We start from the raw sequence: 126,554 nt of genomic DNA, 5'->3' as shown, positions 1-126,554 counted from the left end.
AAAGAAAGAAAGAAAGAAAGAAAGAAAGAAAGAAAGAAAGAAAGAAAAGCTGCTCATTCATCACTTGTAGACAGTCAGGCACCAAAGTCCCAGGATTTGTTAACTATAAGCTGATCCTTTCCCTTGTATCTCAAAATGTCTTCCTTTTAGTGAAAAGCACTTCATATGCTGTCATTGTACAAGCTCCTTGGTTTAGGGGCTTTGTGTTTCCATTCTGTTATTTTGTGTATGTTCCACAGGATTGAGTACAACATCAGTGCTCAATAATTAATTCTAGAATCATCAAATCCATCTGATATGTGGGGTCAGTCTTTTAAACTGGGTGGAATATTTGGGGTTTCCTAAATGTTCTCTTCTGTGTCTGTGCATTCCACTGCTCAACAGAGAGGGACCAGTTTGTAGACAGGTCACACAGGCACCACTTATTTTCATGTCAGACAGCCTGTGGCAAGGTAGCACAATTGCTGGTGAGACACATATTCTCCCACAGTAACAGGAAGGGGGATAACTCTGTCTGCTCAATCAAGGCATCTTATCATAGAATCAAGAGTTTTACTACCCATTCCTTCAATACTCTTCTAGATTTTACTAGCCCTGCCTTAGACATGTCTGGAATATAAAATATAAATCCATGGGAAGGAGCAAGAGCTAACCCATGCTGCCCTCTTCAGGAGCTGCTATTAATTCATTTTCAGGGTGCAGCACCAGTCTGCTGGGTAGAGAATAAAGGTAAAGAAGAAAAATGTTATCTCTATGTGAAGAGAAACACAACAGAGGATTAAGAGCATCTACCCTTAGCAACAAGCTCCTGAAATCACTTCCCCAATGTCACTCCAGTGTGCAAAGTGCAGCAGGGGGTTCCCAAAGGCACACTTGGCAGAGGCAGAACACCTGCTCTCTGGAAGCAGTGTGGCGAGCAGAGCAAAACCACTCATGTTGCAGAGCCCTGCAGAGGTTTTTAGGTCACTGGGCTGAGTGGCACAAGGTAAAGACGGTGCCCCTCAAAGTGAAAAGCATTTCTAAGGTACCAAATACTCTCGTATTTGGCCCAGGCTCATAGAAGCAAAAATCAGCTTTTCTTCAGGAAGAACATGCACCCATGAGATGTAAAGTGAGATGAAAGGTAACCGTGGAAGTAGCTATAGCCTTTGTGTGGTAACCGTGGAAGTAGCTATAGCCTTTGTGTGTAACTGGGGGGGGGGGGGGGGGGGGTGGTTATAAAATGGTTGGAAGGAGAAACACAAAAAAAATAAACCGTGTTTCATCTTTGACAAGGGGTATTATAAAAAGGATGGAGAAGGACTCTTTACTTGGGTAGATAATGACAGGACCAGGGGGAGTAGTCTTAAACTAAAGGGGGATAAATGTAGATTAGCCATTAGGAGGAAATTCTTCACTGTAAGGGTAGTAAGGCACTGGAACGGGTTTTGGAGAAGTTGTGGATGCCCCATCCCTAGAGGTGTTCAAGACCAGGCTGGATGGGGCCTTGGCCAACCTGCTTTAGTGGGTAGCATCCCTGTCTATGGCACGGGGTTGGACTTAGACGATCTTTAAGGTCCTTTCCAACCCAAGCCATTCTATGATTCTATGATGCAGAGCATACCATTGAATCAGTCAGGTTGGAAAAGACCTCTAAGATCATCTAGTCCAACCCTTAACTTTTAATATGGCACATATGGGCATTCCCTGATGGCATACACCATCACACTTAGATCATAGTGAGCTCAACGGTTTGATCACAGTCAGAGACTTGAAACACTGGAAGGTTCTACTTTGACAGAAGACTTCATTGCTCAGGAAGCACCAAAGCAAGCTAGTTGGTGCATCCAGTGATAGGAATATGTTTTCTCAGAACTGGAAGGAAGGACATCTCATGCAAAGGAGAGGAAGAAACACCAGGAGCATGACATGTTTGTATGGGGCTTGTCCTGTCATAAACACCTGAAGTAGGCGTGGAGAAGGGGTGAGTATCAAACAACACACAATAGAGACATAACAATCAAAATGCAAACATGAATGGATCACATGAAGTGGGAACAAGGGAATATTTTAGCATTACATCAGTATGAGACCTGAAAGAAATTCAGAGAATTTCAACTAATTATGTTTCATTAAAGAGCTAAGAACTCAGCACAAGTCTGCGTTTGAAAGGTGCAACTCTGTCTGGGAAGATCATAGTCTAGCATGTGGTATAAAGGACTGCCAGTAATGCTGTTTCAGTGACGGGCTTTAAGCTTCTTCCCATTACACAAGAGAAAAAGCTAGACCCATCATATCCAAAGCAGATATCTGGAGGCAAGCTAAGGCACATTTCAGAGACAATGTGCTTATAGTCCAATGATATTTAAATCTTTTGCTTCGATCTGTCACCCAGGGACATCTTTGCATTTTGCTTTTATTTATCACCAAAGTCTATTCTCATTCCAGTCCATAGAGACTGGTGAACAACAATTCTTTATTTTTCATTCCAGGGGAGTATTACTTATGTTGAACCCATTTGTCCCTAACAGAGATGTAAGATGTAGCTCCCTAGGAATTCAGATGTTATTTAAAGTTCTTTTACAATATCTAATTTGCCTTTTATTTATATGGGGAGTTATTTCAGCAGGAACCTTGCTGTTGAGAGACACCATGACTTGTTTACAGTGCTGGTCCTGAAGGCAGCCAGGAGCTGCAGGAGTCAGGCAGGCAGCAACATTACAGATTAAAGAAGTAATTACAAGATAGGATCAAAAAGGAAACATAAACTGGGAAGAATACACTAGTGCTTAGAATAATCACAGTGAGGGGACTGGACTGTGCTCTTGTGCAAGCACTTCTCAGGCAGACATTACCTCTTTTTGAAGCAGTTCTCCATACACATGTTGTGACACAGTATATGACTGCTAAATGGGCTAGCATGTCACCTTTCCAAAAGCTGTAGGCCAGGACTAGTTGGTTGCCGGGCTACTTCAGTAAAAAGACTTGTCTTGCTGCAGCGTGAGCAAAGGGCTGATAACTCCCAGCAACAGATACAAGAATCCCTGTCCATGCCCAGCCCTGCCCCGTTGCAGAAATACTGGGCAGCCCTGAGCAAGTCTTTTCACTTTCTCTTCTGTCAGAGACGCTACGTGATAATGGCACTCCTTGCTCTCTCACAAGTGATATACTTAAGACTGATCACAGCTGCTCTGAGCTTGCCTGGTAGGAGAGGAGGGGCTGAAGAAAATCTTGCAGCCAGGTATTCCCCAGGTCCCCTCATGGCACAGCTTACAGCCAGACAGAGCAAGGAAGGGGGCTTAACTCGGTCAGGGACCAGAGGCTGAGAAGCCTCATCCATGTGGAACCTCCCTGTGAGTAAGCCTCCTAGTATTGAGAGTGAGCTCAGATCCCTGTACACGGCTCCACACTGCCAGACAGACACTCCCTCTGCACCAGCAAAATAGCGCACTCTAACTGATCAGACTTCTGAACAAACATTAAGAAGACATGTCCATGCCTACAAAGTAGCTGCTAATTATTCCCCCTGCTTTTGGTTTCCTTTGGTCTCACTCTGTGATCATTTAATAGGAAGTAGATTGTGCAATAATTGAATGTTGGAACCAGCAGATCCCTCCACAGCAGGAGATATCTGTTATTTGCCCATAAAAAGTATTCCAAAGGTTATTGCTATGTAAACTGTGATTAATTAAATTCACAGGAATTATTTCTGAGGCATATAAGTGGGAAGATTCCTGCTAAGGAAAAGCTGGGAAGCTGGCTCCACCCTGGCAGAAACACAGCCATGGAGTGAGAGGAAGCCCTGAACTTACCCCCATGATTCTTGCACTTCAGAGACCAAGGTGTGCAAAGGTATGGGAGTGGTGGAGACTGGATTCCATGTCCCATTAACTCATTGAAAATTTACATCTAAAAAGGACACACCCTGCTGAACATCTGGTTTCCTCAGTGCTAGCAGGGTGTTATCCCCTTGCACAAGCATTAGGAATACTCAACAAAGAGTACATAGGCTTAGAACAGCATCCACTACACCGAAGTTTCCATAAACACTCCCAGTGCCCCAGTGACTTTCTCACAGAGAATTCAGAATGGATCCCAGATGCTGACTGAGCCTCTCCTTCCTCTTTCTTCCTCCACCTCAGTCAGCAAAACATCAACAGATCATGGGCTTGCTCACTGATCTCCAGTGGAATCTGAAAACTATGCAGCAAAGCACTTGTCTCCTGTCTCTAGATCTGGCTTTCAGGGCTGGCAACACAGCCTTCACTGCAAGCACAAAACACAACACAGCCAGAGGCAGCAGTAATCTCTGAAGATTCAGAGGTAAGTTTTAGAGATAAAGCAACAGTTAAAGATATTGGACCTAAACATCAAACTCTATCATATGCAATTTCTTACCTAAAATGTGTCAAATTTAGAATAATATGGACATATAAGAGTGGCCACATGAGTTCAAACCTAAAGTCCATCAGCCCAATATCCTGGTTTTGGTAACAGACGAGAAGAAGAACATTTAGAGAAGAATGTAAGAATTAGAAAAGACCACAGCAATATAACCCCAGCCTCCAGCAATGTGCATGCAGCTCCCAGTCTTCCTGAGACAGAGAGGGGTGGGTCTTTGGTATTTAATGTTCACAAATGGCTTTTTCTTCCACAATTGTATGCTGTCATGTTTTGAACTCCTGTAAATTTTTAGCACCTACAACATTCTCGTGCAAGGAGTTCCACAACTCCACTATGCACAATGTGGATAAGTAGCCCCCTTTTCTTTTTGCTTCGAATTTGATATGTGTTATCATGTCTTTCCCCCCATCCCCAGCTCCTTCATAAACAAAGGCAGTGAACAATCATTCCTTCCTCCTTTTTCCTATCCCACATGATTTTATAGACATATATTTCATTTAACTGTCTTTTTTTCCAAGCCAAAGCTTCCCCCTCCCAAAAAAAAATTTAAAAAAAGTTACAGACCTTTGATCATCTTTGTGACTCTCCTCTAACATTTTCTAGTTCTGCTTTCTGCTTTCTGAAAAGGGGGAACAGCACTTCATAGAGTATTCAAGGTGTGCAGCACCAGGAATTTATGCAAGGACATAATCATGTTACCTGTTTTGCTCCTTCTCTAAGACCACCTGACATGTTATTTACTATTTGATTTAAATATTGTTATTTACTATTGGATTACTACTGAGTACTAGGCCATCACTGCCATATAAGTATTCATTACAATCCTAAGTCTTATCCATTACTTAACAATCACTGATATACTCATTACTGCACATGTAATGTACAGTTTTTTAGGGTTGTTTCTCCTTTTGTTCATCACTTTATATTTATCTACACTGAATTATATCAGATCAGTCACTCACTATACAGATGGGTTTCCACAGATCTCATTCAGCTCGTATTTTTACTGTCTTCAATAGCTGAGTATTGTCAGCAAACTTGCAGTCATTGCTCCCCCTTTTCTCCAGACCGCGTATAAGTATGTCAAACAGCTGAAGCACAGATCCCCAGAGGATCCCACTGGTGACTTCCCTTCACCATGAAAACTGACCTTTTACTCCTACGCTTTTTGAGTTCCTTGTCCATCTGGGGATCTGTTCTGTTATTCCATAGCTGCTTGCTGTATTTAGGAGACTTTGACTAGGGACTTTCTTGAATTCTTTGGGGAAATCCAAGCAGAATATAAAAAAACTTTTTTTTTTTTTTTTTTTTTTTTTTTTTTTTTTTTTTTTTTTCCTGTCCTGCATTTGCTCTCTCCTTCAGAGAACTCCAAGGGATTTATGAGACATACCTTTCTCCACAGAAGTCTTAAGTCTTCAGTACATCACATTTACTCACATGCTACTGACTACATGCTTTCCTAAAAGAACAAGACACTGGACTCTTTCCTCTCTCTCACTCCCTGCCCATGCTGTCTCCAGGTTTTCACTAATTAGGTTGCAATGACTAATATACATGGAGCCTTCCCATATGCCAGCATTGGCCTATCCAGGGAATATTCAGCCAATTGTTCCCATGAAATCCTGCCTGAAGCCACAGTGAGCAGCACAGGCCAGCTGGGAGAGGTGCCTCCATTCTTCTCAGCTCAGGTGCATACCAGAAAGGTCATAAGTGGTGCAATGAGGAGCTCTGTCATAAGTTCTTTATAATGGTCCTTTCTCTAAGGGCACAGGAAAGTTTCCTGGCTCTAGCGTGCCAATCTGCAGTTCTGCCACTGGCAATGAGCTGTTGATCTCTGCCCACTCATGCAGCTCCAAACATACCCCACCACAGGGATTCCTAAAAACAGCTTTAAAGCAAGGTTTCAGTTCCACTCAGAATAGCTGAACAGGTACGGACTGAAATAGCATGTGTTACTTGGGAGCCATTTGTCACAGACTTTGTTTAACTTCTTAGAGTGAAGAAGACAGAAGAATACAGGATTCATCACTTTAAATTCTATATAATGACAATCCAGGAAGAGCATTTAAGAACTGAAATATACTTTATAGACAGTAATGGCCACTGTTAAAGTGTAACCTGGCATTTCGATTATCAAAGACAGAGGCTATCAGTTTTCACTTTTGTATTAAAGTTTTTTTGTTTGTTTGTTTGTTTTGTTTGTTTGTTTGTTTGTTTTCCATCTGTTGAAAGTGGATCTTTGTGATTTCACAGGGCATTACACTTTATGTGTCTCATTTGCTGCACCCAAAGGATTTCATTCTGCTACATTAAATAATACCTTGGAATGCTGATTAAGCTTTTAACTTTCCAGAACATGCTATTGCATGTCTATCTCCATCCTAGCAGTTAGCTTCTTTGAATGTCTAATTTATGCGTACATACATATATGTATATGATATGTATATGATATAATTCACAAGTAATACTGGCCTTGTCACAACAACCAGGATTCTGTCTCCATCCCTTTGTGCCAAATGCACAGTCATCAGCTCAGCTTCTTCTACACTTGGTGGGAAGTGATATACTTGACCTCTGAAGAATACCTAGGTTCTGTATCAGTGCACTACACACAGAGGGAGGAACAGGAAACTTCAGAGTTCATTTTGCCACAGACATCACGCAGATGCATACTGCACTCACATGCAGGTACATATGGGCATTCTTTCACTCTCATGTTAATCTTGATTTTTATTTTTATTTTTATTTTATTTTATTTTTAAGGTAAAGTACAGGTCATTCTATCTGTGTATTATCAATACCAAAGTAGGACTAGCTCCTGGAGAATCATCCCAATCATATCACCATGACTACCATTCATTACAAATGCCATCACAAAACCCACTACCAAATGCATCATCTATACTTCCTCAGCAACCAAGCATTGCTATCACCAGTAATCTTGCCTCAGGAGTAAGCCTGGTCTCCCATCTTGTCCCAGGCTCCCAATGCCTGCATCTCCCTGCATGTTTGCCTTCCTGTTATTGTCCCTATTACTGCATTGGTTCAGATCCTGCTGTCATAAGATTCTTCTTCCAAAGGATCTTGCTACAAAGTAAATTTGGCAAGGTTTAGTACATTGCTCAACCAAAGCCTTCTACTGGGTCTTTCCCAGCTGTACTATTATTTCACCAAGCTGTTAACTGGAACTGATGGTATAGCATGATAGGTGACTTGAACCTGCCGTGCAACATACACTGCCAAAAGCAAAGAAAGGGCTAGATACTGCACAGTTGTGCACCTGGTAGACCACCTTCTTTAGGCACTACTCTAATCTGCAGTTTTCAAACACAAGCTGTGTGTGCAACAAAGCCAGGTCACTCACTGAGAAATGCAGCCCACATCAAGGATGATGCATATTACATTTCTTTTTAACTCACTGTGGAGAGAATTTCCAGGACAAGGGAAATCTTCACAGCACTTTCATGGCTTTGTAGAACACAAAGGGATACTGAGTGCAGTCTGCTTCTCTCATCTTCACCACAGTGACCCAGAAGGTTCTCTTCCCCAGTGGTTCCAGCCTGCTTGAACAAGAATGTTGCTCACAAATGGAGGACACACCTTCCCAGAGCATGTATGAAAACACAACCTTAACTTTCTATTAATTCTCCTCACCATGACAAGTAGCTGCTAATCTTCTGAGCACAATGGCAGTGTGAGCTGACCTTGCAGCATGTCAAGCACTCCAGCTCTGGCCAGACTGCGTAATCTGTGAGGAGCTTTGCTACCACCTGCACCATGCACAGTTGCTCAAGAAAAGTCAAAAACAAAATTCCACTTTGTGTAAAGCACATCTTGGAACTAGTCAGGAAGAGGCAGCAGAGCAACAAGCATTTCTGTCACTGCAGCAAGCATCCATCTACAGTCTGACAGCATGGAGAAAGATAAAAGTATGCCCAGTTTGAGAGAAATGATAGAGAGCAATGCTAAGAAAAAGCCTCCTGTTTCTTGCTGAGCACACGCAACATTGCAACAGAGTGGAGTTTCATTTTTTCTGCTACAATTCACACCAAATAACACCAACCTATATAAAAAACAAAGAGGTGCTGGGCATTACAGGCAAAACAGAAAAGTCTGAGCTTGATGTGTTTCTCTCCAGCATTTTCTCACAACCTCCGATATTATTGTGACGCACAACACCAGAGAATATAATTGCTGTAGTGATTACTTACAGCCATTACATTAAGCTTTAAAATGTTCCTTTCAAATTGAACAATGTTTTTTCAAAGTCAACAGCTGGCTCACAGCTTGAAAGCACCAGTTAAGATAAATTAAATAAAAAGGGTAATAAAATCACAGACTAAATTTAATTTCTGAAGCACATGCAAACTCCAGGAAAGGCTTTAAAATATCTTTTAAAAACATCCAGAGAAACAAAAGTCAATACAACCAATAATTATACAGTGTTCATTAATAAGAATGTGATGTATGAACACATATTAATGTGTACACTTCTAAATATACTTAAAACAGAGTACAAAAACAAATTCATGCAGCATTTATAGCCCCAGTCTAGGTGATAAATCAAACAGAAGTTTCAAATGAGTTTAGTAAATCGTGGGGGGAAGAAAAAAAGTGTTCATCTATATTTTCCTCTCATGAAATGTATGCATATATAATATGTGGTTTATAAAAATGATTTTCCCACCTTTAGGATAAAAAGGTGATCTGGTATATGCTCAAGATCAGTACAATGACAGGAGCCTTTATCAGCTCTTGAAGTGAACTACTGGGACGATATGCAAGATTTGAATTTATAGAGAGCACAACTACACTTAAATGACAAGACACTTTTCTCTGGCCTGGTTTTCTGTTTGCCGTTGTAATTCATAATTCAAATGGCCTCTCCTCTGCTGGCTGACAAAGAAATGACAAAATGAAACATCCATTTGGATGAGGCAGAGAAACTTAAAGGAGTCATGTGCTGAGCTTCTTTCACACTTCTGTCAAAAAAGCTTTCCGCCTACCACACCTTTCCAAACAGGCTGACTAGCTCTCTTTGCTTCCATCCTTCACACTGTTGATCAGCTGTTCAGTACTTTACATCCTATCACACTTCAAAAAGAAAATGACACAAGAATCAAGAATAAATATTCCACTTTCTTTATCACAACTTTTTTTTTTTTTTTTTTTTTTTCCCCTTATCAGAAAGGGTGTTTTTTCCCCAGTGCTCAAAAGAGAGAAGAAATATCCTAAATCAGTTTTCCTTGTACCTGTTCCAGTGGACAGACAGATTTGGTGTGACAGTTCTACAACACACCTATAAGAGACCTGCCTGAAACAGGCAGATATGTTCTCTGAGCTATACACCATGTTCCTTCCTTCCTTGTGGTTCGTTCCTTGCAAGTAGCAACAGGAACTAAGACAGAAAGAAGAGATTGCCCAACTACTTTCCACAACAGGTGATGGCATTGGTGGACAAAGGAAGAACAACAAGTGACATCTGCCTTGATTTGTGTAAAGCTTTTGACATGGTTTCACACAACCTTCTTGTCTGTACAGGTGATTCTCCCCCTCTACTCTGCTCTCATGAGACCCTACCTGGAGCACTGCATTCAGCTCTTGGGGTCCCCAGCATAAGAAAGACATGGACCTGTTGGGACAGGTCCATAAGAGGCCACAAGGAATGATCAGAGGGCTGGAGTACCACTCCTATGAAGAAAGACTGAGAAAGATGAGAATGTTCTGCCTGAAGAAGAGAAGGCTCCAGGGAGACCTCATTGCAGCCTTTCAGTACTTAAAGGGGGCTTATAGAAAAGATGGAGGACAACTTTTTACATGGGTAGACAGTGATAGGCCAAGGGGGGAACAGCTTTAAACTAAAAGAGGATAGATTTAGATTAGATGTTAAGAAGAAATTCTTTACTCAGAGGGTGGTAAGGCACTGGAAGAGGCTACCCAGAGAAGCTGTGGATGCCCAACCAGAGACACCCACATAGAGCAATTTACTCCACTTGTTTGTCCACCCTAACTACCCCATCTTGGGTTGGGAAGAATCCCTCTCTAAAGACATCTCTCTCTCCCATTAGTCTGGAGAGCCTGGAAGAACAGCTTAGACTGGACACCTCATGGAATAAAATTACCCCCCCCAACACACACACACACACCTAGGGTCCCGCTGAGACAACAGGAGGAGGTACCTATTGTCATAAAGAATTTTGTAAAGATTTCTTATAAAGATTTTTTGTTTCATTTAACATTGAAGAAGCTGTCACAACATGTTTGCAAATATGATGGATATTCAAATTGATATAAGCAGAAAAATAAATAATTGAATTTTAAAAATAGTCTAACTTACACAATTTCCATTCAGCAAAGGTAATTAAGGCTACATATGTAAGCAATACTAGTAGTGAATATTTCTCATTTGCTTCTTAGTGCTGCCACGCATGTCCCAGATGGATGTTACATAAGATTTTTGGAAAAAGAAGCATTTTCTGAAAGTAGAACTTGGTATGCTTTTATAGCCTGCTCCAGAAAGAACATTTTGTGTCCGACACATACTGCAATGAAATGCACTCCAAAGTGCCAAGCAAAATGCCACCTTATCTCACTTAAAGCTATTACATCTAGTAATATCAGAGAAATTATGACAATACGTTGTTCTACATGAAAGTACATGACAGCACTATTTGTGAGACCTGGCAGCTACCACTCTGAGCAGAGCAGATGGCAGTGATAAAAACACAATGCGGGGAACAGGTTGATAAAGACATATCCATCATTACACTTTTGCTTTACAGTTATGATTGACTTCAGGATACAATCAAAATGCGTGGCTCTGTCACTCTTGAACAGCAAGAATTTGCTTATCTGTGGAAAATAATTCTTGTGCAACAATTAATTCTCTATGTATTATTAATCAATATTATTCATCTCCCGTCCAAAGGAGCAGGTAGAGGCAGCCAGGAGGACATCCAAAATCTGTAAGTCTTATGAGTTTATTCTTTCATTCTTCCAGAGGAAGAGACAACCATTCATCCTCTGCAGTGGAAAATCAGAGTCAGTCGTGATAACAAACACTACCATGGCAATCATCACTAATGTTAATGAATACTAACAATATTGTTAGCTCCTGTTAACTCCATTAAAACATTTGCATATATAAGGATTACTTTTTAAATGGGCAAACTAATAAAATCAACTAGAATTTTAAGTTCTAGACGAAAATGTACTAGCCTTAGTAACAGAGAATCTAGGCCTGAGGCATGAACATGAAATGCATATGTACTGTTTGCTTTAATATATGAACCCCAATCATACTTTTTTAAGGTTAACTTCATTGCTGGAATTTGGGGATCTGAATTCCCAAGTTCCGATTGCTGCAGGAGGAGTGAATATTATAAAACTGAATATTACTACGAATAATTAAATTGTGAACTGGCCAAACACTTGATTTTTCCAGTGGATACAAAGGCAAGACAAGATATGGAACATTTTTTCAATATCTGGTGCAGATATTACTTCTCCAGCAGTGACGGTCAAGATAACATCATTGACTGTGGACCCCAGAATCAGATTCAGAAGTAACACCAATAGAAGGACTCAAATCCACTAATTCTTTTATAAAAGCACTCACAACTGAGCTTGGAACAAAGAAGGAGTGATCTCAGTACAAAAAATGATGATCTTAACTTTTTCTGTAAACTTAATATTTTGCATCGTCTGACAAATTGAACACCTCACAAGCAATACCTTTAAGATTTTTCAGAAGTTACAAAATCCTCATTTGTTATTATTTTGCTTCAGATTTTGGGTTACAATACTAAGACATTCTGCAGGGATGATGAATTTCAAGTTACATAATATTATCTTTGTAGTTAATCATTAAGAACTGGTAACACATTCAGGGCATGTTACAAAGTCAAGCTGGGGCTTGAAAGATGCTGTGTGATATCTGTTAGGAGAATAAGGTGCATATTTCACACAGGAAGTACATTTTCTTAAGCAAGGATTGAAAGCATGCAACATAAACAACAAAAAGATGTTGCCTCACATTAATGCACTTCCCTAAAGCTTCTAGCCTCCTCCCACATCACTGAAATCAGAAGGCAAGGCCCCAGGTGGGCTTACTTTCTTATACTTTCTTTCTTTCTTCTACTTAGGACCAACATTGGCTAGAAGAACCCCCAAGACTTCCAGGAGTCATCTGCTCACTAACAGCAGTTAGTGAGAAGACAGATTCCAAACTGGAAACAGCAGTGTTGCTCACTATCAATGCATGGTTAACATGTAAGACACCCCACAAAGAAAACTAGATCAGATGTGTATATTCCCTCTTAATACAAATAGCTGCACTAGTCAATCACACCATTACTAAATTCCAGTAGATTTGCATGTGAAGGGCCCAAGTGTTGGTGATATTGAGTGTTGGCGATTATTACAGCGTTCACAGTCACCTGGGCTGTAAGGAGACCTGGGCTGTAAGGAGACTTGGACAGCCGGCCCCGCCCCTTCGGGCGCGGCCGGCCGCAGCCTCTCGCCGCTCCTGGGGCCGACCCCTCCCGGGCCCAGCCGGCGCTGCCCGCCCCACGCCCCGCCTGCGGACGCCGGGCTGCGGCTCCGCCCGCTCGGCAACGCCGCGGCGTGCCCGCGCACACTCAGCGGCGCCGCGGCCATGGCGGCAGCGGGCGCGCTGTGGGCGGAGGCGTGGGCGCTGCTGCCCGGTGCCGAGGAAGAGCTGTCCCTGGCGCTGAGCGGCGAGGTGGAGGACTGCGTCCCGCCCCTGCTGCGGCGGGCCCGCGGGCTGCTCTACGGGGCGCTGGGCCCGCCGTGCGGGGCGGCGGTGGAGCTGCGGCGCCTGGGCGACGTCCTGCGCGACTACGCCTGGGAGAAGCTGAACTCGGGACCGTGGCGGGAGGTCAGCAAGGCCTGGCGGCAGGTCTACGCCTACGGCTGCCTCTTCGGCGCGCTGGCCGAGGTCGCCGCCTGCCGCCCGCTGGCGCCCGCCGTTCGCCTCTGCGACATGGGGCTGCTGATGGGTGCCTCCGTGCTGGACAACGTCCTCGCCCGCCTCGTCCGCCTCCTGCAGGAGCGGCTGCCCCGCGGGAAGCGGCGCGCCGCAGCCGGGGGCAGCGCAAAGGTACGGCGGCCCGGGGCTCCCCCGCCGCCGGGCCCCGCCGCCGCCCTTCACCGCCAGGGTGTGCTCCGGGGGCGGTGGGGCGGCGGAGGGGAGCCGCGGTGACAGCCGCCTGATTAGGGCGTTTCTGTTGCAGAGGGTGCGGGTTGACCCCCCTCCGGCGCCCGTGGTGCAGCCAGAAGAAGCACTTCCACACGTTCGCTGCCCTTCGCTAGAGCACTTCAGAGACAACTATCTAATTCCACAGAAGCCCGTTGTCTTAGAGGGAATTATTGACCACTGGCCGTCTATGAAGAAGTGGAGGTGAGACATTAGTATTTCTTCCCCACGCTTTGAAGGACAAGGATTATTTTGTGCATCAGATATATTGATGTGCCTTTTAGTGGTAGACACCTCTACAGAATACAAGCACCGAGAGGACTGGTTTTCGTTGGGTGTATCTTCCTGCTGCAGTACTGTCTTTGCTCAGTACGGTTTTCCATAGATGCTAGAAGTAAAGTGGATCAAGTAAATTTAGAACATCATGTTGTAAGTGCTCCTGTGTGGCAGGGAAATCAGGTGCTGGCAGAGACTGCACTGGAATCCAGCTCTTTCTTTCAGGGTCTGGTGCAGGAGAGAACCCTGGCAAATTCCCTGCACATTGTTGTACTTAACTGGAAACTAGAGGTGAGTATGAACCATTAACTATATCAGTGAATTTACTCTCATTTTAAGATGAGATGCTGGTGATACTTATGTCCCAGAATTTGCTGATAAATAGTGCAATGGGAATTTAATTTCAGAGAGGCATGAATAAAGCATAACAGTCTCTTTCATTCACAAGTACAAGTAGCGATGTTTGCTCAGTAGCACTTTTGAGTGTTCAATTTCAGACACCTGAATTCAGGAGTGAGTAATAACATTGTGCCATTAGTTTAATGTAGGCAGTGGTGCCAACAGTTCCAGTTATGAGAATCAAATATTTGTGAGCTAAAGCTCATGATTCCTCTTAAAGGAAGAAAATACTCAGGCTTAGTTTGAGGAATTGCTTATATCCTTCCATTCCACAGCCAAGGGTAAAATCTACATTAATTTAATATAGGTTGTTGTTATATATTTTATATATAACATTATGTGTGTATATATATATAAAATAAAATTGGTTATCTATATTTTATATGTGTACACATTATGTATGTAACTTTGATATTTCTTAGGGAGTTTTGTACTTTTTTTTTTTTTTTCAGTCAAGGTACTCCTCTGCCTATCTGCAGATACTTGAAACAATAAACTTCTTAATATAATTAATATCATGGTCAATGAAGAGATGTGTATCAACCTTCAAAGGAATTCCTCTGACTTTAGCCAGGGTGGATATTACTGGTACCTGTATACAGAATCTGGCACTGGTAGACAGTTGATACAGCATTAATAGTAACAAGAAACAGTATTTTATTTAGCAAACTTGGTTGCAGGCAGCAAAAAGATTAGCCATCAGTAGTCAAGAGACTAACTGCTTAAATCTCCCTAGCTGTTATAGGAAAGAATAATTAACTTAGGTAAACAAGGTTTTAAAGCAAAACAGGCAGCATAATACACAGATGATATTAACCACTTGTTTTCTTGCTGCTTGGGTTGTTTACTGCTAACCTTTGTCTCTGATTTGTTGGTTTAAGAGGGGAAAAACTCATGGTAGTGGTTTTATTACCCTGAAAGATTTATTTTGATTGATTGTCCTCACATTCAAAAATAGTAACAAGAGAAATATAAAAGTGTGATGGAACTTTTTTTCATTTCAGTGTGGACTATTTTTGTCAAGTGGCTGGGTGCCGCACAGTCCCTGTAGAATTGGGTTCCCGATATACAGATGAAGAATGGTCTCAGAAGCTCATGACTGTCAATGACTTCATCAACCACTATATTGTGAATGAGGTTTGTTACTCTAATTTTCTTTCATTTCCAAAAGCAGCAGTGTGTACTGGTATAGAATATTTGCCTAGCTGGAGCTTATTAGATGTACAGCTTAGGGATATGGTTTAGTGGAGGACTTGTTAGGTCAGAGGTTGGACTCGGTGATCTTGGAGGTCTCTTCCAACCTAGACTATTCTGTGATTCTGTAAATACTCTTGGAGGGAGTCCTGCAGGTGGTGTTAGGCGATAAGCATAGCACTGAATTAAAAGGTTTGATATTTTCGAGATCTGAAGCTACAAATAGTTACTGCAACAACCGTGGTTGTGGGGATGCATCGACACTCTTATAATTTCAGTATAGATGTAAGTTTTTATTTCAGAAGATCCGTAATACTAGTGAAATGTTGAAGCAATTCTAGTACTCTGAAATAGTACATTGTAAATAGATGTTCTTACTTACAAGTAAGTTCTTCTTATCTGTAAGTACATTAATGACCAAGAAGTCTTACCCTGTATGTCACTATGCATTTTTCTTTCTCTGCTGTAATTTCAGAACAGTGTAGGATACCTTGCTCAGCACCAGCTTTTTGATCAGGTAAAACTGCATGAATGTTTTTCCTCTCTGCAGTCAAGTGTTCCCTTTGTGTCAAATCATCCCTGAAAATGTCCTTTCTACTAGATGGAAGGGCGTATGAGGAATTGACAATAAGTCTGAAGTTTTTATTCCAACTGTTTTGAAGGAAGGATTTTGTTCCACGGGGAGGATTTTGTTCCACCTGGCTGAAAGGAGTGGAAACAAAAACCTTTCAGAGGTGAAGGTGTTTGATTTTAGGGCTGTTTCAGTACAATGTAGCATTTACTTACAGGGATACCACCTGGAAAGCAGCATTTTCCCAAAGAATAGGCAAGTTAGGGAGGAGGTTTGGACAGGAAACAGACTTCAGTGGTGATACGTTCACCAAATCTGCAATGTCATTTCAGTTCAACAGAGGAGATTATGTTGGTGGGAGATCGTAAAAGGAATCATACAGAGAAGCAAGCTTAGCGTATAAAAGATAAGCTGCTCTTTTTCCTTGAACAGCAAACCTGCTTATTCTTGTAGTTCTGTCATTCCCTGAGTTTCTCTGGTTTCTGCTGAAGCAAATGGGGTCTCTGAAGTGTAAGAAACTCCCTTCCTTTTTTCTTCCACCTCCTTCCAACAGAATCTGCTAGGACAGAAAGCATGAGAACATGTCCTGCAGATTTCCAGCAGCCCAGCTATTTCTCTGCCACCATTGCAGAACAAGCAGGTCAATTGTTTTCTTTGTGTAAAGCCCTGTTACTCTATGAATTGTACACCTTTTGCAAGTTAGAACATACCCTTTTTAATGTTCATTTCTTTATGGGAGTAGATCCCAGAACTGAAAGAGGATATCAGTATCCCTGACTACTGCTGCCTGGGGGAAGGAGAAGAAGATGACATCACCATTAACGCTTGGTTTGGCCCAGAAGGAACTATCTCGCCTCTTCATCAGGATCCCCAGCAAAATTTTTTAGCCCAGGTCTGTATTCTGCTTACTCTACACAAGCCATTAATGCTATAGCTAGAAAAAATGAGTATGGTGTGTAAGTATTAGAGGCAAGGACAGCAGACAAGTTGACGGATAACTGAAAGAGGATGAATAGGCAGATATTATTTCACTATTCTCGTGCATTGGTCACTGATGCAACTTAATGTCGTCATTAACTACAACCAATCATTGAGATTAACCATCACTTACCCTCATTCTACAGGTGAATGGAAATGACAATGCACAAATGAATATTGTGTTCACTTTTGGGCCCCTCACTACAAGAAGGAAATGGCCTCAAGTTGCACCGGGGGAGATTTATGTTAGATACCAGGAAGAATTTATTCACAGAAAGGGTGGTTAGGCATTGGAACAGGCTGCCCAGGGAAGCAGCAGAGTCCCCATCCTTGGGAGTATTTAAGAGACAGGTGGACATGGCACTGAGGGACAGGATTGAATGGTAGACATGGTAGTGTTAGGTTGATGGCTGGACTTGTTGATCTTAAGGGTCTTTTCCAGCCTAAATGATTCAATGACAAGAAGTGGCTTTTCCAAGGCCACACAAGGAATTTGGAACCAAATTGGGAAGAACCTTGATCCTGTTACAGTGTCCGAAGGACTTTGGTTTTCCTGAACAGCAAGATGGTGGGTAGACGTAGGTGCATCCACTTCACATTACCCCATAAGATTATCTATTTGTGCATGCATTGAGAGTTAGGTGAAGTAGTATTTGCATTAACTAACATTTTACATAGTTCTGTACATTAGTAAAAATACCATCTAATGCTTGGTTCTTTAGAGAGCTAACTAATATCCATATTAATATATAAAAATACCTGAAGGAAGGGTGCAAAGAAACTGGAGTTAAGCTCGTTTCAGTGGTGCCCAGGGATGGGATGAAAACCAATGGGCACACATTGAAATGCAGGAGGTTCCATCAGAACATCAGGAAACACTTGTTTACTGTGTGGGTAACTGAGCACTATCAGAGGTTGCCAGAGCGGTGTGGAGTCTCTGTCCTTTGAGACATTCAGCTGTCTCGTCATGCCCCTGAGCAAGCTGCTCTAGTTGGCTGCTTGAGCAGTGGGGTTAGACCAGATGACCTCCAGAGGTCCCTTCCCACCTCATCCAGCCTGTGAGTCTGAACTAATTTAATGATGATACATAAATAACAGCTAAAGGAGTACATGGAAGCTTAACATTCGCTGCCTGTATCTCTGCCTGCTGATGTATTCTCAGTTCTGACAATTGCTTTCTGGCTGTAGAGCTCAAATAACATTGCAAAAATTGGGTGCCTTGACCACTGAACTTAGAAGTAATTTGGTTAGAGGCGTTTGCTGGTATTTTGAATTTTATCTGCTCCAATGGAGCAGGTACTTGGATTCCCATACCCCGATGTAACTTTTTATTATAACAGCATCTTTACTAATAACAAAAATAACATATCTTTTATTTAGTGTTAAATGCCAACTGTAGCCAACAGTATGGTATGTTAGACTGTTTGCTAGTTAATTGAACTTGTCACTTTCCAGTAATATATAGGTTCATGGCAGATGGAAAACATTTATTTTAATATATACAGGTATTTGGAAGAAAGTATGTCTGTCTTTATTCACCACAAGATTCAGAAAACCTTTACCCACATGAAGGACAAATTCTTCACAATACTAGCCAGGTAAATAGTTGCCTGAATTTTTAGTGTCAGTAAAGGTACTTTATCAAATCATATTTAACACATTCTATTGTTGTTTCTTTGTTTTTAATAGGTTGATGTAGAAGATCCTGACTTAAATAAGTTTCCCAATTTTAGAAAGGCTGCATGTCAGTCCTGTATTCTGATGCCTGGACAAGTTCTGTTCATTCCAGTTAAATACTGGCACTACATACGATCTCTTGATATTAGCTTCTCTGTCAGTTTCTGGTGGTCATAACTTTGAAGCATGCATGAAGTTTGTTAGTATTGTAATAGCAATTAAAAGTCAGGAAAAGTGGCATCTAGTATGCTTCCCAAGTGAATTCTATTTAAATTGGATAGTGAAAAACATTCTCATGAGGCCAGAGCTGGATTGAAAAATAAGTAAGAAACCTTGTTTCAGTATGGTGAAAGAATCTGGATGGGTAAATGTGGGTAAACAGAAGTTGCTTCAACCACTTTATTTTTGTGGATGTTTTCAATATAACCTCCTTGTAAAGAGCAACTGTTGGTTCATTATTGTGTATGTGTGTGTATATCTGAAACAGCTCTATATATCAACAGTGCCATGACTGCTTTTCAAAATATGTTTGGAACATCAGATTAGCATTATCTTCTACTTGGATTTAATAATAGTAAAAAGTGGAGTAAAAGTGACAGCCCAAAAGTTCAATATATCTTAAAAATAATAATAATAATGGAGTGAGATACCAGTCTCCTAGGTGGAAGAAGTTAAGTGTTAGGGAATAGGAAAGTAATTAAGTGTAGTTAATCCTTAGTTTATAATAGCAATTAAATAAACTGAAGCTTAATCATACTTTGATAGTCAGCTGAACTGCAGACATTCTGCCATCTGCAATGGAAGTCTTGAGTCCCTTTCATTTCTACCAAGGTAAGACATACTAACACTCCGCTCTGGCACCTGGCAGTAACATTGTCTTTTCTTCAAGTCATTTTTTAAAGAAAAATGCATCTTTACAGAAAACTGGAGTGTGAAGTCCTAGTTCTTAAATAAATCAATACTCAAGATTCTTTTAATACTTCACAGATAAAAGCTGAAATTGCCCCAAGTGTCATGTACTACTCCTTCCCACTAGTTTTGACTGTGGGAATATTCCATCTCTTCTTGACCATAGCTGCTTGTGACCTGGTTCTGTGACATGAACTCTCTTCTGTCAAAAGAAAGGACAAAAACCAAGCAACAGTACCAGCTGACTCTAGTTCAGACTCTAGCCCTAGATCAGATATTCAGCTGACTTTTTTAACAAAAAGACCTGAAGTGCTACACTGATTTCTCAGCTACTTGAAAACCATGTAAAATTTACATACCTAAACTGATAGCTTGTGGGATAGAGACAAGCCCTGTAGTGCCAGTAACAGGTTTCATTTTAAGTTGTACAACTGAAACCATACAAATATGGAACACAGTAGCTGACACAGGCTTTAATAGTTCACAGGCATAGATCAGCTTTCAAGACAGAGAAAAAACATTTATATTTTTTATTCTCCCAAACATGTCCCAACCCAAGAATATGGAGAATTGTGTACACGCAACCACCCCCAAGAAAGTTGTCTGGGCATAACTGTGTAGGAGAAGAGGTCAATGACTGTTCTATTGTAAGCCCCTTAAAACTTCAGAAAAAAAGTACACAACAGTGTACTGTTACTAATGAATACAATATAGTCTGGCTATTCTGCCTGAGAATGGGGAAAAAAACTTAATTGAAAGTATTTTATTTTTTTTTACTAACATCATCTAGTGCTAAGAATGAAGCTCTTTTCTGCTGTCTCTTTTTGATGATGACTGGGACTCTATCCGACTCATATCTGTAAAGAAAGAAAAAAAGCAAATGACTGAAAAAAAAAAAGGGATGATATGGTATAACTTGCAGATTTTTAAAATGCTTTATATATTCCTGTGCTCCTGTTCAGGATGTCCAATTTCCCTGGTTAAATGGAAAAATTCTTAAAGAGTTTCCTATCTTCTTAGAAAACTCTATTTCCAAATGTTTTTGTGTTGTTCCTATTAATCCCCCAAAACTTTAATGTTATGATAAATGTATTCACGGGATCTGCTAGTGACCATAAGATAGAATTTTTGCAGTTTCAAGGTTCAGTGTTGCCCAAGGATGGTTAATTCTCAAATATACAACTGAAGCCAGAAACAACTGATATTCAACTACAATTGTAAGTAATACTGGCAGTGCCATTGAATATCACTATTCATTCTTAAGTATTCATTCTTAACACTTTTTTTAAAAAAATATATTGTTTGGTACCTGGAATCTCGTGAGGCCAGAAATGATTACAACGAGGACATCGTGGTTCAGTTTGAGCTTTGAAGTACTTTCCAACACAAGGTAAATGCATTGTAATTCCACAGGTTTCACATACTTGGCTCTGAAATCAGAAGCATTACTAGAAAACCTTCCTAATATGTCCTTCAGTTCAACATAAAGTTGTCACAATACAGATAGGCAGTGCTTTATTCCTGAGAATGGTTCACACATTACAGTTAGAAGACGCTCTGAAATCAAGGCTGGTAAAGGATATGAGTTTTTTTTCCTGGAAACTAAGAAATGCTATTTTCCTGTATGGATATAACTTAGCTTGAAAGCCCAACAACAAGCTGCAATAAAAGAGAGCAATTAGGATGGAAAAAGTAATATTATGGAAGCGTGTTAGCTGGAAGATGAGAAGATTCAGTGGCAAGGAGCAAGAGAATTTGGTAGTTTTGGAATAGTTCAAGTTGTAACTTCTCATGCAAGACTAAACTGGTAACTTGCCATGTATCAACATGTACTCCTTTAGTAGTGCTATATATAAATACATGTTCACTCTGAGCCAAAATCCCCAAACCAAAGATGAATGGTTGTCATACGGAAGATTACCATTTGTAAGGTCCGAAGATAAGACAGCTAGCAATTAATTGTTATGCCTGTTTAAGGATAAGGGTTCATCTCTAGCCTGCTGGCTTTGGAAAGTAAGACAGCACAATAATGTTCTTGGTTGGGTGAGTTCCCATCCTCCAAGTTTATACTGTATTTTTTTCCAAAGACAGAAGACAAAAATATCTACATTGAAACAAGTATTACATACATATGCAACATTTCCAGATCACAACACCAGAATTTTCAGGGTTTGCCTAATATTTGAGAAAGTATCACAAACAGCGAGAGATGCCTGCTGCGGGAATCAAACTGTTACCTGAATGGCAAGGCTATGACAGATGTTACACTTTCTTGCTGTATCTTGGTAGGTGCTGAGAATGTATTGTTCCATCTCCATTATGCAGCGAGTATGCAGAGTATATTCCCCATTTCTCTAAGGAAACAAATGAGATTAGCACTATGTTTTAGTTCTTTTTTCCTTTTGGGATCTTCCTCACCACCTGTTAGCAAGCATTTGATATCCAAGTTTTTTCTGCCATCATGAAACAAACATTCTGACATTGATAAAATGCAAAGCTGAAGCACTTTTGATGAGGCAGAATTAATTTGTTAAGAGAACTTAAAAAATCTCGCACCTTTAACAAATATAGTCCCTGAAAGGTACAGAGGAGCATACATGCTCTCCTTAAAGGCATATGGTTTGGGAACCCTTCATTTGAACATTATCAGAACTTCTACTGGTTTTCTAGACATCTAGACATTTACTACTTAAGGTGTCTTTGAAAATGTCTCTAACATAAGAAAATATGTGGCAGCAGTTTGGAGATCTATAATGTGATAAATCCAGGAGAAAAGGGATTGAGGTCTCACTTTTCATGGCAAGCAATTGTTGTGTCCACAGGGTAAAACTAATCTCAATTTCTCTGATTTTTCCAAAACTCTGCATTTCTGATACAGGAGTTTTCAACGTGCTTGGCCTCACTGCTTTTCAAGGAATTCTAAATGTAACTGACAGTACTGATCAACCTAAAGAGCTTTTCCCCAGCTTCTGTTCCAAGTTTGAAGTATGTCGTGCTGCTGTGTACAAAGGATGACTTTTATGTTCTAATGCAGGGCTGACCACAGATACCCACACTGGCTCAGGCACAGGAAACTGAAACCTCGTTGTCCTGTGTAGACCTACCCAAGGACTTTTTGCTTGCAAATATACAAGATTTTCTGCAAAAATCATTGACTGGAGTACCAATAAGCATAGGCCTAACAAAACCATTTTTGCTATCATTCATTAACAAACAGATACAGTTTCAGCCATCACATCCATGAGAAAATAACAGCTGGACCTATTAAAATAACAACGCTTTAAAAGAGAAAGCAGTTACCTCAGAGAGCCACTTATCCTCCACAAAAATTTTCAGCACCTGTTCTGCTTCTTTCTTCTTCATTTTCTTTGTCTTAAGTTGGTCAGCTAAGTTTAAAATATCTGTAGAACAGGCAAAGCCATTTTCTGATAAAATGATTAGGTCCATCTGTAGAAAGAAACATTTTCAATCACTAAAAAAACATGCAATTAGATAGACACACCTTATAATAATGTGCAGCTTTTTCAGCACCCATACAAACCATCTATATGTATGGATGCTGATAAATACTGCAGTATATGGCTGGAACAAGAACTGTATAACAAAGGCCAAAAGCTAAAGCCATCATGGTTACCTTGACAATTTTAATCTTTGCCAAGAAAGCATTTCCCCAGTAGAACTGTTCAGTGATGCCTAAATGAAGCTGCAACCCTTTAGCATTCTCAGAAGTGACAGATGTTTCTTCTTATCTGACCTCTGCCAATGTTCTTTTGAGGAAACGTCTTTCACTACTAAAGTAAAATGGTGCACTCTGGATTCATTAACACTGCTGAACCTATTTGGCACATAGAGGTTATAGGAGTATTATCAATTTTGAGAGATTCTCTCATTGGGAATATTACTGCTACACGTTATCACAGAGCAGAATGCAGAGATTATATTCTAGTAGTAATGTGCACCATGACAATACCATCTCTGCAGTGCTGACATGGCTGTATAGGTTCCACCCCAATAACGAGGGTGGGAAGACTGCATACTACCAGTTTAGATGACCCTTGAGCAGCTGTCACAGAACAGTCAATATACCTCTTTCTAGTTTATACAAAACAGTTTTAATTAGAGTGCAAAATCAAGGAAAGTCTAATGGCTGGGGAAATTGTCTTCCAAGTTCTAGAAAATTCACTAAAACATGCAAGATACAAAGCTATGATCACAACTCACTCATGTTTGTTGATATGAAACTAGACATTGCATGTTCTGGCATCTCAGTAGATCTATTTGGACCTTTAGAAATTTCTCAAGTGTATGTTTTCTTATTTGACAATCAGCATTCTGAGTAGTGTAATAAACAGAATAAATTGGCAACAGCAGTAACAACACACAAACATTTCCATTCAAATCAGCAAAATAATAACTTTTTTTGTAATAACATTAAAATGTACAGTGTATTACTAGACTACTGAAGACAGTGAAAAATTCAGCAATCACAACTGAAACATCTATGAGAAAGTTGCTGAGGCAGTATGTTTGTCTAACTAAAAGAAGATATACCAAGTCATTAACTCCAAGGAGCACTCCCCCATTCACAACTACGTTTTATCAATAAGTGATTTTCATTCAACAGGCAATCATTACTTGTATATATGCCCATCTCTCACACCACACACCCTATTTGATTTGAGATTAATTATTATAAAAGTTAAGCAAGATGGAAACTAATTCTTGAAACACATCTCAAGTTTCCATTCATTTTAACAGAGTACCTTCTCAAATAATGTGATTTACTGATGAGTAACCGACATACTTACAGTTTTTCTAAACAATTCTAATTCATTTTCTGCATAGTCAGATGCCATTTTAGTAATTTCAGTTTCTGCCAGGTTCACCTACAAAAAAAATACACTGAATTCAAAGTGCCCATGTGTTCCTACACCATAAGTTGGCATTTGCATTACAGAGCATCTAGTGAAATTTTTTAGCCTATTCTTTAGCACCCCTTTATACTATTTTTTTTATTTTGAGAAAAAGAAAATCATGTTGGAGAGCTCCCTGTGTTTTCTAGTTTAAAAATTACTCTTAAGAAAAAGAGTCTCCTGTGAAAAAGAAATCTTACTTCAGCACTTAAGTAATGTTTATGCTAAATAAATCAGACCGTCCTATGGTCCTTGCTGTCATGTTCTGTCCCCACACACCTACATTCTTGGCAGTTTATCTTCACACTTCCCCATTCTGCAAGTAGCTTCTACAGCAGCTGTCAGCATAAGAGTGGAATAGCCCCACAAAAACAAAAAAAAAAGACACTGCTAAGAGTAAGTCTCATTATGCTGGCAGATGCAGCCTTCAGTTCTATCTATCTGATTTTTCTAAATAGCACTTGTATTATACTGTAAGGATCCTAAGTAATTCAGTCTTCTTAACATCCAAAGATAGCACATTATTCAGTTAGGTTTTTTGCTCAGTTTACAATCAGAAGGCACGCATACCTTTTATTGACACATTATTCAAAAGTTAATTTTAAAGCAGACAGGAGACTGTACTGTTCCATGGGGTTCTGTGTATGCACTCGTTATGAGAAGCCAAAACCACAAGATGGCAGCATGTCACATACTTACTAAGGCATAATGGGCTCTTCCATCACCTTCAGACATTCCTTTCCGGATCTGCATAAACAAAGGCTGTAGCTGGATATTAATAGTAGTGATGAAATCATCCAGTTTATCATGTGCATAGTAGACTGAAAATAAGTAATAAAAAAAAAAAAATTAGGCAGACCTTTTCATTGTTACCTGCTGAAACATTTTTCCTAGGTGTAATTAATTGCTAAGTTATTGAGGCAGAATTCAAACAGGTCCATTAGATGCAGAAGACAATTTTCCTGTGCTGCTGACTACTAACCTTCAGAGAAGTTCAGCTCCTTGAAAATCAGACTTTACAGAAAGAGAGACTAAACATTTAGCTTCACTGTATGGAACTTACCAAACTAATTCATTAATTACAGTGACTTAAACTAAGTTGAATTAAAGACAAAACATAACCAGGAAAAATACTCATACCTAATACAAAAATATATTTGATTTCTTCCATTTATACACAAGGGATTCTTTTGTTGTTGTGTGCTTTTTGTTTTGTTTTCTATTTCATAAATTAGTACCACGTAACAATCAAGTTACATGTCAGCAAATTTAAAATTGCAGTGCTCTAGATACACTGTTAATATCTTGTGTCATGCTCTATAAGCAAATGAAATAGTAGGAGAAGTTTTATCACAGACATAATTAAGGTGAACTTTAGAGTAACTCTGGAGTATGTTCTGTGGCTTATGCTTGCGCAGCAACAGCACACACCCTCAAGAGTTTCCATCCAAAAGAAAACGATGTCAGTGGCAAACTCCTGGTGACTTCAGCAGTCTAGGGCTCAAAAGTTATCATTAAGCAATAAATAACAACTGACTGATTTAGAAACCATTTATTCAAATACATTACTACTTGAAATCAGCTACTTAATAGATGTGCTGAGAAACCACACAGACTAATGTGATCTTCCTTCACTAAGTATGCACAATCTTCATATTCTGTGTGTATACAGGAATCTTTTTGTCCTTTTTTCTTGTGGAAAAATATCTATGACATGTCAATAGTACTTCAAAATAACATATTTAAGAAGACCTTGTTGTACCATGAGTACAGTAGATGCATAATAGAGCCAGGACTACTGTTAATTTCAAAACACTGGATTAAACTGTTTGAAAGGTCTTAATTTCCAAAGTTTTCCCATAAAATATAGTACCTTTAAAAATCCTATGATTTAGCAACTGTTACTGTACATGTTTCTTATTTCTTTTGTAACAGAAGTAATTTCCTTGTCTAGGGCATAAAATGTCTGAGTACTATATCTCAGTAATTTCACAAACTTTTCCATTGCACACTGACACAAAACATGAAGTACTCACTAGACAGCAGTTGCAACAGAGTCATTTTTTTTCTAAATCCCTCTCATAAATAATCCTTTCAAATGAATGATAACTCTTATCAGCTCTTAACTGCAGTACCCTCTGATCCTGCATACTGAAAACAGGGCCTAGATGTCAAGTTTTTTTCTCTACAGATTCTTTTTTCTTAACACACAACAAGCTGGTTATGTCTACCTTATCGGTTTAGGCCACCTCTAGCATTTATGATAAATTCTTTTACAAAAGTACAGTGGCTTGGTTCGCACAAATACAGGAGTATTCAAAGGCCAACCATGTTTTCCTACTGTTGCATCTTTTCAGTCAAAAGTTTGAGCAAGTGCTGAAATAAGCTCTTTTGGCCTCAGAGTTTGGAGTCTGACTCATTTTAACTAAGGAAAATACATAAATTGTGCCATCACCCAGAAAGGACTCCACTTCTGGCAACAAGGCAAGATGGAGTTCACAACAGGTTGTGCACATCAGTCCCTACAGTCTCCTAACAGAGAAAAAGAATCGTTAGCACTTGTGCTGCTGAAGTTATTATCGCTCAGACATCCCGAAATGACTGAAAGCCCCAAGTAACATTTCAGAAAACTTTTAAAATAAAAGTCTTAAATACTAGAGAGCTAGCAAATGACTTCAGTGTGTATCAGACCTTAAAGTGTGTAATGGAAACTACGTTTGCTGGAGTTTTCTGCCTTTCAATTATAATTGTTTAAAACAATTTGAACTGCATTTTGATCTTTCCTTTTAAATGGCTTTTTTTGTTCTTATATTCTTTGTCCTTTTCAATTTTGTTCGTAAACAATTATGAAAATACAGGAATTTTATTATTTTAATTATTTTCTGGGAAAATGTGATTGAGATAGTAAAACCAACTAATTAATTAGTGCTAAACACATCACTCATTTCAGCTTTATTTCAGTTTGTGCCCACCACATTTTCAAAAATAGAGAAGATGAAACACAGATCACTGACCTGTGAGCAGATCTCTGAAAAAAATCATGAGCTGATTACACATTTCTGTACCATTGAAGTCTCAACATGAACTTCAAACAAATTAGACAGTACACAACAAAACTTTTGTTCCACATGCCATAAAATTGAGTTTGCTATTGCATGTATTAGAATTAGCCAGCTTACAAAATAATTAGTCATGTGACAGATTTACTTGAGATGGATTAACAGTATACACTTCATGTTATATTCCAAAGCAAATCTTTCCCAACAAGTATGAAGGAAAACATTCTGGAAACTTCACAGCTACCAATGCCAAAGTATATTTAAAAATATATATTTACACAGTCTAAAAAAAATCTTTGCTAAAATAAAAAGTGTTCTGTATAAATCTGACCGGATTAAAACTTAGTTTGCATAGTGCTGTGTTGTTGGGTTTTGTTTTGTTCTTTTAACTTCAGGAAAGAAAGAGAACATGTTGAAGTTTTTGTTGGTTTTGTTTTGTTTTCTAACTTTTTTTTTTTTTAGGTGGTGTATGGTATTCAGAAATCTAATTATTTGTAAACCACAAGTGAAGAAAAACTCCCTCTCTCCACTTTTTCTCCAAAAGTGACACACCTTTATGGATTTCACAGCAGTGCCTGTGTAACTTCCTAGCCTCTGATCCTTCCATTATCCCATGTGACATCAGGACTTGCAAGAACCGTCGATGAGCATCAGACATCTGAGCTGCCATAGCAGCATTCCACCAGGCTTCGTATGCTGCAAGACACAGACACTCAAAGTAATGCATATATTTACGCAAATTACAAATAATACACCCCAAGCATAAACAAGATTTCAGTTAAACTCTCTACCATTGTATCAGGGTAAAAAAGCTGACAGCTCAGCTTGTTCTTCAAACACAGACAGTGCCTAATTCCAACAGCCTAAGAGAAAGATGCAAAAGAAGTCCAATGAATTTTGCCTAACACTTTGAGCTACCAAATAAAATGACGTAGGCATTGTGCTGTCATACCCCAGGCCAAATCAGCAGCATTATGCACTACAGTCAGCAGGACATCTTGCACAGTTTTGTATCAGATGCGTTTGTTTGCTACTCATCCAAGCACCTTGTCTAGTTAGAGTGCAACCTGCTTAGGACAGGAAACCCTCCTCTGCATGTGCCGAAAAACGCCAGAAGTAAAATCATCTCAGGAAATTCCTCGACCACGCAGCCAAAGAAAGACGAAAGCTTCCAGAAACCTCCAATCCCGAATAGCAAATAACAGGCCAGTCCGAGCCACGCTGCTCCGGGCCGGGACTCAGGTCCCCCGCGTCACGCCCGGGGGCAGCTCTGGGCTCCCCAACGGCCGCCCGACGACTCCGCAACCGCTGCCGCCGCCTGCCACGAACCCGCCCGGCGGCGGCTACCCCGGGCTGTGCGCGGGCGGGCGGAGGCGCGCGGCGACGCGTGGTGACGTACAGCGGGGGCGCGCTTCCCGCGGCTCCAGCGGAGGATGGGCCAGGAAGCGGAGGGACGGCGGGGCGGGGCTTCGCCGCCCGGCGCTGTGGGGCGCGGCCGCGCCCCCGCCCTCCGGAAGTCCCCGGTCGGGCCGCTTGGTGTCGTGGCTCGGTTCCGCGGCCGCCTGGAGGCCGGCCCGGCCCGGCCCGGCTCTGCCTGCCTGCCTGCGGGGCTGCCGCGTGTGCTCGCCGCCCGCGCCCGACGGGGGCAGCGGGAGGCTGCGGAGACGAACGCAGCCGGCGGGACGCGGCGGGACGCGGCGGGACGGGACGGGACGGGACGGGACGCGGCCGGCAGCTGTCGCCTGCGGGGCGGCCGCAGGGGAGGGCTCGACGGGCGGGAGGAGGGCGCTGGGCCGGCGGAGTGAAAGCCGGGCGCGGGGAGCGTCGCGCCGTCCCGGCCGTGCGCCGGACCAGGCAAGTACAGCGGCGGGCCCGGCCGCGGCGGGAGCTGGCCTCGTGCGGTTCACCTCGAGCGGCGGCTCGGTCTGCGCTGCCGTGCCGGCCGGTGCTGAGCGGCCACTGGGCTGTGGGGGGCGCGGCAGGAAGCAGCGGGCGCGCCGCCGCCGGGCGAGCCCTGGTTCCGCGGGCCTCGCGGGAGCCGGCCGGGCCCGCGGGGTGCGGCCCGGGGCGGGGGGGGCATCGACTGCTTCTTCCCCGGGCCCAGCCGGAAAGCCGCTACGGTTCATGTGTCGTTAAAACCGGCATTGGCAGGAATGCTTCTTACTGAGACTGCTTAATTCAAACGCTTTTGAAGCGACTGATTTTCAGGGTAAAACCGGTAAAATTCCTAGAGGACTCCTTTCTGCTGGAAGTCCTGCTCGATGGCTACAGGAGGCACAAGGGCTCTTACCGTAGCAGAAACCACGCTAGCCGGGACATGTATCCTACAATCTGAGAATCTGTCCCAATAAGCTTGCTTTGAGCCGATGGATGAGCTGCTCCTGAATCTCAGGTTTCGTCCTTTAAAATCTATTCCCTGCACATACAGGTTCTCGGAGAGAACTTAATACCAATTCATGATGAAGTCTCAGAACCAGAGATTCAGAAATGTAGGACTGGGAGTGAGCTATTCTCATTAGGCACTTTTGTCTCTTTGGCATTTTTGTCAAGGTGTCCAGTCTTGGTGATCCCGGTAGTTCCTGTCTGTTATAACTAGGAAAATATCTGAAGTTGCTTGCAAATTATAATTTGTAGTTCATCAAGTCATGAGAAAGTACTGCATTCATTACAGGCCGAAATGACGTGTTGTTGTGCCCTTTGCTGTCTTCTGTCATCTCAAGCTTTCTAAAGAGAGCCTAGTGTAACTGTTCATCTAAACCACCTCCTCAATGTATTATACTGGACTCCAACTTCCAAGTTCTTTTGAAAATCCACTTTGAGGCACCTGCTCTTTTTCAATACACATGTTCATTGTGCGGTTGCCTCTAACAATAATGATTCCCCAACTTCTTTTCAAATTTTGATGCAAAATCAATTGATGAACTGCTTTGCTTTTGCTTTGTTTTTTAATGCTTATCTCATTTTAGTCTGCAGTTATAGCCAACGTTTTAAATCAGAAAGAACAAGTCAAGCTGTACTTCAATTTAATTTTTAAAAAGTCCAGTTTTAAAACAGGGAGTTGTCCTTTACCTCTGCAATAGCAGCAAAGATGAATTAAGCAGTCTTAGGTAGAAATGCCTCATCTGTGTTCTGTGCATGAGTTACCATTTGAACATAACTATTTTGCAAATTATGCCTGTAGATTAAATAAGACCCTAATTTATTTAGAAGTCCATTACAGAAGTTACTGTTCTTCTTGATACTAAATGGAATCTTTTCAATCACTTTATTTCTTCCCGAAAGACAGGCATGAGCAACTGATTTGCACATGTAACTTGGGCCAATAAACAGGGCTGCTTCCAGCCCTGATAAAGATTTCTTTCATAGTTTTTAGGAAAGTCACTTCTGTCTTTTACATTTTATTTCCTCGTACGTATTGAGATTACTAGGTTTGCTGTGAACTTAGTATTCTGTGTGTGTTGTATATTCCTCATTAAGGTTTATCATCAGATATAAAGAAAAACTTAAGAGCCAGCAGACATGAAAGCTATTGTCATTTTTTTTAATTTTCTCTTGTGCTTAGATTATAGTCTGCAACTCTCATCTTTTTAAAACAATCAAATAAAAAGTTTCTTGTTTCATTAGAACTATGGATTAACTTTTTTTTTTTTTTTTATCAACACATGCAGAACATTTTTCCTATGAGGGAGATATTTTTTTTCTCTGCCATCTGCTGATTCATATGTGCTTATGCAGTACAGGATTCTTTGCCAAAGTTTTATGAGTTTCTTGGAACTCCAGTCATGGGATACTATTACTTAACAATGGACTGAAAAGTAAACACTTCCTCTCTTGTGAACACCAGGAAAAAAAAGGGAAAGAGTGTTGTGTGCTGGAGCGGTTTGCCCTTTTTTTCTGAGCAGCAGAAAAAGCATTTGTGTTCTACTGGGCTCAGTCATGTTTTGTCTATTTCCAAATGTGTACAGCTTAGCTTTTGAGTGTTCATGAGAAATTCATTTTTAAAGTATGTCTTGTATTTCTGGATAAGCAGTAACTGCCGCAGATAAGATCACAAAGAAGTTTCCATTCTGGTCTTCAATTTTCACTCAGTGTTCTCATCCCTTTACCTCTGAGATTGACATCTTCCATATTTAATCTTTGGAAACTTATTTTAAAGTATGGCTAATCATGCATGTGAGAATGGAAGAAACAGTGTCAGGGGACATGCCTTTTTCTGATGAGCACTGCAAGTTGGGATATGAGTTAATTGCCTTGGAGCTGAATCTGACATGCTGAAGTCATGGTTTACTATACAAAAAGTAGTAGTATTGTTAAATATGTTGAAGAAATTAAGATTCTTTTGCTACATTTCACATCGGGTTTTATTGATAAATATATCTATATAAATCAAAGGTGTGTTGTTCTTTCTGTAAAAAGAAGTGATACTTCTGTCCCTTACTCAGCTGGGAAGGTCCAGCTGTTGCCTATCTTGTGTTCATTCTAACTGGCAACAAATATGCAGTAGCAGTGCTTGAGAATCTTGCTAGTTGCGAGAATCTTGCTTCTTGCTTTGAGACAAGTTATTTGAGGGAATATGGCTTTGGTAACATACCTTTGAGGCTACACATTCTTATGTGTATCCAGTGCTCATACGCATACTTCCAAAAGGTCATTAAACTTTTCCAAAGCTAATTACTTAACAAGGTTATACCACAGCAGAGTTTCTGATCTGTTGCCAATGTGCTGTGTCTTTTGTGCTGGTGAAACTCAAATCTGTTATAAGTGTCAAGGGTTGTCCTACTACTGTAGCTGGATTAAAGCTCAACTTCACTGTGCTTAAAGAATTCTAATATCTAAAAGCTGCATAACTTTGTTTCTCTGAAGTTGTGCTCGTTGTCTTATATGATGATACATGTTTTACAGCTTCTAATTATTCACCATTTTAACAAATCTGCATTCTGTTGAATCAAAACTTAGGGGTCTTTGCTCAGAACGTTTTCAAGGGGAGCATGCTCTAACTACGGTACTGGTGATAGGACTTGAGGAAATCGTATTACAATCAATAGATCAGACACACATTGCTCTTAAATTCTTCTGGCTATCTGAGAGGAATCACAGGGCTCCAGAGGCATGCTGATATTTTGGTCATGGGCTTACTCTTTAAATATGTCGCATACTAGAAATGTTCCTTTTCTAGTAGCTGAAATAAGTAGGCCCGCTGCTGATGTTAATCTAGTATCCTCTGTAATTAAAATTTTACAAAGAAGTCATGTCGCTCATTTGTGTTATTCTTACACTCCTACGCATCTTGTTGAGCAACCTTTAAAGGGTTTGGGCACTTCAGGAGATCTGAATCATAACATCTAGCAAAGTGGCAAGACAAACTGCACCCTTACACTACTTGGGACACTGATGTGAGCTTTTAATAATGTCTTTTGTTGGCAGAATTTCAGCACAGCTTGCCCTTCTGAGCCTGGCCAGTGTCAATGATGGCAAGATTCCTAAGTGCAGTACTGCATATCCTGTGGATCCTTTTATTTTCATATGCAACAAGCGAAGGTACGTTTATTAATGTTTTAAGTTGCTTTATTGAAGTTTTTTCCAACAACTTTTTCTCGTGACTAGGAATAACTAGCAGGCAATACTATTAGAATTAATTAACTAATACAAAATTTGTTTTAAATCTCTTCATTTTATTGGCCTTTTCCATGCGGGCAAGAAAAAAAAAAAAGGAATTTGCAAGAAGGAGAAACTGAGGTTTGAAAAGACACCTCTTTGCTTACCCATTGTCCAATCTGTACTGGGCACCATGCTGTAAATAGGATGCTCAACAATAACCCTGTAACATCTCTGTAGAAAGTAAAAAAAAAGTAGAGTAGAAAACAGTCTCAGATTTGTTCATTTTTATTTGCCATGTGGGCTAACCAATTATAGACCTGCAGGAAGCTATGCTCATGAAAAAGAACAGGAGTCTATAGATCCTACTGTCAAAAGGCATCTGCCAGTATGTGTTCTAGAAAGTGTGCAAAAATGCTGAATTGGAAAACTTAGTTGGCTGGATTTGAACGGATTTGGAAGGCATTTGCTTTCAGATGGTATGTATTCTGATTTGTGCGTGTACGGGGCCAGATGACTTGTGTGTGATGTTCTGTCACTACACCTTTCATTTGGTCTAGCAAGATGTTTAGCTGCATTATGTTTTAGTGCTGCTTCTTAGATGATAGTTATGTGATACAGTTCAACTGGAAGGAGCTGAACATGTATTTTGCTGGTATCTTTTAAAGATAATGCATTATAAAAAGAAGTTAGAAGTATAAAATCATGTTTTCTGACAAAGCATCTTCATTCTCTGAAAAATGAATCTTACATCCAGTTTTTAAGTTATTCCACAGTAGTCTACTAGTGGTTTTACAGTTTGGCTTTGGTTGGTTGTTCTTGGTTTTGTTTGTTTGTTTTTAATAAACAAAATAGTTTTTGAAAAAATAGCCTGTCCAAAAAAAAAAAAAAAGGTAAAAAGGTTTCTTAGCCATATGCCCATAGTATACTGCAGGGAATTTTGTAATTTCGATTAATAAGAAGGGTGAAGGTTTGCAGGAGCATAATTTCTACATCATCTGATCCAGGTAATCCCAGTTTTTCTGTAAATTATCAAAATTTAATTTTACATATTTTTTTCCACTAGGTAACTACATGTTTCAAGTTTCTGTATTATGTTACCCTAGCTGAGGATTAAAAAAGAAATCCAACATTTCAGTTCCCTTTTCTGACTACATGAACTGAAAACTAACTCTTTACTGTATGGGGTTTAAAAGAAAATTCTTATATGTATGAGGTTTTTATAAAAAAAACATATCGTATCAGGGTTGAAAAAAGGGAAAAGGTCACAGGAAAAGAATACAGAAAATAATTCAGAGTCCTAGAAAGACATGAGGATGCTGAAAGGCAAGATAAATCTGCTAGCTTAACACAGCAGGAACAGCTTCATTTAATTCCAGTATTCTTGAAAGCATAAGATCGTTAACACATTGGAAAATAATGAAATTCATCTGTAATGGGAATAAAATGGTAGTATATCTTCTAGAAGTCCATCATGAAGTGAACAGTAAAAATATAAAGGACAACAAAATATAAACAACAGTAACAAGGTAAACAGGTAATGGTTCTACTAAAATAAATGAGCAGTGTGTCTCTTATGGCATTATAGAAGATTAATCTTTTAACTTGTTGATGTCCTGATGATTTTGGGTTGTTTGGTTTTTGTTTGGTTTTTGAAGAACCATGGACCATTCAGAACAAAAGGGAACTAAACGTGGTGCTGCCATCCGAAAGGATATGGGTGATAGTTCTTATCTACAAGATAATTACCTAGCCTTAGTAACTAGAGCAAAACGTTTTCTAAATATTTGAATAATAATGAAACCGTGAGCTGCAGTCAGTTCTAGGTTTGTAACCAGTCAGTATACTAGGCAATTTAGGTTATGATTTTCACCAAACTTCAGAATGGTTCCTTGACGTTGCCATACATCCTCATTTTCGTAAGTGAGCTTCACTAAGGTTATTGAGCTTACTCCAGTGATCCAGGACTGCTTGTTAATGAGATTTTATGGGAGGCCTTCTAGGAACGCAAAACAAAGTGATACATGGGTTTAAATGAGGATAAAAAGCCACCCATTAGCAGTACTAAACAGTTAAGTGTTTGAGTCAGGTTTTTACCGAAGTACCACGTGGTCTGATGGTAGATACAGTGGTATGTAACGTATCGCTATACCCACTAAGAGAGATGGCTATCACGTATGTTGCATTTGCAGATACTGTACTACATCAGAGTGTGCAGAATTTGCATGAGAAAATTCAGGACAACAGAAAATTAGAAGTGTAGGAAGAATAAGAATGAAATTAGATACTTATGAAAACAAAAACTTTTGGAGGAATAATCTGAAATGGACAGCCACTGGGAAGAAGTCGTCTTTGAAGCTGCAGTGGCTGAAGAACGTTACAGGATGTGAATTGTTGGCAACTAATCTTGAATTTGCAATGTAAATGACAAGCATGGAGAGTTAGTAATGTGCTAGGCTGTATAAGCAAAATTATTTACATACCATAGAGAAATGAAATCATGTCTCTATATGTCCTTTGTATAACTGCCACAAGAAAACTTCTAGCAGCATCCCTAAAGAAACTATCAGAAAAATAACAGTTGATAGGATTATAAGTATCAACCAAAGCTATTCTAAATTTTTATGGGGAATTGTGATGTAGAGCCCAAAAGAAGGAATTAGATCTGCAATGGGGAACTGTTCCAGGGAGGCAGAGGGTATGCACTTGGGAAGCTTAAAACTTCCTTAAAAGCTTAAACTTAAAAACTTAAAAGCTTTAAAAAAGTTGTGGATAAAGCACAAATTCAGGTGTGTAGGCAGTGATTTTGGTCTAAATCTGTTAAGGATCTGCATTTTTGGCTTTTGAACCTTTTGTGTATAAAAGATAGGATGATGCTCTTTTATGATAAAAGTTTAGTGGTTTAGAGTTTGCATAATTAAAACTTGGCGTTCATCAGAACCTCCCTCTCAAAGATGTTGTCTCCAGAAAGGTGGACATACTTGGTAACATGCATCTTCTTCCATTTACACAGAACATGAAAAAAGTGCTTACTTCCTTTATAGGGGCTTTACCCTCCTGTTTAGAAGGAGAACTAATGTATATGCCTAGTTCAATTTATTCCTTGGATTTTCTTGCTTCTTATTGTGTGCTACTTCTCCCTAGTTACGGCTACAGGACACATACAAGAATTTGGATGCTTTAGTGACTTCGCAAAAGAGCTCGTTTGTGACTGGAAGGTGCCTGCACAGACAAACTGCTCCGAAGAATTCCTGCTCTACTACAGGGAGGAAATCTTCTCTCCCCAGTGAGTGTTTAATAGGGTTTACCTTCTTTACCATTGGAACTTTAAATATCCTACAGCCATTATCAGCATTGATTTCTTCCCTATGCTATGAGTGCCTGCAACTAAATATAGTCAGGACGATCCTCCTTGCGAGGAGGAAAATGTTTTGTTGCAATTAACAGTATGCTCTGTTCAGTGGGCTAGTCTTTGACAGACCTCTGCGTTCTTGGTTGGTCAAGTACTGCTTGTAGGAGTGGTAAGGCTCTCGTAAGTTTACCAGACCTTCATTTCATGAGAAACTTTACATGATTTACCAGGCTGTAGCCTGTGTGAAATGAAGTCTTCCTTGGAGCATCAGTGAATATTTCTGTATACAGTGTAACTTGGTATTCATGGACAGACTGTTAGCACTGCTCTACAGCCGAGGCAGTATTCTTGTCATCATCTGCAGAAGAACATACATCATGGCTTTCCTATTCCTCTCCATAGAGGGGAGCAGTATGATTTCTCCATTGAGACTTCCGAATACCTTGATTTGCCCTGCAATAAAACTGTTCCTGTACTAGCAGAGCATCAGTCCCCACCTTTGGAGGTTAAAGTGTAGTGAAGGTTGCTTTTAGTGCTAATTTTTCTGCTCGGGATCAATTCTTAGCTTTTCCTTAGTGCAATACCAATAGGTAGCCAAGGGGTATCGGGGAAGGATGGGTCATCTGGAAGCTGGGGGGGAGGATAAGTTTTTGTTTTGGATTTGTTTGGACAAAGTGCTTCTGGGAACTGAATTTGAGCTTGCTTGTTTCAGATTTGATTGGCTCTACACATTGATAAGCTTGATTCCACATTTTGAAGAAATACTGTGCCACACTGTGTAAACAATCATATCATTTTCTGCCTGTTTTTCAGAAATGTGTGTGTCCCTGAGAATGGAAAAGAGAGTTTCACATGCAGTTGTACAATATATCCCGATTATTTTGTATCAGGCCTTACCTATGTTCTAGCTTTACAATTCAATGGGACTGATATGTGGAATTACAGTGTTACACCAGCCCTGGTTGGTAAGACGTTGTTTATTTTGTCACCAGGACATCTTGTTTCAGGCTTTGTAATCCTAGCTAACTCCTCGTTAATGACACCGGAATGGTTTTTCCTTATTAGATGGTACGTGTCATGCTGGCTTGAAAGAAAAGTCCATTTGGTGTAGAAACCTGATCCTGGAGTAGGTTGTAAAGGAAACAGTATAACTAATGGGGCAAGCAGAAGGATTATTCCTCTCAGCTGCCAGCCATCCACAGTTTGTGGACTTAACGGTGTATTTAGTGCATTTTACTCGTGGCCGTAGAATTCAGGGATGAAGAGGACAGTAGACTATCCCTACTCAAATTCTTCCATTCTCTGTCATCCTCTAATTTTTCATGCTAGTTGAATCATGCCCACGAACAGAGTTTTTTCCAGTAATTGTTGGATTATAACAAACCATGGTAGAAGGTTAATGACTGCTCTTTCACGTGACAGCATAAATACAGTTTATCTCTGTCAGCACCTAGTTTGTTTAAACCAGTGTGTGTTCAAAACACTGTCATCTCAAACACTCAGAAATCTTCCACGTACCTTGGGCGGGCACTGATCTACAGCAGTGAGCTGGTTCCTTTCCTACCCAGTGTCACTGCTGCTCCTCAGCAGAATAAGCTGGAACCTGCATCTAAGACTCAGGTAGCCAGGACGGTCTGGCTGCAAAGTGGTCCTAAGTTCTCTGCCTACCCTACAGCACAGTGTGTTGTTGTGAGGGTACAAGTTGTTATCATTTCTCCAGGTTGAAAGCTGCATCCAGTGCACCAAAAATAGAACTTGAAGTTTATTCAGCCAGCTTGAATATTCAGTACCTGTTAATGAAGACCATGCAGTTGCTCTGTCTTGGCCTCTATATCCTTGTACTATGGTGTAGTGAAAAGGTCTAAAATGGATTGACTCTGAGATTCTGGTCTCTGGTGAATGAATATCTTTCTCTCTGCTTCTTTCCATCAGTGCTTTCTCATTGCCTTGTTCTCCATGTGTTTTTTTTTGTTTTTGTTTTTTTAATATACAGTTAAGCCAAGGGCTCCCAGAAATCTTGCCATTGAGAAAGCTGAAAATGGTAATTTCAATCTGAGCTGGGAGGAGAGCTACACCCCTCCATCCATGCTCTCTGGACAGCCAGTCATCTTTGAAATAAAATATTGGAGCAAGCAGCACCCAGGAGAGGTAAGAGACATCCAGTCTCTTCATTTTATATCTCTGGAGCTTCAAGGGTTAAAAAGTCCTTTTAAAAGAAGTCTTGAAGGACTTTGAAACCATGTCATGACTAATGGTGTAAGGGCCAGCAAAGGCATGTTCCTGAGCACACTTGCTACTGATCACATTCACCAAAGGTGGTTCAAACTGAGCTTTAAAGGACTGAAACTCTTCTGACTACTACCTCAAAGTGGTGTGCTGACAGGGAAGAGATTTAAAATACAGTACTTCTGTTACCCAAACTTAATTTTATTTTTAGACATCAGGAAAACATATGATGCAGTTGATATCTAACTACTTTCACTAACCCTTTTTCCCATAAAGAAATCAGTGAACTTCCTTACTTTCTTTTCAGGTTTCTATAAAATCAATTAACTACCAGGCAAAAAGCTTTGAAATTACTGCAAGCTCCTTGCAGAGAGGCTATGATTACATTGCAAGTGTACGGTGCAAGTATACAGACTACCCAGCCTACTGGAGTGACTGGAGTGACAGAGTTGAATTTCACTGTGGTAGGTATTATAGCAAATAGCAGCTTGATAAAAGGATGGTACAGTTTTATAAACCCCATTGTATATACCCCACTGCCTTTTAGTTACCAGAGGAGAGTTATGGAATCATTATCTTCATCCGTTTGAATATATTGTGGATCAATCTGTAAAGGCTTCCAAGGAGACTCAATGCAAAAAAGCAGCTCTTGGGGAAACTGAGGAAGAGAAGACCAAGGGAAGTTGGTTCCTTCAGTCTTGTGGAAAAGAAGGCTGAAAGGGGATGTATTTGTTCTCTATGCATATTTCATGAAGTAGGCAGCAGGAAAGGAGAAGACATGTTTAAACTAAAAAGCAATGTTTATGCAAGTGGGTGTAAATGAACAAGAGATACTTAGGAAATTAAGCAATACTTTAACCATTAGAGGGCTGACTTTCTAAAAGAAAAAAAAAAAAACTGAAGAACAATGATGAGGGTAAGAAGCATAGCTGCACTACAGCAGAGATGATAATGCCATTCCAGAAACTATGTGGCAGGTTTGTCTCAGAGAGCTGACAAATGGTTTCACAATTCATGTGGTCTCCCAGTTCCTAAATCACCAACAGTAACTGACTGAAGTACCTGCATTGACCTTTCAGACATGACACGTACTATTGCCACTGGTAGTTGCATATGTTGTGTTTATCTGCTATGGCTTTATTTTACATCTTCTAAAGTAGCATTACTTTAATATGCAAAAGAAGAACACCAGACTTGGTGTTGTCAGTACTTGTGTTTATATGCACATACACATGCAAATATATATTTTTATTTAACAGATTATCAAGTAACATCTGAAGACATTCTGCAGATGGCTGTTCCTATATCTTGCATCCTGATCATGGCAGTAGCTGTAACTTGTTATTTCTGTTTTACCAAGTATGTATCAATGTTCACAGGTTTTATAGACTAGCAGTTTGCACAGATATCAGTATTGCCATTGCTTAGTTGAATGTCTAGTAGTACAGGAATCTAATGACTGACGTTTCCTCAGCAGGTTTATCTCAGACTCTATGAGCAAACATAAATCAGTTGTACTGTCATTTTGTGAAAAGAAAATTGAGTATTTTCTACTAATCTTACTAGAATGGGCTTGTTAAGAGTATCCAAAACAGGCTGCATTTATAGGTCTGTCAGTTTTGCACTCAGTCTTTGCTGCAGTTTCAGTAATGATGATTAAATACCATTGGAAAAAAAATGAAAAGAAATACTGATAATGTGAAAGTTGGATCCTATCTGTCTCACGCAGCATTTTAAATGTAATTAGAAACATGTGACTGTGGTTGTGCAGAGCAGTCACGCAGAGCATAAACATCTTTGCACTAGGTTAATGGAAAAGCAGCATTTGGAGATATACGGAACAAGCACTTCCTGTTTCTGCAGTGCAGATGGCTAAGAGGGAGAGAAGAACAGAAGAGGGAAGTGTATACTGATCAAGCCAAGATTCAGTTAAAGCAAACAATTTTCATTCTTGCCTTGCAGAGTGAAGAAAGAATGGTGGGACCAAATCCCAAATCCAGCAAAGAGCCATTTGGTCGTAAAAAACGTTAAGGTAATTTAAGGGCTTTGCAAAAAATACCTTTTCCTGATTGCCAGAAATAGAATATGTAATAAATGCTCTTGGCTGGCTTGTACATGAAATACTAAATACAGTTTATGTGTTCTAAAACTCATTTCTGTTTTTATTAGCTTTCAGTCTTGTGCTACATCGATGAAATTAAGTTCCCTTTCCATGACGTAAAGCAGAGTCATATGGAAAAACAAATGTAAGTAACATTAACCAGAAGGGGGAGGGACACACCTCCACGTTATGGCATATAATATTTTCCTATTACATAAACATTAACTGTCCTTTCCTTTTGATTTCCTAAAACAGAATTTGCAAAAGCTGTCTGTCTCAAAGTTTGTCAAGCCAAAATTTCAAGGGAAAAGATAACATCAGAAATGCTGGGAAGTCTTGCAGTTGCCATAGCAAGACTGGAGAGTGGTTTCCAAAAGGCAGTAGTGCAGTTTTAACCCCTGAGACAATTCTCATTGAGGAGTCTATAGAAATCTGTGAATGTTTAACAGACATTGAGGCTGAGAGCCAGGAAGAAGCTCATGACCAGATCACCATGTTTGAGTCTTGTGAGACCAGTGTCAGTGCTTTCAGGGAGCACACCGAACACAATGATGCACTAGCTAACATGTTCATTGAGCTCTTGGAAGATGAAAACAACATGAAAGATGATAAAGACCCAGATGTCATCACAAGTGAAAATAAAACCTTTGAGAAACTTGAGTCAGAAAATGAGTCTCAACGAAGTCCTACAGAAAGCACAGCCCAGAGTCAGCAGACATACGGTATTTCTCATAGAGTTTCCCCTTTCACCAGAGCCTCTCAAGATGAGTACAATTGCAGTACAACCAGCAAGAAGTCAGTACAATCAGAAGAATCGTTTGAATCTGGCTATCAGAGCTCCAGCACAAATTCGGCTTCTCTGGATGCAAGAGATGCTCCCCGTATGCTTCATCAAAGCCTTTTTCCATGCAGTTCTGAAAGTCAGCGTAACTCATCTGTCCTGATTGAGGAATCTCCAAATGAGCTAGCCTTTGTGACCAACAAAGGCAGAATAAGCAACCCTGCATACAAGAGCTTTGGCACCCTTGTGTCTCTACCTGGGGAGCCAAGTAGTTCTGCATACAAGAGCTTTGGTACCCTTGTGTCTCTACCTGGGGAGCCAAGTAGTTCTGCATACAGGAGCTTTAACACCCTTGTGTCTCCACCTGGGGAGCCATGTAGTTCTGCATACAAGAGCTTTGATATTCTTGTGCCCACATTCAGGGAGCCAAGTAGCTCTGCATATAAGAGCTTTGATACCCTTATATCTCAGTCTATGGCGAACGGTAGCTTGACTGTGCATTTTGAAAATGTGTGTTCCTCTCTGCCTTTGACCCAGCTTTCAGAGACACCGGAACTTTGCTGCAGAGATCAAGTTTATCAACCCCCTAGCAATAAGATGTGTTACACCAACTGCAGATCTCCCTGCAATGAGCTTGATTTTCAAAACACCTGTTCAGAACATACTGATTTTCCATCTTTCTCCACACCTGCAAATGATGGAGTTTCAGCTTTCCTACCAGAGGAAGAAAAACATAAGCAAGTAGCATATCAAAATGTTCAAAAAACAGCCAACGTGCTTTCTTGCCATGTTGGACCTCAACTGTCTGGTTATAAATCTTTTGGTACTGCAGTTAAATGCTTTGACAATGACAGTGAAGTTACCTCTAAGTCATTGTATGAGCCCTTCATTCATGTGTTGTACAACAACCTGAGAGAAACACCTCCAGATACCATAATCCATGAATCTGACCAGAAGATAGATGACCATGTATGTTTGATTGTACAAGGCTTTGATTGTGGCATTGTCCCAGGTGTAACCTCTAGTGAGAATGTCACACACAGTAGCAGTGATGGCAGCCTTTGGATCATCAATTCTAATGAGCTGCCAAGTGATAGCAAAGATGAAAATGCCAGCAGAGGCAAACAGCCGTTGCATTTGTTAGAGCTGAACTGTCAAGATTTTAACAACAGAGAAAGAACTCTAAAGGGAACAAACCCTAATGGCTGTAACTGTAATGGTAAAGGAATGCAAGAGGACAGCAGTAACAAGCTAAATACTGTCCTGTGCCCCACACATAACCATTTGAGGAAGTTTGGAAATGAAGGAGAAAATAAACAGGTGGGAAGCAGAAGGTGTGGCTCAACAGCTAACTTATCAGAAGAATCACTAGGCAGCATTGAGCTGAACTTAAAATCAGTGGAGCCACTTGGGCTATTGGTCTCAGACAAGCTGTCAGATCCTCTTTATATGGATAACCACTGTCCTTCTGATTGTCTCACTGTTCACGCTGAGGGTTCTAGACTGGCACCTGCAGTTAAAAAAAGACCAGCAGAACTATTGAGGGAAAACAACAGGAAGAATGAGAAAAGAAATAAAGCTTTACATGCTCTTGCCCAGGAGGACAACTGTTACATGAAGGTAGCCTAGTTATGTTTGCCAAGAGAACCACACTAGGCTTTGGAAATAAACTGTGTGGCAAATTGAAATGGTGCTTATTCTTCCAATTTTGCCTAAAGTGAGGGCTACTACAGTACAAACATGGATTCACTGTGTTGTAACACATGCTTGCTGCAGAGGTGGCAGCTGGTATGTGAGGCAGGCCGTTGGGGGACAGCAGGGGCTAGCACCTAATGTAGCTACAGCTCTGTCAGGAAGGCACAGAGCTGAAGTTTCTCTGGCTATGATCGTTCCTTGAAAGTGAGCAGGAGCTGCATAAACTAGTTCTTATTTGGCACATCTCCTGTGGCTGGTTATTGCTCTGGGTCTGTATGTTGTTTGGGAAGCACAAAAGATGATATGGAAGTTGCTGACCTGGAAGCGGGAAGTACGTGCAAGTCAAAGGGGAAGTGACTGCCTTGCGCTGATGGAATTGCATACCTTCCGTTACTTGTTTATTGGAGGGGGTGCAGGGAGTGTCTCTGTGTTCCTGGCACCAGCATGTGGTATATGTTTTTATACTACTTTAATCAAGATCTAAAATAAAGATTACTGTCATTTGGGCTTAAGAAATTGTTATTGATGATCAGTCTCTTACTTTAGAAGTAAGCAGTTGTTTCATACTTACACAGCTGTAAATGGAATGAGGCATCTCTAACCTGTTTTCCCAGAAAGTTTATCCAGTTTACGATCAGACTCCTTAAGTTCATGGAGCGTTTTTCAGCTTCTTGGTTTTGTCTAGTCAGAGTGGAAATTATGCTTGCAGCTATAAAATAGCACATACTTCTTCTTAGATAATAGTTCCAAACGTTTTGCTCATGACTGAACTTTTCTAGGGCATTATCGTGTAGTTTGGTATTGTAAATTCTACCCTAGTATGTTGGCAGTGCCACAAAGCAGTTAAGTAATTTTATGTGTATAAACATACGTATATATATGTTCTCATTATTTAGAAACACCTATTTGTATTAACATTCATGAACGAAGATGGAAAGAGTAGTGCTAAGAGCGGATCTGTGGGTGCTGCACAGAAAATCATTTGACATGTTTTGTAAAACTTTCGTCCTGCAACTCTTTTCAAATTTCAGGTTGGCCCAAAAGTAGAGGTATTCATCCATCAATTTTGCAGCAGAAAAAAATGGTATGTAAGCCTTGGAAGAAGAGTTGCAGTGAAGTGCCTCTATTCAGATGCGATATTAACTTTTGTGTAGGCATTGATTTATAGCTCACTATGGTGCTGATGAACATGTTAATATTGTTTTTAATTGAAAATACAAGGTTAATTTTTATTTCCACTTGGATGAGATATAATCCTCAGAAATACTCTTAGAATCATAGAATTGTTGAATCATTTAGGTTGGAAAAGACATCTAAGTCCAACCATTAACCTAGCACCTAAGCTAAACTCTCCCTGGGGGCAGGCAATGCAGAAATGGAACGGCTGTGGGGCAGAAAGATGAAGAGGCGTGCCACGACCCTTCAAGCAAACCCTTGCTGAACTGGTGGAACAAGAACATGCACAGAGGTCATGAGCTGTCTCATGAGAGTGCTGACTCACTTCCCTACATCCTAATGAAGTTTAAGCAAAAATCCACAGCTACTTATTGTGGCTACTCAGCATGGGTTACTCACTGTTTGCGGTAATAGCACAGGGCTGTTAAGGGAGGCACAGGGGCACAAGTGGTATTTTCTTCCCCTTCTGCCCCTGCGCTCTCCCCTGTGCTCTGGAGGGAATCGTCCTGGAAGGCCTGCACTTGGCTGTACCACCCAGGAGAGCTCTGCTTGGGCAAGGATTGGAAAGCTGTTTGCTGTAGTAGTTCATCTGCGGAGCCCCAGCTTCACTCTGCTTTTCCCTGACCTTTTTTTTTCTTTTTTTCCTACATAGCTACACCCCCGCCACCTGCTTGTTTCTGTTGGATAACTTTCTATGCTAGGGTGTTCTTTCTACCTCTTCTTTTCCCTTCAGTATTTCTCTAGTGAAATCATGCTGCAGCTCTTCAGGAAGAGGGAGCCCTACTCCCGTGCCTTTCCAGAACCCAGAACTTGTGTTAAACATCAGGACTGTCTGGGAAGCTGGCCTGCTAATCTCCCCTATCTTATGTCAGGCACAGTGCATGCATGACTGAAGTGTGATCTAAGTTAGTGTTCCATCTCCCGCTTCCTCCACTTTTGCAATCTAGAGCAACTGCTAGGCTATATAACACAGGTATGTTTCAAATGACAAATTTCTGACTTAACTGGGACTGTGCAAGAGTTCTGACTTTTGGCAGGCTTCCAGGACTGTCAGTGTGATGTATTGGCCTGAGTCACACCTCTGAGGGACTAGTCTGTGTTTACACAAGCAGTTTATCCTCCCGGGAGAGGAGCTTCAAACCTAAAAATTGGGACCCTCCAGTCATGGCCTTTTTAGCTAATAGGGGGTCCCTACCAGGAAAGAGAATTACATTGCAGTAAGTATATTTTTTTGTTTGTTTGTTTGTTTGCTTGCTTGTTTGTTTTTTCTTTTCATTTTGTTTTGTAAGACTGCAATGCAAATGGAGGCTTAGGCTAAAACTCAGCACAATTATAAGGCCATTTATTACTCGCTCACAGTCATTCCCCTTCCATATATATCATCCTTACCTGGCTGCCTACCAAGTATTAGTAACCTGACTCATCATTGTCATGAATGAGTGAAACAGGTTCCTGAGAAAAGCAGGTGTATTCCCAGTTCAGGAGAAAATAGTTCTGATTAACTGTTTTACTTTTGCAGAAAATGTCACAGGCTTACTTTTTTGTTTGTTTTGTTTGTTTATTTTGTTTTCTAAGTATGAAGTTGAACAAGAGCAAGTGCTGGATTCTGTACCCAGGAAGGGGCAACCCTGGCTGTATGCACAGTCTGGGGGACGAGATGCTGGAGATCAGTCCCGCAGAAAGGGATCTGGGGGTTTTGGTAGACAGCAAGCTGAACATGAGCCAGCAGTGTGCCCTGGCAGCCAGGAGGGCCAACTGTATCCTGGGGTGCCTCAGGCACTGCATTGCCAGTTAGTCGAGTAAAGTGATTGTCCCACTCTGCTCTGCACTGGTACAGCTTCAACTCGAGTACTGCATGCGGTTTTGGGCACCACAGTATAAGAAAGATTAAAAAAAAAAAAAAAAAGTTATAAACTGTTAGAGATCTTTCAAAGGAGGTCTGTGAAAATGGTGAAGGGTGTGGAGGGCAAGACGTCTGAGGAGCAGCTGAAGTCACTTGGATTGTTCAGCCTGGAGAAGAGGATACTGAGGGAAGACCACATAACAGTCTACAGCTGAGAGGGTAGTCAGGCACTGGAACAGGCTCCCCAGAGAAGTGGTCATGGCACCGAGCCTGCCAGAGTTCAAAAAGCATGTGGACAACTCTCTGACACAGTCTGATTTTTTGGGTGGTCCTTTCGGGACACAGGGGTTAGACTTGGTTCCTGTGGTTCCCTTCCAACTTGAGATATTCTATGATTCTTATCAGTGCTCTTTAGAAACATGCACCTATATTGAATGGGTGTTGACAAATTCCTATCGTTCACAAATTTTGTCATTGCCCTTGGAAAACTAACGATAACCCCAAGAGAAGGGTGAGAGAAGCATGGAGGTAGGGGGTTAAGCAGACCTGTGAAACAAGTTCCTGGGAGTAGAGGTAAGTTAACGAGGGGTGGAGGGTGTCATCAGCTTTTTTTATAACTTGTGTCTGCATCTTGTTATGGAACGTATGTTGTTAAAACAGGTTGCAAGGATGTTCAATTGCTTATCCATCATAAGCTACAAGCATTATCTAAGAAAAGTTCTGTTAGGTATCACTTTCCAGCAACATGGCCAAAAACCAATGGACTAAAGAACCAAATGGCAGATATATGACTTCCCCTCCCCTGCTCTCTAACATTTATCTCTGGCTGTGAAATTACGTGAGAAAGCTCTTTAGTGAATAGGGACTGAGAAAACAGTTTGCTTTCTCCTAGTCATGTCTTTTTTGTGGGAAACTCCTTAGCATGATTTTTGCAGTTTGTATACCCAATGCGTGTAAATTTGCATTCAGATGCCTTCACACAGAGTAGGTGTTTTTCTCAGAGGAACTGTGCCTGTGCAGTGCACATGCATGTGTACACATGCACACACAACTATTTCCCACCCTCTGCTGACTGCTAAGAACAAATTCTGTCCCAGGCTCCCACATGGTGATGTATCATGATCATGTTAACTACATTTTTATTTTTTTTTTTTTCACCACACTACCGCTAATTTGCTAAGTCCTGACTGCTCTCTGTCCTTTGACAAGCCAAGGAAGCAGTGTTGAGAGGAACATCTCTGTGCTGTACTCTCGCCACAGGTGCTTTGTTCTCTTTGTCTCTTGTGCTGTCCCATTTACATCCTGTCCCTTTTCAGGCTTTCTACAGCATGGAATTTCCACACACCCTTATTTTCACCCTTCCAGAAACATTGCAAGATGAAAGAAAAGAAAAACTAACTACAGTCCTGGAATGAACAGAGCAGGAGAACTGACTGCTGTGGCACTTGTAGCTGCATAGTGAGGAGGAGCAGATGGTTTTGGGTCTGTTTTGCTCTTAGCCAGAACGCTTTCTGCATAACCGAACACATACGCGTTTTGTATTCTGAGAGCAGAGGGGCAATTGTAACAGCAAGAGTTATCATTATAGTACCAATATAACGTGTGGCATGTCTTTGGTAGAGGGGTGGCTGTGTTAGACCTCTCCCATGGATTGTGGTAGGTGCCCTAAGGAGCTCCTACCTCGCTTGACGGTTCTGTGATGGATCAGCCACTCCCATGGTCCTATATGTGCTTGTACTGCACTGTATTAAGAGCAGGGCACTCAAAGCAGTGTGGTGTTTGTCCTCTGCTTGAAGGTGACTGAGTCAGTGACTAACATATCACTGGGACTTTCCTACTTGCTGCTGTTTCCCCAGCTCTTAGACATGGGGGAATTTGCCATAAGCTGAAGAGTTTGAGGTTGACTGCTTCTCTCCAGCTCAGCCACTGCTGGTTTCACTTGCAGTAAACCACCCACACAGCAACAAAAATTATAACAGAGTGCAGAAGTACTGGACTGCCTTTTGGGGGAAGAATTTCCACACCTGGCTCAGAGTTTTAATCAGCCCCATTTTTTTGTCCTAGTGCTGTACATGATTGCTGTGAAAACCAGCTCTGCACTGGCTGTGGTTTGCCCTGAAGATAGTATTCTTGGTCCATGGTGAGCAGCCAGCAGAGGTCTCAAGGAGATGGCTCTAGCAGGCTTAAGTTGTGTTGCATTCACTAACCAATACACACAACTGACAGGCTCTGGGCTTGAAAGTTATACAGGGCAGTTCATTTCTGGGGATTCTGCTCTCCCACTGTTTAGCAGAGGTGCTCCAAGAATACCTAGACTTCCCTAATGTTCCTATACCATGGCCTCATTCTGAGCTGTGGTGGGTCTTTACAACAGACTTTGCTGTCCTGAAGCAGCAGGAAGCTTCCCACTTCTGGTCAGATGACCATCTGTGTTCTCCAGTGTGAAGTGCCAAGACATTCACCTGCTGTCCATGTCTCTATTTTGCATGTTGTCTGCCATTGCTTCAACTTCTTGTTGCTCTTAGCACATCAATTTCCAGCTTCTGCACATGCACAGTGACCGGGTAAGCAATGTGGAAACTGGGCTGTGCAGGGTTACTCTTTGCTGATCACAGAACAGCAACCAGGGGATCCAAGCAGCTTCCTTATTCGAGCAAGAGCTTCACGCCACAGCCAAAGCCACAGTAGAGCATGGAATCCCCCAGTCCCTACATTTTGTAGGAACAGCCTTCAGATTCCTCTTCTTGCTGAGCATTGTAAAAGTTTACCAGTGCTGATTTGGATACAGATGTACTGATGTGACATGATTTCATTGCATTAGTCCCTGTACTCTAGTGGAGCCAATAATCCCGTGTTTTGGCCTTTTTAGCCTCAAATAAAATAGCTGCTATCTTCTGCCACCTTACAATGAACCCTTACCATCTTCAGAGCAAAACCACAGCTTCCAGCAATAGGGACAGTCCCAGGACGGATTCAGTAAGCCTTTTAGGTTCTCTGTGCAGAAATGTATTTTGAATTTTTGGAAACATTGGTTACTTTGGAACAGTCTGTTTCCATGAAAACCTTGCTTATCTCCAGTGTTGTTAATATGCCTCAATATATTGCAAGGTTCTTCTCATAAACTCTGCTTGTCTGTCCATCCCGCATACCTATCCCACTTTTTCTCCTAAGGACATAGTATGTCCCTGCCAATGATGTGAGGAGCTGCCAGTTGTGGTAGGACTGCATGGTCTGTGGGTTTGGGAATGAGCCAGCAATGCTATTGGAGTCTGTGCACTGACACGCAATCATCTGTAGCTTGTTGCTTGTCACATGGAGGCAGCATGCAGCATGAGCCATTAGCTTTTGCTTTGAAAGTGCTTCCACACTCACAAGTTGAAAGTAGCTGCTGTGTTTATCACCCTATTAGAGATACCAGAAGCTGTGCAAGGTACACAGGATTGCTGTACCCAGCCCAGGGTGTGGAAGGCCTGCTGCAAAAACTTGTGGCCAGGCAGCATGGGTGAGGCACCCTGATTTTTTACAGCTGTGGTAAAACAAAGATTCAAGAGGCTCAGGTGGGGCTCTCGCCATAAAAAGCTATATGCCAACAGCAAGCTGTGATGTTGGTGCATCACAGGAAGCAAAGAGAATATGCTGATGGATGTTGTCCCTAAATGGGTCAGTTTCTGCTAAACTGCATGAAAGGATCAGGGAGCTCTGCCAGCACTGGTGACTCAGGGGAACACTGTGAGAGCATGTGGACTTGCTGACCTCATGCAGGGACAGTGTCATTTGTAAGCACAAACACAGGGCATGGCCTGAAGTGACTCAGGACCAGCCTGAGACTGGCTGTGATAGGAGACGGTGAAGAGGCATACATCAGCTGAACAGACATGAAAAGGCTGATGCTCAGTTTGTGAAGCTGCAGGAGCCCTGCTGTGGGATGTAGCTCTGATAAACGTTTTCGGGGAGGGTCTATCTTATGGGGTATCCAGAGGGATTCAAGATCTCTGAGGAGAGTGGTGTGGAAGATATCTTGGAGGGAACATACTTTCCTGTACGCTGAATGTACACCAGGATCCAGTGTAGTAAAGCGAGAAGAGGGTTCTGGGCACATTCTTCACGGTGCAGATGAGGGTGATGGGTCTGAGGCTGAGCAGAGCTGTAGGTTTCTGTTCCAGATGGTCCGAGTGAGTTCACAGGCTCAGTCATTCCTGTTTCTGCTTACCAGCATATATCTGGTGATTTCCTAAGAGAAGATAACAAGCCTTTGTGTGCTCCCCTCCGTGTGAGCAAGATGTACGTAGTCACAGTTCTGTGAAGGTAAGCCCTTTTCCTCTGGCAGGAGCCAAAGCAATGTCCTCCTACTACAGCCTTAATGGAGAAGGTGTTCAGGCTTAATGCATGTTGGGGGGAAAATAAGAGGCTGAGCCCAATGTTGGTGGCTGTAAAGAAACAATCAGCAAAGGCAAAAGGGAGCCAGGAGGGCAGGGTGCTGGGGTCTGTGTGGGTGGCACTCAGCATTCCCCAGACTAAAAGCAATGTACTCCTCCTCTGTGCAGCATCCTGTGTCAGCTCGAAGGCCACCAGCTGGGGCTTTGTTGTTTTTCAACCTGCTGCTTTGCTGACTAACACCTCCGCATTCTGCCTGGCTCATTCATATTTTACCCCATTTCCTGAGCTTTGAGGTGGTTTCTTCTATTGCTTTCCCTTCCAGTAGAAAACTGTTACTCAGGCTTCAGCTGTTCTCCTGTCATTTTTGACTCATTGCTTATGGTAATTCATGATTATCTCCCTCCTAAATGTCACCAGCCAGTAAAGATGTCTTTGACTCTAGAATTGTAATACCTGGTCTTTATCTTTGAGGATTCTTTGGATATTGTTTTAATTCCACTGTGACAAGAATAAAAACAAAGGTAGTACTGATTGCGCAGATATTTTATCCACGTCATGAACTTGATAACTGGAAGTGTCACTAACTCTCCCTTCTAGAGAAATTGTTAGCTCTAATTGTTATTTCCTTTGTATTTTTTCTTTCTGATAAATACACATAGATGTTCTTCTTCTCGTCATGGTAGAATGATTTTGTCTCATCAATAACTCAGAATCTAGCAAAGCATTCCATGGTATGCCCTTTATACTTGCTGCTTGTTGAATATAGCTACTGTGGGATGTGCTGAGGTTACAGCTGAGTGCAAGCAGTTGCCTTGTATCTTGAATCAGCATAAATCCATGGCAACTGACAATCTTCAGGTCTATGTGCTTTACCTGGGGAGCTGGATTCAGCTGCTCTGAAGTACCATGGAACCTCAGGCATCTCCTGAGGTGCAGGGCAGACAGTGCAAAGTACCTCCAGAGCAATATGTTCTTGGAGATGATCACTGCACAGCGAGACCACTGACTTGCTTCATTCAGGTGATAACAGGTTATCAGGGCTTCTGGAGATGCTGCATTTATATCCTACATCATTACAGGTTGGATAGAGTGGATACAGCCACTGAGAGACCTGGTGGTTCACACTGTGCTGGGCTTCCCAGGACTGAAGAGGTAAGCATATCACAAGGATCACAGAAGGGAAACTGTACAGATCTAAATTTTGGCAGTCACTGAGGGATAAACTTCCTTAAATTAAAATGAACTCTCTTAAACAACTTCCAGCTGCCACTGCTTCCCTCTCTCAGGTCTAACAATTTACCTTCAAACCTGCCTCTGCTTCTGTGCCCCTAGACAATAAACACCTCAATGTCCCTGGCTCACCTCTTCAGTTTCCCGTTATGCTTAGCTGAGCCTTCGGTTCTGGGTGTGAGCTGGCCCCTGCTGGCAGAGCATCTGCTGTTGTGCTATACCAAGTCTTTGCATCTCCTGCTGCCGCATGGTGGGTACATGTTTTTTAGCTCATCATGTCTTGGAGGCTGAACACACAGCACAAGCACCCTGCACCCAGCTACTTTGTGCCCACTTCACTGCAGCTGTCTCCCTGGATTATTCCAGCTACTTGATCCTTACCCTCCTGCCACCTATGTTATATGTGCCAAGTCCCGTTCATAGTGCTGCTCCAATTCCTTTCCCCCTTGCCCAGGGGCACAAGGAGTATGCATTGTCTCCTTACGCCCCACTTGATGTGCTGAGAAGAATAGACCATCTTCCCTCAGCGGTAGCCTTCCAATCTGCAGACCTCCAGCCCAGCTACGAGCTGCAGGCATGGAGTTAGGGCAAAGGGAGAACCCACCACCTGTGCAGGAGCCAGACCACCTCCCTGCCAGTGGCGTGAGGGTTGGTGCTGTCTCAGGGGCCATTTTAGAGACAGGTGGTAGCAGACCAAAGCAGTACTTGGGTGCCTCGGATGTGGTACATACTGTACTATTTAGTCAGGTTTAACCATTTAATGCCTTGACACTGATACCTCACCACTGCAAGCCACTAATTCTATCAGCCCCACTGGTGACCTTTTAGATCTAAGACTTGTGAGTTTGTTTTATCTACTCTCCCACCTTTTTCTCACATAAGAGTAAGAGAGTAGAGCAATACAGTCATAAATGGTGTGTGGGTGTTTGGACCTGAATTCATTGCCTCCTCTGTGCTCACCACATCCTTCTATCGGCACAGTAATACTGATACAGTGCTGACGTCAACTGCCATCTCTCACTGTATATTCCAATACACTACAGCTCCCGGCTGCACACAAGTAGGCTTTACTCTGACTCAGTGCTGATGAGACACCTGCTTTCCAGCTCCCGCGCATGCAGTGTCTGCACTCACAGTAGTGATTTTGCCAGGCCAGCTGTGAAGATGTTGAAGGGCTGAAATGGACAGCTGAAAGGACGGGGAAAGGTAATGTCCATGTTCCCACCAAGTTTCCCTGCTGCCAGTTGGTTACTGCTTGATATCTGTGACTTCATTGTAAATCTTTTCTATCTCTGATGTGGCCCTGTGTCCCTGTTGCTTTAGCTTTGTGATTAGGTGGTAGTGTACGTTGATAATGAAGTTTTCAAGAAGAAAGCTTGCTTTTGTGTGTAGCTGGTGGACTGAGAGACTTCCCCAGGCCTTCCACTCCTTTTACTTGGTTGTAACTGTGACATTTATTTTCTCATGCTTGGAAATATCAAAATTATTTTTTTCTTACTTCACATAAACTGGACTCTTAGGCTCTTTTCCCTGTGGAAATTTGACAAGTGCGTATAGTTCTTGGACACATTTCAGATTGTGAGCTTAGACTGTATATATGTTTGGCAGCTTGTAGTACCCTACTTCCAGACCCTTAGAAAATTAATCTTAAATGAAAAAAAGAATCCAATCCTTCCTCTGCTGAAGAAGAGGAAGCAAACTGTCTGTCTTGGCTCACAGGGAGGCCAAGACTGTTGTGCATGGCAGTCTCAAACCAGCAACATTGAGACTGGGCTTCTGCAGCTGGTCACAGCACTAAGGGGACAATATTTCACTCAGTGGTCCCAGAGCTGATTCTGTGTTACAGTCTGTGAAAGGGCATGAAGGCCTGAGGAGGAACAGCAGTAGCTCTGGGGACTCTGCATTCTCTTGGCCCACCTGAGCAGGGTGCTGGCATCCTAGGCAGTGGGATCCCTGAATATTCTCAGTACAACAATGATTTTCTTGGCATTCTGCTGGTAGAAAGATGATTTTAAAAGGTAGTTGACAATTGCATAGCCCTGACTCTAGGACTGGTGACTTCTAGGCCTGTTCTAGACTCAGTGACCTGTTCATTTGGCACAGCTCTTCAATGAATGTGCTGCAAGAAACAGAGCTCTTAATGCTAAGAGGTCATGAGCAGATGCTGCATCAGCTGAGGAGGAGGCTGTCCATCTCCGAGGTGGTTGCTTTCATGATGCAGCCAGTCTTGGCATGGAGTTGGGTGAGCATGTTTCAGGTGGCATGACAACAGGGTGCCTTTCTCAAGGGAATGAGCCAAAGGAACTTGGAGAAGAGTTGTGGATAGATGCATTGGAGCATGGGTGTGGTTCAGCAGTGGGCTGTGCCTTAGTAATCAGGGACTGCATCACTGGAAGTAGTGGTAATTACAATAATTACTGTACAGAGAATTGGGACTAGAGGGGTCAGGAAAAGATGTTTTCTCAAGGATATGTACAGTGGCATTTAGGAAATGTACAGTGGCATCACAGAAATTTACAGTGGCAGCAGCAGCAGGACTGAGGTGCTGTCACCATGGCGTGTTTGTGGAGCCTCCTGAGTGAGCCCTGCTGATCTCATCTGTATGCTGTGGTGCCTTGAGAGCAAGTCTCAGTGCTCACATGGGTCTAAAAAGGGGCTTTTTGGTAGCTGCTAAATTTATTTTGCTTTCATTATTTGAGTAAATCTGGAAAATTTTTAAACACCACAAATATTCCCCAAGTAGGAGAGGCCTCACTGGCATTCTCTCTGCTGAGTGACTGGGTGTTTGCTGCTAGTAGTAGGGGAGGTGCAGGCACCCCAGAACCTGCACCAGGCCCTGACTGGAGCCCTGTGTATCACTCTGGTAACTGCAGCTTGCTGCCCATTCTTCACCCCTTACCTTTTTCACAGTTGCTTCTCTGCAACCCAGTGGGTTTTGCAGGGCTCTAGGACTTGTTGCTTGCAAGCATAGCTTGCAGCCAGCAGAGGGGCTCCTGTGGGTTCAGTCACTGACTTGCTGCTCTGTGGCAGGGCACATGGACCCTCCCTTCTGTCTGTGCGTCCTTGCAACTTGCTCCAATAGAATTACGTCCCAAAGCAGATTGCTTCTCCAAAGCCTTGTACCTATGTAGCCTAGCCCGTTTCAGAACACTGTGTTGAAACCTGTAGTGGGTACCAACAGACAATACTCTGTAGGGAGTTCATTTTAACTCATTCTGTGCATATCTATGTATTTCTATAAAAATTAAATACTGTGAAAACAGCCTTAATATTATGTGGCTTGAGGGCCTGGTGTGGCAGCGGGGGCTGTGGGCTGAGCAGTCATTTGTATGTGGTGCTGTTTCCTCATGCTGTTATAAACATTTGGCTGTCCCCTTCTCTGAAGACTTTCCTATAGGTTCTTTTCACCAAAATGTATCAAGCCAGTCTTCCCCTGAAAAGAGTGCTGTACTTAATTCTATTCTGTTTCACATGGGAGACTGTTATTTTTGTTTTATTTAGTCTGCCTTTATGGAGTCCATTAACTAGTTAGTCCATGCTTATTTAACAATGGAGGGAACAAATCAGTGAGTTCTCACAAACATTGCTCAGACACACAATAACATTCAGACTCTTATTGGACTAGTTCACTGTAAGGATGTTTAAGCCTGTTAAGGATGTTTAAGATGATTAAGCAATGTCGCTTCTAGTTGCAAGCCATTTCTAGTTGCAGGAAGCAGATGAAGAAAAAATGGGTTAGCATTTAACCCAAGTGTCTTCCTGTTGCATGGATAGACTGAAGCTGCAGTCACTTTGCAGCTTTCTTTGAGCACATGCTGCTGGCAAGGAGCAGAGACTTCACTGATCTGTTTTATGGCCAGTTGGCAGGACCCCAACCCCTAACTCTTAGTCCATGGGAGAAATGCACGTAGGAAAGCTGAGCTGCTGTGCCTAAATTAGGCACTTCACTTTTAGACATGTAAATGAAGGCTAGATTAATTCCACCTCAACCTCCAACACACATGAGCAGATGGCTGAGCTGAACTCTTCTTTTTTGTGTGTGTGTTTGGCTTTTCTTTGTTCTTTTCCAGGACATCCAGTCAGAACCAACATGAGGAACAAACTATGGCTCAAGAGTATTTCCTTCTTCCTTTTATTCCAGTACAGTAAGTTCCCAGGTGTATTTTCATAGCTGTACACCCACAGGCCTTATCTTTTTGGCTGTTAATGTAGGCTCTGCAGAGACACACAGGGCACGATAGTGCCATGGGACAACAAGCACAAGGCAGAGTACTAGTGGAGAGGGTTCTGTGGGAGAAGGAATTATGGGAAAGTCTTCATGGGGGCAGTGGAGGACAGATGGGAGAGGTTGCACAGCTGGGCGAGCTCAGCCAAACTGCATCCCACTCCAGGGAGCACCATCAATGAGGACGCTGCGGAGGTAGTGCTTGCCTTGCACTGAAATGTCTTCTGGTGAGATGGGCTTTGGGTCCCTCCCTAGAACATTTGCCACAGGGAAGGTTCTGGTGGCTGAGAGCTGGGTATCCATGGGACACATGCCCACTGTTGGCAGGCCAGCCAGAACAGTGAACCTCTCCTGCTCTGAACTCCTTTGCTCAGGACTGTGCTGTACAGATGGCCACTGCATCTTTCTTGATGATTTTTACCCACCATCCAAACTTCAGCTTGACTCAGAGCTGACTTTCTGAACATGTCAACTGGACAGAAAAAGGCAGTGACAAGAATGCCTGCAGGGAACACGTGCAAGTTTAACATTTCACATACTACTTCTAGACAGAGCCTTGGACCTGCTCCAAACTTGAATTAGCAGAAAAGATGAATTCAGATGTATATTTTGCTATACAGGGGCACTGTGATGTCTAGTCTGTATTTTGTGTAATACAAGCCAGGGAATTACCCTGTATATTCTCATTTTGGACCAGACTAGATCTTACTCTTAAAAGTAAAATCATTTGTTCTTTGTTTCTGAAACTGCCAAGAATGGAATTCATCCTAGATTTGACTGGGTGATTCTAACATATAATTAATTATTCCCTTACCAGTAAAAAGTTCACCTCTTCTAAATTTTGTTAGCAGATTCTTGCATAAAGAGATATGCTTGCAGCTTCCAGCTGCCTAGGAATAGTAGACCCTTAATTAATATCATAATAGCATAGAATGAGGCTAATTAGCAATACTTATTAGCTTATTAATACTTGCTGCCTTCTCTGAAGGAAAGCAGAGGTATTAGCCCCCTTTTTATAGAAGAGTAAAGTTACACTAAGGAAGAAAAAGTGTCTTGTTCTTGACTGGAATAAGAAGTGTCTGTACCAGGGGCCTCAGGAAGCCTGTTGAGGGCTCAAAATGAAAAGTTAAAATTGAAACAAAATGAAATTAATGAAAATTTCAGGACAAAATTCTGAAGTCAGAGTGAAATGAAAAAGTCAAAATGAAACAAAATAACAACCACATAATTTGAATCACATACAGTTTAATAAAACACGTGTACACACTTGGAGCCAGAGTCTGTTGCAAACATCCCCAAACTTCTGTCACCATCCTACCTCTTCAGGGATCTTGTATACAAATCTGAGTGCTGCTCAGAACTCACTTAGGGAAGCACTGTGTGCCCTGGTGCCATATGACTTGCAAGAAATTTTAGGGTGAGCAAAATCAGGGGAAAAGTTGGGCTTTGCTTTCCTATTAATTTACCCTGGCCTGGAATTAGGCTGCACCCTATACTAGACATACCTGCTGTGCATTGTTACTGTCAATTCAAAGACAATTTGTTTGTGAGTATTGTTATTTGATCTGGGGGGTGGAGCAGATGTTTCTGGTCCACAGAACACAGCCACATATTTTTTAATTAAAAACTACTACCCCTACCCTCCCTGTTAGAGAGTCCCTCCCCATCTTTCTTATGAGCTCCCTTTTGTAAGGCTGCAGCAAGGTCTCCCCAGAGTGCAGCTTCTCTAACAAGGCAAGCAGCAGAATGGCAAAGGCAGAAAAACTAACAAAAATTGCTGTTTTGTGACCACTTACAAACAAGCTAGTTTTCTTAATGACCATAGTGTTACTTCTACAATTGCCCCTCACATTCTCTTTAGCAGTCTGTTCCGGTTTATGTGATTGATAAATTGTGCCAATGTAGTATCAGAATGATTTATGGAAATTATAATAGCTAGAAATCTACAATATCTTTTTGCCAAAATTCCATGAAAAGCTTATTCCAAGTTTGTGGAGCTGGATATGAAAAGCATTGATGCTGCAGATATCAAGCTGTAGAAAACTGTAAACAGAGAGAACAGCACTTTTAAAATGTGCGAAGTACAATGAATGCTAGACTGGCAAAGGGCAGTTCTAAAAACTTAGGAAGTTATGCCATTAAAATTTTTTAATATGCTATTATTTCTGGTTGGGACACCTTGTCTTTTTTATGTGCTACATAAGCTAGGCCTCTTGCAGAAATAATACGCAACTCTGGTGCAGTGACTGTAAGAGGAGACAGAGATACATTTGAAAATTCAGCCACTTTGGGGGCATTTTCTGGTATTTCTGCGTGTAATTCACTGCAACAGCATTTAAAAAGATTTTTCTTTAACAATTACCTGGCTGTCAGTGACTCGCCTTCCTGCAGAGATGGAACACATCCGTACTCCACGACTGGAGATTTTCTGGGGTCTGGTGCAGTGGTCTGTTCTCTTCAGATGCAGTAGGAGCCCTGAGGGCTGTGTATGTTGATAAAAAGTTCTTCAGCATGAAAGCTGATATTGTTTTTTCTTTTCAAACCTACAGCTATGTGTTGTGAAAACCTCACTTGTTTTGTGGACTATGTACAGACCCTGTCCTGTATCCTGAGAAATGACCTGAGTGCCAGTTCATATAACCTTACTGCGACATGGTATGTCTTAGTAGGATGAGGCAGCAGGAACTTCTAACACCACTATAGTGCAGTGATGTCCTTCTGCTGTCTTCTTTAGGTAGAGTTCTCCTTCCTCCTGCCATGCTGATGTTCAATTTGTATCTCATACTCCAGTTGTCATCTGGCTTCTCCACTAGCAAAGAATCCCTGGTTCCTGCAGCCACTGACTGTGCTACTTGTTACTGATTGCAACACTGACTCTGGCTTCTTTGGCATTGTTTCCTCTCCTGTGCTGGGAATACCCTGCCCATTATTGTTTACAATGGGCTTCCACTTTTATGTGCTTGCAAGGTATCGTGCAACTTGTCCAAGCTTTGTATAGCTGCTGTTCTGCCCCAGCCAGGAAGTGGTTGCAGTCCTGGGCTGTGCAGCCCTAATGGTCAGCTTTTCTTTAAAGCTTTTATTTCCACAAACACTTCAATATCATTTTTCTGTTTCTCTCAGAAAGCTGCTGAGCTGAGCAAATAGAAAGGGGGAAAAAAAAAAAGAAAAAAGTCAATGTTCAAAGATCAATTTTTATTTGAACATGTTGCCTTTTTTTTTTTTTTTCTTATGAATTTCTTGTTGTTTTTTTTCAGCAACAGATTAGTCCAACTACATCATGTAATAGATGTGGACTACTTCCTTTGTTTTGTTTTGGTGTTTCAGGGTTCCTGAGGACAATCCAGAAAACACTGTGGCTGCCTGCAATCTCCTGCAATTGTCCAGGAACACCAGCCACACACAGTATATGTGCATTGTGGACATGACTGAACTCCTGGCAGATACCAAAGTCCAGGTGGATGTTACAGAGATAGCCAATAGGCGAAATGTGATTTCCAAAGGCTTTTATATGGTACAGAACAGTAAGTACAAAACTAGTTCCTGAGTCTATGTCCAGCTGCCAAGACAGTCTGGGAACAGAGTGAGCATGTCTGCCAAGGGTGGGGAGCTGTGTTCAGTGTGCACTCCTATACACAGAACTCTGTGATTTTACTGCTGTCATTGTGAACTAAAGAACACTTTATGCTGGAGGCTAAGCTTAGAGGTGGCCTAACTGTGCAAGTGACCATGACTACATGGAGACCTCCTGTGTGATGAGTAGAACAAGGTGCTCTACTTATCTCCCAGGAGTTATCAGCCCTTGTGATATTTCCTCCTGCTCCTTAGCTGATGAGAAAGTTCAGAAACAAGCAGCAGAGTCAGGAACAGGGAATGTTCAGAGCTGCTGAGGTGTGAGGCTCCGTGTACTGCTCAGGACTGCACACTCTGAGAGGATGGCCCACCACCACTGGGGCAGTTATGGTCCCTATTCACTCTGCCTTTCTGATACCACGCTGGGCCATGGTATCTCTCTTGTGTCTTCAGCAATGTAGCAAAGATTAACACCATTCTGTCTTCACCCACAGTCAAACCACAGCCTCCTTTCAATCTGACTGCTGTGTTCGCAGAGGGATATAATATTTCTTGGGAAACCATCTACCAGAATTCTTTCTACTTTTTGAATGAAGAGCTGGAATATCAGCTGCGTTATAAGAGAAGAACTGACACCTGGGAGGTAAGTGAAATGTCAGTTCACCATCAAGTAAGATGTGCCAGCAAAGAGGAGGCCAGCAGAAGCAGGACAGGAGCACTAGTGTGGAAGAAGGGTTCTAAGGGTTTTGAAAAGTTTGTCTTTGCTTGCCTGGACCAAAAACATGCAAAACTTAAAAAATAAAATAAAGATTTGAGAAGCAGAAGCTGTTTGAAAGGTACAAGATCCTGTGGGGAAGACTAGTAGTTCATTTGCTTCTTATGCTGTCCTTCATGGAAGGATCCCCCAAGGCCACAGGCTACTGACCAGCCAGAACATGGTGCCACAGAAATGGTGTGAAAGCAGAGAAATGGTATGAAAGCAGAAGGGATTCCTTTGCAGGGCTCCACACTGTGCAGCAGTGAGAGTAATATGGGAGTAGTCATTCCAGCCTCAACTATTTGGTGTTTAATTGTTCACAGACTCAGAAGACTAAATCTGTTCATGAAGATAAACGGACACTGGTGATCCTGCCACAGGAACTTCAGGGAAACACTGAGTATGAGTTCCAAGTGAGAGCCAGACCCCGAGAGGACACTGGCTACAGTGGATTTTGGAGTGAATGGAGTTCCCCGCTGACACTGAAAACCAACCCTACTGGTAGATACTAGATTTCCCTGCCCTTCCAGTTGATCCAACGTCAGAGAATGCTTCTAGAAATCAAATCTAATTAATTAGAGCAAAAGCTAAATAGTCTAGTAAAGGTTTGATTTATGGGTACATGAACCATAAGTTTGGGCAGGTATATGCTGTCTGTATTGATCTTACTGGGCTGCAAAGCCCACTTTACAGCTGTTGTGGTTTAAACCAGCAGGTAGTTAGCTAAGCACCACCCAGCCATTCAGTCACCCCTCACCCACACCACCCTCAGTGGGATGGGGGAGAGAATCAAGGCGGGGGGGGGGGGGGGTAAAAGCTTGTGGATTGAGATAAAGACAGCTTATTAGGACAGAAAAGAAAGAGAAATAATAATGATAATAGTAATAATATGCACAAAGCAAGTGATGCACAATGCAATTGCTCACCACCCGCTAACTGATGCCCAGGCTGTCTCTGAGCAGCAGTCCCTCTCCCCACACCGCAGACAGCCATCCCATATAAATGTTCAGCATTATATCACATGGTATGGAATATCTCTTTGGACAGTTTGGGTCAGATGTCCTGGCCCTGTCCTCCCAGTTCCTCATGCACCCCCAGCCTCCTCACTGGCATGAGAAGCTGAAAAGTTCTTGACTTACTGTAAGCATTGCTCTGCAACAATTAAAACATCAGCATGTTATCAACATTATTCTCATTCTAAATCCAAAACACAGTACCATACCAGCTAGAAGGAAAATTAACTCCATACTAGCTGAAACCAGGACAACAGCATGGGAGGAGGGTTTAGCAGGGCTGGCTGTACGTAGGTTTGTTGCCAATGCAGGAGTACAGCTTCTACCTTCCTTCACAGTGTCAGACTTCCAGGGTCCTCCTTGCAGCTTTCAGAAATAGGAAAGATCTAATGGAGGTACCTGCACTACTGGAGTTTTTTGTTGCCTTCAGCTGAGGGGAAAAAGAAGCCTGCTCTCAGGGCTAAGTTCCATATCTGGACTCCTACATTTGATGGTCGTGTTAGGCATGGGTGTTTCATTCAGTAGCCATTACTCCCACTCTGCAGGGATCTGCCGTATGCACAGAGGTACACTGGTGTTTGCCATGGTGGAACAGGCTCTGAAACCAAAGACTTTGTTCAAACAGAGGGGAGGGCAGAATGACTGTGGTCAATGTCAGCAGTGTATGCTGTGCTTCCCCACTCAAGCTGATCTGCAGCTCAAACAGAAATACTAAATGGTGCTGTGGTAGCAGGGTGATCACGGATCGCCTGTGGAGGTGTCCCTAAATCAAGAGAAGTCAGAAACACCAGGAGTCTTAGGAACAGTGAGCTGTTCTGCCCCAGTCATGTTTATTGTCAGCTGTCCTCTGGCCTGGCTGCCCCAGACTGATGGACAGCTCCTTTTGTTGGTGCAGTCTTCTCTAATCACCTTCGTTCATACGTGACTGCATGTACAGGGGGATGGGCCACAGGCCTCAGCATCCCTAAGAGAAAATCTGGGGTAGAAATTCAGGGTTTTCTCTCACCATCTGCTCCTTTATGGACCAAGGTCTATTTAAATGCAAGGTGAGTCTGAATGAACCCTGTCTCTTTCTCCAGCAGCGACACAGACAGCAGACATGGGATGGATGCTGTTGTTTGTTGTTGTCCTGGTGATCACTGCCTCAATCACAGCCTTTCTGGCCAAACATCAGAGGTAAGAGCCCTTAGGGAAGCTGGAGTAAATTCCCCCATTCTATTCTGCCAAAGATGGGGCATTCACATGCAGCCTTTTTTGCACCTTGTACAGTCATGCGCAGACACAGCTGTGGGCCTGTCAGGGCCAGCAAATTAAGGTTTCCATCCGGTATACTGCTAAGAGTGCCTTGCTTTTCTCTGGGGGCCTTGCTGCCATTCAGCCGTCTGGGTGGGACAGGACACTGGTGCATGGGGATTAAGTATAGGCCACCCATCCATCCTGGGCTGTTTTCCTGGTCCTGTCCATGCTCTGAAAATGCCCAGACAGGAGCAGCAGCCTGCCGCATTCCAAAGCTAATGCAATTCCCTCAGCGCAGTCATGGGGTCTCCCCCCTTTTTGGAAGGCCGTGTGCCCTTGCAGAGGGACAGTGTGCACCCTGCCACAGAGATGGTGCTGTGTTGGTGCAGCACGAGGGCTGGCACAGCCCATGGCTGCAGAACAAGCACATAAGGCAGAGTTCTGCCCTGTGGGTGCAGAGCACTAGCCAACCCAGCCTGAGGAAATGGCACCTCCAGCACTTGGTACTTTTCCAGACAGGAGAAAAAAATGGAGTGTGAGTATTTTTGTGCACAGGTTGTGGGGGCTGAGGCATCAGAGGCCTGGCTCACAAGAAAGGCCATTAGATGGCTCCAACAGCACAAGACATCCTTGAATCCCTATCCACTGATTTCAGTGATTTCAGCTGCTTGAATTGGCTCTGGAGATGCCTTGTTTTGGATCTGTAATGTGTGCTTAACCACAAAGCCTTTCTCTTTTCTCTTCCAGCTTGTGGAAGAAGATGGCTTGCATCCCAGACCCAGCTCCCTTTTTCAAACCACTTTACCTGGTGCATAATGGAGATTTCAAGGTATAAATGGGCTACATAAGTGAGTAGAGCACATGAAAAAAATAAACTAAAAGACCCAGTACTCTTTCCTGGGCAAGAGATTCTCATTAGGGCAGTAAGAGGAGAAAGCTGTCTCAAAGAAATGCCACATGGGTACAGATGAGGACCAGAGCCCAACAGTGTAGGTTCTGTGCTGGGAAGACCTTTATGCCAGGGTTGTGCTGCTCATTCCCTGTAGGTACAGTCTTAGCAGGTGAGCTGAGCTCATATTTGAACTGTGAAGTCTGAGGTTGTGAAGGGAATGGATAAAGGGATACCAGGACAGTAACTGGGATTCTTCCAAAACTCCAATTTCATGCTGCCATGAAGGGCATAGAGTAGACTTCACTGTAGAGCCAGATCTCCCAGTCCAGTCTCTGCAGTAACACAGGCTCAACATTAAGCTTTGTAGCTCTCTCTGGAGAGTCACTCATGCAGACAACAGATATGTTTATCATCCTGGAAAGGTGAGTAGAGCTCTGGGAGGCTTGTGTGACAACAATACTGTATGCCCAGTTGCCTCCCTATTAAGGAATAATCTTTGTGAAGTGAGCAACTTTGCCTAGCCCTCACAAATTCTCTTCTCATTTAACACCAGCCAAACTTGCTCATTTGACAAAGTGGCTTGTGAAGACCGCAGGGTTTGCTGGAGTTTTTACTTTTGTAAAAAAGTAAAAGAACATTGAGTATACATAGACATTCTTTGTATTAAACTGAAGAGCAACCCACAATGCCATTATCAAACAGTAAAGATACCGGCACATAAGTGCAGGCATCGTTGCCTCTTTCTGAACAAGTTCCTGTGGTTCCTGCTGATCAGCAGCACTGCTCAGAGATACTTCAGTGTCTGCTTTTTGTTTCTGCTTTTTCTTGGACACTGTTAGAGGGACACCAGCTGGGCCCTAATGATCTTCATGTACTTTCCCACTGTTGAATGGCTGACGTTTGCAATTGGGTTAAATAGCAAGTTTTGCATGTGCAGCGTTCAAGCTGAAGCCTGCAGTGATTGTTTCTTTTTCCTGCCTTCCTTTTTCAGCCCAGCTTCTCATATCTGTTTCCAAGGGGTACTTGCATCTGCCTCTGAGGACGCTGGCACTGGTTGTTATCAGAGAAAGGAGCAAGTACCAGGTGGATCCAGTGTAGGAATTCCTAATAGTCAAGGGATAGTGCTCATAGTGGAATTGAGGCTACCCTTGGACACCGATAGCCATGCTCCTGTCAGAGAATCCTGTTGCTTCACCATGCTCAGCAGGAATGATGCTACTGCTACTTTCTAATTAGGTCATTCAGTGCTGCTAGGAGGGAATGAGCATCAGTTACAATATTGCTAAAGCTAAGTTGTTTCTGAGAAATTTAATAAATTTGCAGAATAAAGCAGCAGTCGCCCACACAGCCACAGCACAAGATGCAGAGGGTGTCAAGAGGATGTGGCAACCTCAATAATATGTGAACAGTCATCATTATCAGCTGGCAAAACAAAAAACAAAACAAAACAACAACAAAAAAAATGATCTAAGGCTTATTCAATTGCATCCTGCGTGTATTAAAGCAAGTGTTTAGGAAACTTCTGTGAGTAATAATCACCAAATGACTATAGAAAAGCTTTACACAGAACAGTCCTGGATTGCACAGGTAACAGTGAAAATGTTAGAGAAAAGTTAAGACAGAAAAAGAGAAGGGAAAGCAGAGGAACACTGTTCACTCTTGTGTGTACATGAGTTCTTGCATTCATGTTGGGTGGGAATGTGCAAAGAATTGTCAAGAGAGTATAGTAAATATTCTGCTTGCTCAGTTCCAAGAGGGGGGTTTCCTGCTGTTTCTTTAAATAGCCATTTGCACATACAACCTTAATAAGAAGCTCTTTGCAGCTTATGTTAAAAATAAAATATACTTGGTGCTTTCTGCACATTGATTACTGTGGCAAAATCTATCTCTCATTCAGCACTCCATGTCAGAAGCCTTCACAGCATTTGTGAAGCTCAGTGTTATTACCTGTTTTATACACAGCAGAAAGTGTCACTTACAAGAGCCGTCACTCAGATCAGCCATCAGAAAAGCATCAGATAGGTCTTGGCTTCCAGTGCTGTGCCCATACTCTAAACTACACAGCCTTGCTAATAGGTCTTACTAGCATTCACTAGTGGCACACACCACAAGTTTACTGTGATCTGAATGATTCAGTGACTTCTTTGAAAAGAACAAAATCATACTCTGTTCTTAGGTCAAAGAAACCTAGAGGTGCCTTTACTCTCAGATGAAACTGAATGCAAGAGACTCATGATCTAAACATAACACATAGAACAAGGCAGAATGTAATGCTAATGGTGATACAGAAGGGCAAGATTCAATGTGTGACATTCCCGTCATTGAAATAAGTATTATCTGCACTAGGCAGTGGCTACAGCTCTTTGAGGTCCACAGCCCCTGCCAACCCCTGCTTCCTTCATGTCACTGTGAGGGAAAAGACTAGCCTGAGACACGGTCACAAAAAAAGATCTGGTGAAGCTTCGCCCTGACCCTCTTCCCAGGGTACTGCAAAGTGACAAAGTAGGGCTATGTGTGTTGACTGCAGATACAGCATGCAGAGGAAGTAACTAACTTTGCTTTCAGAGAGAGGCAGTTTCCTTGAGAAGAGACCCGGGGAGAACTGATGGGCTGGGAGGGGTATATCTGGCTGATGAGCCAAGAATGCTGCTACAGGCAGTGGCATTCTTTGCAGCATGGAGAAAACTGCAAAGCCCTGCCAATTTCTCAGAGCTAATTATTTTCAATTATTTGAGCCAGTTCTCCTGCAGCTGCCTGTGCCTGGTAATAACAGCATCTTGTTCCCTGCCATTTTGGAGGAGTCAGTGATTTTAGAGTTTGACTCTGCCTCTAAAAGCACAAGGTCTTTGGTAATTTCTGTGGAAACTCACACCTGATGCTACTAACCTCTCTCCCTCTCTCTGTACCTGTTTTTATGCAGAAGTGGGTTGGTACATCCCATACGAAAATGACCCTTGATTTCTTTGAATGGGGAATAGTCCTCCCGGAAGTCCTAGAAGTGTACAGCATGTGTCCTTCCAACAGTACCTCACAAGAGGAGATGAGTGAGCTAAAAAGAGATCTGCCTTCTAAGCCTTATGTGTCCTGCCTGACTACCCCAGGTCAGGATAGCCAGTCCCTGCTGTCCAGTGTGAACAGTAGCAGTGGGACTCAGGACCGGTCATATGGACATTTGTCTATTGACACTGTGACTGTAGCTGGCGAATTTACACCTTGTAACTGTCAATGCAACTGTAACCGTATGTACAGGGGACATGACCGTACCAGTGATGAAGACAGTGCTGGAGAAAACAGTTACCCCAAGGTTAACATTGATGATGAAGACAGAAAACTATCCAGTGACTTCCATCTGCCTGACTTGAGTACACAGGACAAAATACTTGCCTCAGGCTCTGTGTCCACAGACCACCTGAGGACAAGTGCCCCAGCCCACCAGAAAGTTGAAAGGGCTTTGGAAACAGGGATGGGAAGCATCCTAGAAGCCCTTTGCTTGCATCCTAATCAGTGGGATTTGGAAAATCCAGTTTCTCTACCTTCTCCTGATGGTGAAAGTGTTTCCTACAGTGAAGTCTCCTATGACTTTTTCCCTCACAGTGCAAGGCCTGGTGACAGTTATCCAATGGTCTGCCTAGATTTGGACACTATTGACAGTGGCTTTGCAGACTCAGACTGTGGGAGTCCAGTTGACTGTGAATTTGAGCAAAACAGTCAGACCAACAGTGGGTCCATTCCTCTTGAGCAGGAGGGAGAGGACTTTCCACGGAGCTATGTCAAGCAATGGGTCTCTCATCGCTCTGACGGCCCTGTCAATGGGACACAGACTAACTAAGGACTTGATGTTCCTTTGCAGATTGTAGGGCTTTTTCTATAGAGTGCCAGAAGCAAAATGTCAGCAAATTCAGAAGAAAAAAAAAAAGTTTACTTTGTGTAAGCTCTACTGCATACAACTGAAAACTATTAGGTCCATAGAAATGTAATGCCTATTTCTGTTGCCACATATCTTGTTAATGCTGTATCAAAAGTAACATAATTAATTTCTTATAAGCTTATAAAAAGTACAAAACTTTAAAGTAATTTTCCCTGGCATGACTTGAGTTTAGATGTACATGACACGTTTGTTATATTGATACTATTTTACCCTTTCTTAACAACGCAGGTATTGTTACATTTCCTAACACAATCCCCTTTAAACCCAGCTGTAATAGTTCATATTAATTATGAATTATAGCCATTCCTGTTCATGAGGTATAATCAAAACCAATTCTCATCATCAGAGAATGGTGTGTCCAAGAGACCAGTCATAACTCTGGTTTTAGAGGGACTTTGGTTTTGCAGGTAGAGTCCATAAATGAAGAGTCTTCAAAACATAATTCCAGATAAGTTCTTTCTACAAAGGCTTCCTACTGAATCAGCATCTCTCCCAGCATTTTCCAAGCACACTAACACTGAACTATTAACTGTAATTAACTAACTATAACAGCTGTTAGAGCTATGCAATAATTTCAGGAATGTTGTCCCACCTAGATATGCCTGCAACTCCATCTTCTGCCTTGGACCTGGTCTGCTGCAGTTAACAGGTCAGTAGCACAAAGCTTAATCAATTTCTGCTGGATCATAAAGCCAACCATGAAACTGCTAGTTGCACTGTAACTGATTATTTCCCTCTCATGTCTCTGTATGTCTGCTTAGGATAACTGTCTTAAAAGTTAATTCAATACTGATATTGAATGTGAACACCTACATCTTATGCAGGTATAGTGCTACTAATACAAGTACTGCTTGGCTGCAGAAGATCTTACACTGAGAGAACCTGTGTGATTAACAATATATGTTTCCAGTGCAGTAATAATCTGTTCTTGCTGTGATACCAATAAACTCTATTATCTTTCCCCAAGCTTTTACTGAAGACTTTTGGCAACCCCACAGCTCCCTGTGGTGGTTTTGTGTGGTGGGCAGTTGAACTCCACCACAGCACTCTCTCGCTCCCCCTTATCAAAGGAGGAGGGAAAGAAAATACTATGAAAAATGGCTCAAGGGTTGAGATAAGGAAAGGGAGACTGCACACCAACTACCATCACAGGCAAAACAGACTCAACATAGGAAGATTTAGTATAATTTGGGTATTGGACTAGATGATCTATCAATGTCCCCCCAATCCCTAACATTATGTGTGATTCTGTATAATTTCCTATTACTAACAGACTAGAGCAGTGAAAAACTAAAAGCAAACAAAAACTACCCCTACCACCACCCCCAGTCCATTCTCTTCTGCCTCCTCCCCCTGAGTGGCACAGAAGAATGGGGGTAGCGATCAGTCCATAACACTGTGTCATCCGCCACTCCTTCATGATCACTCTCTTCCCCTGCTCCAACATGGGCTCCCTCCCATGGGATGCTGTCTTTCCTGAACTGATTTTATGTGAGCTTCCCACAGGCAGCAGCTCTTCAAGAACTGCTTCAGTATGGGTCCATACCATGGGGTCCATCTGTCAGGGCAAACTGTTCCAACATGGGTCCTCCACAGTTGACAGCTCCGGCCAGACCTCCTGATCCTGCATGGGCTTCTCTCCATGGGCTGCAGTGTGGGAATCTGCAGGGGGACAGCCTGCTCCAACATGGGCCTCGACACAGGGAAACTTCTGCTCTGGAATCTGGAGCACCTCCTCCCCTCCTTCTTCGCTGTTGTCGGTGTCTGTGGGATTGTTTCTCACTTCTCTCTCCCAGCTGCTGTGGCACAGCTACTTCACTGTGTTATTTATTTATTTATTTATTTACACCCCCCCCTTTCCTTTCTTAACTACACTCTCCTAGAGGTGCAACCACCATTGGTAATTGGCTTACCTTTATCCAGCAGTGGGTCCCTTTTGGAGCCAGCTGGAACTGCTTCTTCTCTAACTTGGGGCAGCTTTTGAACTCCTCACAGACGCCACCCTTACTGGCCTCCTGCAATCAAAACCTTGCCACCTAAGCCCAACACACTGTCTTAACGAGAGGGAGTACTGTAATCAAAGGAAGCTGTTTCTTTCACAATTGAGTGCTAAGAGAGTTTTTCTATGCATCCTCCATTTGATTGTTTACAACAGCCATGGTGCCACCCATACTGCCTTTTGAACCTACAGGGATTAGCTTTGCCCATGTTGTTTCTACTTCCTCAATGTACCTTTTAGCTCTGGGCTTCCTGGGCACAGACCCAAGGTATCAGTGGGTTTGGTTTCTTCCCTCATTTTCTTTTTTTTCTTCTTTTTTTTTTTTTTTTGAATGATTTATTTATTATTTTTGCTGTCTTCTGCCACAGGAGGCATTATCTTTGCATGCTTATGCATTCTCCCTGCTGTGCTGCAATTACCCTGCATGCCCTCCACGAGGCAGCAGAGGAGAGAGCGAACTCCACTTCCTTGTTGAGCTGTCTGCCCCGCAGCGTCCTGTAAAGTTTGCATGCACCGTCTATGCAAATACATACGGAGCAGAAGCATCGCTGCTGGTCTGTAACAAGTATTCTGCAGCTGCATCAACAACAGGTAGTTGCTCTTCAGAAACAACGTGGTGGTAACTGGCCCAGGATATTTAGTGGAGGGGAAACTTGTCTATCTTTCTGGGCCCTTTTACACCTCAGTTCTGCACACCCCATGCCTTTGGTAGGATCACTGGCCCCTGAATTGCCAAAGTTTCTGTCATTGCTACATAGCCTTTAGCTGCACATCTGGTAGAAGTCACTGTTTCGCAGCTGTGTTAGACTGGAAGTTGCCTCTGGTCATCCTAGGAGGCAGATTTCATGGGCAGAGAGGAACTTCCATGATATGTGGCACAAGGATGTGAAAATAAGGGAGACAGTTCCCTTGGAGCCAGGCTGTAGCAGTTAAGCTTTCGGCCAAAGATTTGTTGACACTGTGGGTGTGGACATTTTTGAAGTGGTGGTGGTGTGTTTTCTTTCTTTCTTTCATTTTTTTTTTTTTTTCTCTTGTGTGTGTGTGTTCTTTTTGCCATGGCTCCTAGCAGCAAACTTTGCAAGTGTCCCTGACCTAACAATATCTAATTTGGAAAAAACATGTTCCCTGTGGAATGCTAGGGCCATTGGTCATGTTGCAAAGCCCATGTTTTGTTGCTTTTTGGGAGGCTTCCCCTGCTCTCAAACAAGATGTCTGTAAAATGTTTCACTCCACCCTTCCGTGACCTCAGTAACCCACAATGGCAGATTCCTGAACAGCAGTGTAAAGCACAGGAAAGAGTTACGATAATAGTGTGGTAAAGGCATTTGATGTTTCAGTGTTTAGCCAAGCAGGCCTCCCTAAAAGAACAGAGATTACAATAGGCTGCATAAACTGTCCATTCCAGGGGAATTTTCTTAGCAACTATTGCCATGCTCAGGTAATTAGGTGATCTAAGTTTAGCATACCTTGCAGAGGTGAGTGCAACCATGCACTAAGCAGTGTGATGAGATTGTAAAAGGTGACAGCAGCACCACCCATGTAGACAAAGTATTACTCTGGTCTGCTGTGCTCTGCATGGTATTCACAATGGTCAGGGACATGAAAGTGTCCCTGTTTATATGAGTCTAACTGAGACTATCTCAGGCTCAAAAATGTGCATTGTTGTACAGGCCAAGAAATGCAGCACAGACAGAACAACTACGGCATGCCCCATTAGCTTCCACTGGAATATGATGCTTGTCCTGTTTACTACTTCTGCCTCTATGGTGATCTAGGATCAGAGGAGATAGTAAAATATGCATGCATTTGACACTGGGCCAGCAGCAGACAAAAAGTGGCAATCCTATCCAAATGGAGTACTTGGGGTGGGAGGGAAAAACTGCAGGTTAAATACAATATAAAACAGATTAACTGGGGAGAAGCAATGCTCACTGGTGAGAAACACCAGTTAGTCATGGGAGAGCCAGTAGATAAGTGCTTGAAAACATGAAAGAAGGGTCTGAGTGGCCTTTAGAGAACAGGAATTCAGTTAACGGTCTTTGGGCTGAGTATCGAGGTAGGGGTAAAATGCAACCTACAAGTAGCTGTGGTATTGTCAGAAATACTACTCTGTCTTTCAGAACAGTGATGTGAAAGGAAACTAGGAAGATAAATTTATGCCTTGCTGTTTGAACCAAACTTCTGCTGAATGTTTGTACTGATTTTTCTGTCTGCTGTAGAGGCAATGGGTCAAAGCTGTGGGTATCAGATGGCTGTAGCATCCTCATGGTGATATACAGCAGTAGGCATGGCAGATGCAAGGATACAATTTCTCTCTAAGAGATTAAATGTTTTCTGTTGTAGCAGGTGATCTACAGGTGTCTGGACAGATCTGGTGCAGCAGGTGTTACTTGCTCTGAAGACTGCTTGCATTGTAAGGCTTTTCTGTTTCTGATCCCATGTGATTGATGTAACAATAAAAAGTCTAAAATACGTTCATATGGGTACTCTTAGAGCCTCATGTGAGTTGGCAGGAGTCTTACTATGTGAAGAAGAAGGCCTGAAAGCAGGTACTTGGAGAATCAACATTGCTCTACCTGCAGTAGAAACATTTATCTCTGGTTCTACATTGCCCCTGTCCCTCTCTCTTGGCCCATAAAGCTGATGCTGAGAGACTGTTATTCAGTCAGTCCTTTGCTTGCATCTCTCTTTCCCTTCTCTGGAACCAGACCCATTTACATGACTGACTTGGTGGATCGTAGCTCTAACACTACCGCTGCAGCATTTCACCTGAATATCGAAAGATCTGTTCTCTATGCATTGTAGGATATGGACAGGGAAACACTGCAGTGCTTGTTTGCCTCTGATGTTTCCCAAGTTGCCCCTTTAAAAACAGTGCAGGAAAAGGCTGTGGAGGAAGAAGGTAGCTCAGGGGTGCCTCAGGTGTTTGACTGCAAAGTTGGGCATCACTGTTTGCACAGTTGTGCAGAGGCCTTGGATGGAAGCAGTCTCACTTCACATTCAGACAGGACTAGGAAATGGCTTTAGGTCACTTACACACATCTCTTTTGATGACTTTTTTTTTTTTTTTTTTTTAATTAGGTGTTCCAAGAAGGTACTTTCATATTCAGCAAATTATTTGGTCTTCTAAATGTTAACCCCTTAACAGAAATTCCTCAGTTTCTCCATCACTAATGAGTAATTGCAGATGCAGCTACTTTAACTCGATCTGATAATCTGAGCAGTTTTTCATTGGTTCTTGAGATTATCTTTAAAATCGGGCACAGTAAGCTCTGCTTTATTATGCCACTGCTGCTACTGCCTGATCATCAAACCACACAGCCTAAACTATCAAGGGACAGAAAGAGTGTGAAAAGTGAAGTTTCCTTTGAGCTGGTAAGATGGTTTAACATATTTCTGTGCTATGCATGCTAATAAATAATGATAGGGTACATCTATGAGCTGAAAATAAGATATGAAAAATAATTTGTTAGCCTAAATGAGGAATTGTATATTATTTCTGCTACTAGGATCCTAGAATAATCAAACCACCAGAAGGGTCTTTGCACTTTTGTTCTGCTAGATTGCTGAGCACAATACCACACCCTATCACATTGATTTTGGTTTGGAGTGTGTGAGAAAGAGGCAGCACTTGACAAGTTTCTGTCAGATGTGCTCAGAGACCTAGGTATTCAGCAGGTAGATAATGTATCGTTTTTTCTTAAAGAAAATAAAAGAAAAAAGAAAGGAGGGAAGGGAAGGAAAGGGAAGGAAAGGAAAGGAACGGAACGGAAAGGAAAGGAACGGAAAGGAAAGGAACGGAAAGGAAAGGAAAGGAAAGGAAAGGAAAGGGAAAGGGAAAGGGAAAGGGAAAGGGAAAGGGAAAGGGAAAGGTACTTGTATCTCAAAGTATTTGCTTGTAGGAAAGGGTGACCAAAGGAGTGCTAAAGATGATCAGTTATATTTCGTAATAGTAGAATGGATTGCTCTGGAGAATGTGCACTTGGGACTAGCCTTCATGAGTGGAGAAATGTGCATGTTGGTACAGACAAACTATTGCCTGTCAGCTTCCAAGGTATAGTGTCCTGCCTTTCTTTAGTGCCTGTTGCTGCTGCCTCTCAAAAAGACTGAAGCAAAGGAAGGGGTTCTGGCCAAGGGAGAGTAGGTCATTTGTGGCTAATTGCTAACATGTAAGGAACAGAAGTAGAGTATTAAATGGGCCAGGTCTGCTGTGCCTGCTCGCACTGCATACCACTCGTATCTTAGTGTGGGAGGGAGAGCAGAGCACATTTCTGGAATAGCACAGAGCAGCTGCAAAATCAGAGCCTCAAACCTCTAACTTCCTCTAAGCTTTAGGTGAGCACAGCAGACCATATGATTTGCAACAGAAAAAAAAAAAATGCACTGACAAAACAGTATACTCCATATAATGACGGCAGAGGTGGGCTAGGACCTTGGAGTCCCGCATGTCTGTTGTGCCTCTTTCAACTAGAGGAGCATGATTCTTTTGTTTGCAGAACTAGCGTATGATATCACTAAATGTATCAAATGAAATTCAAGCATGTTTGAGATTATTATGCACACAGTTCCACATGAAACCCTTGCTTATGTTCTTGTATGACACTTCAGTTTAATACTTTATTTGGCCTTTGTAGAACTGATCTTGTCTTACCTGTATCCATCCAAAGGTGAGTGATGCATGGATCCTTTTTTGTACCTGTCCCTTTGACCCTATTACATTTCTCTATACAATTCTTCTGTCTTCCTTTCTCTGTCATGCCAAATATAAGCTTCTTGTCCCCACTTTCAAATCACTGACCACCTCCCCTTTTGCTTGTCATCTGTCACTTCCATACCAAGAAGTCAACTCTATGATACTAGCTTCCAGCTCCAACTAGATCATCAAACAAATCCCACATTAATTTCTACCATGCTATAGCTTATACTCTGAAGGTGTTGCTTACAGATCTCTCTTGAGCTACCTCAGCCTCATTTTTCAAGTCTCTCCTTAAAGCTCTGCTTTGCTGAGTTCCTATAAACCAGATAATGTCTAGGCTGACCATACGCTGAGACTGTAGGGACCACCGTCTTGTATTACTTCCCCTCTCTATAGCATCTATCAATTCATTTATTTTACCCTATACATTCCTAAAAGCAAAGGCTATCTTTTTATTGTGTGTTGTTGACAAAACTTTCAATACGGATTTCTGGTAATACAGCAGAAAAACATAGCAATAACAGTCGACCATCTGTTCATCTGTTGATTTCGGAAATCTGTGTTCACTGTAAAAATTCTGGTTGAAATTACTTTTGGGAAATGGAAGAAACTGATAGAACTGCAGGAAGGGGTGAAAAAGGCGTGACTACAAAGCCTAATTTTCTTGACCAGATAGTAGGCAGAACTCTGTCCTGAAAACATATGGAAAGGATGGAAATACTGTTGAAACCAGCTGAGACCATCTAGGAACTTGAGGTCACCAGTCATCTGCTGATGCTGAACCAGCACCTGGAATTGTGGCAGCACACCTGGTGCGTCCTTTCAGGACTTTCCCTCGGACATTTATTTGGTCTTTTTCTTCTATGCAGATTGAAGGTGCTTCTTCTGCTTTCCTCGGGCACCCCCACACCTCCACCACCCCAAGTTTTCACTGGGCTTTTCTGCCTTCACCCACAACTCAGGATGTCTACCAGGAACTGGGAGTTGGAACAAAAAAAAAGCATCAAGCACCCTGTCTGGGAAATGGATGTGCATTCCAGTCTCCCAGCTGCTGTAATGCTGGCCTTGGTACTAGGATATAGGGCAGACAGCCCATGCCAGCAAGATGTTGCCTAGCAATCTGATATCTTTCTATGATGAGATGACTAGCTGGTTAGATGAGGGGAGAGTGATGGATGTGGTCTACCTTGACTTCAGCAAGGCTTTTGACACTGTCTCCCATAACATCCTAAGAGACAAGCTCAGGAAGTGCAGCCTAGATGAGTGAACAGTGAGGTGGATTGATCACTGGCTGGATGGCAGAGCTCAGAGGGTTGTGCTCAGTGGTGCAGAGTCTAGGTGGAGGCACATAGCTAGTGGTGTCCCCCAGGAGTCAGTACTGGGTCCAGTGTTCAACTTATTCATCAATGTCCTGGACAATGGAATAGAGTGCACCCTCAGCAAGTTTGCTGATGACACAAAGCTGGAAGGAGTGGCTGATACCCCAAAGAGCTGTGCTGCCATTCAGGGTGACCTTGAAAGGCTGGAGGGTTGGGCCAAGAGGAACCTCATGAAGTTCAACGAGGGCAAGCAAAGGGTCCTGCACCTAGGGAGGAATAAGCCCAAGCACCAGTACAGGCTGGGGGTTGACATGATGGAGTGCAGCTCTGCAGAGAGGGACCTGGGAGACCTGGTGGCCAGCAGGCAGTCCATGAGTCAGCAATGTGCCCTTCTGGCCAAGAAGGCCAACGGTATCCTGGGGTGCATTCGGAAGAGTGTTGCCAGCAGGCCAAGGGAGGTGATCATCCCCCTCTGCTCAGCCCTGGTGAGGCCACACCTGGAGCACTGTGTCCAGTTGTGAGCTCCCCAGTACAAGAGGGACACAGAACTACTGGAATGAGTTCAGAGAAGGGCTATGGAAATGATGGACTGGAGCACCTGTTGTACAAGGACAGGCTGAGAGAACTGGGCCTGCTTAGCCTGGAAAAGAGAAGACTGAGGGGAGGCCTCTTCAGTGTGTATAAATATCTGAGGGAGGGTGTCAAGAGGATGGAGCCAGTCTTTTCAGTTGTGCCCAGTGACAGGACGAGAGGCAGTGGGCACAAACTAAAGCACAGGAGGTTCCGGATGAATATGAGAGGACAGTACTGTGAGGGTGACAGAGCACTGGAACAGGTTGCCCAGAGAGGTTTTGGAGTCTCCTTCTCTGGAGATATTCAAAATCTGCCTGGATCCTGTGCAATGTGCTCTAGGTGATCCTGCTCAGCATGGGGGTTGGACTAGATGATCTTCAGAGGTCCCTTCCAACCTTGGCCATTCTGTGATTCTGTAATGGTGCTGGCACGTCATCTGTTTTTGCTTGGTTTCTGGCTTGATTATCAGCTTCTTGCTCCTCTGCTGCTGAGGAAAGAACGGGCAGTGTTCAGAGATGACGGCTACTGGGAGGAATGACGAATGACTGCTAGGCCACTGAGAATCTCTTCCCTCCATTCTCACCAAAACTGCAAAGTGCTTTTGCACTTGTCTCGTTTTTGCCCCATTCTATGGCTGTCTGCTGTCCAGCACCAAGAGAAGCTGAGGATTGAATTGTTTCTGTTCACCTTGTCACATGGCCTATCAAAACTTTCATACTGACTTACAGAAGAGGAAGAGAATGTCACTGAAGCAGTTTTCTTCTGGGACTTGCCAAAACAATTTATCTGTGATCAGTCTGGGCTATTGTTAGCTCAACCTGCCTTAGGGTAAAGTGGCAATTCCTTTTCCACAGCTGAGCAGTTTGAAATGTGGGAGGCACAATGAGTACAAAAGATGAGAAAAGGCACCTAAGTATCTGTAGGATCTGTAGTAAAACTTGCAGCAATTTTCTTGCAAGACCAAACTCATCACAAGTATGAGCAGACAGCACAGATAGCTTCACTAATGTCTCTGTGCTTGAAACCAACAGTTCCCCTGAGCACTACAAAATGTACAGGTATCTTCATAAGTGGGAGGTGTCTGGCTGTTACTGAGAAGTAATTCTGCCAGTTTGTGAGCAAGTTTTTTAGGACATACACTAAATTTTCCCTTGCAAGGCTGAAGATTGCAAATGTTAAAAGAAGGCTATCATGACCACTTTAGCACAGAAAATTGTAAGAAAGAAGTCCCACATTAATCTCAGGGCTTCCATCTGAACAAAGGAATTTTTTAAAAAAATTTTTTTTAGATACCTAACCAAGATTTACAGACTACAAGCATCGGATCTTATGTTTAGGCAAGAGGTTTCAGCAATAAATGAAGTGTCCCTTTGCACAAATTCTACTGTCTGACTTCATTCATTTCTGTCTGACTATCCATCTTCAGTGTCCAACTACTGGATTCTTTCATCTTTCTCTAGTAGATTTTAAAAAGATACTTTTCTCCTACCTGAAATACTCTTTCATCCTACCTGAAATACTCTTCCCACATAGCTACTTCTGGATAGTTTAAAATTGCTTCTTAACTTTTCCTTTGGGTAAGAGATTTAGTTAATATTTCGTTGTTCATTCTGAGGAAAGTTATTAAATCATGCTCATAAGCCTTTTCAGAATTAGTTTTTAATCTTTTTTCAGCAATATTTTGTTCAAACTGTGGAGCCCAATGGAAGAACTAATAATGGCATTATGAATGCTACATGTAGCTGCAGTAACATTTCTTTTAAATGATAAGCATCCATGGTCTGCGTGATAGCTCTTGTAATTGCATTAATGTACTGCAGGCTCTTGTTCACTGGTTATCTGCTGCTTCCCCAAAATCATTTTCTGATAAACTTTTCAGAATTCAGTTTTCCATTACCCAGTTATAACAAATATTTGTGACTTCTAACATACAAATTGCTTTTTTGTTGTTTGTTTGTTTTGTTTTGTTTTATGTGAGATAGACAGCCAGTAAATGTCCGGCACATTTCATATATTGCAGAACTGAATAAAAAGTTGGGGTTTGGTTGGTTGGTTGGGGGGGGAGGGGGGAAGGGGAGTGGAAGGAGTGTTAACAAATTAGTTATGTTTACCTGGAAACAGGTAATTACCTGTTTTGGTTATCTTGACATGTTTGTTCATTTCTGTGCTTGGGAAAGTTCTTGTAAGCATATGTATAATTCTACTTGTGCATGTACTTATGCAGCTCTATTTCATATTTAGTCAGTCTTTCTGTACTTATCACAGGGATCATACGCAACCTTGATTAGAATGATAAACAGGAGAGACTTCATGCCTCCCAGCCTCCCCCAGCTAAATTCAGCTAACGGTGACACTTCCTCTTTACAACCCCCACTCTGAAGAAGGTCTGCAGCAAAACAGGATATTTACCAGTAAATAAATAAATAAATAAATGAGGAGGTGGTGAAATGGAAGCCAGAAAGATTCCTTTTCTTTTGATCAGTTTCTGATATGTTGTAGTTATTTTACTATTTAATTCAGAATAGCAACACTGTAAGGAAGCATAATTATAGGAAAGAGGTTGATACAGGGATGCTGCTGTTCAGTTGTCTGAAATCTGGGACTGGAAGGATACTTCTGGTCATGGAGTTCAGCTCCTGCTGCTGTAGACATCATATCATTTAATAACTTCAATACAACACTACTGCTAATTGAAATATCACGCTCCTTGCTAAGCATAGGCTCTTAGTCATTCACTCCCATTTAAGTCTACTTCATGCCTTTTGCTGGTCAGAAACCACATTCGTTTGGTAGCCTGGCTATACCCATTTGGCCTTGTGCAAATGTTGTTCTTAGTGTTTTTCCCATCCTGATGTTTATCTTTCTCTTTTCCCCAACAGTTTCTGAAAGAGCGAACATAGGCCCTGGCATTGCTCAAAGAAAGCCAAGCTCTTTCAAGTCAGAACATTTTCACAGCCTTCTGTTACCCCAAACCAAGAGCTCAGTTCAGTATCCATGCTGGGAAAGCCGTGCAAACAACATTCCTCCAATATTTTTGAAATTTTCAAATAACTCTTTTTGTCTAAATTCAAAAGTGGACTCTTTTTACACACTCACTCCACATTTTCTGGGCTCCAGGCTGAATCATGGGCTTCCTAGAGCAACACGCTACCTGCAGAGGTGCTGGGCTTTTTTGGAGGATTAAGGAAACAGCAAATATTGCAAGCTGGAAGCATCTTATAAAACACCATGTATTACTGAGTAGACTAGGTCAGGTTTCTTCATATTAAATTTCTGTTTGCTGGTTTATCATGAAATCAGAAACTTTATATGGAATTTCTGTTTAAGAGGAAAGACAGGGAGTCCCACGTAATCTCAGAGAGAGACAGCATTCAATATTGCACACTGCAATATTTCAAACACCTATACAGTCTCCTTCAGTAAACTGGGGCAATGACTAGGTCCTAAGTATTCCATATCCCAGATGAGTGCTTTGACCAGGAATATATCAGTTGTTCTCTCCATTTCTGCCTTCTGAAATTTTCTTTGGCAGCAAGGAAATACGGGAAGAAAATATGATCCCAAGATTCTCATGCTGTAGGTGAGCAACTTGGTTATCTGCCTGGAATTGTGGCTTCCTGTGTGTGTGTGTAAGAGAGAGAGAAAGAAAAATGGTAGGTCTTGGTTTTATTCAGCTATGAAATGGGAAGAAGTCTAAAACAAAAAGACTTTAGGATAGAACACCCTTTTCTATCCCAGCTTTTGTATCTGACCTCAAACCCTTTCACAGTAGCTCAAGGCAACTCCAAGTGGCTTAAAGTGGCCTCAAAAGTTTAATGACATAAGCAGCTCAAGCAAATATTCCTCTAGTAAGGAGAAAACCAAGATTTCTGCCAGGAAACTGCCAGAAAAACAGTTACTTGACTCTGTCAAGTTTAAAAAATAAAAAATAATTTTTTAAAAAAATCCATCATTAAATGTAGAGAGCAGTGTTTATTGTGTAGATGGCTTTCAGAAGGTAACTACTGCTGATGGACGAGCTCATGAGAGGAAAATCCACGAAAGACTTGAAGATGCAGAAATTATGCCTGCTCCAGGAGACCTGAGCTGCAAATGTCTGGAGGTTGAGAAGGTTCTCAGAGAAAAATATCTTTGCTTTCTCTATCATTACACTTTTCTTTAAGCACCTGTTTTCAGTTACTATCAGAAACAGGACACGTGAGCCTTCATTTTGATCCACTGTGGCTCTGTGCTGCTCTTAAATTCTCACGTGCCAGGTGCATGCAAAAAAACAAGCAAACAAACAAACAAACAACAAAACCCAATAACAACAACAAAAAAAAAACAGAAAAGGAAAGTAGAGAAAAAGACTAAAAAAGATCAAGCAGGAATTAAAGATCTGCTTTCAGGTGGCTGGTGCTTTATATTCCTATGCAAAGTAGTAGTTGCTGTTGTGAGAACAGTCCCTATAAGATGACATGGCATACCTGAGTTGGTGCCATGCCTGACAGACAAGGTCAGCTTGTATCAGGCTTCAGCCTGCTGGTACAGCTATTGACAAAACTGCTTGTAATGATTGGTCTGTTTTAGATACTGTCTGGAATGGGACAAGATGTGCAGCAGCTGGGCCTTCACCTGTGCATTACTGCTGTGCTACTCCTTGGTGGAGGACAAGGCAGAGGTAAGGGGAAATCTGGAATAGGTCCATGGTGGGAGGGGTGTATACACATTTTTGTTTTCATACACAGACTCTAAAGCATAGAATACAAGATCTTGTGATTGCACTTTCTGGGGTCCCAGGAACTAGTACATCTGGCTGGTAATGCCAGACCTAAGCAACTGAAAGCATACTGGACAAGCTGAGCAGCAGAAAAAACAGCCACTGCTCGAGGTCCCTGCCCTAAGTTCTTACACTCATGCAGAGAAGTGAGATACAGAGGAAGAATATCATGAGGAAGGCATCAGTAAAGGAAGCACTAGCAAGTAATATGTTTTAGGCCTCATCACGTGGTAACAAATGCAGCTCTGGTCTCCTTCTGCAGAGTTCCCTGGCAGTCTCAGCTGCCTGAATAACTATGTGACTACTGTGAACTGCATGTGGGCAGTGGAGGAGCCTGTGGGACATGGACCTTTCTACCTGCACTTCACAAAGTAAGAGCTGCAAGCCAAGAGTTGTCTGTGGTAGTCCCGGCGCTGGTGTGGGAAGGACAGCATGGAGGAGCCAAGATGGGGCCTGGCTGGGGGCTTTGCTTGCTTTGGGCAGAGCCATCTCAGCCATCTCACTGATACAATCCTGGGCTGCCTTGGCAGCTGCTCCCTTCACAGCAGCCTTTCATGGGCTCACAGTCACCAGGGCTGCAGCAGAGGTCTCGCCCATGCAGCTGCACAGTCTCCTGCAGGCTCAGGGTGGTCCATGAGTCCAGTGTCATCTGCTGGCAAGGGCCTCTCAGTGCAGAGAGCCCTTCCTTTGCAGCCTTGGTTCACAGGCATTTGAGGACTTCCAGGCTGATCTTACATGAAGCTGCCTCATCAATTTCTAATCACCTTGCTGCCTAAAAATTAAACTCCTACTGGTTTAATCTAATTTATATATATACTTAAAGGATTTTGAAAGTCCAGTGAATTATAAGTTTTAGTAACAGGTTTATTATGTGAATTAATTTTATCTCTAAAAGAAAACCAATGAATAGTTTGCTAGGTGACAGGATAATAAGCATTGTGATATGCTAATTCAAGATAAATGTGTTTACACAATGTAATAAAGTTGTCTTGATTATTAATAACTAGTAAACTGTTACACAAGGGTAAGCCACTCCAGCATTAGATACGTTATTGTATTCTGATATAGTTTAGTAAAAAATAGCGTAACTCTTAATGATACAGGATTTTAATCTATGGAAAAAATGCCAACTTGATAAACTATGGTACCCAGATTATTGTGGGGCCACAAGCAACAGGAAAAATTTACTAATAAATGGCTACATTAGGTGGTTTACCCCCCCTGCCCCGCCACTTTCCTGGCAGCAATGCATAGCAGCCCTTTCACTTTCAGAAGGAGCAGGGGTTAGGTACAGGGTACTATGTGCAGCTGCTGGGAGGCTTAGTGCTCTCAGCAGTGAGGTTATGAGGCTGTTTCCTTCCTCCTTCTTCAACCCTGCTGTCCAGCCAGTTTTAGCACTGCTTTCTCTGCTGTCTGCACTAAGGAGGGACATACTCTTCCTGAATGTGTTGCTGTGCAAAGCTGCCATACCTCTTTCATAAACCATAAAGCAGTTAATCATATGACTTAAAAAAAAACTTTCAGCCTTCTTATTTTTTTAGCCTCTGGTCAAAGGGTCAAAACGCCAGCTGCCAACTGACTGCCAGAGACAACATGCAGAATCAGTATCGTTGCACAATCCACTTAGCCAGCCAGATCTTGGAAACAGATGGTTATAGAGTCTCTCTCCAAGGCAACTTCTTTGAGAGTAATCATACATACATTACCTTTCCAGAATACAATCCCCGCAAGCACAGTAAGTATGAACCAGAGCAGCTATAGAATGAGGCTCTGCCTAGCATCTTTGGGATGGATCTAACGTACTTTCTGAAAAAGAGTGTCTCAAAGACAGCAAGTGAAAATAATGGAAACAAGCTAAAATGTCCATTCCTGCAGAGTACACTACATAGTTTTTATCCTTAAGGATGCAGTTCCAGTGTCTCTCTATAATGACTTTTTCTGGACTTCAGAGAGGGATGGTTCTGGAGCACATTTTGGGTATACTTCTGGTCTTCATCCTGTTTTCTTGTACAATTGGATTGCTTCTATGGTTTTTTTGTTTGGTTGGTTGGTTGGTTTTTGAAAGAAATGAAGTCATGAGGAATCTATGTTATAGATAAAATCCTAGGTCCCATGGCCTGGTACTTTAGACAAATGCCCTAGTATTTGAAATCTCAGAGCCTATCTGTTCTAGTGTTACATTGGAAGAGCAGAATGATATATCTGGAGTTGTTCTTTGATTGCAGGACTGTCCCCAGGGGCTATTTGAGTTATCATTAATTTATGTCAGTTCTGTAGCTGTTCTGACCTACCCTGTAAGCTAATGCAGACTACTGCTGGTCTTAGTATCACTCTTTAGAACCAGCTTTATCTTCCAAGACTTTAATCAGCCTAGAAACATGCATCTTCTTCTGTGGTATTCCAGTCCCAAATATTGTGGAAAACCTACCTCTCTGTTTGCAGTAAAGCTTGATCCACCTTTGAACATCCAGAGCAACATTACTGCAAGCAAGTGTCAGATATGGTGGAGTGTGCCTTGGTACCTCATTGAAATTCTTCAATATGAGTTGCAGTACAAGGAGTACAGCGTGTCATGGGAGGTAACTGGATGAGCTACACACTCATGCTGACTTGCTCTTGGTGCAATGAATGGCCTTGCCACTCTGCTCAGGGTCTTCTGGAAGCTGACTGTTTTAAGATAACTTTTCTGTCTTTCCATATCAAGACAGAAAGGTTTTATGTAAAACATCAATAGTGAAGAACAATGCATCATCATCTCCTGAATCCTGTTTTTGTAATGATTTGCAGTTTGCATTGAACAAGACACCACCAAGTTCACTACCACAAATAGAAATTGAAGGCACAGAGTTTCACAGTGGTATCTCTTACATTGCACGAGTTCGCTGCAAAGTTTCTGAAAATGAGGATTCGTACCATAGTCAGTGGAGTGAGTGGAGCCAGACAACAGTGTTTCAAAGAGAAGGTACAAAGAATATTGTTTTTATCTTAATTCATGTCTTTTCATGTCCATACTGATTTTTAAAAATGAAAGGAGGAAAAAAAAAAAAAAAAGGAAGATGCGTGGTAAAATGAAGCTTTTTAAAATCAGAATAAGTTTCCTTCAAGTTTTCATAACCAAATTACTTTCCTTGAGGTCTTTAACTACTTATTTCATTTGTATTGCTTAGTTATTTGGGGATCTATCTTAACTTTCAGGCTTTTTATCTTTTTTTTTTTTTTTTTTGGTGGGGGGATGATTCTTTTCCTAGGTATACCAGAAGTGTCTGAAAAGCTTTTTAATTCCAGAACTTTGCAGTTCTTGTTCATTCCTCTGAGTTTTGGCACCCTGCTCTATTTATTTTGGAACCGCAAGCTTTCTTCAAGGTATGTTATAGTTCTTTTTTAAGTTTCTCTTGATCTTTATAACCTACAGAGAGTAAGTGTAGTGTCCTTACATCCATTTTGCTTCATGTTTCTGCTGTGCAATCAGATTCTAACATGCTCAAAAGCTCTTTTGATGTTCTCAGGATATGATGTGATTCTTGGCTAATGATAATTAATGACCCACTATTCAGTTATTAAGGAGACCAAAGTGCCTTCTTGGCACCCAAGCTCACCTAAAGGTCAAGGCTGAGGGTCTCTTGGAGTTAAAGAAATATTAACCTGTTGTGGTTTAACCTGTCCAGCAGCCAAGCACCACACAGCCATTTGCTCACCCTCCCCCCCCACCCGCCCCAGGGGAGTGGAGGAAAGAATCAGAAAAAAAGTGAAAGCTTCTGTGTTCTGTTTATTAGGACAGAAAATAAATGAAAATAATAATAATGATATTAGTGCTATTAATAATAATGTGTACAAAACAAGTGATGCACAATGCAATTGCTCACCACCCGCTGACTGATGCCCAGGCTGTCCCTGAGCAGCAGTCCCTCTCCCCACACTGCAGACAGCCATCCCATATAAATGTTCAGCATGATGCCACATGGTATGGAATATCCCTTTGGTCAGTTTAGGTCAGCTGTCCTGGTTCTGTCCCCTCCCATCTCCTGCTGCACACCCATCCTGCCCGCTGGCTGGACAGTATGAGAAGCTGAAAAGTTCTTGGCTTAGTGTAAGCACTGCTCTGCAACAGTTAAAACATCAGTGTGTTATCAACATTATTCTCATCTTAAATCCAAAACACAGTACCATACCAGCTACTGGAAGGAAAATTAGCTCTATCCTAGCCAAAACCAGGACAGAAAAACATGGAAATTTTGAGTTGTCTCATGTAGGTAACCTAAAAGTGGAAGCATACAGCAATCCACAAAGATGGTTACACTGATATCAGTGTTAAGCTATTTGTGACATACCTGCCAGTAGTCAGTATGTGAAATACCAATATAGGCAAACTGGCAAACTACACTGACTCAGGTTCTGTGTTTCTTAGGTTCTGGGACCAAGTCATACAGAAAAAAAAAAAAAAAAAAAAAAAAAAAAAAAAAAAAAAAGTGCATCTAAAACCTTGGTTCAACCATCCTCTATATTCTTTTATGCTGGTATCACAAAAGCCAGTCTCCTACCTCTTCCCTTTCTGACTTGACATACATTATTATGCTCCATATACATGTTGCTCTGAGGGAAACAGAATATATGATATTCATATGATAAAATGTTTGTACAGGAAAAACTCTAATGGACGGACTATGATATATGGCAGAATTTCTCTGTCTAAGTTTAATGAAACTTGCATGCTCTAAAATACTGCTAGAAAAGGTGGTTTAGATCAAACAAGATGCTAAACAAATGCATAAATAGTTCAGTACATATAATGAGTAATAGATCAGTAATGAGTTGAATGCATATAGCATTCCTCAGAAAACTTTGAGAAGGCTGCACTTTGGGTTAGGAACATTAAAAGCATGTGTGAGAGGCAGATAATTGCATACCCACAAGATGTCAGGAACCACATGAAATGAAATTCTACTGCAATCTTTCTATCAGAAGAATTGGGCTTTCATTTAGCCAGTGTGCTATATCATTGAGACAGAATACAGAACAATTGTCTGTTTTTGATTTTTAAGTGTTATTTTCTCAATTCAGGGCAAAAAGCCTCTCCTGCTTTAACATTCCCACACCAGCTGCTTTCTTTCATCCACTCTATAATTTGCATAATGGGAATTTTAAGGTAAGAAATGTTTAATTTATTTCTTATGATCCTCGGTTTTTGAGGGGAGGATTTTTTCCTAGGATTGATCATTCTAGGTCCTGAGCATTGTTACGAACATGTAGCTCTGGTCTTACTGGGACTTCATGGTTTCTCACCTAATTTCCTGCCTCCACATACTAACTATACCGCTGGAGCCACTGTCCATCTTCTCTCTCCTTAAAAATAAAACCCCTCCAGTAGCTTGCTCCTTATCCATCCATCACTCGTACGTTTTTCTGCATCCAGAGGATCTTTCCATGTATTACCAATAAGTGATGCTTTTGATATTTTTCAGACAGATAACACTGGTAACCAAGCACAGTATTCAGGAGTTACTTTGGTTTAACAAATCAAGGTTTCCTTTTACAGAGAACTGAGTATTTTGTCTGTTAGGTAGAAAAAGCAGGACCAAGGAATCACCAGTCTTTTTCTCAAGTGGCAGCTTCTCCTTAGTAGTTAATCAACATTGTTGCTGTCCTCTAGCATGTTCCTCTAGCTTTCCCAATATCTTAAGTATGTTTGAATAGCATAACTGGAAAAAAAAAAAAAAAAAAAAAAAAAAGTGAAAACATTTAATGGAAGAAGTAAAAACCAAGAAACATCATTAGTGCACTTGCATTCTCTTGTCTTCCATCTTCTTGTACACTTGCTGAACACTAAAGGTGCATGCTGCCCTCGCAAAACCAAAGCAATACGAGCAGCTTGCAGTATATTCTGGAGGTGAAATCTTGAAAATTTCATGTGAAATCTTTCTTCAGGGCAGTTAAATGCTAGATTCTCTACCCTGTTACTTAAATTTTGCCCATTAGATTTGCACTAAACCTCTGGATTGCTGTGCCAAAGCCATACAAAAAGAACAGTTATTCTGAAAATTCCACCTTTGAGCAAAATGTTCTGAACTTACTGATCCTTTCACTAGGACTGGGTTGGACCTAATGAAGCTTGGAATCAACTCAGAAGAGAAGAGGCAAGCAACTCAAACAAAGTGACTATAGATGGAGTTTCTGAGCTAAACACTCGGGAACTGATTTCCCAGATTTCCTTGAAGCCTGTGGAAAGCACAAATCTTGTTGCTGCAGAAGAAATGTGTGCCTCTGGTCCAAGCCAGCAGTATGTCCCCAGCAGGTATGTAAGAGCAGAAGAGATGGAAGTGAAGCTGGCACTATTCTTAGCACAAAACCATGCTGATGATACAGTTGGCCTGAAAATTTCTGAAATAATTAAAGCCAACCTTGACAGATCTAGCATGGGAAGGAGTTATCCTTCTCACTTACAGCATGGAAAGGGTGACTTCCTTATGCTTCAGGAATCTTTGGAGATGGCAAATGTGTCCTTCAGCAATAGTGACTATTGCACTTTGTGTGACAATGATACCACAGGAGGTTTGATTGCTGCTGAACTACTGAAGCTCTCTGATGGTAATGGTCTGGTCAAACATCAGAATGATCAGAATGGCCTTTCTTGAGGAATGCTGCCCACAAAGACCTTTTGCTGCCCTCTCATCTCACAACACTGTCTTCCCAAATGGCTTAAATGGTGACTGTGCAAACAATTACAATCATGTATCATTCTTAGCTAAATCTTTAATTTTTCTACTTCAATAAAAGATTGTGACCCACTCCTCTGGCTAGCAAATATCCCTGACATGGCCAGGACTGGCCACAGCAAAATCTGCTGTCTCAGGAGAGACATGACCATGACCATGCCTTTCCCCAAATTAACCTCCTGGCAGCCACAGAAGTCCAGCAATTCTCTAGTCTAAGGATGCAGCAGCAGACCTGCTATTTTTCCCCAAGAAGAGCTGTTGTAATTGCATGCAAGATGATGCTTTCCAAACTTAATTGTGAGACAGCTGCTCTACTCTCAGCACATAGTCCTTTCCTCACTGTAATTCAGATTAACTCATCATTTACTGTGGCCTGAAAACTAATGCCTGCTGGACTGAGAAGCAACAATATTTGCAATGTACTGAATCATGATTTAAACCCATTTGTTATTTGAGAACTATGTATGACTCCTCATAAAACCACAATAAATTTTTGTTTGTTTGTTTGTTTTTTCCTAAAGATGCTAATTTTGCTTTTTAATGTAGATTCTAAATTGATTCAAATGGTTCATGACTTCATCAGAATTTAGAATTGCGCTATTTAAAAATAATTGGGCAGTGGGCCTTGAGCTTCATTATTCTGAATAGCTGTAACTTTTTATTTTGCAGAAACTAAGCCCCATGTACTGCTTTGATTTTAACGTAAGTGTATTCCAAGGTTAATTGGCTGGGATGATCTAAGGGAAAAAGGTGAAAAACAAGAATAATACAACCAACGTTTCATCACAAAACAGTCCAGGCCCACTGCCTCTCCAGGGATTTTATTTGTTCTTCAGAATTGACTAGTCTTTTGCCTGTCTGCTTAGCAGGTACAGCCTTTCTGAGCTCAGTTTCTGGAGTTTTACTTCCTGCCTTAGAGACAGGAATATATGGGTGATTACCCACCAAACAGATTCCTGGAGTCTTAGTTGCATCTCCTAAGTTTAAAGGGCTCAGCAGTTGTAGCAAGCATAAGGAGAAGTGTATATGTATATCTACACTAACTGGCATATGCATACCTAGAGTTGCTCACATTCATTCCCTCCTTCTCTTAAGAGAATGAGTCATGTGTTTCTGTTGACTATTAGCACTAATTTTAGCAGTGCAAAGTTAGATTTCATTTATAAGTAAAAAAAGTAGACTGACTAACTCTTCCCCCCCAAAAAATGTGCTAAGCCAGAGAACTATTGTAGGAAGTCTTCATCTGTGAGAAAAGCAGCAAAAGAATTAAGTGTCCGCAGCCAGCTTGGGAGACAGCCACAGGAGGTGCCAGCAGTGGTTTGTTTTCAGTGTGGTAAGCACAGGGGTTTTCTGTCCTTTGTGTTTTTTATCTTGTAAAAACAATATTCAAGGGTGCTTTTTATATTATACCACAATCTAATGGCAAGAAAAGAATCTGATGCTACGATCAGTTGCTATAATCTCCTATGCAGAAGAAAATATGTAAAACAAGACCACATGCCTGCAGGATTTTGGTGATTCCCAAGCTTTTAGACCCCTTTTTAGACCAAGCTTTTCGTCTGGCTTGATGCAGCATTCCCAAGTTTCAAATCTTCAGAATCAGAGGGATGCTTCCTAAAATTGTCAAATCAATTGTATCTTAAATCTCTCATATCTAGACAGCCCTTGCATACAAACATGTCTGCACAGAAAATGAAGCAGTTTCATGAAGTCTTGTTTACTTAAAAAGGTATTCTAAACTAGTAATAAATGCAAAAGGATAAAGGGAACAATTATCATCAGATGTGGGCATAAGGAGCAGCAGGTTGGGCTATGGAAGAAAAAACACAAAACTTAACGAGACAGAGAAGCAAAAGCAAATAGAGAGACTGAATGTAGTGTCTTTTTGTATCAGCACAGGCCCCTCCAGACCAGCATAACCCCTCATTTTAGGGGAGAATGTATGCTCTTTCACAGAGCCATCCACATTTTCACTCATGCATATATTCTTCTAGCCAATAAAATCACCAAAAATTAAAAATAGTCATTTTAATCTTCAGTAATTTAATCTAATCTACAGATCTGTTCCTGCTAGAGGCACTACTCAAATTCTGAAGAGAGAAGCACTAATCAAGAACAGAGATCTAAACTATCAGTTTTAAAGCAAGTATTTGATGACATGCATATTTTTGTGCTGGTGATAGTAATTGGTAAAGAGGAGGGGTTGTTCTTTTTATGCTAGAAAAGAGAGTTAATACACAAGGGGGGGAGGAGTGCTTTTTTGTTTTTAGCAGCATGCAAACCAGGGATTAAGTTGCAACACAAAGCTACAACGCTTGGATTGCTTCTTCCTTGACATTCGTGAATAGAGCAAGTTAATTGGCAAAATCTGAAAGCCCTGTGTTAAGCCTTATCATTTTAGGGCTGTTGGACAGATTGCTTTGATCTACACACTTCTGATCTTCACTGCATATGGCAGTGAAGCACAGAAACTGCTGCAGCACTGTCAATGCTAGACATTGTGTATCCACAGTCCAGTATTATGCAGTACTTGCCTGCGTCTAGAGCAGTATAGTTATATTAATTTTATACTGCAGACCCAAAACTATATGGCTTTCTGAGCCAAGCTGACTGATATGATGCCTAATACAGGCAGTGCCAGTTATATGCTCCAGACAGATCTAAATAAAGCATCCGTTTCAAACAGAAATAGGGGCATTGGTGTGGACAACTCAAGACTTTTTCATAACATGCTTTCACATCCAAAACCAGACAATAGATATCTTCAGAATGAGATTCAGAGTACTAGAGAAAAAAATTACAAATGCTTTCACATAAATCAATAGCATGCCTCACTTGGTTTCTGTGTGTAGAACTGGTTACCTCATCTTTGCAATGAGATCACAGGTTTTAGTGGCTTGCACAGTAGTTTCCCACAGCTATTGCAGTAGGAGGTGCAACAGTGCCAAACACATAGGTACTACAACATTTTGACTCCTAATACCAGTTTCTTCTTCTAAGAGATCGTATATGCTATTTAAAGACTGTTGACCCCTCACATCACTTTCTCTTACTTTCATGCCCTAAAATCATGAGGAAATGGCCTCAAGTTGTACTAGGGGAGGTTTAGGTTAGATACCAGGAAGAGTTTCCTCATCAAGCATTGGAACAGGCTGCCCAGGGAAGTGGTGCAGTCCTTATCCCTGGTGGTATTTTAAGAGATGTGTGAACATGGCACTGAGGGACATAGTTTAGTGATGGGACTCGGCAGGTCAGGTTGATGGTGAAAGATCTTTTCCTACCTAGATGATTCTGTGGTCTTATGCCTCTCATAACTTCTGGTGTTTGTTATATTCAAAGTTTTCCTATTACTGCAACAAGGTTGTTAGCATTTGCAAATTTTGTATTAAAAATAATATATCTCTTTGGGTTTAATACCATACATGTGATTTTCACATGTCAGTTATGAAAATGCTTTCTGTAGCCACAAGATCCAGAACACAGATGGAATACATTTCTCTGTAAATAGAATTGCTGTGTGCCATCTGTCTTAGTATCATGGACTTAAGTGCACCGATAGGCCTTAATTGGCCTGACCAGTGTCACCTGGGACCTCTACCCCACATCCTTGGCCCATCACCTGGAAGATCCATTTAGCTTTCATTTAGGTGTATGTCTGTCTCCAATTTTGTCTCCATGTCATTTTCTGGATGGCCTCTGGGCCTGGGATGTAAGTACATTATATAATGGATGAAAGATGTGGACTGATAATGTAGTTTATCTCCAGTCCTGTTTCTGAATCACAGCTGGATCCTGAAACCATGTTGTAGCCTCATTTCTAGCCCAACCCCCTATAAGGACCTTAGACTTTTGTTAGAGCTTTGTCTGTAGGTCCACCTTCATCCCTGCTGCTCTTGTGTGGATCCTGGACCCAGTCCATCACCTCAACTTGTTTGGGAGTATCAGCAAACCCTGTTACCAGGCTCTGCCCACTTTATTCAGACCAGCTAGGACTATGCTGCACTTTGTGTGGTGAGGGACTGCTGGTGCTGGGATTGCCCTACTTGTCCCACCCTCTGTTAGGGCAGCCTTGTCTTGTGCTGCTCCCAGACACTTTGTACTAATGCCTTGTTAGACAGCATATTCTCCAACATGTCATTGCCCTCTGCTGGAAGATTACCGGTTTCACAGACTTCAAAGGTGTAAAGTAGAATCACAGAATAGTTTGGTTGGAAGGGACCTTTAAAGATCATCTTGATCCAACACAACTGCCATGGGTAGGGACATAGTTCACTAGATTAGGCTGCTAAAACTAGAGTAGGCTTTTCCTACGTTTTGACTCAGTTTAGATGCCATGTGACAGGTGAAGGTGAGCACCCTGTGCTGCAGAAGAATGTAGTTGCACTTGGTTCGGTTCTTGGAAAATTAGACATTTCCTGAGGAATGCCGTTGAGGTGTAAATTAATTAGGGAAAAGCATAAGATCCTCTTATCAAATAAGGCTAGGCAGAAGAATGGTACTGTTATTATTAGTAGTAACAAATACCATGGTATCATGAAAATAAAATACTTCTGGGAAATACTGGATTATGGTAAGGAGACTAGGAAAACTCTGCCAAGTAGCAGAAAGTTTATTAATAGCTCTGATAGGGCATTAATACTGTAACAGTGTGGCTATTGAGCACGATGCCACTCTGCTGGTTTTCAAATACATGAATTCAAATAGATCCTTTGCATCTTTTTGTTTCACTAGCACAATATAGTTTGACTATGAAGATAATTATGATTCATTTTAACAAGATGATAGTAGCAGATAGAGAATTTGACTTAAACCACTTAACAGGTTTGTTAAATTCTGCAGGGCTAGATGGAATTCACTGTAAAGTATTTTTGCAAAACAAACATCTTCAGGAAGATGTAAATCTGTTGGAAAGAATCCCGAAAAGAAAATACAGCTTGTAAGAAAGGCCAAGAATTTGGATAGCCTGAAAAACAGATGGGTGAAAGTATGAATACATATATATAATAAGCACATATATATATTTAAAAAGGAATATGGTGATCCGTTGTCCTAGATGTCCGTGAAGCAAAAAATCACCATGCAAGAAGGTTGATTTACACTGGCTATTGTAGAAATCTTTCTAAAGTAGTTTACCCCTAGGACACTGCAAGACTGCTGTCCTGCCCAACTGCCCCAGCGCTATTTGAGGCTAATTATTTGTAATTTGTAAATTCTGATAAGGCTGTGCAAAAAATATGGTATTTCCTTGCATTACCCTTTTGAGTAATTTCTTAAAATTCAATAATCCTTTGACAAAATAGTTTGCTAGAAGGTGTCATGCACAAACGGCCCATCATTCTCAGTGTTTGTGATCCTAGTGCTTCACACTGGATCTGGCTGGCTTCTGTGAGTAAAGTACATTCTATGTACTCATGAACACAGGTTGGCAAGATAACCTGTTGAAATGCTTTCTGCATACACACCTACCTAAAATAACAAGGTCTCATTTGTTATACCATATAGCAGTTAAAGGTGTTGATGAGTATTTGTTGGGTGTATTTATTACAAAGGATGAAAATTATTTAGTTCTGAGATGGTGAAAGCCTTGTAATGAAAAGTGCATGTCAGATTCAGTGAATTCATACCCAAGGAGCACAGCACATTTTTTTTTTTTTTTTTCCCCTCCGGAGAAGTCAGACTTTTAAGAACGCCTACATTGAAACTGTATCTGTTACACGTTTGGGTTCGTAACAGTAACGAGTCAGCGGAAGCTCGCACCTCGAGGTACGGGCCGCAGCCGGGAGAGCAGGCGGCAGGAGGCGCGTTGGCGGACGCGCAGAACGACGACACCAGGCGCCGAGCGGCGCAGAACGCGGCCCGGCGGCACCGCCTTCTCCTGACGCCACCTGCTCGTCGCTCCCGCAGCGCCCTTACGCCGCGGGGAGCGTCCGGATGGGCGCTTCGGGCGGAAGCTGGGGAGGCTTCTGCCGCCCTCACCCCACACAGCTTCCTGGCAGGAAGCGAAGCCCAGAGCGAAAGCGCGGCGTCTGCGCATGCCCGCATTGGCAGCGGACGCTGAGGCTGACGGGGGACGCTCCGTCCGGGCTCGCAAGTGAGTAGCAGGCGGCTCGACCAACGGCTTGGCGGGCTGCGCGGAAGTCCTGCCCGTGGCGGGGGGAGTATTGTTGTGGGTGACGTCACGGGCGGAGGATGCGAGAGCCCCATTGGCTCGGGCCGGGCGGCCGTGCGCTCGGCTCTTAAAGGGCGACGGGAGCGCGGGCCGCGCCGGCCGGGCGGGGCCCATGGCGAGCACTAGCAGCCACCTGGTGAGTGCGCGGTGCCGGCGCCGAGGCCGGCCGGGGCCGCTGGCGGCCGCGGCGCGCTGGGGGAGCTGGGGGAAGGTGCAGGCCCAGGCGCCGGGCCCAGTCCGTCCGTGAGGGGGCGGGCCGCCCGCGTCCCGCACGCTACCGGGGCTTCCGCGGGCGCCCCCCGTGCCCGCCACTTGCTCGGGCGCAGAGGGCGGCTGGGCGAGCTCTGTCCTGCGTGGGGCTGGCCCCGGTGCTGCTGCCGCCGATTCTCCTTCCGCTTCTTGCCTCCCGGGGGTGCTACGGGCCGCGCGGAGGGGGGGGGCGCTCTCCTCCTTCTGCTCCCGGCACTGGCAGGGGCTTGGGAGTGTGCGGCGAGCGCGGCGACAGGTGCCCGGGCTCGGCCCGGCAACGGCAGGAAGCGGGGCCGAGGAGCCGCCCCGCGGCCTCTCGCGGAGCGCCGCTCCCCGTTCCGGGTACGGGGCACCGCTGTGTCTGTTGGATCGCCTTCTCCCGGCAGGGCCCGTGCTGCCACGCTAGGGGAGCCGCTTCTAATCCCCGTAACCGATTTCTTTTGTAGTGGGAAGAAATGTGTGGGAGAGGCTCCGAGGGTAATAGTGGAATGCCCTTTCAAACAGTTGTTTACATTCGTCTGAGAGGGTAAAACTCTTCCATTTTGTGAACGCTGATAAATATAATATGGGATTGTGGCTGATACACAGAAGGGGAAGTGGTAGATCTTAACTCGTGTTATAAATTATACAGTGTAGTTAACGTAGAAATTACCTTATGACAATTGTGGGGTTTTCTTTTATTTTTTGTTTTTATATGAGAATAGCTACCAGTATTCAGCAATGGTAGTGTAACCAACTGGCAGTAATACTTTCCATATCCATGTTTGGAATTAGCTAAGAAAGGTCTTCTGCATACAGACTGATACACCTATATAGATTCTTGAAGCCATGTATAACGTGCTCTACTCTTTATGCTTAGTGATTTTTTTTTTTTAATTTTTGTAGGGTCTTACGGTAATTGTATTTATTGAATGAAAACGGGAGTTAATATGTGGAATAGCCCTACAGGGTAGGACATGGAATACTGCATTAAGGATTAAGAAATAAACCCATGTTTGATTATGAAAGGAATTAGTTTTGCTTTCCTGCCACTTGATAGAGCTCCATAGGGCTGCTTGCTGGCATCAGGGAAGACTTCTGTTTACTTTCTGAACCCACTTGAAGAGGGAGCATGCTTCCTTTTGTGCTTCTGTCCTTGCTCATCACTTTGTTTTTTCTTCCCCTCCAAATATTTCTGTTTCTGTTCTTCCATATGCAATTCAGATCTCTGAGAAAGTTGGACAGAGAGCAAATGAATGAAGAATGAAGTTGCCAATTTTGTTAAAAAGAAAATGTTTATTCAGAGTAACTTAGTTTCAGTTCCTTTTCTTTCATCCCATTTAACGTTTCTCTGTTCAGGTGAGTGTACTGGCTGGCATTAGCAGGCAGATGTGGTTTGATTCAGCTAGCCTTTTTGTAAATCAGATTATATCAAATATGGGAAATACATTATTTCTGAAACTCAGCAAGATGCAGTTAATGTTACTGTGATGGAATTAGTGACATAAATGGGTTCTGTGATTGTTTTACTAGAAATGCAAAAGACTTGGGAGCAAAACAGAACATAGCTTTAAAAGACATACTTCAACATTCCTCTTCCTGAACAGTTAACTTTTGTATTCATATATGTAGGGTCAATTGCCTAAAACATTCTTCTCTTTTCTGAAGCAGTACTAAGGAGAGAATTGCATTTTTTAACAGGAAACATTTTTAGTGCTGTTATAGTTGAAGTTGCCGGTGTGGTCTTAGTTATTTGCTGCTAATCCTTTAATTGTAAGGGTATTGAGTCTTATATCAACATGTTCCCTTCCTCTTGAAATTAAGAGTCTGGAAGAACAGTTCTTTATATGTTTAACTTCAGCAATGTCTTCAGTGGAAGGTTTAACTGCTCTAGTAGTTATTACAAGGCAGGTTCTATTCTACTAATGTTTCTGTCCTGATAAAACTTGTAGTATAGTCACGGATATGTCTGAGCAAAACTGTTAATGTTGTTCCCCCTCCTTCTCATGGAACAAATATAAACTATGTTTTTCAAAGAACCAGGTGCTTTATACAGTAAGTTTTGCATCTACATGAGAAATTGCAGTGGGCTGGTAAGAGTTATGTTTGTAGTTATTCATAGGTATAAAACTTCCAGACAATATGTATTTTTTTTTTCCTATATACCTATCTACTAAGTATTTATTCTCTTGGGTTTCAGTGTAAGGCTATGACTTATTTTTATCACTCACGCATAGGCTTTTAATTGGCCTAAGTTTTCTGTAAATCTCTTACCAAAGCCATATTCAGGAATAGAAAATAATAAGAGATATAGATGTTGAGAACTAAAGATAATGCTCAAAGGCAAAAAAATAAAATATGCTTAAGAGGAATGATTTTATATGCATTCCTGTTTCTAACACAAATTCTGGTAGCTAGTGGAAAGGAGATAATTTGGAGGATAATCTGGGTGTAATCATAGAATGGTTTGGGTTGGAAGGGACAGACCTTAAATATCATCCAGTTCTGAGCCCCCTACTATGGGCAGGGACACCTCCCACTAGACAAGGTTGCTCAAAGCCCCATCCAGCCTGGCCTTGAACACCTCCAGGGATGGGGCATCCACACCTTCTCTGGGCAATTTTTTTCAGTGTTACGCTACCTCATAGTAAAGAATTTATTCTCAATATCTAATATAAACCTACGTTCTTTTAGTTTAAAGCCATTACCCCTTGTCCTATCACTGCACTCCCTGACATGGAGTCCCTCCCCAGCTTTCCTGTAGGAACCCTTTAGGTAATGGAAGACCACTATAAGGTCTCCACGGAGCCTTCTCTTCTCCATGCTGAACAACCCCAACTCCCTCAGTCTGTCTTCATAGGAGAGATGCTCCAGCCCCTTGATCATCTTTGTGGCCCTCTGCGGGACTCATTCGAATGCTTCCATGACAATTTTCAACTAAATAGCGAATCCAATATGTGGGTAGGTGTGGGATCTTTATTTTTTTTAAAGCAAATCTTTATTTGGGTAACTTGGTCTATTACTTACAATGCTAGAAGTAGTGTCTGTTTCATATAGGTCTTGTAACTATACAAGTAGACATTCTGAGACACCTTTGCAGGCTTGGGCTCATGCTTCTCTAAAGCTGATTAGTAGAAAGGATGCATTGCAGGCAGAACTTGGAAAGGGATGCTGATAACTGAAGTATTTGCAGGATTTTTTTTACAAAAGGCATGAAACCAGGAGTGCGGTCACTTGTTTTAGACTGAAAAAAGTAATAAACTGGCAAAGTAATAAAATAGGCTTGATCTATGAAGACAAAAATGTTTTTGAAACGCATGTTTTTCAACACTGAACTTGTATCTTTTCTACATTTTTTTCCTATAAAAGCTGTAGAATTAGCATATTCATGGCATCAGATAAAGTATGTGAGTGAGAATTTACTTTTCAGTATGGAAAGAGAAAAATGTGATTCAGAAAACAGTGCTTGGAAGATTAAAATCCTTCTCTAAGTTCCTCATATTGGAGCTTTCTGAAGAATTTGTACAAAACCAAAGAACTAGTGTTTCTAGTATTTCAAAATTTCAAATGGTTTTTTTTTTTTTTTTGTAGGTGGTTAAGTTAGGTTATGTATATGTAATGAAAAAGGGGAGGCGAGATTAATTTTCTCCTTTCCCACTTCCCTTTCTGACACCTTGCATTTAAACTTATGGAAAGTTAATAAGGTCTGTAAAAGAACTGGATGTAAACATTGAAGCTGAGACTTCCTTTTCTGCTTTAAAAGTTGTTTCACTTAGCAAATATTCTGTAATTCTTTATAGCAAAAATAAAATAAAACAAAAAACACGCAAGGATAAACTTGCTTAGCACTTCCGATAAGAAAGTATTAAGTTTGATGTTCAGTTCTCTGGTAATTCTGAAGGAATTCATTACAGTTCTTGATTGTGCTGTCCAACCCTTCTACATAGTATTTACGTACTGCCACCTCTGTTTTGCTGCTCCTCTGCTCTTCACTCAAGACTATTGTCTCCGCCTCTTAAATCCTCACACTTTTAGCAAGGAATCTGTTATTGGAAGTTCTTTTGTGTTTATTAGCTGCACAACACCTCTAGCATTGTTGTGCTTTATCAGGTAACTGATCATGTAGTATGTGATTGAGACTATTGCTGTTCCAGATGGCTTTTGTTTTCTTGTGAGCTGGAATGGATCTGTTTGCATGAAATGAATTCTTAATGGCTTGTTTACGTTTGTAGCTATTTGGGCCATAGGCTGACTTCGGGTTCTTAGAAATTTTTGTGGTTTCCTGTTTCTGATCTCTTTTGAGGCTCCGGGGGGGGGGGGGAGGGGGGGGGGTTGGAGTGGATGGCCTTAAATAGTGTCTGCCCGTTAAGGTGCTTGGTACTTGAGTGCTTTGCTTAGATGTAGAGGAGGTTAGAGGGTAACTGGATGGTATGCAGATTCTTTCAAATCCTCTCATTAGCTTTTATCCTTAGCTGAATGTGGAATTAGAATCCTGTAAATTAGTAGCAGGAAATACCACGGTATGTGTTGTCAAATTTAGAAAAAGGTATTTGCATTAACTGCAGTGTTTGGGGCAACTGTGCTCTTTACATTATAAATTAATTTCTGTAGAAACAAAGTCAGTCTTGTAGATAACATAGCTTTATTCTCTATCTGAAAAAAATCAAATCTAACAACGTAGAGGTGTTGTGCTTACAAATATTTGTGTCTATCAGCTAAATTATATTTTTTGCTGTTACTACATGAATGTGAATTCTTTGTTACTGACTTACAGATAAACTGCATTGTAGATCTCTAGAAAGTAGTGATGCGATGGTAGTTGGTCAGTTCAATCATGAAGAAGATAGTATCAGAGCTGAGCTTTGCTTCTGATGTTTTGAGATTTTTTTTATATGAACAATATAGTATGTCTCCCCAAACTGAAAACACTTCTTTATGTGCCGTGAACTTCTTCAGAATGTGTATTCAAAAAGCTTAGGAAGAAAAATGAATTCATTTGATTCTTCATGATTAATCTTCTTGACTGTTATGAATATAGTACTTTCATTTTCCAAGATTCATTGAAAACACAAAGCAAAAACCTGCTGATTAGAGCTTTTTTAAAAAACAAACAAAAAAACCTCCTTGTGCTTTACAGTAATACAAGTAAATATCTATGTAGAAAATTTCACAAATCAAATTCTCATAGGTTGTTGCACCATTGCATTATGTCAAGTTTAGCCAGGGCTTGTATATGTTGCCTTTGGCATTTGTTTATTCAGTTTTTAGAATCTGAAAGTATTGAAGGTAGTAAGTGTTGACAAATACATCTATTCTAAAATTCTTTAAATTGACAAACATTTAAGCATATATAAACTATATAATATAGCGTTTCAGTAGTTATTCAGTATATTGTTTCTCACATGCACACACATGTAAAAAGGACTAACAGAAAGAGAGTACTGTAGGCTGCTTAGCAGAAAGTCTGACTGTGGATTTCTAGGTGAGTCCAGAGAATAAATAGATGTTGGGATACAATGTACAAGAACTAATGTTCACTGCAGTTTGACAGCACACCAATGGGAAAGGTGTGTATATCTCTTGATTGCCCCTTCTTGCTCTATTTTTCAGGTACAAGATCTATGTTTCATGCAGTTGTATCTTTTCTCAATCTTCTGAAACACCAGTGTGCCATGAAAATATAATAAATATAACTGCCTGTTAATGTAAAATCTATTTAATGTAAACTGTATTTAGCAGAATCACAGTATAAAATAGCAACAAGTCACATTATCTCTAGAACTACAAAACAGTTGTCCACTTAAAACAATTACTTTCTCTTAATGTGAAGTAAAGGCCTTTATCCCTCCTTAATTGCACAGATAAATAGATGGACTCCATATTTTTACTCGAAGACAAGTGTATTAACCTGGACATTGAATCTTAGATTCATAGATTGTGGAAGATCTTTCTGTATCAGAGGACTGTTTGGCAGAGATGTAAAAGTGGGGGTTGGAATAGGTACTGTGACAACTGGGAAGAATATCTTGCGCTGTATCATGCAGTATCTGTTTTAAAAGCCCGTCAAGCTCTATTTCAAGTGAAAAGATTAATTCATAGGCATCCTAGGGTGCTGCCATGTTACTTTCTGAATCAGATCATTGATGAAACAGATTTTGCTGATGTAGGGCATACATGTTATTATTGATTTGTATTCCTAATTGTCTCTGAACTTCTTATCTTGATTTAGCCTAATGCTCATTACATACAGTACTCAGTAATTTTTGTATGCAGTATGACTTCTGTTGAATTGCAGGTCATCCTAGTTTTTAGAGTCCTGGGTGCTCTGATACCAAAGGGCAAAGACAGACTAATAAACGCAGATTACAGGAGCTCAGTCTAGTCAGATGATTAGATGTTTCTTCAGGGGTTCAGTCTCTTGACTTTTCTCCTGAAAGTAGTTGTTTTTGACTTATTCTCTAATGCTTGTCCAGCATTAGTGGCAGGATCCAATTTACCGTTAGATTCCATGGACTTCTGTTCTTCCTTGCTAGGTTTTCAATGTATGTTGTACAAAGAAGTAAAGAATTTCTATATGGGGGTAAACTTGAAACAGCACCCTTAAGAGCTTGGGAAAGAAGGTAGTGTTAGAGACCAAATCTTAAAAACAGATATAGAATGATTTGAACGGTGGTTATCAGTGTGGTAGTGTGGTCCATGGAAATCCGTGTTGTGCAATAGGTAAGGAACACAAGTGTGTTGTCACTGTGTGAGGGTCTGTGCTTTCACTGACTTGCTAGTTGAGAAGTGTTAATAATTGCTGGAAAGAGAGCATCTTCAAGCTTCTGTAGATGCAGCATAGATTTTTTTTTCAATTATTCAGTAATTGACTTAGTTTCACTAAAGTGGCTGGATTTAGCAGAAGTAGTCTTAAACCAGATTTTTGTAAAATAAATAAATAATAATAATAATAAAATGAGGCTATATGAGGTTAGGCTTGATGAGATGGCCTCTGTTCTATTTCTGACATACATGGAGACACATGTAGAAACAGTCTCTCTAGACATGCTTTATTGGAATATCTTAAAAACTAAAACAAGAAGGTAAACAATCCGGGACATGAAATACTATATAAAAACATGCAGACTGTGGCAAGATGAGTGTAGGAGTGATGTTTTCTGTAAATATTCAGATGCAGCATACCTAGTTGTATCGTTCTGTCTCTTTCTAGGTAATCTTCTGCATCTTTCTCTGTTCTTTTTTCTTAATCTTGACTCTCCTTTGAGAAGATGACTAACTGATGTTTTGACTAACCGATTTTGACAAACTAGTTCTGTCTAATTGGTACTATACTTTGGCTGGAAATAACCTTCTCTTCCTACAACATCCCTTATTCCTGTATTTCTTTGTCCTTCAAGGATAGGACTTTTCTACACGTGATATTCATTGTGATTTTATTTACTTGCACAGTATATGAAATTAACTGCATCCAACACCTTTTTTTCCTCTGCTTTCTTTCCGTGCTCTCTGGTGCTTTTGTGTTGTTTATTTTTGTTTTCCATCAAGGCAATCTCGGTAGCTGCAAAATCCAATCAGATCCCCTGCAGTGCCATTTCTTTTCTTACATGTATACCCTTTGTTGCTCTTGGATAGCCTGACTGGAGACAGTTCATCATTTAAATCTTAATATTATAGTCTGTCTATTCACTATATTTCAATTAATGGGACATTTACGATATTTGCATCACTTCAGCAGTTGAGCAGTCAGTCATTCTTGTGCTCAGCTTTTGCTGCAGTCTTTATGGAGAACAGTACAATATGGTTTTAATTGTAGCTACTGTGTATCTTTATACAAGCTGTCCTTTGAGTAGCTGTCTGAAGGAAATGTGATTCAGCCAGGCTATAAGAATGTGAGGGGAAAATAACTAGTGACCATTAATTCTGTGACAATCTGGGGAAAGTGTCAACTCAAATATCTGCAAAGAAGATGTAAAAGGAATAGTGCCCTACTGCACGTATACTTTGTGTGTGCACACTGTTTTTTCAGAATAATAGCATCAACATACTTCTCTTCAAAGATGAGAATGCTGTATAACTAATTCTGATCAGGGACATATGCTGTTCTCAGAGGGAGTTAGTGAACTTTCAAAAAACAAATTTCTTCTCCCATTAGTCTCCAAATCTTCACCCAAACTTGACATCCTTTTGTCCTCACAAAAGCTGTTCAAAAAAAGCTGTTCAAAATATTGCATGTAGTTATCATTATAGGCAAATTTCTTGTCAGACTATTATATCGCAAGGTTCAGACAAGGTCTAATAAAAGAAGCTATACCTGTTTCTGACCTCCTGCTCTATCAGTTGGCTGCACTCCTTAGAAAAAGACGTAAGGAGTAGTAGAGGTCTTGGTGCAAGTAGGCTATATTCAGATTGGAAAGAGAATGCTTCTTCCAGGGATAATGTTTACAACAATTGTTTAATAATAATTACTTTTCAAACTTACAGTAATTGATATCTATTTCACTGAAAGTGAAAAAAATGAGAATTTTAGCTGTATAATTTTTTATCAGAGTAAGGTAACAAAATATACCTTTACACGTGTAGAAATATGTTTGTGTATCTTTGTAATGCCACTGAATGGATAAATAGTGTTTCTGCTGCCTTACTATACTATTTACAGACAAATATAATAAGTTGTTAATTTTGGAGCTAGGTGCTTTAAGCCTAAATGTGTAATTGAACATAAGTCCAATTCCCTTCTACACTGAGTTTTGGTAGGAATGCAGGAAATTGTTCTGAATCAAACTGTAATTCATTAGATACTATTTTTGTTGGAAGTAATGTTTATTTGAATATCAAGATGAGGTATGTCACAGACTAGGTCAGGATTGTATAATCTGTTTTGAGGTTAGGAGACTTCAGTTGTTATTGTTGCATTCTGCTGACTGTATGTTAGAATGCTGAGATTAAAAACCCATGCTCATCTACAGTGTTAATATTCTCAACTATTCCCTCTGTTTGCATTGCATTTCAGTTTTTATTGTCAGAGGAGGTTCAGCAGAGCTCTCCCCTTATCTATGTTTTCTTGTCAGTTTCAAGTAAAACATTTGAAGCAGTTTGACAGACTAATGGAGGTGTATTCGGAACAGGGAGGGAAACAGCTTGACTAGTTTGCTTGGTTTTACATGAGAAAAATTGATGAAAGGTTACCAAATGAAGACTTCCTTTGTATATTATAAGAATTGTTATTTGGGGTGTCTGTTCCTGTATTTGCTGTGTCTGGCTCTTTGTTTTGGAATTGGGATGTCTTTATGAGGTTAGATACTGTAAAATCCTTTGTCGTAAAAGATCAGACCAGTGCAGTCTTTAATAAATAAATATTGCTGATACTAGAATCATCCAGTTGACCTGCCCTTTGTATGTATCTTATTGGTGTCCTTTCCCTCCAATGTGTGTTAGAGAGAATGCTGTTAGAAAAAGTGAGGTTCCAATTAAAACCAAGTAATTGTAATCTCTGTATGTAGAAATGTATCCTTTGTCTATTGAAGTTTGTGATTTATTTTTCATCTCTAATGTTAATAGTGAATATAAGTGTTAATGCAGAACTATGTAACCTTTTTTTTAAGTTTCAGGAAAACTATCACTTGTTAAGATGGTCAGAGGCACAGCCATATAAATGTTAATTTATATAGATAATGTTATTTGTAGGAGAATGTACCTTGATATTTGACTCCTTAATGTTGGAGAGGACTTCTTGAGTCTGAAAAACCTCTATTTGTGAATTAAAGCTTTCAGACTTTTGACTTATAGCTATATATACATATGCAGCATGATGTAAATGGTGTCTGTTTAAGAGCTGCCATTTCCAAAATAAACACTTGCATTCCTCACTAAAGACATCTTCATGATAGTCCTTTCAAATAGGAAGGAATGGATATAAAGTGCAGATGTGCGGTATAGTTATTTGAAGGTATAGGGATAACAGTTTCTTTTCCCTTTTCAGTATGATGCTGTTCCAATCCAGTCTAGTGTGGTGTTATGCTCCTGTCCATCCCCATCAATGGTGAGAAGCCAAGCAGATTCCAGCACTCCATCTGTCATTTCCACCTGTGGCAGCAGACAGGGATCAAACATGGAGAGCACTGCAGCTGAATCAAGATCTAGTTCAAACTCCTTGCAGCAGCATACAGGACAGCAGCCTCCACAGCCTCGAAAGAAACGACCCGATGACTTCAAATTTGGGAAAATTCTGGGTGAAGGATCTTTTTCGACGGTAACCTTATTTTTTTTTATATATATATATATATATATATATATATATAAAAACAGTTCTTGTTAGTCTGCCAAAAAAAATAGGAAAAACTTCAAAAATTGTTGCGTAGAAAATATTAGGAAGATTTAAATCTGGAGAAAACAACTTAAAGAGTAAATGAACAGGGTGTAGTTGTTTAAATGTTAACAACTAATACTAAGTCTTGCACTGAATACAGGTGCTGAGCTTTAAGTACCTTTTTAACTCATCAGAAGTCCCGCTGTATCCTAATGACTTGATATGACTTGATTCTTGTTTTTTTTTAGGAGACAGTGCTTTCTAATGTAAGTTTTTGATGCTTAATGAGTTATGTTAAAATTTTATGACATGAAGGATTTGAACTGGGCTTAGAGTTGGTCATGGTAAAAACTTCTACCCAATATCTTGTTTGTGACGGGATCCAAGGCCAGATGCTTAGGGAAGAATGTAAGAACATGATATTTTTCCAGTATTCTTTCTCAGTCTTTAGTATCGTGGCCTTAAAGGACTTCATGAGCCATAGTTACTGTATAGTAGTTGTCAGGAGTAATTTGCACTTAATTGCATAGTTTGGAATTTGCACGTTTCCTTAAGGAATCCAATAGAGTTGTTGCCTCTTGTTGGAACAGTTAGTGACAGTTTGCTTCAGTAAGACCCTTTAATTTCTGCTTCGCTTCTCTGGAGCTTAGCATCATGTCCCTGGTAAACAGAAATACATAAGGCTCAAACTCCGAATAAACTTCTGTTCCAGCATTCTGCTACCTGTTCGCTGGTAGATATATTTTTTTTTTTTGTCCTGAGTCATCTAAGTCACTCAAATGAATTTAGGTGGGCAGCAGGAGAGACTGCATACCATGGAAATGTTAATCCATATGTAGCATTTTTGTTTTGAGTTTTACAAGCAGAATTTTGGTCACTATAATCATCCGGACCTCAGGTAGGACTGATGAAAGTGTCCAGCCAAAACCAATTGTTAAACAGACTTAATCTCTGGCAGACTCGAGCATTTGTTCAGGCTTAAGAGTTTAATGGCTTCTCCATTATGTCTGCCAATTATGTTGGCAAATGGTTCTACTTTGTAGCCTCAGAGGGCTCCCTGCTTTTCTTCCCTTGCTGAAAGAAACTCCCATTTGAAGGGTTTAACTACAGTTTTTTCCCTTGCTGCCTGAATTTGTCACTTACACAGTTGCCTGTTCTGTTAATGTTATTTGTTTTAGCTACCTATCTGGTCTAATTCCACTTTATAGACTTTATATTCCCTGTTGTTACATCTTCTCATAGTGTGGATGAGGCCCATGATAGTACAGACATAGTATTAATATACATCACTGTGGGATTTGTTTCTTGCAATTCTGCTGGTTTTGTGGAATGTTGTTTAGGAGAAAATGAGGATGTATGATTTACTCAGATATGTTCAGTAAGGAGGGGACCTAAAGGAACGTGATGATTCATACTAGGAGGAAAATAAGCAATCCACTGTACACAGCTGCTCAGTATGAATGTAAATATCTGGGTAATACATCTGAAATATGTTAAAAAAAAAATACACTACAGGACTAAAATAGTTAGTCTTTGGAGCTATACAGGTTAATACAGGTTTGGGTTATTAGCCAAGATATGATTTCACCTGTGTCGATAAGTCTGCAGATGAGACTGTTAGGTGGGACTGTTGATCTTCTTGAGGGTAGAAGGCTCTGCAGTGGGATATGGATAGGCAGATAGATAGGCTGAGTGCAATAGCATGACATTCAACAAGGCTAAGTGCCAGGTCCTGCACTTGGGTCACAACAACTCCGTGCAATGCTACAGGCTGAGAAGAGTGGCTGGAAAGTTGTCTGGCAGAAAGGGACCTGTGGGTGTTGGTTGACAGCTGGCTGAATGTGAGCCAGCAGTGTGCTCAGGTATCCAAGAAGGCCAATGGCATCCTGCCTGCATCAGAACTAGTGTGGCCAGCAGGACTAGGGAAGTGATTGTCCCTCTGTACTTAGCTCCAGTGAGACTGCACCTTGAACATTGTGCTCAGTTTTGGGCCCCTCACTACAAGAAGGAAGTTGACTTGCTTGAGTGCGTGCAGAGAAGAACAATGAAGCTGGTGAAGGGACTCGAGAACAAGAGTCATGAGGAGCAGCTGAGGGAGCTGGGATTGTTTAGGCTGGAGAAAAGAAGGCTGAGGGGAGACCTCATCACTTTCTATAACTACCTGAGAGGAAGTTGCAGTGAGCAGGGTGTCAGTCCATGTGAGCACATCAATTTCTATAATGCAGAAAGTTAGCACTATATATCTGGGTATTTGTTAAAATATCTGGGTATTTGTTAAATAATGAACTTTAAGTTACTGCTTTCAGTACCTTTTAATAGTAGACTTAATGAAACCTGGCAATAAAAATTAGAAGAGTTATGAACATTCTTATCTTATTGCACAGCTTTAAATAATGTTGCCTGTGTACACAGAAGGGTTTAAAAGATTCCTTTGGTAAGGACACAGCTTGTAATAGACTGGCAGTTTCTAGTAGAAATGCCCATTGATCAAGTAATGGGAACTTCAGTGTATTTGTAGGAGTTGCACTTTTTTTAGGTGTTTCTTACCACCACACTGAGATTTCCATTTTCTAATGATGAAAGAGTGCAACTTCCATGCACTTCTCCTTTCACCTTGAAAAATTAATTGACCTGAAGAAGGGCCTTATTTAGAAGTTTTTTTTCTAAATGCATAACATTTGGTATTAGGTGTGTATGTTGTACTCAGTATAACTGATTTTGTTAGGGGCTAGGAAGCCAAGGTACTATGAACACATGCTTAAATCTTTTGCTGATTTTGTTTGTGATACTTAGAATACTGCTTGTCCAAAATAAAGTACCTACTGGAAGATCAAAAGCAATGTTACCATATGTCTTTAAGGAAGTTACATTATATTCTATCTTCTGTGGCAACAGGTTGTCTTGGCTCGAGAATTGGCAAGTTCTAGAGAATACGCCAGTAAGTATTGATTCCTTAAACACAGCTTTTTAAAAATACTTTATGAATGTGGGCCTTTTACAAAACACCTGTGCAAAAGATGGATAAAACTAGTGTTTTTATGATAATTTTATCTTAACAAGAAAAAATGGCAACCAAATCACTGATTACTTACATTTTTTATATCTCCTGTGTTTTCACTCTTTTTCTTCATTAAGTTAAAATTCTAGAAAAACGTCATATCATAAAAGAAAACAAGGTGCCATATGTGACACGAGAGAGAGATGTAATGTCCCGCCTGGATCACCCTTTTTTTGTGAAACTCTACTTCACCTTTCAAGATGATGAAAAACTATGTATCCTTTAAGTTCTAAAACTTTCCATCATATTTCCTTAAAAATAACAATCCTCAGTTTTGGTTGCTTTGAAACATTGTTTAATGGGAAAGATGAAATAAACCTAAGTTATTTAAAATGTCTTAGTTGTTTGTGATGCAATTTTTTTCAGTAATGCTTTTATTTAAAATTACGTAAATGGAATGAATGTGCCCCCCTCAAAGAAGAGGGAATGATGTGGAGAATGGCGTAAAACAATAATTTCTGTTCTCTGTGTGATAAATGCTGAAAGGTGACTTGCAATACACTTTTTAAAAAAGAAAGTGTTTGAGAGATGTTTTACTTCTGATATATAGAGTAAAACACCACAATTCCTGTGTTTAAAATAGGAGTAGCCAGCTACATTTACTTTTACTTTTCACTCAAACAATTAGATTTGTTAAGCACTTCTATATAACATGTTTTACAGAATAATTTAAATGAGGAAAAGAAAGGAAAATCTTCTATTTGGGCCACTGCTTCATGAGTTTTCTCTAGCAAAGTGCAGCTTCATCTTCAAAGCTCATTGCTTTGCAATCAGCTTTTTTCTTTTGCTGTGAAGAAATTTTCAGTAATGTGAATTTCCTCCTAAGCATCCTGTTTGGAAGTGGCTGTGCCAAGATTAAAAGGATAGATCAGTTCATTTCTGGGGTCAGTAAGCAGATGGTTGGTGTCTTGGTTTTTTTTAGAGGCTGCTAACAGTGCTAACAGGCTGTGTGTGTGTGCATGCATGTACTAACAGATATTACAAGGGCTGTCTTTATATTATAAATATTTGCTCATTGTACACTGGACTGATATTTTTGTACCTTTCCAGATGATGGGGCAATTTTAAACTTATGTTAATTATTAATATAGATGGATGTTTATGTAAGCAATTACATACACAGTTGGAATCAATTATTCAGGTGACTGTCTAGAAAAATTACAAATTGAATCCCTTATGTAGTCTTTGCGATGCTAAGAAACTGGAACCTGTATCCTAGGTTTTTAATACACTTAATTAGACATAGTTTTGGGTTGCTGCCATGTAAAGTTTCACATTAACCAACTTCTACCATTTTGTTCATGTCTTTTCAATATTATTCTTGTTATTGGAATGAGGTCTGGGGATTTTTGTTTTAAAAAGTTTTAATGGTAGACCTTAACTTCTTACATTCAGATTTTGGGCTTAGCTATGCCAAAAATGGCGAGCTGCTAAAGTATATACGCAAAATTGGCTCATTTGATGAGACCTGTACCAGGTTTTATACTGCTGAAATTGTATCAGCCTTGGAGTATTTGCATGGGAAAGGAATTATTCACAGGTAATACGGAAAGTCGAGATCAAAATGCTTTTGATTATGCACAAGACATGTTCTTCATGAAGTGTAAATTGAATGTGGATTTTGTGGAAAGCTAGTAACACAATAGCATGTCATTAGTAATAATACTATTAACATAACACAGGGAACTAAACAACGCAAACCTTATGAGGAGAGACAATCTGTTATTAGACAACTTGGAAAAAGTAAGAAAATTTCATGATTGAGAACTTACATTCCCAAAAGCTTGTCTGTCTTGAGATCAATCATTAGTCTAAAAACAGACTGGAATTTTGTTTTTGTTTTTTTTTTTTCCTATGGTGTTATGTACCAAAACCAGCTAGAATTCTGGTGGTGTGTGAATCTGTATGCAGCATATCAACAAGAAAAGTAAAATTATTATGTCAGTTTTGGCTGAGTGAACAAATTCCACCAAGTTGAATGAGAATTAGGTAAACATTGAAATTTACCCAAGTTTTTAATAGAACCTTTGCAGTTTTTCTGATGCACTGATATTGTCTGGGTAAACATGTTTTGTCCTGAATGTTTTTAAACAAATAAAAGCTGTGTTTGGTGCAATATTCAAAGAAGTGTGAGAAGTCTGAGCCACAGAATTTGTTTTGGGGAAAAAAATCTATTCCATCTCTAGATACCCAAGCAGTTCTTTGTGGTAAATGATAGTTGGCAAAAAGCTGACTGATTTAACTTTTTTCAGTTATTAGAAAAATACTTTCTAAGTATCCTTTTCTGTGAAATAGTTGGGAATAGAATCTATAGGGGCTGGATGCACCATTGTTTGACTAACTGAAATTTTCTACTGTGAATAAGCAAGCCTAACAGATATTACTGCTTTATCAACTTGTCAGATACTACCTAAATTATGGCTTGAGAATTTATATTTGCTTTATTTTGCTCAAAAAGTGAGGTATACAATAACCTAGTTTTGTGGTCAACTATTCATTACTTCGTCTTTTTAGGAAAAATGTTAACGAATGGACTTTCCAAAATCTGTTAGCAGCAGTCTGCATGTTGACAGCTGCAAGTCAAGGAAAACTTAATACAACATTGTTTACAGAATGTCTGCATCATTTATGATAACATGCAAAACACCAGACCATTTTATAATGCTAATTTTTGTGCTGTTTATATACAAAAATCTGCCTTTTCTAGGGATCTTAAACCAGAGAACATCTTGCTAAATGAAGATATGCACATTCAAATAACAGACTTTGGAACAGCAAAAGTATTATCTGCTGACAGCAGGCAAGGTATGCCATATTTAATTTGACACATTATGTAGAAGAGAATAGTACAGTTAGAAGGGAACTACAAAGATCATCAAGTCCAACTGCCATAGTTATATAGATAAGTGGGCCTTTGAAAATGTAAGCATATTTTTCGAATATCGAAGTATTTATCGAATTGTAACTTTTAAATATCATTAGCTCTCATGTAAGAAAAAAAATACTGAAATATATTGAAACAGTTCTGACTCTCTCTGCTTTGATTATGGCAGAAGAGGTAGTATGTGGTATAGCCAGCTAGATTGCCAAATACCAGATGGACTGTTCTCAATGTGAAGTTAAAGTACTTGAAATTACTTTTCTTCTGTAAGACAAGAATATAAACAGATAGTTTGTCTCAGCTGAAACAGTAAGCTATTACTCTGTGCATGTGTATTTAATCCCCAGCGACTATCAGAGTTGCTCAAATGTAGATCATTGAATTTTTATGCCACTAGTTGCTTAGTATTAACCTGTGAATGTGATGCTGCAAACTATATCTGAAAAAACACTGGGCTGAACTGCTTTTCATTCACTAAATTTGATAAACAGAATTTTTTACTCAGATTTAGTAAGCTTGCGTTGGTAGAATTTGTGCTAAATGCCTAGCGTCTTGAACCGAATAGATATCACTGAGATTAAAGCAACTTGTCTTCTCTGATCAGGTTCTGTGAATGGGCAGAGAAATGAAATTTCTGTGTGTTTCTGGATGCTGTGGGAGGGGGTTGGTTTCTCTGCAAGTATGTATTTACTTACCCCTTTCAATTTTCTTCACAGCACGGGCAAATTCATTTGTAGGGACAGCACAGTATGTTTCTCCAGAGCTGCTGACAGAGAAATCTGCCTGTAAAAGGTGAAGACTATTGTATTTTAGAAACTTACTGATTCTGTCAGATGCTATCAAATGGAATGCAGGGAGTGAGAGGACGTATCTTAGTATTATGTATCTTAGTATTTCTAAGAAGCAAGATGCTCGAGTATAAAGCTTAAGAGATTGAGAGCTTTTTTCTTAGCAAGTATTGCTTCTTGTCTGAGTGCTAGTTTTATCAGTTTATCTTACCTCCTACAAACAGAATTAAGTTTTGTCAGGAGAAGGAAGTTTGTGATTAGCAGTTGGATTCCTCTTCCCCATAAATATCTTTCTCTATTATAGAAATTCTTCTTAATTCTTCTTTTATGTAAGATGACTCTATTATGGTTATTCCCAAGGTAAAAGCAACAATGTCTTTCTGTCAGTTAGGGGAAAGGTTGCAGCTTGCTTTGAGTAGTATTTGGATCAGCTTGCAGTATTTTTACTAAGCTCTGCTTGGGGTTTGCAACGGTTTAAAGCTCATCTCTGTGCCTGGTATGAGTAATATACTTAAATGAGATTCCCATATGAAATTTCTTAAATATGTTACTGATGGTAACCTACAGATTGTTGTATATTTTATTACAGTGATGGAAGAATAATCACTTAATCACTGACAAAACAGAGAAAAATCTCTATTTTGTGAATAACTCTCTTGTGGTAATTTCAGCTGTCATTTCTTGAATTTATATAAGTGCCACCAGCCCTTCCAGTTTTGCTTCTATTAAAAATGTTTGGGCTAGTTTGGATAATGTAAAGACTTTGTCAGGCTAACCTTCTCCCTTTAGAATTTCCATACCTCTACATAAAATTCCTAATTTGAACAGTTCTGAGCCTTCTTTAGAATTTTAGACTTCCATGAGGATGTGTAAGCCTTACCAAATCTATGGATAAAGTACTTTGAGGTAAAGTAAGTTTAAAAATAATCTTTCAGGATAACATGTTAAAACTTAAGACATTTTCTCTCCTATGTACCATATAGCCTACATTTTTTTTCTGTGTCTGAAAGAAAGCTTTTGGTGAAAAAGTGCTATTGTGATGATTTTTTCCATGAAATATGTAGAGGAAATGATTCTAATTCTGAAGGAGCATATTTTACATTAGGTTGGATGTGTCTTGGAATTGTGGTAGTGGTTAATAAGCCATCTTTTTAGTCTTATATAACTATTAATTATGTCAACTGAAAATTCAACTGTCTTGCACATGTGCTTGTAGTCAGTTGTTGGGGGATAGTTACTGTATGCTTTCAGTAGTAGTGTTGTAGGCCTATTCTCCTGACAAGGAATGAAGTGAATAGTGTGGAAATCACACTAACAGGCTTGTCTAACATATTCGTGCTGTGTTCTAACTAGCAGGAGTTTAAGAAATTTTATTTGTTTTACAAACTTATTAAAAAAAAAAAAAAAAAAAAAAAACATGCTAAGGTTTTTTTTTTCCCCTTTTTTTGAAGCTCTGACCTTTGGGCTCTGGGATGTATAATATATCAGCTTGTAGCTGGATTGCCTCCATTCAGAGCTGGGTAAGAGACTGACGCTACTAGTTCGTTATATGTGGATTATAAATACATTCGCTTGCATTGGGTTTTACTTTACTATCAGTTCTGAAGTACAGATTTTCATGGTGCACTTTTAGTGTTGTTATGCCTGCTTTTACTTCTGTAATCTAGTTTATTTCCTTTTTGAAATCATGAAGATGCTAAGGCTAACTAGAAGTTGTGAGAGGTTATTTGATTTATCCTAGGACTTCAAATGTAGTTTATACCGTAAGGTAACTATGCCTCTATGAAGGCTTCTTTCACCTCAATATTGAGGCATTCAACCTTTCCCTGTTGTTGTTCAAGTATCTCATGCTTAGAGGATCACAGATGCTTATAAGCAACTGCTTCCCCTTAAGTACATTATAGAAGGATTTATAGGAACTTGACTTCCAGCTTGTGTCTCTCAAATTTAATGTTTGTCCAGATTATTCACTGTTAAGGTAAAAGAACCATGGAGAACTAATAACTAGCTAATATTTTTCTTTTGCAGGAATGAGTATCTGATATTCCAGAAGATAATAAAGTTGGAATATGACTTTCCAGAAAAATTTTTTCCCAAGGCAAAAGACCTTGTAGAAAAGCTATTGGTAAAAACTTGCTGCTGTTAAATGATTTGATGACATTGGAAACATTCAGCTTTGTAATGTAGTTCTCTTTTCCTAAAGTTTCTATCTACTCTATCGTGAACTTTGTAATAAGAACAACAAATCTGAACACTATTAATTGTGTATGAGAGTATCTTGAAAGTCAACATCCATTATTAAACAGCACTGATTTATCTGAATTATAAAGCGTGGGCAAGGAATGTCTCTGTCAAGTGGAAGCAAATATTTCTAAAAACTATGCATAACACACAATTTAAGATTCAGACACTTGTGCTTGCATAGTACTCGAGTTAATTTTTGAGTTATATAATTTATCGTTTAGTTATAAAGAATGTTCTGTACATCATAGAAAGATGCATTCCTTAAAATATTAATCAATTTATCCTTCATTTTAGAGCAGTTAATGCATGTCTTATAATAGTATCAGCAAAAGATTTACTCTCCACATGAATGTACAGTGAATATGTAGAGAACATTTTGCATGGTGTAAGCTTCTTGAAGTTTGGTCTAGCTTATTAGGGAGAAAATTCTGTATATTATATTTGTGAATGGTGGTGAGTGCAGCCCTTATAAAAGGGCCTAATAGTAGCTCTATGGCCAAGCCAGCGTTCTCTGAGTGGTAGGGTCCAGGATATGTCGACATCCTGAGAACTGTGCTGTTTTTGGGTGCTTGAGAGGTTGGTGTTTGGCACCAACTACAGCTTTTACAGCTGTCTTGCATCACTCACAATATGATGTGGGACTATATTTAAATGACCCATGCTCCATCACGCTGCCTCTGTGGGTTTGCTTGGTTTTGTTTCCATCTTTATAAAGAAACAAAGCCAAACAAAAAATCTGTGGACCCAAAGAAGTGCTTATTTCTCTATCTACGTGAGCTGATCAAATGCTAAATTGTGCTATCAAGCCACACTGACAAATAGCACCTTGTATTACAAGGGTGGCTTGGTGGGTAGAAGGGAAGGTGTCAAGAGGATGGAACCAGACTTCAGTTCTGCCCAGCAACAGAGAGGCACTTGGCACAGACTGAAAACACAGGAAGTTTCTGTGAGAGGAAGTTCCTGATGAGAGGACAATTTACTGTGAGGGTGACAGCACAGGAACAGGTTGCCCAGAGATGCTGTGGAGTCATCTTCTCTGGAGATACTCCAAACCTTTCTGGATGCCATCCTGTACAATGTGCTCTAGGTGATTCTGCTTGGCAGGGGGGTTGGACTAGATTATCTTCAGAGTCCCTTTCAACCTCAGCCATTCTGTGATTTTGTGTTAAGCAGTCTATATGTGCCTAGAAGAGTAAGGCCGACCAATTAAGTTTTCACATATTGCTGTGCAAATGTGAATGGTGCTTGCCCCTTTCTTGTCATTATTTTATGCATGCTAACTTCATTGTAACCTGTTCAGGTTCTAGATGCTACCAAAAGATTAGGCTGTGAAGAAATGGGAGGATATGGACCTCTTAAGGCTCACCCCTTCTTTGAATCTATTGTGTGGGAGAACCTACACCTTCAGACACCCCCAAAACTTACAGCGTACTTACCTGCCATGTCAGAGGATGATGAAGACTGTTATGGAAATGTATGTTTATCTATAGCTATATTCAGCTCTGATGCTGCCTAGACTTTAATTAAAACAAAATTATTGTATATCAAGTACTTTCATTGAAGCTACTGGTTGGTTATATTTCAATGAAGACTTAACTATTAAGAATATAATAAAAAATTTCTGGATAAAATTTGATCTAGTCAACATTTTTTTTTTTTCTGATGGAGTGTTTTTTGTTTTTTGTTTTTTAAAAAAAAGTTTGCTTCTGACCAAGCATAGTTCTTTTGAGATATGCCAGTTAATTTATAGGGAGTAGTCTGCCTTTTTGCCCAAAAGCCAAAGCATGCTTAAGTTAAAAGTAACTCTAGTTATTCAGAGCAAAATAAGCTTTTTAATTAAACAAGCAACTCTTACTTTTTAATTTTTTTTTTCCTCCTTTTAGTATGACAATCTCCTCAGTCAGTTTGGTTGCATGCAAGTTTCTGGTTCTGCCTCTTCCCATTCACTGTCTGCCCCAGAGACGAGTACCCCACAGACATCAGGAGGCAATATTGAACAGTATATTCATGATCTTGACAACAATTCCTTTGAGTTGGATTTACAGTTTTCTGAAGATGAAAAGAGGTTACTTCTGGCAAAACAAGCTGGTGGAAATCCTTGGTAAGATCTGTAAATATAGCTCATTTGTTATTTGCATTGAAGTGAGGAATCTAGAAAAATATTTTTTATACAAATTAATATTTGTCAGTCTTAATATCTTTAAAGAAACTAATATTGACCAGGTTTTTCCTAATTTCCTTTTTTTTTTAAAGGAATAGCAGCAAAAAATATATATTTCTAAAGTTAAGGTCTAGAAGATGGTGTGGGTATAGGAAGACAAATGGTACAGTGTCAAGAATTCTTCCCTTTACAGAGTTCTAGAACTAGAAGATGTTTCTTCTTTCTTACAGTTGGCATAAGTTTGTTGAATGATACTATTCCACTTATAAATAAAATACATCCAGGCTATGCATTCATTAGCATTTCTCTTCATTCTTGATAAGATTTGCTTGTTTGTGATTTTTTTAAAAATGACAGATTAAAAACAACAAACAAACAAAAAACAGTAACAACAAAAAATGCACTTTTTTAGTGTAAAATGAGGAATAGGCCAAAATTTACCTAGTAGAGATATTCAGGACTCTTTGGAGGAAAAGACACTAGAAGGAAATGGAAAGTTGCTTAGTAATAGTAAACAGTTCTTACTGCCATTGTTATGTGGAAGGATTACATCTGAGGTAATAGTGTTTTTTTTTTCCTGTTGTTTTGTTTTTCAAGGCATCAGTTTGTAGAAAATAACTTAATTCTAAAAATGGGCCCAGTGGACAAAAGAAAGGTAAGGGGTTTTCATAATTTTCTGTAACAGGATTAATTTGTCACAATTTTACACACTTGCAATGAAGATAGGGAACCTGTTTTAGAACTTACTTGTCTAAGCTATTTTTAAGTGTCACATTGTGTTGTTTGTTTAAGATGTGATGTTTTCCTGTGAAGAGTTTTTTTTAATTTTGTGTGTTCTTATTTTTGAAAAGGCTAAAAGTAAATATTCTGTTGATGCTTCCCCTTGAAAAGACTGTAGTAAACAAGTTTTTGTTCAACCTCTTCCTACCAATCTGATACAGTTGATTAAATACTTGGTCTTGATGCATATCTGCATGTGGATTGAGCCATTAATATGGGAAAATAGAATACAAACTCATATTGTCCTCAGCAGTGTTGTTTCCTCAGTCTGACTAGTTCCTACATCCTGACAGAAGTAGAGGTGGCATTAAAACTGCTATAATTAATAACGTTAACATAGTACAGAGGAGCTCCAATAGTCTTTGTATGAAAGTCAACCTACATTCCTATACAGCTGACAAGTTCTTACCTGTTTATTCCTAATTTTCTCCAGAAAATCATGACAATTGATTTGTGTGCCATCATATTTGACAAATATATTCTGCTTTACTCTGTACAGTTAGTTGTTTTGCTTTGTTAGAACTCAAAGATGCGTTCTTGAAATAGTACTTTTGTCATGTAGTATGGATGCACTGCAACCTCCCCAAAAAGGAGTGAGGTCAATTAAGTAAAGCAAAAAGAAAACAAACTGCCCTAAACTCAAACGTTTTCCTCTCACTGAGCTGTTTTAATTCTACCTCTGTTGTTAAATTCAGAGATATACAGTTTTACCTTTTCTCTAGATGATTTTTCTGCATTGCTGCTTTTACTTTTCCCATTAGGGATTGTTTGCACGTCGACGCCAATTGCTCCTCACAGAAGGGCCCCACCTGTATTATGTGGATCCTGTCAACAAAGTTCTAAAAGGAGAAATACCGTGGTCTTTGGAGTTACGTCCAGAAGCCAAGAATTTTAAGACTTTTTTTGTTCACACAGTAAGTTACTTTATTTAATTTCTTTGCAAGTTGTGCTAATGTTCTTGGACAATTCTTATAAATTGTTAACAAATTTGGTTTGGAGAAAATATAATTTTATAAATACAGGTGTTGATTGCAGGATTACTTGTTAGTACAAGTTAATAGGTATAACTTCAAAACAAGACTGACATGAATCTTCCCGCAAAAATAAAAAAAATACAACTGTATTTTTTATAATTCAAGCATAAGTAAAATATAAGTGGACTTTGTTTTCTAAAAGAAGTTTTTAAGAAGGATTTTTGAAGTCTGCCCTGTTTGTATACAACAGTTTGCAAGGAGTGCCAACAGTGTATATTGTCTATTGATTTGACTGCTTAACTTAATATTGAAAATAGATATTCAGTAGAATAATAATGGAATTAAATTTAAATTTTGGAAAGTTTGAAAGCTGATTCTGAATATATATATATATATATTTTTGCTGTTCAATAATTACTGATTTTTTTGTTTAACTGTGCTTGGAATACTCGTTAAAATGTTGTTTACTTACAGCCAAACAGGACATACTACCTGATGGACCCAAGTGGAAATGCTCATAAATGGTGCAAAAAGATACATGAAGTGTGGCGGCACAGATATCACCAGAATGCTGCAAAATAGTAAAGCTCATCCAAAATTTCCCAGTTTTCCTTCTTGCTGCTAGAACTCGACGTGCAGCCTATCAGAGGAATCTTTCCAACCCATCTATTACCATCTCAAGGGGAAGCATATGTCTGAAATGTTCTGTTTTTTAAAAAAAGAAAAAGGAAAAAAAAAAAAGGCTAAAACCGAATGGAATTCAGGGTCGCTTTGCTCGCTCTTTGTGCTTCTGTTGAGGCTTCCACATGCGTATCATTGCAGTGAAGATCTTGCTTTTGTGCCCTTCAGCTCAATTTCTGCAGCAGACTAGTGGATAGACCTTGTAATACCAGCTACATTTAAGATGAGTTAAAACCAATCCACGCGCACATGCCCCAAGTCATGTACCAGCGTTACATTTTATGGGGCTCGAGTTTTTCTGTGACTTTCACATTATTATTTGATCTGTATTTCATCAGGGAGCTTTTATATGCCTCTCCTAAGCACCACCTCTGTTTTATTTTCCTTTCTTCACAGTCCTTGAGCATATTGGTATATGGCATTTGTAGCCAGGTCAGTTGCACCCTTGTGTAATTCTTAATATAGTTCTGGTTACAGGATTTATGTGGTACTTAAATAATTATGTGAATGAATCAGATGTGTGTGTCTGGCAGACAGGCTCCAATGACAGAGGTTGTGAGAGTAAAATGCTGAACATGGCACTGAAAATTTTCTTAAATTGAAATGTTGGCTTCTGAAGCATATGAAGTTTTAAACATTCAGTTTAAATTTTAATATGAATCATGTGTGCTTAATCAAGAGACAATAAACTTACCAGCATGCTTTTAACTAATACTAACTAAAAAAAAAATAGTTAGTATGGAGGAAAAAAAACAACAACAATGTTACTGTTGAAGTAGTAAATAGTTTTTCTCCTTTCCAGGGGATGAGAGCTAGTAGCTTTCTTTGCAGGGTGTACATGTTTTGTGTGGGGCCAACCTATTTACCTGGATGGAGAAGAAAGTGTGAAAGCTTTGTACAACTGATTATTTTGTTTCTTTGTATAATGAGGTGTACAAATAATCTTAATTTTGGTCTTTGGCCAAATATTTCAGAACTTTTAGCAACTCCAAAAAATAAAAAATAAACTCAGCCATTTAAACATTAGATCCATACTGTAATCTGGTTTAAAAATTCAACAAAATGTTGATACAATGGGGAAAATATATGGTACTTGAGGCATATTTATAAAATGAAAATATTTTTTCATATCAGTCTCTTTTATTCTTTTCAAATTAATGTGTTTTTTTTTGTGGTCAAACATTTCTTGCAATGTTACAAAGACTTTATGTGCTAAAAACAACTTCCCTGTTTTCAACATACCTGTGTTCCTGAACCTTGCAGAGAGGCATGACCTAGGTCTGGACAAAGGCATTTCTTTCTTGTTTTAAAAGTGGTATAAACATCACACCTATTTATTCACCTTCTACACATACCATCTTTTTGTATGTTGAGGTCTCTATGATGTGCTTTTTTTTCGATCAAGGAAAGAAATGTTCCACTGTAATGTTGAAAAAACTAATGAGCTACTGTTCTAAAAGCAATGTTTTAAATGCAGTGGCTTATCAAGCTGTCTCATAAAATACATGAATATTGATGTTTTTCATTATTTTTGATGTTGTACTGGGTGAGGGAGATGTATCATTGCTCTTTAAAAAAAAAAAGAAAGTATTATGTGGTTGAAATTCGTGACAGTTCAGTTCTTCCAGCGTTTTTTAGCATTTATAGGAGAGAGTGCAGTTGCCTTTTCTTTTGTAGTAACTATACTCTTCGTCTTCTATTATCCCATCACATACCCATGCATGACAAAATTAAATAATTAGCTTACAGTGCATGGTGTTAAGGGAACTAAGGTGTCCTGCAGCTGGCTGAGAAGACCAAAACAACACTGTTCCCTTTGCATAAGGAATTTCACCATATAGAAGGTATACTCCTTGTCACTGAGATTTGAATAGCATAGTATTATGCCTTTGATTTGTGCCTGTAATTAATCCAATATTAGCTCTCTTAAGTGAGATGGTAATTGTGAGTTTGCAGTGGTACCCAGTCACTCTGTAGCTGTCAAATTCCAGCTGTATGTTGGGTCCACTTGAGGAAACTGTAAAGCTTTTGGATTTAGTCTTTAGTATAGAGATGTAGACATGTTCCTAACTTCAAACAAATGGAGTCTGGCAGTGATGGAGCTTCATGGTACTGCTGCTGATTTTTATAACAAAACTTAGCCTCTTACTTGTTTTTAAAAAAAGTCTTGCAAAATTTGTTCTGCTAATAGCAAATTCCTTAGCTTCAGTATGAGCTAATGATCTCCATTGGCTTCTTCACTCTAGCTGACTAGGTGGAAATCTAGGAATGCTTAAACATACATTCTATAACAATTAAACATGCAGTCATCTTGCCATTAAAAAAAAATATATATATATTTTTCACATCTTGAAAATCTTATATCAGTGTCCTTCATTCCTGCCTACTAAAACCTTTCAGCCAAAGAAATATTGGTAACAGTAAGCTGTAAAAGTCAATCTGTAAGACTGATGCCTGCATTCCAGTATTCCATCATTCCAGTATTCATTTTTTCTTTTGACAAGGCTGTCATTAGACAACTGTGAGCCTCTTAGAGGAAACCCTCCCCTCAGAACTTTTGTGTTCCAAATCAAGTATTCCTTAGCCACTGCTTTTTGGGGGAGGGAACCAGAAATTTTCTGGAATTGGTATTTGTCTCTCTTATACTTTAAGTGAAATCTGTGGTTTTGAAAGGAAAAAAAAAAAAAGGCAATTGTGGATTTAAGTATACTTTACCAATTTGTCCACTTAAATGCATGTTGGAAGGTGCTACGTATTACGAAGGGCTGTTTCCTGTTTTAGATGTATATACCAAGGTAGCTTAAAATCTTTGTCTTGAAGATTACTCCTATGGTTCGTGGGAGTTCATGGAATGAAATGTACAAGGGAGATTCTTCAGAGCTGCAAATAAGCCAGTTGCTTTCACTGCTCTGTATCCAAGGTCTTTCAGAGGTGGTCATTCTAAGACTCTTCTTGACTCCTTGCTACAAACCTACTAAAAACCAGATTTGTTTGGGTTCTGTCCCTTGTATTTTGAATGACTACCAGTCATTTATAAAGATTCTGGTCAGTAGTGTAATTTCTTTTGATTGGGATTTGAAATTCAGGAAAGTCTTTATTCTATTTTCTATTGTGTGGCACTTAAGGCTGCAGTACCACTACTAGAAAGGATTTTTGAATTACGCTATTCAGTGTCCTGCCCAGTCACAGAATGTTGAAAATTACTTTGATAAACTGGAGAGATGGCTTGATTAGGGTTGGCCTTATAGCCTGTTTTTTAGGATTTATGTTAACAAAGTCTTGCCTTAGATGTTATGTTGAAACATTGTGAGCAGACTGATACCAGCTATTAGTATCTCATTTGCTAAGTGCTAGATGCTGAACGCATCAACATATCAGATAGTACTGTGCTCCACTTATTTTTCCTCTGTCTAGCATGATTTAATTGTGAAGCATCTGCTATCTATAATTACAGGAAAAAAATGTAGGTTGAAACAATGATATGATAATTCTAATCTACTTTCATAGTATGAGATGCTTGATTTAGTATCTTTGAAATCATTACATTGTGTTGAAAATCCCCAGGATTAAAGTTTTTTTTAAAAAAAATATTTAATTTACATGTAGGAATGATTTAGTAAAGTCAACATAATTGCTTAATTTGGCCTGTGGACCAAAAAATAAAAAAATTCAGCAAGCTGTTGAAGAAATCACTTGTGTGGCATAGTTACCTAAAGATATAGTGTGTGGATTGTGATAACTATTTCTACTATGGAAATACGTGAATAGGTGTGGTATTTATATCTGAAGTTTTGCTGAATGCCTGTAATAATTTATGCAAATATTTTATTAATGAAGGGTAAGTGCTCCTGCAAAGCTTCATGATACAGATTGTGTGTTGGTTGATCAAATGGATTTACAGACAAGTAATTCTCCATTCCAGATTGTCATCTTTTCAGTTAAGACAAATTCAGAAATTTGTTTCCTCCTTTTTAAAAGTAATATGACCTTTTATTTAGCAAACAATTCAAGAAGTTCTTAAGCACCCAATAAGCTGGTCTGTCTGTTGGTGTGGCAGTGAATGTAATGGTTGCCATTTACAAAGCTTCCTAAGACCTTGTACTAACTCTGATTGAATGTGGCATATGTTCTAAATTGTGGCAGAGTTTACAATTACTGTATCTGACAAAAAGAAAAAAATAGGAATCAGGAACCATAATCTGTTTTGATAGTTGTATGCTAGCTGTTCTTCAGGTTGGTGGCAGTCAGTTGTGTGTACTATTCTCTACCTGGTTTGTAGCTGTAACTGTGATGTACAGATAAAGGAAAAAAAAAGAACAACAAACACCCTCCCCTCCCCCCAGCAATCCCCCCTTCTCCAAGAACTTATTAAAACAGAAGCAAATAATGCAATGATATGATACACACTTTTTTTTTTTTTGTATTTTTATTCTTATAAGGTTATTTGCTGGCTTTTGTTGGCCTCTAGTTCAGTCTGTGTTATTTAAATTCTAATATATGAGTTATTTGGATTGAATTCATGTTCGGGGCCATGGTGTTGTATGTATTGATGTACAGCCTTGAATGTGAATAATTATTGTAAACTATATTTTACACCTTTTTTCTGGCTTTATTATATAAATTTTCTATTGGTCGATGATTTAATCATATCTCATAATTTAATAACTGCTTATTCTCCTTCGGACAGATATCCGTGCTGTAGATGTGTAGCTAGTGACCGGATGATGGATTTCACTTATGCTTGGTAGTCTGTAATAAAGGCATGTAGGGTCCTGGCCGGCCTCCGCCTCCTCCTTCCGCAGCGCCGCGTGGGGGGCGGGCGCCGCGCTCCGCCTGCCGGCCGGGAGCCGGCAGAGCCGTTCGGGCGGGCGAGTCTGCGGCCCGGCGCAGGCGCCTGGCGAGAAGAATGCCCCTCCTTCCCCTAAACGCGTCGCGCGGGGCCCTTCCGGTGGGCGGTGCGCTCGCGGACCCGTAGCTGGGGCGGACCCTTCCGGCGGCGGCGGCGAGGATGGCGGCGGAGAACCACTGCGATTTTCCGGGCACCCCGGCCGGTGGCCTGGGAGGCCCGGGCGGGCCCTGCCGCCGGTGCAGCTCGGCGCCGCCCCCCGGCGCCGTGCCTGGCAAGTGGGTCCGGCTGAACGTGGGAGGCACCTGCTTCCTGACCACTCGGCAGACACTCTGCAGGGACCCCAAGTCCTTCCTCTTCCGTCTCTGCCAGGCCGACCCCGACCTGGACTCGGACAAGGTGAGCGCCGGCTGCGCCGCTCCCGCCACAAGGCTCCGCCCCGCGCCGCCGCCGTCTGGCTCCGGGAGCGCTGCGGCGGTCGTGCCGCGCCGGTGCTGCCGGGGCCCGGCATGCGGCGTCGCCTGCCCGCGGGGAGCTCTGCCGGCGGTACGGCGAGGCTGAGACGGGGGAGCGCGGGGCTGGGATTCGCTCCGAGGGCACGGGGGAGTCTCGGGCTGCGGGAACGGCAAGCGTAAACTCGGCCGCCGTTGGGGCTGCGAATGAAGGGCAGTACTGAGCGAGTTCACGTACTCGGTGGAAGTTCAGCTTTCAGGGGGAGAGGAGGCTGGTTTCTTGTGAACTTCTTGGGTTCCTGAATAACGCAGCTGCTTCTGTGCAGCCGCCTCACAAACGTAACAAAGAGAGCTCCGGATCGTTCTTGTGTTTTTCTAAACGGTGACATTGGCTGTCTTTGGTTTTAGCGCTTTCACGGAGTGTCTGCCTGCACGGATGTCATTCTGTTTCTGCACTGTCATCACCCTCTGGTTCAACTTCAAGAACCGGATCAAACGACTTCTTTTCATTAATTGTTCTGTTTGTTGTAGAAGAATACTTTATAAAGCTGAAATTCAGTATATTAGGAAAAAATAACCTTTTTCGTTCAGCCGTAACATTCTGTGTTTCAGCAATTCATAAAATAAAAGATTGCATATAGTGTATGGACTGCAAAAGGTGGGTGACATTGAGTATTCGTGCATTCATTCTGACACAGTAGGGAAAGAGAAGCTACCTACTGATTAAGATTTTATTTATGGAATGGCTTGTATAATGGGTATAAAATATTCACGTAAAGCTCTGGCTCTGGAAGAGATTTGGAAATGTAATGGATGAAAATTGACTTCCAGTACTGGGTGTTTAGGGAGAAAAAAGGAGCAGATTATAATCCTCAAATATGTAACTAACATGTTAAAAACAAAGACTTGTTATTTTTATATAATTTTTATTTTTTTTCAGTGTTCAGCTAGTAGTGGTTGTCTTCATTTTTTCTTACATGACTTCCACAAAGGATGTTTAAGAAAATGTAGAACAGAATCTCAATAAGGTTCCAGAGCTATAGAAAAAAAAATATCTTAAAGTGTGGCATTTGGGAGGTCTGTTGTTGCTATCTGTGTTTTGTTTTGAGAGGTTTAGCTTAGACTGACCTGTAAAAACAGATGTAAAAATGTAGGTGGATTACTGGTAGGTGGTAGTCTGTTTTTTCTTGTGAGGGAATGGGGAAACTTTTTTTCTAAGGTCTCTTAAATAAAAGATAAGGCATACTTAATAATTAAGGTACTGGTTTCAATTGATCTACTGCAAGAAAAAATGGTTATTTGCCCTCTCTTGATGTAATCAAGAGAGGCATTTTTAGAATAAATGGTTTAGCACTATTTAAGCCATTTGGGTGCCTTTTTCATTAATTGATGAAATCAATCCTCTTTCACAAGTGTATAATCAGTGAAGTGTTGATATCTTACAAAACTTTATGAGGTATTAATCTAAACATTTTCTTTGTACTGTGCTTACATGTTTTGGTTAGAGCAGCATATTGTAAATTTATGCTAAGGTTATTTAGTTGTTTGGTAGGATAGGGAGACACCTGATGAATTTATTTGATGTTTCTAGCCTTTAATAGTTCATAGTTGTTAATAGTGTACATGATAAATTAAAGCTAGCTATAGTAACAGCTATAGGAAGATATTCTCTGCTTACAGGAAGCACGTCTCTGCATTATTTGAGCTGGTTAGATATTACTGTCTTCCAATGTAGAATGCTAATGAAAACAGCTTTTACAAGATGCAAACAAATTGCATTATCCTGTCTGTGTGAGTAGCCTGATTGAACCCATGGTAGAACAGAATTGGAATTGAACTAATATGCAAGATGAGAATGTGACATTAAGGTGCTCTTTCCAGTTTGACATAACTAAAACGGTCACAAGGTGGTTGTAAGTGGATCTTACATTTAAGGTTGAGTCTTACTTTTTAAAGTAAAATTGTGGCTGGTATAGACATCTTTAACAGATTATTGTGCAAATGAGTAACATGAGGCAAGTAGGGAAAACTACAAATTGTTTTGGAAAATCTGGATTTGGAGAAATTTTTGTTATTCAGAGTCGCGTTCTCAATTGTCTTCAATATGATGTACCTAAAGCAAAAAAAAAAAAAAAAGGGGGGGGGGGGGGGCCAGCAAAGCCCTTCCTGATTACATATCCACTACGGTCTTTTCATTCCAACATCTGTCAGAGTTTCATGCCCCATTGTCTTGAACATCTGCACTAGAGTCATTGACTTCATCATTTCAGCGCCTGTGTCTGCATTAATCTGCTCTCTTGGATCTTGCAGAAGTGGCCTACCTCTTAGGTTACCCATCATTGCCCACTCTTTACAGTACAAAAGATTGCTTAAACATGTAATGCCTGTCTTCATAGATTCAATTCAGAATCGTCTTTTAGAATTCTTCATATTCCATAGAAAACAAGTCATAATTGATCAGTTCCTTGCTTTTCTCTGATTTATAAGATAACAGATATCTTAGATGCTATTGCAAGAGGAAAAAAAATCCTTCCCAGAAATCTCATCAGTTTGTGGGCATACTGTCTTGATACAACAGCATATCTGCAGATTGTCTCTCTGGTATAGTTGTGAAGTATCAAATGTCTTTAACTGATGAGCACAGATATTTCAAGGAAATAATTGGTGATACTGTATTGGACTCTGCTTCTTCTCCTTTGCCAGGAATATATAATCTGATAATAATGGATTTGTTAATTCTCTCATGGTTTAACTTTTTGGAGTCTCTGTGAGCTGATACTAAAATTGAATGTTATTCATATACTAAAGTTTATTTACAACAACTGCTGTAGTATACAATTTTGTGCTTATAAAATGGTAGTTCTTGCAAGGTGCATCTAATTGTTAAAGATAATGCCCTCCTAAAGTTTGGGGAGAGCTGGTCTTCGACCTACGATTTTGATTCCGTTATGTTTTCTTACTAAAGATCACAAGGGTTTTAAACACCTAGTTTTAAACTTTAAAATTGTCGGTGGAAGAGAATGTGAATTTCAGCCTTGAGAAGAGAAGACTGAGAGGGGATCTTACCAATGTTTACAAATATTTTAAGTGGGAGACAGAGGGATTTGGCCAACCTCTTCTCAATGGTTTGTGGGGATAAGACAAGGGGCAGTGGTCAAAAAATTGATCACAGGAAGTTCTGCACTAACATGCAAAAGAACTTCTTCACAGTGAGGGTGACACAGCACTGGAACAGGCTGCCCAGGGAGGTTGTGGAGTCTCCTTCTCTGGAGGTATTCAAGGCCCATCTGGACGGCTACCTGGGCAGCCTGCTCTAGGGAACGTGCTTTGGCAGGGGGGTTGGACACGATGATCTCT

General features: G+C 40.8%; 7 protein-coding genes across 23 annotated transcripts in view; 6 read left to right on the top strand and 1 right to left on the bottom strand.

The window, feature by feature from the left end:
* Positions 1-12,977: 12,977 nt before the first annotated feature.
* Positions 12,978-19,136, top strand: KDM8 (lysine demethylase 8). The gene is made up of 7 exons (XM_035339475.1): positions 12,978-13,504; positions 13,638-13,804; positions 15,280-15,412; positions 15,945-15,986; positions 16,783-16,932; positions 18,524-18,616; positions 18,708-19,136. Exons 1-7 carry the CDS (start codon positions 13,040-13,042, stop codon positions 18,870-18,872), a joined length of 1,215 nt encoding a protein of 404 aa, XP_035195366.1. The 5' UTR covers positions 12,978-13,039; the 3' UTR covers positions 18,873-19,136.
* A 918-nt stretch (positions 19,137-20,054) lies between these two features.
* On the bottom strand, positions 20,055-28,981 carry NSMCE1 (NSE1 homolog, SMC5-SMC6 complex component). Of its 6 annotated transcripts, none has more exons than XM_035339476.1 (8): positions 28,703-28,899; positions 28,129-28,272; positions 25,217-25,338; positions 24,413-24,490; positions 22,905-23,051; positions 21,842-21,958; positions 20,914-21,034; positions 20,055-20,461 (listed from the first exon to the last, which is right to left on the bottom strand). In XM_035339476.1, the coding sequence occupies exons 2-8, from the start codon at positions 28,244-28,246 to the stop codon at positions 20,397-20,399; spliced, it is 768 nt and encodes a 255-aa protein (XP_035195367.1). In that variant the 5' UTR covers positions 28,247-28,272; positions 28,703-28,899; the 3' UTR covers positions 20,055-20,396. The 6 variants fall into 6 exon arrangements, with proteins under 6 accessions (XP_035195367.1, XP_035195368.1, XP_035195372.1 ...); XM_035339477.1 differs by lacking the exon at positions 28,703-28,899 and adding an exon at positions 28,906-28,981 and having other exon boundaries at positions 20,062-20,461; XM_035339481.1 differs by having other exon boundaries at positions 20,062-20,461; positions 28,129-28,204.
* Positions 28,982-29,055: 74 nt separating this feature from the next.
* On the top strand, positions 29,056-43,842 carry IL4R (interleukin 4 receptor). The gene is made up of 10 exons (XM_035339446.1): positions 29,056-29,430; positions 33,001-33,114; positions 36,322-36,457; positions 37,337-37,488; positions 38,517-38,671; positions 39,057-39,213; positions 40,009-40,108; positions 40,712-40,781; positions 40,919-40,995; positions 41,106-43,842. Exons 2-10 carry the CDS (start codon positions 33,042-33,044, stop codon positions 43,258-43,260), a joined length of 3,075 nt encoding a protein of 1,024 aa, XP_035195337.1. The 5' UTR covers positions 29,056-29,430; positions 33,001-33,041; the 3' UTR covers positions 43,261-43,842.
* Positions 43,843-49,089: 5,247 nt separating this feature from the next.
* IL21R (interleukin 21 receptor) lies at positions 49,090-67,719 on the top strand. 7 transcript variants are annotated; one of them, XM_035339447.1, is made up of 11 exons: positions 49,090-50,005; positions 50,559-50,650; positions 51,802-51,874; positions 56,023-56,097; positions 58,727-58,832; positions 59,502-59,698; positions 60,242-60,390; positions 60,828-61,005; positions 62,597-62,693; positions 63,501-63,582; positions 66,566-67,719. In XM_035339447.1, the coding sequence occupies exons 4-11, from the start codon at positions 56,043-56,045 to the stop codon at positions 67,472-67,474; spliced, it is 1,773 nt and encodes a 590-aa protein (XP_035195338.1). In that variant the 5' UTR covers positions 49,090-50,005; positions 50,559-50,650; positions 51,802-51,874; positions 56,023-56,042; the 3' UTR covers positions 67,475-67,719. The 7 variants fall into 7 exon arrangements, with proteins under 7 accessions (XP_035195338.1, XP_035195341.1, XP_035195340.1 ...); XM_035339450.1 differs by lacking the exon at positions 49,090-50,005 and adding an exon at positions 50,074-50,121; XM_035339449.1 differs by lacking the exon at positions 49,090-50,005 and adding an exon at positions 50,162-50,384.
* A 2,215-nt stretch (positions 67,720-69,934) lies between these two features.
* On the top strand, positions 69,935-88,976 carry LOC118174603 (interleukin-9 receptor-like). 3 transcript variants are annotated; one of them, XM_035340047.1, is made up of 9 exons: positions 69,935-70,163; positions 80,730-80,820; positions 81,182-81,290; positions 82,461-82,654; positions 83,362-83,498; positions 83,707-83,881; positions 84,177-84,282; positions 85,978-86,062; positions 87,003-88,976. In XM_035340047.1, the coding sequence occupies exons 1-9, from the start codon at positions 70,092-70,094 to the stop codon at positions 87,546-87,548; spliced, it is 1,515 nt and encodes a 504-aa protein (XP_035195938.1). In that variant the 5' UTR covers positions 69,935-70,091; the 3' UTR covers positions 87,549-88,976. The 3 variants fall into 3 exon arrangements, with proteins under 3 accessions (XP_035195938.1, XP_035195939.1, XP_035195937.1); XM_035340048.1 differs by lacking the exon at positions 69,935-70,163 and adding an exon at positions 71,470-71,720; XM_035340046.1 differs by lacking the exon at positions 69,935-70,163 and adding an exon at positions 72,571-72,947.
* A 4,637-nt stretch (positions 88,977-93,613) lies between these two features.
* Positions 93,614-122,674, top strand: PDPK1 (3-phosphoinositide dependent protein kinase 1). 3 transcript variants are annotated; one of them, XM_035339273.1, is made up of 14 exons: positions 93,614-93,720; positions 104,006-104,275; positions 107,228-107,270; positions 107,468-107,605; positions 108,786-108,930; positions 110,098-110,195; positions 110,988-111,063; positions 112,511-112,579; positions 113,088-113,184; positions 114,604-114,777; positions 115,187-115,404; positions 116,062-116,119; positions 117,006-117,158; positions 117,693-122,674. In XM_035339273.1, exons 2-14 carry the CDS (start codon positions 104,063-104,065, stop codon positions 117,798-117,800), a joined length of 1,590 nt encoding a protein of 529 aa, XP_035195164.1. In that variant the 5' UTR covers positions 93,614-93,720; positions 104,006-104,062; the 3' UTR covers positions 117,801-122,674. The 3 variants fall into 3 exon arrangements, with proteins under 3 accessions (XP_035195164.1, XP_035195162.1, XP_035195165.1); XM_035339271.1 differs by lacking the exon at positions 93,614-93,720 and adding an exon at positions 93,781-93,934; XM_035339274.1 differs by lacking the exon at positions 93,614-93,720 and adding an exon at positions 94,441-94,573.
* A 184-nt stretch (positions 122,675-122,858) lies between these two features.
* Positions 122,859-126,554, top strand: part of LOC118174215 (BTB/POZ domain-containing protein KCTD5-like) — a 35,201-nt gene continuing 31,505 nt past the window's right edge. Inside the window, exon 1 of one of the 2 annotated variants that reach the window (XM_035339405.1) lies at positions 122,859-123,144. In XM_035339405.1, coding sequence (XP_035195296.1) covers positions 122,908-123,144 — 237 coding nt within the window. In that variant the 5' untranslated portion in view covers positions 122,859-122,907. The remainder of the gene's footprint in view (positions 123,145-126,554) is intronic. The other variant, XM_035339407.1, reaches the window with a different exon arrangement.

This window comes from Oxyura jamaicensis, chromosome 14 (genome assembly GCF_011077185.1).
Source record: "Oxyura jamaicensis isolate SHBP4307 breed ruddy duck chromosome 14, BPBGC_Ojam_1.0, whole genome shotgun sequence".
In the NCBI taxonomy this organism is placed as follows: Eukaryota; Metazoa; Chordata; class Aves; order Anseriformes; family Anatidae; genus Oxyura; species Oxyura jamaicensis.
The sequence above is the reverse complement of the archived record's forward strand: the minus strand, read 5'-3'. Positions and strand labels throughout refer to the sequence as shown.

Coding starts and splice junctions, on each gene's coding strand:
- KDM8 (XM_035339475.1), top strand. CDS start 13,040: ATGGCGGCAGCGGGCGCGCTGTGGGCGGAGGCGTGGGCGCTGCTGCCC. Junction 15,987..16,782: donor AGCACCAGCTTTTTGATCAG/GTAAAACTGCAT, acceptor TTATGGGAGTAG/ATCCCAGAACTGAAAGAGGA. Junction 18,617..18,707: donor TTCTTCACAATACTAGCCAG/GTAAATAGTTGC, acceptor TGTTTTTAATAG/GTTGATGTAGAAGATCCTGA.
- NSMCE1 (XM_035339477.1), bottom strand. CDS start 28,246: ATGGCAGCTCAGATGTCTGATGCTCATCGACGGTTCTTGCAAGTCCTG. Junction 24,491..25,216: donor GAAGAGCCCATTATGCCTTA/GTAAGTATGTGA, acceptor TTTTTTTTGTAG/GTGAACCTGGCAGAAACTGA. Junction 23,052..24,412: donor TAGAATTGTTTAGAAAAACT/GTAAGTATGTCG, acceptor TTCTTTCTACAG/ATGGACCTAATCATTTTATC.
- IL4R (XM_035339446.1), top strand. CDS start 33,042: ATGATGGCAAGATTCCTAAGTGCAGTACTGCATATCCTGTGGATCCTT. Junction 38,672..39,056: donor GCAAGCAGCACCCAGGAGAG/GTAAGAGACATC, acceptor CTTTCTTTTCAG/GTTTCTATAAAATCAATTAA. Junction 39,214..40,008: donor CAGAGTTGAATTTCACTGTG/GTAGGTATTATA, acceptor TTTATTTAACAG/ATTATCAAGTAACATCTGAA.
- IL21R (XM_035339447.1), top strand. CDS start 56,043: ATGAGGAACAAACTATGGCTCAAGAGTATTTCCTTCTTCCTTTTATTC. Junction 61,006..62,596: donor ACTGAAAACCAACCCTACTG/GTAGATACTAGA, acceptor CTCTTTCTCCAG/CAGCGACACAGACAGCAGAC. Junction 62,694..63,500: donor TTTCTGGCCAAACATCAGAG/GTAAGAGCCCTT, acceptor TTTCTCTTCCAG/CTTGTGGAAGAAGATGGCTT.
- LOC118174603 (XM_035340046.1), top strand. CDS start 72,855: ATGCCACTGCTGCTACTGCCTGATCATCAAACCACACAGCCTAAACTA. Junction 80,821..81,181: donor TGGTGGAGGACAAGGCAGAG/GTAAGGGGAAAT, acceptor CTCCTTCTGCAG/AGTTCCCTGGCAGTCTCAGC. Junction 83,882..84,176: donor AACAGTGTTTCAAAGAGAAG/GTACAAAGAATA, acceptor TAGGTATACCAG/AAGTGTCTGAAAAGCTTTTT.
- PDPK1 (XM_035339271.1), top strand. CDS start 93,911: ATGGCGAGCACTAGCAGCCACCTG. Junction 108,931..110,097: donor GGGAAAGGAATTATTCACAG/GTAATACGGAAA, acceptor TGCCTTTTCTAG/GGATCTTAAACCAGAGAACA. Junction 110,196..110,987: donor ATCTGCTGACAGCAGGCAAG/GTATGCCATATT, acceptor TTTTCTTCACAG/CACGGGCAAATTCATTTGTA.